The 116,029-nt window shown below is 53.7% G+C and overlaps 4 protein-coding genes, 2 long non-coding RNA genes and 1 pseudogene across 12 annotated transcripts; 3 read left to right on the top strand and 4 right to left on the bottom strand.

The window, feature by feature from the left end:
* Positions 1-25,322: 25,322 nt before the first annotated feature.
* On the bottom strand, positions 25,323-31,648 carry LOC115933116 (uncharacterized; annotated as a pseudogene).
* Positions 31,649-36,713: 5,065 nt separating this feature from the next.
* Positions 36,714-67,102, top strand: LOC101136353 (spectrin beta chain, non-erythrocytic 5). Its single transcript, XM_055392720.2, is given in 59 exon segments — positions 36,714-36,750; positions 37,135-37,163; positions 37,316-37,468; positions 37,764-37,894; positions 38,129-38,363; positions 38,868-39,286; positions 40,267-40,507; positions 40,675-40,814; positions 40,975-41,074; positions 41,338-41,508; positions 42,000-42,164; positions 42,566-42,780; positions 43,144-43,330; positions 43,576-43,776; positions 44,013-44,129; positions 45,163-45,320; positions 45,705-45,840; positions 46,102-46,247; positions 47,062-47,176; positions 47,269-47,379; positions 47,602-47,741; positions 47,961-48,006; positions 49,247-49,450; positions 49,630-49,779; positions 50,208-50,312; positions 50,724-50,891; positions 51,355-51,504; positions 51,619-51,810; positions 51,945-52,040; positions 53,844-53,959; positions 54,050-54,164; positions 54,966-55,079; positions 55,219-55,340; positions 55,587-55,749; positions 55,956-55,986; positions 55,989-56,143; positions 56,387-56,464; positions 57,125-57,191; positions 57,194-57,296; positions 58,933-59,023; positions 59,165-59,311; positions 60,188-60,325; positions 60,404-60,660; positions 60,859-61,045; positions 61,300-61,512; positions 62,161-62,357; positions 62,478-62,682; positions 62,930-63,124; positions 63,703-63,858; positions 64,121-64,326; positions 64,461-64,632; positions 64,895-65,071; positions 65,157-65,258; positions 65,566-65,700; positions 66,038-66,109; positions 66,518-66,578; positions 66,581-66,603; positions 66,736-66,827; positions 66,949-67,102. Coding segments are annotated over 59 exon segments (8,502 nt in total).
* An 800-nt stretch (positions 67,103-67,902) lies between these two features.
* LOC129529262 (uncharacterized) lies at positions 67,903-69,726 on the top strand. The gene is made up of 2 exons (XR_008674733.2): positions 67,903-68,014; positions 69,244-69,726. It is a non-coding gene; the product is annotated as an uncharacterized lncRNA (long non-coding RNA).
* On the bottom strand, positions 69,724-80,656 carry LOC129529226 (cytosolic phospholipase A2 beta). Of its 3 annotated transcripts, XM_055373615.2 has the most exons (20): positions 78,955-80,656; positions 77,647-77,719; positions 77,207-77,343; positions 76,962-77,093; positions 76,772-76,812; positions 76,594-76,636; positions 76,296-76,350; positions 75,918-76,048; positions 75,591-75,674; positions 75,276-75,313; positions 74,039-74,174; positions 73,243-73,379; positions 72,786-73,008; positions 72,536-72,653; positions 72,082-72,219; positions 71,810-71,914; positions 71,489-71,668; positions 71,035-71,201; positions 70,348-70,534; positions 69,724-70,222 (listed from the first exon to the last, which is right to left on the bottom strand). In XM_055373615.2, exons 1-20 carry the CDS (start codon positions 78,961-78,963, stop codon positions 70,011-70,013), a joined length of 2,346 nt encoding a protein of 781 aa, XP_055229590.2. In that variant the 5' UTR covers positions 78,964-80,656; the 3' UTR covers positions 69,724-70,010. The 3 variants fall into 3 exon arrangements, with proteins under 3 accessions (XP_055229590.2, XP_055229591.2, XP_063563414.1); XM_055373616.2 differs by lacking the exon at positions 70,348-70,534; XM_063707344.1 differs by lacking the exon at positions 72,082-72,219.
* A 6-nt stretch (positions 80,657-80,662) lies between these two features.
* LOC129529234 (bifunctional peptidase and (3S)-lysyl hydroxylase JMJD7) lies at positions 80,663-89,833 on the bottom strand. 3 transcript variants are annotated; one of them, XM_055373641.2, is made up of 8 exons: positions 89,715-89,833; positions 82,989-83,142; positions 82,659-82,912; positions 82,239-82,295; positions 81,640-81,735; positions 81,332-81,408; positions 80,942-81,101; positions 80,663-80,814 (listed from the first exon to the last, which is right to left on the bottom strand). In XM_055373641.2, exons 1-8 carry the CDS (start codon positions 89,776-89,778, stop codon positions 80,726-80,728), a joined length of 951 nt encoding a protein of 316 aa, XP_055229616.1. In that variant the 5' UTR covers positions 89,779-89,833; the 3' UTR covers positions 80,663-80,725. The 3 variants fall into 3 exon arrangements, with proteins under 3 accessions (XP_055229616.1, XP_055229620.1, XP_063563422.1); XM_055373645.1 differs by having other exon boundaries at positions 82,659-82,904; positions 89,715-89,796; XM_063707352.1 differs by lacking the exon at positions 89,715-89,833 and adding an exon at positions 84,932-86,112.
* A 217-nt stretch (positions 89,834-90,050) lies between these two features.
* On the bottom strand, positions 90,051-107,026 carry LOC129529247 (mitogen-activated protein kinase-binding protein 1-like). Of its 3 annotated transcripts, XM_055373693.2 has the most exons (29): positions 106,964-107,026; positions 106,674-106,731; positions 105,782-105,952; positions 105,256-105,393; positions 104,808-104,990; positions 104,561-104,578; positions 104,127-104,287; positions 103,169-103,358; positions 102,503-102,649; positions 102,108-102,283; positions 101,257-101,348; positions 100,872-100,997; positions 100,449-100,519; positions 100,172-100,293; positions 99,823-99,898; positions 99,602-99,713; positions 99,325-99,388; positions 98,957-99,091; positions 98,535-98,668; positions 98,267-98,322; positions 96,850-97,086; positions 96,168-96,334; positions 95,797-95,950; positions 95,495-95,684; positions 95,240-95,324; positions 94,696-94,979; positions 93,857-94,471; positions 93,349-93,434; positions 90,051-92,709 (listed from the first exon to the last, which is right to left on the bottom strand). In XM_055373693.2, the coding sequence occupies exons 3-29, from the start codon at positions 105,941-105,943 to the stop codon at positions 92,482-92,484; spliced, it is 4,209 nt and encodes a 1,402-aa protein (XP_055229668.2). In that variant the 5' UTR covers positions 105,944-105,952; positions 106,674-106,731; positions 106,964-107,026; the 3' UTR covers positions 90,051-92,481. The 3 variants fall into 3 exon arrangements, with proteins under 3 accessions (XP_055229668.2, XP_055229672.2, XP_055229677.2); XM_055373697.2 differs by lacking the exon at positions 104,561-104,578; XM_055373702.2 differs by lacking the exons at positions 93,857-94,471; positions 104,561-104,578 and having other exon boundaries at positions 94,912-94,979.
* On the top strand, positions 91,445-98,541 carry LOC129529265 (uncharacterized). The gene is made up of 3 exons (XR_008674737.2): positions 91,445-91,505; positions 97,252-97,305; positions 97,981-98,541. It is a non-coding gene; the product is annotated as an uncharacterized lncRNA (long non-coding RNA).
* Positions 107,027-116,029: the final 9,003 nt, after the last annotated feature.

Here is a 116,029-nt window from a genome sequence, read left to right as displayed (position 1 = left end):
AATGGAGCCTAGCCCAGCCTTCGCCAGGCAGAGCCCGTGTGGCTCCCACAGCACCCTTACTGCAGCCATTAAACACCAGAGGACCACCTGGGAGAGACACTGACCCCAAACCCAGGGGCAGAAGTCTCCCTTGCACAGACTGAGCTGCCCATAAATGGGGCTCTTCTCATTCAAAGGGCAGGTAGACAGCTTAGAGGAAAAGCAATTTGTTAACAATAAGCAGAAAGTGGCCGGGCACAGTGGCTCACACCTGTAATCCCAGCACTTTGGGAGGCCAATGTGGGCAGATCACCTAAGGTCGGGAGTTCGAGACCAGCCTGACCAACATGGAGAAACCCCATCTCTACTAAAAATACAAAATTAGCTGGGCATGATGGCACATGCCTGTGATCCCAGCTACTCTGGAGGCTGAGGCAGGAGAATTGCTTGAACCCAGGAGGCGGAGGTTGCGGTGAGCTGAGATCGTGCCATTGCACTCCAGCCTGGGCAAGAAGAATGAAAGTCTGTCTCAAAAAAAACAGTGTGGTCTTCCCCCACTCTGTGCCATTTTAACAATCAGAGCTCTACAGTCATACTACTTGGGTTAGAACCCCATTACACACACTAGCTATGTTACCTCAAGCAAACTCTTTAACCCTTTTGGTTTTTTTAAGAGGCAGGGTTTCACTGTGTCACCCAAGCTGGAGTGCAATGGCACGATCATAGTTCACTGCAGCCTTCACCTCCTGGGCTCAAGCAATCCTCCTGCCTCAACCTCCCCAGTTGCTAGGACTACAGGCACATGCCACCATACCCAGCTAATTTTTTTTATTTTTACTTTTTGGTAGAGACAGGGTTCTCACTATGTCGCCCAGGCTGGTTTCAAATTCTTGGTCTCAAGCAATCCTCCCACCTTGGCTTCCCAAAGCCACTGCACCCTGCCTGCTTAACCTCTTTTTTTTTTTTTTTTTTTTTGAGATGGAGTCTTGCTCAGCCGCTCAGGCTGGAGTGCAGTGGCGCAATCTCGGCTCACTGCAAACACCGTCTCCCAGGTTCAAGCGATTCTCCCATCTCAGCCTCCCGAGTAATTGGGACTACCAGCACCCGCCATCACGCCAGGCTAATTTTTGTATTTTGGTAGAGACAAGATTTCACCATGTTGGCCAGGCTGGTCTTGAACTCCTGACCTCAGGTGATCCGCCCACCTTGCCCTCCCAAAGTGCTAGGATTATAGGCGTGAGCCACTGCACTCGGCCTGCTTGACCTCTTTGAATCTCAATTTCCTCCTCTAAAATATGAGGGTGATAATAGTTGCTCAGAGTATTAAATAATTCATATAAAGTGCTTGAAAAGTACCTGGCATAGAATAAGTACAGTCATACATCACATCATAACATTTTGGTCAACAGTGAAGGGCATGTATGACAGTAGTCCCGTAAGATTATAATGGAGCTAAAATATTCCTGTCACTTAGTGACATCTTGATGATCGTGACCCTATGTAGTTCTATGCGCTAGGCTAATGTGTGTGTTTGTGTCTTTGTTTTTAACAAAAAAGTTTAAAAAGTTAAAAACAACATTTAAAGCTTATAGAAGATAAAAAGAAAATACTTTTGGGTCAGGCACGGTAGCTCACGCCTGTAATGCCAGCACTTTGGGAGGCCAAGGCGGGCGGATCACTTGAGGTCATTAGTTCAAGACCAGCCTGGCCAACATGGCGAAACCCCATCTCTACTAAAAATACAAAAATTAGCCAGGCGTGGTGGCAGGAGCCTGTAATCCCAGCTACTCAGGAGGCTGAGGCAGGAGAATCACTTGAACCTAGGAGGCAGAGGTTGCAGTGAGCTAAGATCGTGCCACTGCATTCCAGCCTGGGTGACAGAGGGAGACTCCATCTCGGAAAAAAGATAAAAGAAAAGTATTTTTGTATAGCTGTACTGTGTTTGTGTTTTAAGCTAAGTGTTACTACAAGAGTCAAGAAGTTAAAAAAAAAAGTTTATAAAATGTAAGAAAGTTACAGTAAGTTAGGTTAATCTATTATTGAATGTATGTTTTTAAAATAAATTTAGTATGGCCAAGTGTACAGTGTTTGTAAAGTGTACAGTAATGTTCTTGGCACTCACACTCACTCACCACTCACTCACTGACTCACCCAGAACAACTTCCAGTCCTGGAAACTCCATTCATGGTAAGTGCCTTATACAGGTGTGCCTTTTTAAAATATATTTTATATGATATTTTAACCGTACTTTTTCTATGTTTAAATATACAAATACCATTGTCTTAAGATTACGTAGAGTATTCAGTACAGTAACCTGCTGTACAGGTTTGTAGCCCAGGCGCAACCGGCTACACCATGTAGCCTAGGTATGTAGTAGGCTATACCATCTAGGGTTTGTGTAAGTATACTCTGTAATGTTCACTCAACAACGAAATTGCCAAATGACACATTTCTCAGAACATATCCCCATCATTAAGTGACACATGACTGTACTTGATTGATAAAGGTAGCTTTTTTTGGTGGTGCCTTGTTTTTTTTTAAGACAGAGTCTCTCTTTGTTGCCCAGGCTGGAGTGCAGTGGCGAAATCTGCGCTCACTGCAACCTCCACCTCCTGGGTTCAAGTGATTCTCATGCTTCAGCCTCCCAAGCAGCTGGGACTACCAGCACCCGCCATCACGCCCAGCAAATTTTTTTGTGTTTTTAGTAGAGACAGGGTTTCAACATGTTAGCCAGGCTGGTCTCCAACTCCTGACCTCAAGTGATCCGCCCACCTTGGCCTCCCAAGGTACTGGGATTATAGGCGTGAGCCACCGGGCCCAGCCTGATAAAGGAAGTTTTTTTGATGAGGTGATAAAACTAAGCAAATCACATATCTAGTATAAAAACTATAAAAGTTGCTATGAAAATTACATTGGGGAATGAACTAGGCATTAACAAGTTAATGGTAGAGTAAGAAAGGTACAGCAGTAGCGCTACTCATTTTCACATTCCTGTGCCTATCAGCATGGAACAGAGTGAGCCAGAAGCAGGAGGGGTTCCAAGCTTTCTCCAGAAGCCTGAAGAAACTATGGTTGGAGGTTTCCCACTTGTAGGAGCAGAGGAGTGAAAAGGCAGCAAGAGAAAGCATAGTAGCCCCACTCCCCTACTTCTCTTCTATGGCACTGATCTCTCTCAAAGTGACTAGAACAGATGAATATTCATAATAGCTAAGAAGTAGAAACAACCCAAATGTCCATCAACTGAAGAATAGATAAAATGTGCTACATCCATCCAGTGGAATATTATTCAGCCACAAAAAGGAATAAGGTAGCGATACATGCTGTGACATAGATTAACCCTGAAAACATTATGCTGGCCAGGCGTGGTGGCTCACGCCTGTAATCCCAGCACTTTGGGAAGCTGAAGCGGGAGGATTGCTTGAGCCCAGGAGTTCGAAACTAGCCTAGGCAATAGAGTTAGACCCTGTCTCTACAAAAAATGGAAAAATGAGCTGGGCATGGTGGCACACACCCATAGCTTCAGCTACTCAGGAGGCTAAGGCAAGAGGCTGAGGCTGCAGTCAGCCATGATCATACCACTGCACTCCAGGATGAGCAACAAAAAGAAGCCAGTTACAAAAGGCCAAATACAGTGTTATCTGATTCCGTTTTTATGAAATATCCAGAATAGGCAAATTAATGGAGACAGTGGTTGCCTAGGGATGAAGGTCTGGTAAGGTGGGGAATGAAAAGTGACTGATAGGAATGGGGCCAGGCACAGTGGCTCACACCTGTAATCCCAGCACTTTGGGTGGCTGAGGCAGGTGGATGGCTTGAGCTCAGGAGTTCAAGACCAGCCTGGGCAGTGTGGTGAAACCCCATCTCCACAAAAAATTCACCAGGCATGGGGCAGTGCGCCTGTAGTCCCAGCTACTCGGGAGACTGAGGTGGGAGGATTGCTTGAGTGTTGGAGGCGGAGGTGCAGTGAGCCGACATCGAGCCACTGCACTCCAGCCTAGGCGACAGAGCCAGAACCTGTCTCAAAAAAAAAAAAAAAAAAAAAAAAAAAGGGAACAAGGTCATGAAAATGTCCTAAATTTGATTGTGGTGATGGGTGCACAACTCTGTGAATATACTAAAAAACGACTGAATTGGGTATTTTAAATAGTGAATTATATGGTATGTGAACTACATCTCAATAAAGCTGTTTTTTAAATGACTGGAAGGTAGTTACTGAAGATGGTGCTGGGAACTGTGTGTAACATAAAGTGTAAATCTGTGTGTGGGAGGTGGGGTAGATAACCGAAAAGCAGGACAGGATGGCAACAACGACAGCACCCGACAAAGAACCTTTACCTGGTCCTGCGTCTCTTTACAAAAATGGCAAGAAAACATTAACCTGTATCTATCTTCCAGAAGATACCAGAAAATCCCTGCCCATCCCAACTGCTCTAGCGTGGCTGTAAATTCCCATGCATCAAGATCTCTTCCAAGGTGCTTACTTACCCTGCTGGGTAAGCAACTAAACCTGATCAGGGGTCACAGGCAAGTCCTCTGCCTCCAGACACTGTAATTCCCAGCACCTTCTCCAAGGTCACCTGTTAGAGGAAGACAGAAGTGACATGTTACAGACAGAGTGTGTTTGGGAGGAAGGTGCTGAAGGTACCTGGGACCGTCCTGAGGCAGTGGCTACTTTCCAGACACCCATGTCTTCAGGAGAATGAAGCTATGACTTCTGCAGCTTCCTCTATTCTGCCCACCGGGCTTCTTGATCACACGGGAAAAACCCAGCGTGCATCACCTATTTTCGGCAGGGCTCAGTCTGCTGGTACCACAGGAAAGAACACCAACTCGTTAAAGCATAACTCATGGCCACAGAGGAACAAGCATTCCCCAAAACCAGGAAGGTACCATGTATAAGCTAGAGCCTGGGATCCCCAGACTAGACTCTTGGGTCTGTGAGACTTGGGTGAGGCCACTGATCTTTGTGCTTTGGCAGGCATGAAGGAAAGGCTACTCTGACCTACCAAGAGCCAAAAGAATGTTAGGTATCAATTAGGTGACTCAGAATATCCCTGACCTTTGCATTCTATCATGTTCTTCCCCTCTGTCGGAGGGCTCCACCTCCCAAATGTCTGCCAGTTCATACAGACTACAATCCAAGGAGGCAGAAACAGGGCTTAATGCTGTGTTCTACAAAGCACCGATGCTCAGGGTACTCTAATTATTATTATTAAGCTGCAACTCCCACAGAGATGAAAGATAAAATGCTCAGCGATTCAGAGAGGACACGGCCACGGGAGACACTCATCACTCTCATCATTAGTAGTGTTACCCCACACTGTCTGCAGGCCTCAGGACCCACACGAACTAACCTCAAATTAATTCATTGGTCTTTCTGCTAGACAATGCCAAGTGAGATTGAGACTGCCCTCTAACCTCTTGCTGTCACTCCATGTCATCCTCTGCTCTGGGTCTTTCACTTGCTGCTCCAGGTCTTTACCTGCTCCAGGACTGTGCACTCCCTGCACTGGCTCTGCTCAAGAATGTCCCTCATCTCCCCTGGCTCAGAGAGTGGGGCTTCAGAATGCAGGGCGGACATGTGAACAGGCTAGACAGCACTCTGCTATGAAAACATCAACCTGAGGAGAGTCTCAGAGGCCCTAAGACGGCAATGTAAACCAGAAACACTTAGGGTGGATGCTTGTGGCAGGGCGGTCTATTCTTAGTCCAGGCCAGTTTCTAGAGAGGGGAGGCTCAGAATCAATTAGGACAGTTTTGGAGTTTCTCCTTCTCTCTTATTGCTCCAACCGCAGAATTAAAAGTATTCCTAGAGGGGCCGGGTGCAATGGCTCACGCCTGTAATCCCAGCACTTTGGGAGGCTGAGGTGGGCAGATCACTTGAGGTCAGAAGTTTGAGACCAGCCTGGCCAACATAGTGAAACCCCATCTCTACTAAAAATACAAAAATTAGCCAGGCATGGTGGTTGGTGCCTGTAATCCAGCTAATCAGGAGGCTGAGGCACGAGATTCATTTGAACCTGGGAGGTGGAGGTTGCAGTGAGCCGAGATCACGCCATTGCACTCCAGCCTGGGTGACACAGTGAGACGCCATCTCAAAAAGTACTCCTAGAGAACCTGTTTAGATTTTTTTTTTTTTTTTTGAGACAGAGTCTCACTCTGTCACCCAGCCTGGAGTGCAGTGGCACCATCTCGGCTCACTGCAAGCTCCACCTCCCGGGTTCACGCCATTCTCCTGCCTCAGCCTCCTGAGTAGCTGGGACTACAGGCACCCGCCACCACACCCGGCTAATTTTTTTGTATTTTTAGTAGAGACAGGGTTTCACCGTGTTAGCCAGGATGGTCTCGATCTCCTGACCTCGTGATCCGCCCGCCTTGGCCTCCCAAAGTGCTGGGATTACAGGCGTGAGCCACCTTGCCTGGCTCAGTAATTCTATGTTTAATCTTGCAGAAAACCTCCATACTATTTTCTATAGCAACTGTGTCATTTTACGTGCCCACCAACAGTGCATAAAGGTTCCAATTTCTCCACATCTTTGCCAACACTTGATGTTTTCTGTTTTTGTTTTCTTTATAGTGGCCATCCTAAGGAGTGTGAGATGGTATCTCATTGGTCTCGATGTGCATTTCCCTATGATTAGGATGTTGAGCATCTTTCCATGTGCCTATTGGCCATTTGTATGTCTTCTTTTGAGAATCATCTATTCAAGTCCTTTGCCCATTTTTTAGTCAAGTTATTTGGTTGTGCTTGTTGTTGAAGAGTTGTAAGAGTTTTTAGATATATTCTTGATATTAATCTTTATCAAAATGTATGTGTTACAAGTATTCTCTCCCATTCTTCATGTTGTAAGTTGTCTTCTCTGTTGATTGTCTCCTTTGCTGTGCAGAAGTTTTAAAGTCTGATCTAGTCCCATTTGTCTATTTTTGCCTTTGTTGCCTGTGTTTTTGGTGTCATATTCAAGAAACCATTGCAAAATCCAATGTCAAATTTTCTACATTTTCTTCTGAAATTTTATAGATTCAGGTCTTAAGTTTAGGTATCTAATCCATTTTGAGTTAATTTTTGTTTATGGTGTAAACTTAGAGTCCAACTTCATTCTTTTGCATGTGCATCTCCATTTTTCCCAACAGCATTTATTGAAGAGTGCATTCTTTCTCTAGTGTATGGATTTGACAGTCTTGTTGGAGATCATTTGGCCGTGTACATGAGAGTTTATTTATGGGCTCTCTATTCTGTTTCATTGTTCTATATGTTTGTCTTTATGCCTGTACCATACTGTTTTGATAACTGTAGCTTTTGGAATTGTTTTCTCTCTCTTTTTTTTTTTTTTTTTTTTGAGTTGGAGTCTTGCTCTGTTGCCCATGGCGGAGTGCAGTGCTGTGATCTCGGCTCACTGCAACCTCTGCCTCCTGGGGACAAGCTATTCTCCTGCCTCAGCCTCCCAAGTAGCTGGGATTACAGGCATGAGCCACTACACCCAGCTAATTTTTGTATTTTTTTTTTTTTTTTTTTTTAGTACAGATGGGGTTTTGTCATCTTGGCCAGGCTAGTCTCGAACTCCTGACCTCAAGTGATCTGCCCTTCTCAGTCTCCCAAAATGCTGGGATTACAAGCATGAGCCACCGTCCCCAGCCTGAGATTGTTTCCTTAAGTTTCTTTTGGGATTGTTCATTACTACTGTATAGAATGCAACTGATTTTTGCAAGTTGATTTTGTATCCTGCAACTTGGCTGAGTTTCTTTATTATCTCTAACAGTTTCTTTGTGGATCGTTTAGGATTTCTTCTGTATAAGATCATATCATCTGTGAACAGAGATAATTTTACTTCTTCCTTTCCATTGTGTCTTTAACTTCTTTTTTTTTTTTTTGAGATGGAGTTTCACTCTTGTTGCTCAGGCTGGAGTGCAGTGACGTAATTTCAGCTTACTGCACCCTCTGCCTCCTGGGTTCAAGGGATTCTTCTGCCTCAGCCTTCCAAGTAGCTAGGATTACAGGCACCTGCTACCACGCCCGGCTAATTTTTTGTATTTTTGGTAGGGATACGGTTTCACCATGTTGGCCAGGCTGGTCTTGAACTTCTGACCTCAGGTGATCCACCCGCCTCGGCCTCCCAAAGTGTTGGGATTACAGGTGTGAGCCACTATGCCTGGCCTTTTATTTTTTTGCCAAATTGCTTTGGCTAGAACTTCTACTACTGCATTGGATAGAAATAGCAAAAGTGGACATCCTTCTCTTGTTCCTGGTCTTCGGGGGAAAGCTATCTGTCTTTTACCATTGATTATATGATGCTAGCTGTGGGGTTTTTATATATGGCCTTTAACTAGAGAAAGTTTCCTTCTATTTCTGGGTTGTTGAGTGTTTTTTTTTTTTTTTTTTAAATCATGAAAGGGTGTTTGACTTTGTCAAATGATTTTTCTAATCATTTTTTAATCAATTGAAATAGTCATGTTTTTTCCCCCTTCATTCTGTTGATATGGTATATTCTATTGATTGTTTTTTGTATGTTGACCCATTATTGCATTCTAGGAATAAATCCTACTTGGTCAGATATATAATCTTTCTACTATGCTACTCAATTCATTGTGCTTCTATTTTTTGAGGGTTTTTGCGTCAATATTCATAAGGGATATTGGTCTATGGTTTTCTTGTACTTTGGTGTTGGTATCAGGGTAATGCTGGTCTCAATGAATGAGTTAGGAAGCGCTCCCTCCTCTTCAATTTTTTGGATGAGTTTGAAAGGGATTGGTATTAGTTTTTGTTTTTTTCTCACAGAGTCTTGCTTTGTTGCCCAGGCTGGAGTGCAATGACATGATCATAGCTCACTGCAGCCTTGACCTCCCGGGCTCAAGTGATCCTCCCACCTCAGCCTCCCAAGTAGTTGGAACTATATGTGTGCATCACCATGCCCAATTAATTATTTGTTCTTTGTTTGTTTGTCTGTAGAGACAGGGTCTCACTAGGTTTCCCAGACTAGTCTCAAACGCCTGGGCTCAGGTGATCTTCCTGCCTTGGTCCCCCAAAGTGCTGGGATTACAGGCATGAGCTACCACACCCAGTTCTTTTTTGTAAATGTTTGGTAGAATTCTCCAGTGAGGTCACCAGGCCTTGATTTTATTACTAATTAGATCTCCTTACTGGTTATAGGTCTGTTCCAATTTTTCTGTTTCTTTATGGGTCAGTTTTAACACATTTTGTGTTTTAGAAATATCCATTTTAGTTAGGCTATTCAATTTGTTAGTATACAATTGTTCATGGCATTTAGTCATTTCTTTTATTTCTGTAAAATCAGTAGTAACGTCCCCACTTTCATTTCTGATGTTATTAACTTGAGTCTTGTGTCTCTCTTTCTTGGCTGTTCTAGTGAAAGATTTGTCATTTTTTGCTGGCCTTTTCAAAGAAATAACTTTTGGTTTTATTGATTTTTTTCTATTGTGTTTTTATTTTCTTTTTCATTTATCTTTGATCTGATTTTTATTATTTCCATTCTCTTGGATGGAAGCTTTGGGTTTAGTTTGCTCTTTTTTTCCCCGAATTTTTAAGGTGTACAAATATTGATTTGAAATATTTGTTCTATTTTAATGTAGGTGTTTACAGCTATGCATTTCTCTATTACCACTGTTTCCATGGTATCCCAGAAGTTTTGGTATGTTTCGTTTTTATTTTCATGTGTCTCAAGGTTATTTTCTAATTTCCTTTGTGGTTTCTTCTTTGACCCTTGGTTGTTTAAGGGTGTTTTGTTTAATTTACACATATTTCTAAAATGTTCAGTTTTCCTTCTGGTATTGATTTCTAGCTTCATTCCATTCTGATCAGAAAAATACTTCAGATTATTTCAATCTCTTAAAATTTATTAAGAATTGTTTTGTGGCTTAGCATGTGATTTATCCTGGAGAATGTTCTATGTGCCGTTGAAAATAATGTGCATTCTATAGTTGTTTGGTGGTATGCTCTATATGTTTCTTAGGTTTGATTGGTTTATAGTATTTTCTAAATCCTCTGTTTTCTGAATGTTCTTCTGTCTGTTTTTTCTATCCATTATTAAGGTGGGATATTGAAGTTTGCAACTACTGTTGTAGAACCGTTCGTCCCTTCAATTCCGTCAATGTTTACTTTATAAATTTTTGGTGTCTGTTAGGTGTTTATATGTTTATGGCCATATTGTCTTGCTGTATGAAGACTTTCCTCTCTATATATTGTTCTTCCTTGTCTCTTGTAAAGTATATTTTTCTGACAATAATATAGCCATCCCAGCTCTTTTTCATTACTATTTACATAGAAAGTCTTTTTCTATTATTTTATATTAAACCTCTTTGCATCCTTCTATGTAAAGTGAGCCACTTGTAGACAGCATATAGATGGACGTTGACTTTTAAAATTCAATATGCCAATCTGCTTTCTTAGACATTTTAGTTAATTTACCTTTAATGTGATTACTGATAAAAGGATTTACTTCTGCCATTTATTTGTTTTCTATATGTGTTACATAATTTTTTGCTCCCCAATTACTACCTTTTTTATATTTAGTTGATTTTTTGTAATGTACAATTTTGATTCCCTTCTTTCCTTTTCTGCGTATTTTAAAGTTATTTTCTTAGTGGTTACCCCAAGGTAACCACTTTCAACCTGGTTTGAATAATACCAACTTAGTTTCAATTCTGTCTTCTATACACTACTCTGCTTCTATACATCTCTGTGCCTCCCCATTTATATTATTATTTGTCACAGATTACATCTTTATACATTATATGCCAATTAAGTTAGATACATAGATATTATTTTATGTGTATGCCTATTATATCATATAGAAAAATAAAGATGTTACAAACCATACCAAAAGTACATTAGTGGTGGCCTACATATTTACCTATGTAATTACCTTTACCAGTGTTCTTTATTTTTTCTTATGGCTTTGATTTTGTCTAATGTCCTTTCCTTTCAGCCTGAAGAACTCCCTTTAGCATTTTTTGTAGGAACAATCTTCTGATAATAAACTCCCTCAGTTTCTGTTTTTCTAGAAATGTCTTAATTTATCTTTTATTCTCAAATGAGAATAAAGAGAAATTTTTGTTAGATATAGAATTCTTAGTTGACAGGGCTTTCTTTTTTCTTTCAAGATTTAAATATGTTATCCTATTGCCTTCTGGCATCATTTATTTTTCTGATGAGAAATCAGATGTTAATCTTACTGAGAATCCCTTGTGCATGAGATGTTTTCATATTGTTGCCTTCAAATTTTTCTTTTTGTCTTTTTCCTTCAACAATTTGGTTATAATTTGTCTTGGTGTGGGTGTCTTTAAGTTTATCCTGCTTGAAGTTCATTGAGCTTTTTGGACAAGTATATTCATGTCTTTCCTCAGATTTGGGAAGTTTTCAGCCGTTATTTCTTCAACTATTCTTTCTACCTCTTTCTGTCTTCTGTGAATCTCTGTGTATATTGGTCCACTTGATGGTGTCTCATACAGCTCTTAGACTCTGTTTACTTTTATTTGTTCTTTTTTCTTTCTATTCCTGAGACGTAATAATTTCAGTTGTCTTACCTTCAGGTTTGCAGACTCTCCTGCCTGCTGAAATTTGCTATTGAGCCCCTCTAGTGAAATTTTCATTTTATGAAAAATTTTATGCCACCTTTTATGCCAAAAATTTGGTTTGGTCTCATTTTATAATTCCTATCTCTTACGGAGAGTCTTATTTTGTCATACATGGTTTTCCTGATTTTCATTGTCTTTAGCTGTTTGGGCATATTTAAGATCATTGTTTTAGTCTTTATCCAATCGTCCAATGCCTGGGCTCCTTAGGGACAGTTTTGATCTATTTTGTTCCTTTGAATAGGCCATACTTTCATGTTTCTTTTTACGCTGTGTAATTATTTTGAAAACTAGACATTTAAATATTATAATGTGGTAACTTTGGAAATCAGATTACCCCTTTTCCCAGTGTTTGCTGGATTTTTGATTGTTGAAGGCTGTAGCAGATAATTTCTATAATGACTTTCCCAAACTATTTTTTGCAAAGACTGTATTCCTTGCCATATTCAATCGCTGACATTTTGTCCATAGCCTGTGTTCAGCTTGTGTTTTTTTATTTTATATTTTTATTTTTTGAGACAGGATCTCACTCTATCACCCAGGCTGGAGTGTAGTGGCATGATCATGGTTCACTGCAGCCTCCACCTCTTAGGCTCAAGCGATCCTCCCACCTCAGTCTCCTGAGTAGTTGGGACTACAGGTGTGCGCTGCCATGCTGGACTAATTTTTAAATTTTTTTTAGACTAGGTGTCACTATGTTGCCCAGACTGGTTTCAAACTCCTGGGCCCAAGCAATCCTCCCACCTTGGCCTCTTAAAGTGCTGAGATTACAAGGGTGAACCACTGCGCTCGATCTCAGCTTGTGTTTTGACAGAGATTCCCTTCAATATCAGGAACTAAAAACAAACAAACAAATAGCAGAAACCAAATAACCACTCCCAGACTTTGCAGATTGACTCTGTGGCAGGCACTCCTTCAACACTTACCCAAGCCTGCACTTAGCTTAGGGATCAGCCCAAAGTGGAAGCTTAGGATCTCCTCAGGTGTTTTCTGAGGATGCATGTTGCCCTGGACATGCATGTGGCCTTCTAAATCCCCTTGTACACATGGGTGCTTTTGAATGCCCTGATTTCCCAAATAAACCCTCACCAGCTTTTACTACTGGGTCTTAGGTGTTTTATTGTAGGTCTCAACTATAATCTTCTGCCCTAGGCATCTGCAGGATGTGAGTTCACCTTGCTACATATATATATATATATATATATATATATATATATATATATATATAGCAAGCAATTGCTATATTGCTTATTTCTGAGTAGAAGAATATGAGGCATTTCCCTAATCATTATGTGTAATTACAATTATATATATATATGTTTATATATTACATACATATATATATATAATTGTAATTACACATAATGATTAGGGAAATGTCTCATATTCTATATATATAGACAGAAAGGGAGAAAATATATGAGGGAGAGAAGGAATCTTTCCATCTCCTTTGAGTTCCACGGTGTTGAGAGTAGGACAACCGCAATTGCTTCATCATGCCTGCTTGCAATTATAGGGCTTTTGAACCATTTGTTCCCTCCTTAGATATCCTCATTGTTTTCAGATTCTTGCTTAGAAGTCACTCCTCCGTGGACCTCCTCTGACATATTAAACATTGCAGTCCATTATAAGCTGCAAGAGGACAGGGATTTTTGCCTGTTTTATTCCCTACTGTATCACCAGGGGCTACAGCAATATCTGACAAACAGTGGGCATGTAATGAATATTTGTTAAGTGAAGTAATAAGTTCGATCAAATCACATCACCTGTTTAAAGCACTTCATTGGCTTCACATTGCACTTAGAATAAAGAGAAATTCTTTTTATACAATATAAGTTCCTGCAGAATGCAGACACTTTCTACTTCTCCAGCCTCTTCAACTCCTCTCCTACTAGCTTCTGTATTTAAGCCACATTAGACCTTTCTTCAGTTTTTTATATAGACTTTGTTGCATCACACCTCAGAGATTCTGTACATGTTCTTCCTCCTGCCTAGAAAGGATCGTCCCTCCACTTTCGCCAACTAATCCCTGCTCAACTTTTCGTCTCAGCAGGAGGCCCATTCTCTTTGGCAATCCTCTGGCCTCCAGCCCATTTATTATATGCTCACATGTCAACATGTACTTCGTACAGCATGTAACACAATTGCACTTTTATATTTTAACAAATTATATTTCCCATATTGAACTGTAAGTCTCCTGAAAGGAGGAATTTTGTTCTTGCTCATCATCAACTTTTTCAACATCCAGTGCACCATTTAGAACTTAGATGTAGTCAATACAGGTTTGTGGAATGAAAGAGGAAAAGAAAGAATTAATATTCCTTTAAATTAGGATGGCAAGGATCGTATATAGAAAATTGGCTAAGTTGTGGTCCATTCATGTTTGCTCCCAATTAAGGAGCACAGCTATGAAAAGGAAGGCTTCAAATTAATAACCAATAGATTTTTTAAAAAAGAAAACTGGCCAGGTACTGTGGCTTATGTCTGTAATATCAGCATGTTGGGAGGCCAAGGCAGGATTACTTGAGCCCAGAAATTCCAGACCAGCCTGAGAATTTGGCAAAACTCTCTCTCTACAAAAAATACAAAAATTAGCCAAGTTTGGTGGCATGTGCCTGTAGTACCAGCTACTTGGGAGGCTGAGGTGGAAGAATAGCTTGAGTCTGGGAGGTCAAGGCTGCAATGAGCTGTGATCGCACCACTGCACTCAAGCCTGGGTGGTAGAGTAAGACCCTGTCTCAAAAAAAAAAAAAAAAAAAAAGAAAGAAAAATCACTAAGCAAAATAAGACATGTGAAGGATCATGTCAAAGGTAAGAAAAATTAGGGGAACATTAAAAGCTTTCTTCCCAAGCCACTAAATCAACTTGACTAACAAAATTACCACTTGATTTAGCATTAGAAAATTACATTACATATCAAACATAAACCCATTAATCAAATACTAAAGAAATTTCTGAGTTAAATGGTATAATGTTAGCTTATGCCAGAGCTGACCTTGAAAGATTGTTCAAATATGGCTCAGTGTGATTGAAAGTTCTGTGTGAATATGTTTTTGGAAAGATCCAACAGCAACACCTTAGTGTATGTTTTTGAAATAAAATGTATCTGAGTAGCAGCAAAGTTATTCTCAAATTTCCATTTTATAGCTGGAGATGTTATACCGTGACATATATGATAGGACCCAATATGGATTAATCCCTTTTAGAAGTCAATCAGGAAGAGGGGAGCAGTTAAAACAGTTGCTTGGTTTACAAACATTAGAACAATTTTCTTATTCACACCATCTGATTATTGTATTTTATTTTTTCCCCAATGTTTAGACTACACAATGAGTTAAGAATGATAAAAATAAGCTCACCAATATACTATGTACATATTTACCAAAATCTGTGCATGCTTATACATATAAACACAGCTGATAATTTATTAGTTAGGCTCATTTGTAATTTTTGTCACTATAGACCAGTTTTTTATTTAAATTGAAGATTAGTATACGTTTTAAATGATTAGTCAAAATAAAAAATCTAAAATGTGCTCTAAATACCTCTTAGGTCAGAAAAAAAAGTCAAAAGCTAGAATATAGAGAAATTAAGAAATGCCCTAAATTTCTAATCTGACAAAAATTCATACAAGATTTAAATATTTTAATGGAAAATAGAACAGAACTAATCATTGAAGAAATTATAGAAAGGAAAGAAAATAAACAGATTATATGGAGGATTTTTAGAAGATAAGTAAATAAATTAATATACTACAAAAAACAAGGGAAATATAATTGATAAATAAATACAGGTAAGAGTTCTTTTGAAATAATGATAAAATAGAAAATCTCTGTCAAAACTAAAAGGAAAGATGCATAAATATATAAATAAATGAGAAAAAGATGTTGCATACATATATGACTTTTTCAGAATCAAAAAATTTAAATTTCTGTAATAAAATTTAAATGTTTATAAATTTAAAAAACTAGAAGAAAGAATGTTGACTGTTCACAATACAAATAAATGACAAATATTTGAGGTGATGGATATGCTAATTATCCTTATTTGATCATTGGACATTGTATACATGTATCAAAATATCACTCTGTATCCCATGAATATGTACAATTATTTGTCTTAAAAACAAACAAAAAAAAGATAATGGGAGAATGTTGGAAACTCAGAGAGAAGAGCAACTCTCACAGATAGGGATCCAGATAGCATTAGCAGCTGATTTCTTGGCAGAAACCTTGAAGTCCTATTGTAATTTTGGTTTGTAACTCTGCTTTTTATTTTCTACATAATTTAAAAGGCAAATGCATAAAATGTAATTGTAAATCTGTTAGCTGGTATACAATGAATAAAGACGTAATTTGTTACATCAATAACATAAAAAGAGTAGAGCTATATATATAGCAGTAGAATTTTGGTATGTGATTGAACTTAAGTTGAAATAAATTCAAATTAAAATGTTATAACTCTAGGATGTTATATGTAATTCTCATAGTAACCAAAAATGAAATATACATAGAATATAAACAAAAGGAAATGAGACTAGAAACAAAATGTGTCACTACAAAAAAATCAACTAAAGATAAAAAAGAAATAATTGAGAAAATGGCAAAAATCAGTAACTCTGACGTATTAAAACCTTCCATGCTACATAAATCTGAAAACTCTATTTCACATAAAACTGGAGCTGAAAGAGACAAATATTTACCTATAAAGTTAAAAGTTATACTGGGAACAAACACTAATTTTTTTAGAAAAAATTGTAAAAACAGTAAAAATATGCCTTATACTACCCTAATTTCATGTTTTACAGCTCTGGGAAAATAGAAAATAAAATGTTCTGTTAGCATGAATCCCTCTGTGCCCCCCAAAAACCCTATGGATTGCATCATTATTACCTAAAAAGTCTATTCTCAAATGCAGCAGAGTGATATTTTTTACAAGGTAGATATTAATTTTAGATATGGAATAATATTGGTGATTTCAATTTTATAACACTGGGTTAAGATGAAAGAATGAGAAGATAAAGGTCCCTCAGCAATATAACTCACAAACATGTTCAGAAGCAGTAAGAAGTTACATTAATTATCTTTTGAAAATCAATAATCTACATCTTTAATGTATGCATATAGCATAGCTAATGTACTATCGCTGGGTCCATTTATTCAATGAATAATTGCCGCTATGTGTCAGACATTTTTCTAGGCCTAGGAATGGATACATAAGTGAACAAAGCAAAGATTCTGGTTCTTGTAGCGTTTCCATTAAAAGACCATTTAGTAAAACTTTTCTTCCCCCAAATTATAAAATCTGTAAGATGATTTAACAACATGTGTAAAAGTCATTGTGGGCCAGGCACGGTGGCTCATACCAGGTGTGGTGACTCATAGCACTCTGTCACCCAGGCTGGAGTGCAGTGGCACAATCTCTGCTCACTGCAACCTCTGCCTCCTGGGTACAAGCGATTCTCCTGCCTCAGCTTTCTGAGTAGCAAGGACTACAGGTGCACACCATCACGCCTGGCTAATTTTTGTACTGTTAGTACAGACGGAGTTTCACCATGTTGGCCAGGCTGGTCTCGAACTCCTGACCTCAAATGATCCACCCACCTCGGCCTCCCAAAGTGCTGGAATTACAGATGTGAGCCACAATGCCCGGCCTTATTTTCTACAACTTTGGTAACTTTAGCATATACCCCAAATCTGTAAGACATAATATTATAATTCAAATGCAACTCATGGCTTCTCATTGTACTCTTTCTCTAGCTTTTGAATTATTTGTTCTAATACCAGTTTTAATTCTGACACAAAAGCATGGGAGTTCTAATCAAAATCCAACCTTTTATCATAAAAACTATGAAGAAATTATGAGTAGAATTTAAAAAGGAAAATAGGCCTATTAATTAGATTTGTCTTTGTAGCATTTAACTCTATAATAAATAACATAATATTTTATGCCTATGAGTCCCCAACAAAGCGTCCAGCTTCTATTTAGATATAAAATGTAAAAGTCACTACTGGATCCACAAGCAAGACTATGGTAAAGAAATTTCTCCACCTAACCAGCTTCTTTTACATGATGTTACATGTTTCTTTTGTTTTTTCATTTTGGCAAATATTGATTGTCATCCTCGTGTTTGTCTATGTCCTAAGTGCTGGGATACAGAATCTGAAAAGATGGACACAGGACCTGCCTTCAAGTTCACCCTTTTTTTTTTTTTTTTTTTTTTTGAGCTAGAGTTTTGCTCTTGTCCCCCAGGCTGGAGTGTAATGGTGAGATCTCGGCTCACTGCAACCTCTACCTCCAGGGTTCAAGTGATTCTCCTGCCTCAGCCTCCCAAGTAGCTGGGATTACAGGTCCCAGCCACCACACTTAGCTAATTTTTGTATTTTTAGTAGAGAGAGCGTTTCATCATGTTGGTCAGGCTGGTCTCAAACTCCTAACCTCAGGTAGTCGACCCACCTCAGCCTCCCACAGTGCTGAGATTACAGGCATGAGCCACCACGCCCTGCTAGGAGTTCACGCTTTAGTTGGGGAAAATATACAATAAGCAAGCCAATTTTTAAAATGAGAACTGCAATTAGAGTTAAATGCTACAAAGACAATCTCACAGGAAGATGGGATGTAGAATGATAAGGCTCTCAGAATAGTAAGAGAAACTGTTGCTTCTTACAATGTTTGTCTTTCTTTGTATCAGTGCTCAGCTGAGTCTGCAGTGCTTCAGAGGCAGCTTTCATTTTATAAAAATCTATGATTTCTCCTTCTAGTTGTTTTTTCTCTTCCTCAAGCTTCCTTATCTCCTCCCGTTGAATCATTTTAAGATGCTCGAACTTGTCCTGCAGCTGTGAAACCAATGAGCCGTTGTGACACCAAAGCAGTGTGGCTGAACACCCAAAAGAATATGCTTTTTTCTGATTATCAAACAAACCCAAATCATCACAGTAGAGCACGATCTTAATAACAATCTCAAAAACTCAGGAGTAAACACTCAGATATGGAATTTTTCTTTTCTTTCTTTTTTCCTTTTATAAGATGGAGTCTCACTCTGTTGCCCAGGCTGGAGTGCACTGGTGCGATCTCAGCTCACTGCAACCTCCATCTCCCAGTTCAAGTGATTCTCCTGCCTCAGCCTCTTGAGTAGCTGGGACTACAGGCATGCACCACCACTACAGGCATATGCCACCACACCTGGCTAATTTTTGTATTTTTAGTAGAGATGGGGTTTCACCATGTTGGCCAGGCTGGTCTCGAACTCCTGACCTCAGGTGATCCTCCCGCTTTGGCCTCCCAAAGACTTTTTTTTTTTTTTAATATAGAGACAAGTTCTCAGTATGTTGCCCAGGCTGGTCTCAAACTCCTGAGCTCAGTGATCCTCCCACCTCAGCTTCCCAAAGTGCTGGGACTGACTGGATGCAGTGGCTCATGCTTGTAAACTCAGCACTTTGGGAGGCCAAGGTGGGAGGATCACTTGAGCCCAGGAGTTCAAGACCAGACTGGGTGATATAACACAACAGTAAACTTCAACAGGAGAGAGAATCTGTAAACTTGAATATAGATCTTCTGAAATTATCCAGTCAGAGGACAAAGAAAAAAAGAATAACAAAGAGAAAAGAAGGCTGGGCGTGGTGGCTCAAGCCTGTAATCCCAACACTTTGGGAGGCCGAGGCAGGCAGATTAAGAGGTCAGGAGTTCAAGACCAGCCTGGCCAACATGACAAAACCCCATCTCTACTAAAAATACAAAAATTAGCTGGGTGTGGTGGCACACACCTGTAGTCCCAGCTACTTGGGAGGCTGAGGCAGGAGAATCGCTTGAACCCAGGAGGCGGAGGTTGGAGTGCAATGTGAGCCGAGACCACAGATTGCACTCCAGCCTGGGTGACAGAGCACGACTCTGTGTCCAAAAAAAAAAAAAAAAGAAAAAGAAAAAGAAAAAAAAAGAGACAGAGAAAAGAAAGCCAACAAGACACCATTAGGCAAACCATTGTCAGGTTATGGGAGTTTGAGAAGGAAAGTAGAGAAAGGAAAAGAAAGCTTATTTAAAGAATGGCTGAAAACTGCCTAAATCATGGGAAAGATTTAGACATCTAAATCCATGAAGCTTAAAGATTCCTAAAGAGGTTGAAACCAAATAGATACTCACCAAGTCACAATATAATCAAATAGTCAAAAGTTAAAGAAACTTTGCAGGTCAGGACAGAATCGAATAATACATTCAAAATGCTGAAAGAAAAAAACTGCCAGCAACTAATACTATGTCTGACAAAGCTGTCCTTCAGAAAGAAAGAAGAAATAACGTGTTTCCTCGACAAACAAAGCTGAGGGCATTCAGGACCACTAGGTCTACCTTAAAAAAATGCTTAATGGAGTTTTTCAAGTAAAAATGAATGAAGTTGGGAGTGGTGGCTCATGCCTGTAATCCCATTTTGGGAGGCCGAGGTGGGTGGATCACCTGAGGACGGGAGGTCAAGACCAGCCTGGCCAACATGGCAAAACCCCACCTCCAGTAAAAATACAAAAAATTAGCCAGGTATGAAGGCCACTGAGATCGTGCCACTGCACTCCAGCCTGGGTGACAAGAGTCAAACTACATTTCAAAAACAAAAAACAAAGCAAACAAAAAAAACAAAACTTGAGGCCTGGCCTTCTGCTCCTCTCCAACCCCCCCTTCTCTGGGCCCAAGCCACCTTGGCTGAGGAGGGGGTGAGGAGGTGTGAGCCCCTGCCAGGAACCCCCTGCCCGGAGCAAGTACTCGGCCCCCAGGCCTGCGTTCAGTGAGGCCTCCCGTGGCATCAGCATGTTTGTGTGGAGGAATGTGGAAGGTCACTCTGTGGCCGTGTTCCCCTGGTACTCCATCCCCTTCCTGACCCCTCCCTGCAGCCACACGAGGCCCAGCAACCTGCCAGTCACTCAGTGGCCTCCAACCAGAGAAAACAACCTGCCAAGTTGGCAGCTGTTGCTCATGAGCGTCCCTCAGGTGGGACGGGGAGTGTTGACCCTGGGCGGCCCCCTGGAGCCACCTGCCCTGAAAGCCCAGGGCCCGCAACCCCACACACTTTGGGGGTGGTGGAACCTGGTAAAAGCTCACCTCCCACCATGGAGGAGGAGCCCTGGGCCCCGCAGGGGAGTCCCTGCTGGACAGTGAGACAGAGAATGACCATGATGATGCTTTCCTCTCCATCATGTCTCCTGACACCCAGTTGCCTCTACCACTCAGATGATGTCAGGCCCAGTCCCTCAGTGCCCTGCGCAAGGAACAGGACTCATCTTCTGAGAAGGATGGATGCAGCCCCAACAAATGGGACAAGGACCACATCTGGTGGCCCATGAGTGGCGGTCATGATCTTCAGCAAGCGGCACCAGGCCCTGGCAGGGCGCACCAGGGTCACCCCAACCAGGATAACCGGACCATCAGCCAGATGCTGAGCGAGCAGTGGTACACCCTGGGACCCAATGAGACAGAAATACCATGACCTGGCCTTCCAGGTGAAGGTGGCCCACTTGCAACAAGGACCGAAAGAAGTCCAGCTCAGAGGCCAAGCCCACAAGCCAGGGGCTAGCAGCAGTGTAACAAGGGCTCGTGGGAGCGGAGCATATCAGAGACGGGCACTGCCATTGCCCCTGGGGCGTCCTCTGAACTCCTGTCAGTTGTAGCCCAAACACTCCAGAGCTCGGATACCAAGGAGCAGCTTCTGTGGGGCAGAACGGCTGCACACAGTCAGGGAACCTGGCTCAGCCTGGCCCAAGCCTTCTCCCACAGGGGGGTACACAGCCTGGATGGCAGGGAAATAGACTGTCAGGCACTACAGGAACTGACACAGGTGGTGTCTGGCACTGCATCATACTCTGGCCCAAAGCCTTCTACTCAGTATGGAGCTCCAGGCCACTTTGCAGCCCCTGGTGAGGGAGGTGACCAGTGGGCAGCCCTGCTGCTGCCCACCTGAGCTGCTCATTCCCAGCACATTGCCAGTGAGGACATAGCTAGTGATGAGGAGCACACGGTCATCCATGAGGAGGAGGGGGTGATGATGTCATTGCTGATGATGGCTTTAGCACCACTGACACTGATCTCAAGTTCAAGGAGTGGGTGACCGACTGAGAGTGGGGACAACTCTGGGGAGGAGCCAGAGGGCAACAAGGGCTTGGGTGGGAAGGTATTTGCACCTGTCATTCCTTCCTCCTTTACTCCTGCCGCCCCTTGCTGGATCCTGAGCCCCCAGGGTCCCCCGATCCACCTGCAGCTTTTGGCAAAGTCTATGGTCCCACCCTGTCCTCCTCCTACACATACTCGGATGCTTCCTCCTCAACCTTGGCACCCACCTCCTTCTTACTGGGCCCAGGAGCCTTCAAAGCCCAGGAGTCTGGTCAAGGCAGCAGAGCGGGCCTCCTACGGCCCCTACCCCTGGGGATGGGGGCCGAGGGACGCCTTCCAAGGCAATCTGTTTCCTCCCAATGGATACTGCCACCTTCTGGTGCAAGAGACCTGAAAGTGTGGGTGACCTGGAGCTACCAGGCTCCTCAGTCATCAGGGTCCCTCCCAACACTAAGGCTTTCCTAGGCAGGAGCTGGGCTGAGCCACCCGGGGGGCAGAGCCTGAAGAGAAACTGACTGGGCTTTCGGGGTCGGGGCAGAGGGAACCCCAAGGACATGGGTCCCACACTGGAGGACCCCACCACGCCCAGATGCAAGATGAGAAGACGCTCCAGCTGCAGCCCAAAGCCCAACACCCCCAAGTGTGCCATGTGTGATCGGGACAGCTTCCCCTTTGCCTGTACAGGTGGAGAAGCCAAGGACAGGCTCAGGGAACCGGAGACCTAGGAGGCACTGTCCTCTTCACTGCACGCGCCCTGGACCAGTGCCGGCCCTGATCATGCAGCTCTTCCAGGCCCACTGCTTCTTCCTGTCCACTAGGCCACAGCCGCCCTCCAGGCCCACTATGCACACATCTTCCCCTCCAAGGTTTGTTCTGCACCTGCCCTGACTCCCAGCCCTGTGGGGGTCCTGACCGGACCTCACCTGGCTCAGACTCTTGACGCTGCCCTGGCTGCCCCACCACTGCCTCTGCCCGAGAGTCATGTGAGGCTGAGAGTAGGGGCAGGGGCAGCAGTGGTGCCAGTTGGGGGGCGGTCCAGTGGGAGGAGCCTCAGCCTCACGGGCTGCTCCGTGGGACTGCTGACCGCATGATCTTCTGGGCACCTCACGGATCTTCAACTGCAGGTGAAACGGATGCTGGTGGTGGGTGCAGGACCGCTGGGAGCCGCTGCATGGTTCCCAGAGGCTGGACTGGGGCAGGTGCCAACTGAAGCTGCTGGGGCAGCATGGGCAGGATGTTCTGCACACAAACCTTGGAGAAGAAGATGTGTGCATAGCGGGTCCACTGCTGCTGCCCCTGCCCTGACTCCCAGCCCTGCCTGACCCCACCTCACCCTGCTCAGGCTCTGGCGCAACCCTGGCTGCCCTGCCACTGCCTCTGCCCCAGAGTTGGGGCCTTGACAGCCTGGTTGGAAGGGGACACCCCAGCCCTGCCTCAACACCTGGGGGTCTCCATAACTACCACAGGCAGGTGGGCGACCCCAAAGATCATCCCAGGACTCACAGTACCCCCTGAGAACATGGACAGTATGTGGGGGTAGCAATGGAGGGCAGGATGGTTATCTTCTCCCAGGTAAAGCCATTTAATCCTTTCAGTTTGGGACAGAATAAGGCCTGCCTCTTTTTTTTTTTTTTTTGAGACCGAGTCTTGCTCTGTCGCCCAGGCTGGAGTGCAGTGGCGCGATCTTGGCTCACTGCAACCTCTTCCCGCCGGGTTCACACCATTCTCCTGCCTCAGCCTTCCGGGTAGCTAAGATTACAGGTGCACGCTACCACGTCCGGCTAATTTTTGTGTTTTTAGTACAGGCGGGGCTTCATCATCTTGGCCAGGCTGATTTCGATCTCCTGACATCGTGATCCGCCTGCCTCCCCCTCCCAAAGTGCTGGGATTACAGGCGTGAGCCACCACGCCTGGCCAAGGCCTGCTCCTCTTATCTATACCCCCTACCCCTGCAGCTGTGCCGGGGGAAAGCTGGGCAGTTTCCCTCCTCCGAACCCCTGTACGTACCATGAATTGTGGGACCTTCAGTGCTTTTCACTTTTGGGAAAATAGCTCCTGCTGGGGCTACAAGATGGAGTGTGAAGAGGGCCTTGGGCCACAGGGAGGCGCCTGTGGACTAGGGGGAGTTCATGCACCCCTTCTTTCCCCAGAGGGGCTGGACTCAGGTGAGTATGGGGGTGGCGGCTCCTGCACTTCGACACAGGCAGCGGGAGGGTTTTCTCCCCATTCCCTCTGCACTCCCAACTTGAGCTATACTTTTTAAGAAAGTGATTCACCCTGCCTTTGCCCCCTTCCCCAGAACAGAACACGTTGATCACGGGCGATATTTTTCATTGTGCCAAAAAGTTGCCATGACCGTCATTAAACCTGTTTAACACCAAATAATAAGGAAAATAAAATAAAAAATTCGGGCATGGTGCAGAAACTCACTCCAAATAAATTACCTACCAAAATACTTATATAATGGTGGAAATATTCCAAAATTCCATATTTTGGGATTTATACACGAAAGATAAACAAATTAGAGGCCAAGAGGCTGCCGGAAGGGAAAAACGGGGCCTGGGAAGGCCGTTGCGAGGAATGAGCTGGGCCTAAAGAGGCCACTGGCAGGCAGGAGCTGGACCTGCCAAAGTGGCCGAAAGGCAGGAGCTTTGGACTGGGGAGGCCGCAGTGAGGCGAGAGCTAGCTGGGCGTGGAGAGTCCGCTGTGAGGCCGAGGCCGAGGCCGGGCCCGTGCAGGCCTTCGAGAGGCAGGAGGCTGGGCCTGCAAAGGCCCACTGGAGGTCAAGTTCTGGGCCTGAAGACGCCGCCAAAAGTCAAAAGCGGGGCCTGGGAAGGCCGCCGAGAGCCATGAGCTGGGCTGGGCTGAAAGAGGCCACTGGGAGGCAGGAGGAGGTGGGCCTGGAGAGGCTGACTCGAGGAAGTTTTGCACCTGGAGAGGCCGCCGAGAGGATGGAGCTGGGCCCGGGGAGGCCGACTTGCTGCTCTTCCAGGCCCAATTCCAGGCCGACTTCAGGACGATTTGGGCCTGCAGAGGCCGCCGGGAGGCCCAAGCTGGGCCTAGAGGAGCCCACCGACCGGAGGCCGTTTAGGGCCTGCAGATGCCATCGGAGGGCAGGACCTGAGCCTGGAGAGGCCACCGTGAGGCCTGAGCTAGGCCTGGGGAGCTTGGCTTCGGGAAGTTGTGGGCCTACCAGGGCCGCTGGGAGCTGGGCAGGAGCTGAGTCCAAAGACGTTGTTGGGAGGCCAGAGTCGGGCCTGGAGACGCAGCCGGGAGGAAGAGCTGGGCCCGGAGAGGACGCCGGGAGGCTGCAAGTGGGTCTGGAGAGGCCGACTTGAGGAGGCCCGGCCTCTGCCTCCCGCATGGCGGCCTCTGCAGGCACAGGTGTTCCTCCTGGCTGCATCTCCCAGCCCAGATCCAGCCTCCCAGCAAACAAGCTCTTTTGGCTCAGCTCCCGCCGGCGTTTGTAGACCCCGAAGTTTCTGCAACCAAGGGCTCAGGCCCACATCCCGCCTCCAGTAGCCTGAACAGTCCCAGCTCCGGCTGGAGAAGAACGTCTGCAGGCCCCGCTGTTGCCTCCCAGGGGTGTCTCCAGGCCCAGCTCTCGCCCCACCGCGACCGCCCAGGCCCAAGTCCCTGCCTGCCTCCCGACAGGCCGCGTGCGACCCTGCTCCTCCCTCATGGTGGCCTGTTGAGGCAGGGGCTCACACTGACCTCTCTCAGCGTGGGAGGGGCCGGTGTGAGGCAAGGGCTCACACTGACCTCTCTCAGCGTGGGAGGGGCCGGTGTGAGGCAAGGGGCTCACGCTGACCTCTCTCAGCGTGGGAGGGGCCGGTGTGAGGCAAGGGCTCACACTGACCTCTCTCAGCGTGGGAGGGGCTGGTGTGAGGCAAGGGGCTCCCGCTGACCTCTCTCAGCATGGGAGGGGCCGGTGTGAGGCAAGGGGCTCAGGTTGACCTCTGTCAGCGTGGGAGGGGCCGGTGTGAGGCAAGGGGCTCACGCTGACCTCTCTCAGCGTGGGAGGGGCCGGTGTGAGGCAAGGGCTCACAATGACCTCTCTCAGCGTGGGAGGGGCCGGTGTGAGGCAAGGGGCTCACGCTGACCTCTCTCAGTGTGGGAGGGGCCGGTGTGAGGCAAGGGCTCACACTGACCTCTCTCAGCGTGGGAGGGGCTGGTGTGAGGCAAGGGGCTCCCGCTGACCTCTCTCAGCGTGGGAGGGGCCGGTGTGAGGCAAGGGGCTCAGGTTGACCTCTGTCAGCGTGGGAGGGGCCGGTGTGAGGCAAGGGCTCACACTGACGTCTCTCAGCGTGGGAGGGGCTGGTGTGAGGCAAGGGCTCACACTGACCTCTCTCAGCGTGGGAGGGGCCGGTGTGAGGCAAGGGGCTCCCGCTGACCTCTGTCAGCCTGGGAGGGGCCGGTGTGAGGCAAGGGGCTCCCACTGACCTCTGTCAGCCTGGGAGGGGCCGGTGTGAGGCTAGGGGCTCAGGCTGACCTCTGTCAGCCTGGGAGGGGCCGGTGTGAGGCTAGGGGCTCAGGCTGACCTCTGTCAGCCTGGGAGGGGCCGGTGTGAGGCTAGGGGCTCAGGCTGACCTCTGTCAGCCTGGGAGGGGCCGGAGTGGGGCAAGGGGCTCAGGCTGACCTCTGTCAGCGTGGGAGGGGCCGGTGTGGGGCAAGGGGCTCAGGCTGACCTCTGTCAGCCTGGGAGGGGCCGGTGTGAGGCAAGGGGCTCAGGCTGACCTCTGTCAGCCTGGGAGGGGCCGGTGTGAGGCAAGGGGCTCAGGCTGACCTCTCTCAGCGTGGGAGGGGCCGGTGTGAGGCAAGGGCTCACGCTGACCTCTCTCAGCGTGGGAGGGGCCGGTGTGAGGCAAGGGCTCACGCTGACCTCTCTCAGCGTGGGAGGGGCCGGTGTGAGGCAAGGGACTCACACTGACCTCTCTCAGCGTGGGAGGGGCCGGTGTGAGGCAAGGGCTCACGCTGACCTCTCTCAGCGTGGGAGGGGCCGGTGTGAGGCAGGGGCTCATGCCTCTGGGCAGGGTGCCAGAGGCATGAGTTGGGCATCAACAGGCCACCGTGAGGGAGGAGCTGGGCCGCACGCGGGCTGCTGGGAGGAAGGCAGGGACTTGGCCCCGGGAGGCCACCGTGGGGGCAAGAGGTGGGCCTGGAGAGGCCCCTGGGAGGCAAGAGCGGGGCCTGCAGAGGCTGTTCTCCAACCAGTGCCGGGCCCGTACAGGCCACCAGGCAGCTGGAATGAGGCCCAAAGAACTTGGCTGGAGAAAGTTCGGGGCCTACAAAGGCGGTTGGGAGCTGGGCAGGAGTTGAGCCAAAAGAGCTTGCTTACTTGCTGGGAGGCAGGGCCGGGAGATGCCGACTTCAGGACCACTTGGGCCTGCAGAGGTCGCCGGGAGGCCCAAGCTTGGCGTGGAGGAGCCCACCGACCGGAGACCATTTGGGGCCTGCAGATGCCATCGGAGGGCACGAGTTCATCCTGGAGAGGCCACCGTGAGGCCTGACCTGGGCCTGGGGAGCTTGGCTTGAGGAAGCTGTTGGCCGACCAAGGCCGCCAGGAGATGGGTAGCCAATGAGTCCAAAGAGGTCGTTGAGAGGCAGGAGTCGGGCCTGGAGATGCAGCCAGGAAGAGGAGCTCGGCCTGGAGAGGACGCCCGGAGGGTGCAAGTGGGTCTGGAGAGGCCGACTTGAGGATGTTCTCTGCCCGGAGAGGCCGCAGCAAGGGAAAAACTGGGCCTGGAAAGGCTGTTGTGAGGAATGAGCCCCACGGGCCTGAAGAGGCCACTGGCAGGCAGGAGCTGGGCCTGCCGAAGTGGCCGAGAGGCAGGAGCTTTGGACTCGGGAGGCCGCAGTGAGGCGAGAGCTAGCTGGGCGTGGAGAGTCCGTTGTGAGGCAGAGGCTGGGCCTGTGCAGGTCTTCGGGAGGCAGGAGGCCGGGCCTTGTCGAGGCCTGCAGAGGCCACCGAAAGTCAAAAGCGGGGCCTGGGAAGGCCGCCGGGAGGCATGAGCTGGGCTGGGCCGAAAGAGGCCACTGGGAGGCAGGAGGAGCTGTGCCTGTGGAGGCTGTTGTGAGGCAGTAGGCTCATCTGCGGAGACTGCCGTGAGGTAGGGTATGGGCCTAAATAGGCCATTGGGAGTCATGAGCTTGGTCTGTAGAGGCTGACTGGAGAGAGTTCTGGGCCTGGAGAGGCTGCCGGGAGGTAGGAGCTGGGTCAAAAGATTGAAGCACATTTCCATTTATTAGGCACTTCACTTCCATTATTACACTGTAATATATAATAAAATAATTATAGAACTCACCATAATGTAGAATCAGTGGGCGTGTTAAGCTTGTTTTCCTGCAACTGGATGGTCCCACCTGAGCGTGATGGGAGAAAGTGACAGATCAATAGGTATTAGATTCTCATAAGGACAGCGCAACCTAGATCCCTCACATGCATGGTTCACAACCGGGTGCGTTCTCCTATGAGAATCTAATGCTGCTGCTGATCTGAGAAGGTGGAGCTCAGGCGGGAATGTGAGCAAAGGGGAGTGGCTGTAAATACAGACGAAGCTTCCCTCGCTCCCTCACTCAACACCACTCACCTCCTGCTGTGTGGCTCCTTATGGCTCCATGGCTCAGGGGTTGGGGACCCCTGCTCAAGTGCATCCAAAGCGACCCTTCCCACACCAGTCTTCATAGTGGTCAAGGGCAGCAACCACTTAGCTCCCAAGGCATGTGCCTCAGCTGGCATTTCGTCACAATCAACAGTAAGTGGTAGCTTGAGTCATTGTGAGGTCACTTCCTGGAAATCACCAGCATCCCATTTCCCACTGGCAAAGAGCTCAGCACTGCCCCCTGGGAAACCAAACCTATGCCCAAATCCCATCTGTGTGGGTTTATCTCCTGGGACCCTTCCTAACATATTAGTCAGAGTCCAATCAGGAAGCATAAACCACTCAAAAGTTTAAAGTGGTAAAATTTAATACAGAGAATTATTCATTATAACAGGTGAACAGCATAATGAGAGATTGGCTAGCACAAAGTAAAGAGAACTCTAGAGAATACAGGACTAGCCCAGGCCAGGCATGGTGGCTCATGCCTGAAATTCCAGCAATTTGAGAAGCTAATGCAGGAGGATTGCTTAAGGCCAGGAGCTAGAGACCGGTCTGGACAACACAGTGAGACCCTGTCTCTATCCAAAAAAAGAAAAAGGTTAGCTGGGAGTGGTGGTGCACACTTGTAGTCCCAGCTACTCGGAATGCTGAAGTTTGAGCCTGGGAGGTCAAGGCTGCAGCGAGGCATGATTATGCCACTACAGTCCAGCCTGGTGACAGAGCAAGACCCTGTCTCAAAGAACAAAACAACAACAACCATTTACAGACAGAAAAGAGATAGAGCTAATAAGCTAAGGAAAGATGTTGAAATGTGACAAGTAAAGTAATATGAGGTCTTTTATCTATTTAAAATAATCAAACAAAAAATGACTTACTAAATTATAATACCCTGTGCTGGCAAAGGTGCAGTGAAATGGGCACTTTCTTATACTATGAGGGGTGTTTAAATTGTGTATAAGCCTTCCCGGGTAAAGCTTGTCAATTTTTTAAAATAATGGAGATAGGGTCTCACCATACTGCCATACTGCCTCCTCCAACTCTTGGCCTCAAGCAATCCTCCTCTCTTAGCCTCCCAAAGTGCTAAGATTATAGCTGGGAGGCACCCAAAACCCTGTCAATTTACATCAAGGGTAATGAGAATGTCCATTCACCATGACTCACAGTAATCTTACTTCTGGGGAGACAATTCAATCTAAACAAAAGGTCATCTGTACACACACAGTAAAAATCTGGGAGTAACTGAAGACAGAGTTGGTAAGTGAAATAAGAAACAGTTCTAAGAAATTAAACTATGATATCAATAGGCACCTGGTATAAAAGGTCAGTTGATGTTAGCTGCTACTTTTTTGTTGTTTTGAGACAGGGTCTCACTCTGTCACCCAGGCTGGAGTGCAGAGACCTGATCATGACTCACTGCAGTCTCAGCCTCCCTGGGCTCAAGTGATCCTCCCACCTCAGCCTCCCAAGTAGCTGGGACTACAGGAACATGCCACCACACTAGGCTAATTCATGTATTTTTCTGTAGGGATGGTGACTCCCCCTTTGTTTCCAAGGCCTATCGCAAACTCTTGGCCTCAAGCCATCCTCCTGCCTCAGCCTCCCAAAGTGTTGCGATTACCAGTGTGAGCCACCACACCTGGCCAGCTGCTACTTTTAGCAATATTATTATTATTATTCCACTCAATTAAAAATTATTATTTTCAAGGCTATGCAACAGTATGTATCCTACAGTGTAATTGTAAAAACATATGCAGTCGCCGTCCCTCAGTATACAGAATTAGTTCCAGCCCCCCATCTCTGCACATACCAAAATCCATGCTTACTCACGTTTCGCTGTCACCCCTCTGGAATCCACGTATACGAAAATTCCAAATATTAGTTGGGCATAGTGGCAAGCACCTGTAGTCTCAGCCACGTGGGAGGTTGAGATGGGAGGATCGCTTCAGCCTGGAAGGTTGAGGCTGCAGTCAGCTGTGATAGCACTACTACCCTCCAGCCTTGGACAACAGAGGGAGACCCTGTCTCAGAAAAAAAAAAACAAAATAAAACAGGTTAGAAATTGTAATGAGGTCTGTTGGGCAAAATTCCATACAAGCAAAGTATAAATTAATAAAGCAAATCGTGATAAATTAGTACGACTGACTTTCTGGAGTTTCTGACAATAAAAGTAAGGAAAATGCAAAACACAAAGACAGAGAGTAAAAAGAGAAATTAGGAAAGCATTCTACATGTTTAATAGGAAGACGCTGGCCATGTTCGTGCAGCGGCAGTATGTCGTGACATGACATACCTTGGAGAGAAGTTAACAGATGAGGAAGTTGATAAAAATCATCAGAGAAGCAAAATACTGGTAGCGACACTCAAGTAAACCACGAAATTTCCATAACTTATGTCAGCAAAGTGGGAATATTGTACAGTGTGTGTTGAAGTTCCTATACAACATTGTTTATCTGCCTTTGGTTTGTTTGTAAGGAATGTATATACTAAAAGTTCTTCTTGCTGTCAAAAGAATATGTGTGAATAAGTCATTTTAACTTATTCTTCTGTTTTTCTTTTATCTTCCTGCCATCATCCCACAGCCTTACTTTAGAAATTTTTTCTTTAGAAAATTGAACAAGTGCTCCTTGTGGTGGCACATACCTCTAGGATGGGAGGCAGGGGTGGAAGGGTCACTTGAGGCCATTAGTTTGACACCAGCCTGGCCAACAAAGTGAGACCCCCATGTCTACAAAACAATTCAAAAATTAGCCAAGTATCATCATGTATACCTACAGTCCCAGCTACCTGAACTTACGGAGAAAGTTCAGGGCCTGGAGAGAAGGCTGGGAGGCAGGAGCTGGGTCTAAAGAGGCCATTGTAACGATGGAGCTGTGCCTGTGGAGGCTGTTGTGAGGCAGTAGGCTCATCTGCGGAGACTGCCGTGAGGTAGGGTATGGGCCTAAATAGGCCATTGTGAGTCATGAGCTTGGTCTGTAGAGGCTGACTGGAGAGAGTTCTGGGCCTGGAGAGGCTGCCGGGAGGTAGGAGCTGGGCCAAAAGATTTAAGCACATTTACATTTATTAGGCACTTCATTTCCATTATTACACTGTAATATATAATAAAATAATTATAGAACTCACCATAATGTAGAATCAGTGGGTGTGTTAAGCTTGTTTTCCTGCAACTGGATGGTCCCACCTGAGCGTGATGGGAGAAAGTGACAGATCAATAGGTATTAGATTCTCATAAGGACAGCGCAACCTAGATCCCTCACATGCACGGTTCACAACAGGGTGCGTTCTCCTATGACAATCTAATGCTGCTGCTGATCTGAGAAGGTGGAGCTCAGGCGGGAATGTGAGCAAAGGGGAGTGGCTGTAAATACAGACGAAGCTTCCCTCACTCCCTCACTCAACACCACTCACCTCCTGCTGTGTGGCTCCTTATGGCTCCATGGCTCAGGGGTTGGGGACCCCTGCTCAAGTGCATCCAAAGCGACCCTTCCCACACCAGTCTTCATAGTGGTCAAGGGCAGCAACCACTTAGCTCCCAAGGCATGTGCCTCAGCTGGCATTTCGTCACAATCAACAGTAAGTGGTAGCTTGAGTCATTGTGAGGTCACTTCCTGGAAATCACCAGCATCCCATTTCCCACTGGCAAAGAGCTCAGCACTGCCCCCTGGGAAACCAAACCTATGCCCAAATCCCATCTGTGTGGGTTTATCTCCTGGGACCCTTCCTAACATATTAGTCAGAGTCCAATCAGGAAGCATAAACCACTCAAAAGTTTAAAGTGGTAAAATCTAATATGGAGAATTATTCATTGTAACAGGTGAACAGCATAATGAGAGATTGGCTAGCATAAAGTAAAGAGAACTCTAGAGAATACAGGACTAGCCCAGGCCAGGCATGGTGGCTCATGCCTGAAATTCCAGCAATTTGAGAAGCTAATGCAGGAGGATTGCTTAAGGCCAGGAGCTAGAGACCGGTCTGGACAACACAGTGAGACCCTGTCTCTATCCAAAAAAAGAAAAAGGTTAGCTGGGAGTGGTGGTGCACACTTGTAGGCCCAGCTACTCGGAATGCTGAAGTTTGAGCCTGGGAGGTCAAGGCTGCAGCGAGGCATGATTATGCCACTACAGTCCAGCCTGGTGACAGAGCAAGACCCTGTCTCAAAGAACAAAACAACAACAACCATTTACAGACAGAAAAGAGATAGAGCTAATAAGCTAAGGAAAGATGTTGAAATGTGACAAGTAAAGTAATATGAGGTCTTTTATCTATTTAAAATAATCAAACAAAAAATGACTTACTAAATTATAATACCCTGTGCTGGCAAAGGTGCAGTGAAATGGGCACTTTCTTATACTATGAGGGGTGTTTAAATTGTGTATAAGCCTTCCCGGGTAAAGCTTGTCAATTTTTTAAAATAATGGAGATAGGGTCTCACCATACTGCCATACTGCCTCCTCCAACTCTTGGCCTCAAGCAATCCTCCTCTCTTAGCCTCCCAAAGTGCTAAGATTATAGCTGGGAGGCACCCAAAACCCTGTCAATTTACATCAAGGGTAATGAGAATGTCCATTCACCATGACTCACAGTAATCTTACTTCTGGGGAGACAATTCAATCTAAACAAAAGGTCATCTGTACACACACAGTAAAAATCTGGGAGTAACTGAAGACAGAGTTGGTAAGTGAAATAAGAAACAGTTCTAAGAAATTAAACTATGATATCAATAGGCACCTGGTATAAAAGGTCAGTTGATGTTAGCTGCTACTTTTTTGTCGTTTTGAGACAGGGTCTCACTCTGTCACCCAGGCTGGAGTGCAGAGACCTGATCATGACTCACTGCAGTCTCAGCCTCCCTGGGCTCAAGTGATCCTCCCACCTCAGCCTCCCAAGTAGCTGGGACTACAGGAACATGCCACCACACTAGGCTAATTCATGTATTTTTCTGTAGGGATGGTGACTCCCCCTTTGTTTCCAAGGCCTATCGCAAACTCTTGGCCTCAAGCCATCCTCCTGCCTCAGCCTCCCAAAGTGTTGCGATTACCAGTGTGAGCCACCACACCTGGCCAGCTGCTACTTTTAGCAATATTATTATTATTATTCCACTCAATTAAAAATTATTATTTTCAAGGCTATGCAACAGTATGTATCCTACAGTGTAATTGTAAAAACATATGCAGTCGCCGTCCCTCAGTATACAGAATTAGTTCCAGCCCCCCATCTCTGCACATACCAAAATCCATGCTTACTCACGTTTCGCTGTCACCCCTCTGGAATCCACGTATACGAAAATTCCAAATATTAGTTGGGCATAGTGGCAAGCACCTGTAGTCTCAGCCACGTGGGAGGTTGAGATGGGAGGATCGCTTCAGCCTGGAAGGTTGAGGCTGCAGTCAGCTGTGATAGCACTACTACCCTCCAGCCTTGGACAACAGAGGGAGACCCTGTCTCAGAAAAAAAAAAACAAAATAAAACAGGTTAGAAATTGTAATGAGGTCTGTTGGGCAAAATTCCATACAAGCAAAGTATAAATTAATAAAGCAAATCGTGATAAATTAGTACGACTGACTTTCTGGAGTTTCTGACAATAAAAGTAAGGAAAATGCAAAACACAAAGACAGAGAGTAAAAAGAGAAATTAGGAAAGCATTCTACATGTTTAATAGGAAGACGCTGGCCATGTTCGTGCAGCGGCAGTATGTCGTGACATGACATACCTTGGAGAGAAGTTAACAGATGAGGAAGTTGATAAAAATCATCAGAGAAGCAAAATACTGGTAGCGACACTCAAGTAAACCACGAAATTTCCATAACTTATGTCAGCAAAGTGGGAATATTGTACAGTGTGTGTTGAAGTTCCTATACAACATTGTTTATCTGCCTTTGGTTTGTTTGTAAGGAATGTATATACTAAAAGTTCTTCTTGCTGTCAAAAGAATATGTGTGAATAAGTCATTTTAACTTATTCTTCTGTTTTTCTTTTATCTTCCTGCCATCATCCCACAGCCTTACTTTAGAAATTTTTTCTTTAGAAAATTGAACAAGTGCTCCTTGTGGTGGCACATACCTCTAGGATGGGAGGCAGGGGTGGAAGGGTCACTTGAGGCCATTAGTTTGACACCAGCCTGGCCAACAAAGTGAGACCCCCATGTCTACAAAACAATTCAAAAATTAGCCAAGTATCATCATGTATACCTACAGTCCCAGCTACCTGAACTTACGGAGAAAGTTCAGGGCCTGGAGAGAAGGCTGGGAGGCAGGAGCTGGGTCTAAAGAGGCCATTGTAACGATGGAGCTGTGCCTGTGGAGGCTGTTGTGAGGCAGTAGGCTCATCTGCGGAGACTGCCGTGAGGTAGGGTATGGGCCTAAATAGGCCATTGTGAGTCATGAGCTTGGTCTGTAGAGGCTGACTGGAGAGAGTTCTGGGCCTGGAGAGGCTGCCGGGAGGTAGGAGCTGGGCCAAAAGATTTAAGCACATTTACATTTATTAGGCACTTCATTTCCATTATTACACTGTAATATATAATAAAATAATTATAGAACTCACCATAATGTAGAATCAGTGGGTGTGTTAAGCTTGTTTTCCTGCAACTGGATGGTCCCACCTGAGCGTGATGGGAGAAAGTGACAGATCAATAGGTATTAGATTCTCATAAGGACAGCGCAACCTAGATCCCTCACATGCACGGTTCACAACAGGGTGCGTTCTCCTATGACAATCTAATGCTGCTGCTGATCTGAGAAGGTGGAGCTCAGGCGGGAATGTGAGCAAAGGGGAGTGGCTGTAAATACAGACGAAGCTTCCCTCACTCCCTCACTCAACACCACTCACCTCCTGCTGTGTGGCTCCTTATGGCTCCATGGCTCAGGGGTTGGGGACCCCTGCTCAAGTGCATCCAAAGCGACCCTTCCCACACCAGTCTTCATAGTGGTCAAGGGCAGCAACCACTTAGCTCCCAAGGCATGTGCCTCAGCTGGCATTTCGTCACAATCAACAGTAAGTGGTAGCTTGAGTCATTGTGAGGTCACTTCCTGGAAATCACCAGCATCCCATTTCCCACTGGCAAAGAGCTCAGCACTGCCCCCTGGGAAACCAAACCTATGCCCAAATCCCATCTGTGTGGGTTTATCTCCTGGGACCCTTCCTAACATATTAGTCAGAGTCCAATCAGGAAGCATAAACCACTCAAAAGTTTAAAGTGGTAAAATCTAATATGGAGAATTATTCATTGTAACAGGTGAACAGCATAATGAGAGATTGGCTAGCATAAAGTAAAGAGAACTCTAGAGAATACAGGACTAGCCCAGGCCAGGCATGGTGGCTCATGCCTGAAATTCCAGCAATTTGAGAAGCTAATGCAGGAGGATTGCTTAAGGCCAGGAGCTAGAGACCGGTCTGGACAACACAGTGAGACCCTGTCTCTATCCAAAAAAAGAAAAAGGTTAGCTGGGAGTGGTGGTGCACACTTGTAGGCCCAGCTACTCGGAATGCTGAAGTTTGAGCCTGGGAGGTCAAGGCTGCAGCGAGGCATGATTATGCCACTACAGTCCAGCCTGGTGACAGAGCAAGACCCTGTCTCAAAGAACAAAACAACAACAACCATTTACAGACAGAAAAGAGATAGAGCTAATAAGCTAAGGAAAGATGTTGAAATGTGACAAGTAAAGTAATATGAGGTCTTTTATCTATTTAAAATAATCAAACAAAAAATGACTTACTAAATTATAATACCCTGTGCTGGCAAAGGTGCAGTGAAATGGGCACTTTCTTATACTATGAGGGGTGTTTAAATTGTGTATAAGCCTTCCCGGGTAAAGCTTGTCAATTTTTTAAAATAATGGAGATAGGGTCTCACCATACTGCCATACTGCCTCCTCCAACTCTTGGCCTCAAGCAATCCTCCTCTCTTAGCCTCCCAAAGTGCTAAGATTATAGCTGGGAGGCACCCAAAACCCTGTCAATTTACATCAAGGGTAATGAGAATGTCCATTCACCATGACTCACAGTAATCTTACTTCTGGGGAGACAATTCAATCTAAACAAAAGGTCATCTGTACACACACAGTAAAAATCTGGGAGTAACTGAAGACAGAGTTGGTAAGTGAAATAAGAAACAGTTCTAAGAAATTAAACTATGATATCAATAGGCACCTGGTATAAAAGGTCAGTTGATGTTAGCTGCTACTTTTTTGTTGTTTTGAGACAGGGTCTCACTCTGTCACCCAGGCTGGAGTGCAGAGACCTGATCATGACTCACTGCAGTCTCAGCCTCCCTGGGCTCAAGTGATCCTCCCACCTCAGCCTCCCAAGTAGCTGGGACTACAGGAACATGCCACCACACTAGGCTAATTCATGTATTTTTCTGTAGGGATGGCACAGGTCCTTACCCTGTGCCAGCAGCTCGTGTGCAGTGATCCCAGGGGACAAGGCAGTGACTGACATGTTCCCTGTCATCAAGGAGCTTTTATCATGGCTGAGAAGATGTCAGACAACTCATTAGATGCAGGTGTGATGGGATCACATGAGAAGGTAGCCCAGGTCAGGCTGGAGGTCAGGGAAGGCACCTTGGAGGGAAGGACTTTTAAGCTGAGGCTTGAATGAGAAACAGAAAGCAGGTAAACCCAGGGGTGCTGGCCAGGACCTGTGCAAAGGTAGGAAGGGGACCCAGCGGAGGAAGCGACGGCCCGGGTGGCTGCAGCACAGACGCTGGGGAGGCCATGGCCAGAGGAGAGACTAGAGAGGCAGGTGGGGGTGGAGCAGGCAGAGGGAGCGGCGTGGATTTCACCTTAGAGCAGGGCTGGCACTGAGAGGTTTCAGCAGGGCAAGGCCAGACAGGAGCACACTGCCAGTGCCCTTTACCCTACCCTAAGCCCTTGCCATCTCCCTCCAGGTGATGCCAAGAGGGCTCTGAGAGAGGATGTGGGGCCCAGCAGTGAGGCAGGGACCCCCTCTGGCCCTGACCCTGGGCTCTGCTGGTGGGCTGGGATGGGGAGGAGCACCCCTTTGACCCGCTCTGAGAGCCCTGTCGGGGGTCCTGACCCTCACCCCAGCCTTGGGCCACCTCTCCCCAGCTCCGCAGGGCCCGGTTAGAGGAGGCCATGGCCCTGTTCGGTTTCTGCAGTTCCTGTGGGGAGCTCCAGTTGTGGCTGGAGAAGCAGACAGCGCTGTTCCAAAGGGTGCAGCCCCAGGCTGACACCCTGGAGGTCATGCAGCTCAAATATGAGGTACAGCCCTGGGAGCTTGGCACTTCCTCCTTGCCTTGCCCCTGCCTCCCTGTGGTCCGCTGCTGTGACTCAGTTTTCCAATTTAACTACTGTCCTGTCTGGGGGAGGGGAGCAGAGAGCTGGCCTGAATTTCGAGGGCCTCCTGGCCCTTAAGGACTCGGATGGCTGTCTTTCCAGGGGCAGGCAGCGTGGGCATCCCTGTAGCAGAGAGCACCACTCAGGTCCGTCATAGGCTAGAGGGGAGTGTGGGAAGAGAAAAAGTCCCCCAAGAGGGCTGGGTCCTCCTTTTCCCTAGAACTTCCTCACTGCCCTGGCTGTGGGAAAGGGCCTCTGGGCTGAGGTCAGCAGCTCTGCTGAGCAACTGAGGCAGAGATATCCTGGGAACTCCACACAAATCCAACGACAGCATGAGGAACTGAGCCAGAGGTGAGAATGAGGCAGGAGTGCAGGTGGTGAGGCAGGCAGACACAGTGCCCAGCCCGGGCCTGACTCACTGGCCTCCCGCCATGCCAGGTGGAGAGGCTGGACATGTCCGAGGCACAGGGAAAGGGCAACGGACAGCCAGTCTGGCAGCTTCTGTCATGTGAGGCTCTGGCCAAGGCTCCAGGATGGATGGGGAGGTGTCCCTGTTGTGGAGACAACCTTGTACCCTCTGCCCAGGTGGGGGCAGCTGAAGGCCCTGAAGAGGGAGAAGGCCGTGCAGCTGGCACACAGTGTGGAAGTGTGCAGTTTTCTGCAGGAGTGTGGACCCACACAGGTCCAGCTGCGAGACATGCTCCTCCAGCTGGAGGCCCCGCAGCCAGGGAGCTCAGAGGACACCCGCCACGCCCTGCAGCTGGCCCAGAAGAAGACCCTGGTGCTGGAGAGGAGGGTCCACTTCCTCCAAAGTGTGGTCGTAAAGTACGGCCAGTGCAGTGGCGGCATTGGGAGACAGTGAGGACCATGGGAAGGCGTGGGCAGGGCAATGGAATGAGGAAGGGACAGAAATTGGGATGGGGAGAGGACAGGTAGGAGGGCTGTGGCAAAGATGGGGGGATGATCAGGAGAAAATGCTCCTGGGGACAGGAAGAGCCCTATGTTTTTTTATTTCTTTTTGAGACGGAGTCTTGCTCTGTCGCCCAGGCTGAGTGCAGTGGCGTGATCTCTGCTCACTGGAAGCCCAGCCTCCCGGGTTCACGCCATTCTCCTGCCTCAGCCTCCCGAGTAGCTGGGACTACAGGCGCCCGCCACCACGCCTGGCTAATTTTTGTAGTTTTAGTAGAGATGGGGTTTCACCATGTTAGCCAGGATGGTCTTGATCTCCTGACCTCGTGATCTGCCTGCCTCGGCCTCCCAAAGTGCTGGGATTACAGGCTTGAGCCACTGCACCTGGCGAGCCCTATGTTCTTGCTGCCCCCAGGTCAAGGGTGGGGTGGGCATTGAGAGTCACCACCACTCTCCCTGGGGGATGCAGGTTTGGAGAGAGGACATGTGCCTGGGGCACCAGGCCCAGGACAGGGCACTGACTGTGCAGCGCGCCCTGTCTCCCAGGGTCGAGGAGTCAGGCTACGCAGAGAGCCAGCCTCTGCAAGGACAGGTGGAGACGCTGCAGGGGCTGCTGAAGCAAGTACAGGAACAAGTGGCCCAACAGGCCCGGCGCCAGGCTGAGACTCAGGCCCGGCAGAGCTTCCTGCAAGAGAGCCGGCAACTGCTACTGTGGACAGAGAGTGTCCAGGCTCAGCTGGGCAGCAAGGAGGTGTCGGTGGATGTGGCCTCGGCTCAGCGGCTGCTGAGGGAGCACCAAGACCTGCTGGAGGAGATCCACCTGTGGCAGGAGAGGTCAGGACAGGAGGGCAGAAGGGGTGCACTTTGGGCTGGGCCCAGGGCTCTGGGCTCTGGGTTCAGGCCCAGAAAGAGCATGCGGGAAGTAGTGTGAATTCCCCAGGGAGGGGCCCAGACTGGTTGGTGTCTGGCATGCTGCTTGAGGCAAGTTTACACAGAGGAGGATAGAATCTAGGACTGGGTCAGGCAGCCTGTACACTTCGAGGAGAGACCCAGGACACTGAGCTGCCTGGGAGGCTCTCTCCAGCCCAGGCCCGGCTGGCCCCCTCCAGGTGGGCCCGATGCATTGCTTTCAGGGCATCTAGCCTCCCCTGCCATCCTGGTAACATGGACCCCAGTGGCCCCTAAGTGAATCGCTCAGGACCCACCCACGGGTCTGAGATCCCCACCTCCTTAGTAAGGTGGTGCCTCTCCTCCTGCAGGGATGATGTTATGGGCTGGCAGGCAGGCAAGGCCACCAGGGACAGTCCACAGGCTGTGCCCCTCCTGAGGGCACTTGACAGGTGGTCAAGTGGGCACTGAAATGCATCTGGTCCTCAGCTTGCCAGACTCCAGTACCTGGTTCTGCAGCGGCTCAGAGGAAGTGGAGCCTTGCTCTAATTCACACAAGGGTGTTACCTGTTCCCAAGCCACCTGCTGAAAGGGGCACCTTTTCTAATTGTTCAAAGCCTCCATGGGGGCTTGCAGTGGCCCTGCGGCCAGGTGCTTTTGTGGCTTGCGTGATTTTTCTCTCTCACGCTGTGCTGCCTCCGCATGTCCTCTAGGCTGGGCATCGGCCGTTGGCAGTCCACACTTAAGGACAGCCGGCTGGAGCCGATGGGGGCTTGGGAACCCCTGCATCCTAAGCACTCTACTGGGCCTATCACATTCAGTGTCTCATTCATGATCCAAGATGCGTGAACCCTGGAGGTGAGAGGAGAAGGAGGCTGACGAGGGAGCCTGCTGGGGTTTGACTCTCTGCCTGTCATCCTGGTCAGGCTGCAGCAGCTGGACGCTCAGAGCCAGCCCATGGCAGCCTTGGACTGCCCAGACTCCCAAGAGGTGGCCAACACTCTGAGGCTCCTGGGGCAGCAGGGCCAGGAGCTGAAGGTTGTGTGGGAGCAGAGGCAGCAGTGGCTGCAAGAGGGGCTGGAGCTGCAGAAGTTTGGCCGAGAAGTGGATGGTTTCACTGCCACCCGTGCCAACCACCAGGCCTGACTGCACCTGGACAACCTTGGGGTATGGAGCAGGAATGTGGAGCTAGGCTGTCACTCCCCATCACTGGAGGGAGCTCATCCCCTTGAGTCCAGAAGCCAGGCTGGGCAGGAGGCCCCTGGGGCAGTGGCGGGTGAGATGGTCCTGACCCCCATTCTCCCAGGCATGACCTCAGGTCTCTGCACTCCCAGGAGCATGTGAGGGAGGCCCTGAGCCTGCTGCAGCAGCACTGGGAGTTTGGGCGGCTCCTGAGCACCCTGGGGCCTCGGGCAGAGGCTGTGCGGGCACACGGCGAGAAGCTGGTTCAGAGCCAGCACCCAGCTGCACACACGTGAGCCTGGCCTCAGTCTGCAGCACCTGCAGATGACCCTTTCTCAGCCTGCACAGACGGCCGCCCTGGGGCTGGGAGAGTAGGGGGTGGCGGAGAGTGCACCTCGTGCTGGGGTGGGAGTCCTCTCCCATACCCTCCTCCAACTCCCCCGGCCCTCCAGGGTCAGAGAGCAGCTGCAGAGTGTCCAGGCACAGTGGACCAGGCTCCAGGGGAGGAGTGAGCAGAGGAGGAGGCAGCTGCTGGCTTCCCTCCAGCTCCAGGTGAGGGGCTGGGCCCAGGTTGCATGAGGCCTCCCTGAAAAGAAAGCCTGAGACCGTACAGAGCTCTGTGCAGCCTACAGAGCACTTTCCTCACGCGCTATGTCATTCATCCTCTCAACACCTTCTGTGAGGCAGGCAACACAGCTCAGGTTTTTCCTGAGGAGGAAAACGGGGGCTGTGGCCACACCACCCTCAGATGCGGGGCTAGGCACCAGCCCCCACCCGCCGTGCTCTGAGACCCACTCTCGCCTGGTTCTTGGCAGGAGTGGAAGCAGGATGTGGCAGAGCTGATGCAGTGGACGGAAGAGAAGGGGCTGATGGCTGCGCATGAGCCCTCCGGAGCGCGCAGAAACATCCTGCAGACACTCAAGCGGCACGAAGCAGCTGAGAGTGAGCTACTCGCCACCCGCAGACACGTGGAGGCTCTGCAGCAGGTGGGGGACACGGGACAGAGGGTGCAGAGCCTCCTTGTCTTCAAATTCCCAACCCTACTGCACCACCTGTTTTCATGGAAGAGTCTTTGAAGGAAAAATCAGCCTCAGCGTGAACCTAGAACCTCCCCCCGCAAGCCTCCTTGATGCTGCTGGCATCCCCTTGGCACCCAAACCAGCCCCAAAGCTGCCGCCATCCATCCCTTCCCCCACAACTCTCCGTGGCAAGTCCCAGAGCCGGCCACCTCTACCAGAACACGGCTCTCCCCAGCCACCAACCTAATGCCGGCTCACCCCACTCTATTTGCAGGGGTCAGAGGAAAGCCCCCCTACCTGCAGTTTTGGGGCCACGTGAACTGCTTTCTTCCAGGCAGCCCGTGGAGTGCAGCTGTGGTCACCCCCTCACCTCCACTGCCACCCAGGTCCAGCCTGCTGCGGCCACTGGTGGTACCAGCAGCTCAGCCAAACTCCCTGGGCCTTTGTCTCCACTCCAGGTTGGGAGAGAGCTGTTGAGTAGGAGGCCCTGCGGCCGGGAGGACATACAGACCAGGCTTCAAGGCCTTAGAAGCAAGTGGGAAGCTTTGAACCGCAAGATGACTGAGCGTGGGGACGAGCTCCAGCAGGCTGGACAGCAGGAGCAACTCCTGAGGCAGCTGCAGGTCCACTGGGAAGAGGGACAGGGCACAAGAGGGAGACGGAGGCCGGGCTGGGCTGGACAGAACGGGGAGGGAGAAGTCTAGGTGTTCTGCTGACCCTGGCTCTGCAGCCTTTGGAGGCTTCTGGCCTAGGACAAGCTGAGCGTGGCTTTCTGCTCAGTCGGCCAATGCAGGATTCTCTCCTGTGTGCCCAGCGGGTGGTCAGCACCACTTGAGTCCCCCAGGGAAGAAGAAGCGTGAGGGAACAGGGGAAGATTGGGCACTTCTGGCCGAGGGTTGGCAGTGGTGGGGACAGAGCTCCCTGGTGAATCTGGTCCTAAAAGTCCAACAGTCCCAGAGCCCGGGAAGGCCACTTGCTGTGCTGTACACAGAGAACCTAATGCAGCTCCATGCGTCCCTCCCAGGATGCAAAGGAGCAGCTGGAGCAGCTCGAAGGGGCCCTACAGAGCTCGGAGACAGGGCAGGACCTGCGCTCCAGCCACAGGCTGCAGAAACGGCACCAACAGCTGGAGAGTGAGAGCCGGACCCTGGCTGCCAAGATGGCTGCCCTCGCCTCCAAGGCCCATGGCGTGGCCGCCTCCCCGGCCATCCTGGAAGAGACCCAGAAGCACCTCCGGAGGTGGGGCCTGTCCTCCCACCCACCTGTGTGTCACTCCTCCATGTGAATTTAAGGTCCCACAAGATGGCACCCACAGGACCGGGGTGTCCAGATCTCCTCCCTTATGAGTAGAGTCATTCTGGGTTGGGAGGGTCGGAGACCCCATTATGCATCCTTAGCAGGACCCCCACAGTGCGGTCAGGCGAGTCATCTAGGCCATGAGGTGGAGCCCTGGCGCCCTTCCACTGCCTCCCTTTGTCAGATGGGGCTTTGCTCTATTCCCTGGTCTTGTTCTTCACGGGCCCTGGCTTGGCCAAGGAAAGAACCAGGAGCCTTGTGCTCACTCTGTTCCCAACCTCTCCCATCTCTTCCTCCTCCTCCTAGGCTGGAGCTTCTGCAGGGGCATCTGGCCATCCGGGGCCTGCAGCTGCAGGCCTCAGTGGAGCTGCACCAGTTCTGCCACCTGAGCAACATGGAGCTCTCTTGGGTAGCCGAGTACATGCCCCATGGCAGCCCCACCAGCTATACCGAGTGCTTGAATGGTGCCCAGAGCCTTCACCGCAAGCACAAGGTAATAGCCCTCTCTTCCTACAGGATTACCGACATCCGCTTCCCAGACCATAGAAACCCTCTGCCCCTACTCAGGTGTCCTGGCCTCTAAGCCCTCACCCGTGGGTATCCCAATTTCCAAATCTCTGCTCCAGCTATTTTGACCCTGGGGGTCTTGCCATGATTGGGGCCTGGAGCCACATCCATGGCTCTGCTCCGGATGCCCCTGGGTTAAGGGCAGCAGCCTCTCAAGCCACTCTGTGGCAGGAGCTCCAGGTGGAGGTAAAAGCTCACCAGGGGCAGGTGCAACGGGTGCTGAGTTCTGGGTGGAGCCTGGCAGCCTCAGGGCACCCCCAAGCCCAACACATCGTGGAGCAGTGCCAGGAGCTGGAAGGCCACTGGGCAGAGCTGGAGAGGGCATGTGAGGCGCGGGCCCAGTGTCTGCAGCAGGCTGTCGCTTTCCAGCAGGTAGGATGCAGAGAGGTGGGGTTGGGGGAAGAGGCAGAAGTCAGGGCTCCTTGAGGGGCCACCTGTGGGACTCTCAGGGAGGCGGATCAGTGGTGGGGGCTCTGGGCTGGGAGCTGATGGGTGCCCCTATGGGCACAGAAGCCCCTTTGATGCTGGAGAGCAGGGGCAGATGTCTCCAGGGCTGACGGAGGGTCCTGTCTGAGATCCTCCAGGTGAGTTGGCCCCACTCTTGGCAGTACTTTCTGGATGTGTCAGAGCTGGAGGGCTGGGTGGAGGAGAAGTGGCCGCTGGTGAGCAGTCGGGACTATGGCAGAGACGAGGCAGCCACCCTCAGGCTCATTAACAAGCACCAGGTACCACGTCCTGAGCCTCCCCTGCAGTGTGGTCTGGGTGATGATGGACCACGGGGAGAGGGCTGTCACCCTCCCTCTCTCAGAGGCACGGAGCCCTGCTCTTGCTTCCTGGAGACACAGACGGCCCCATCCCCACTGCCCACCCAGATCCCACAGTGCCCCTTCTTCCAAGGCAACCTGGGCACTGTGATGTACACGCTTTCTCCCTTCATCTTCTTACGAGTCTTGCCTCTCCCTGTGGCCTTGGGGTTTCTCTGCCTCCTCTTGCTTCCTCTCTACCCCACCCCTGGCACTTTTCTCCTCTGTCAAGGTCACCTGCCCAGCCCGCTCCACATCTCCCACAGGTGTCTTCCTCCCAGGCTTTACCTGTCATCCTTTGAGTTAACCAAATGCCCTTCATGAAGCCGACCTCCTCCCACAAACATCCCCTGGCTGAAGGGAGGGAGGTCTCGAAGTCCCCTTCCTCACTCCTGAATTCGGACTCCCAGAACCACACAAGCTTCAAAGCCTGGAGCCCACGGCAGTCCCGGTTCCTGCTGTCACTGAATTGTCCTCCTGTCTGGGCATGTTTCCTGCACAGCCCCAGTTGCAGTGTGTTCTGCGACAGGACCTTCAGAGAGGGTCTTTCTAAAGGCCTGTAGCCTTGGCCTCACGGAGCACCCATCTCCCGGCTACACCGGACAGCTTGTTTAACTCTGCCTCTCTCTTACACATGGATGTTGGGGTCCAGTCTAATGCCTCCTGTGCCCTCCCTTCCTTGGCCCAGATTAGCCAGCATTCACCTTTCCCTGCTAAATAATGAGCCCTCAGTGGGCACAGACCAGGTGTTCACTTTATGGAACAATAAGTACTTACTCCATCAGTAATGGGTAGATGGATGCTGGGTGGGTGGATGGATGAGTTGAGGTAGATGGGATGGGCGTGTGAGTGGTGGGTGAATGGATGAGGATTGGTGACTGGATGGGTGGGGGACGGACAGGTGGGTGGATGAGTCACCCAGGCTGAGCCTGGCATGGGTCCTCATGCATCATAGGCTCTACGGGAGGAACTAGCCATTTACTGGAGCTCCATGGAGGAGCTTGACCAGACGGCCCAAACCCTCACTGGCCCCGAAGTCCCTGAGCAGCCGCGTGTGGTGCGAGAGAGGCTCCGGGAGCAGCTGCGAGCACTGCAGGAGTTGGCGGCCACACGGTGAGGACACCATAACCCCTCTCATCAGTGGGTACAGGAGGCCTAGCCACAGCTGACTGTTCCCATGCCATGGCCCAAAGTCAATCAGAACCCATGACCCCAGGCTGTAGAGATGCACTGGGAGAACGGTGTGTGTTGCTCACCTCTTTCCATAAATTCTTCAGTGAGGCCCCACAACTCCCTGCAGTCCATCTCCCCACGTCCACACCCTCCTCTGCCCCTACACCTGCACTGCTGTGTCTACTACTCCCTGAATCGTGAGCCGCAGGCTTGGACAGAGACCATGAGTAACCCCAGTTTTCAGATTGGCCCCTCTGGCTGGCCCGACTGGCCCCCAGGGGGGTGGGCAACTCACTTCTGGGGAACCACGGGCTGTCACCACAGGCACCGGGAACTGGAGGGGACCCTGAGGCTGCACGAGTTCCTGAGGGAGGCCAAGGACCTGCAGGGCTGGCTGGCAAGCCAGAAGCAGGCAGCCAAAGGAGGGGAGAGCCTGGGGGAGGACCCCGAGCACGCCCTGGTGAGAAGAGGGCCAGGGTCAAGGAGGGTGCCCTGGGGCAGAGCCTATGGGGTGGGGAAGCTGGCTCTGGCGGGGCGGAGGAAGAAGGTGGCAGCAGAGCGGTGAGCCCTGGCTGAGGTGGGGCCTCCTGAGTGGAGTGGGCAGACGCCGTGGCTGTCCAAGCCCACATCACCCAGTTGGGCACTGAGGTGCCTCGATTCCCAGGCTGCTTGACGCCTAACCGGCCGGGGGCTACCCTGTCACCCACTCCCCTCTTCTCAGCACCTCTGCACCAAGTTTGCAAAGTTTCAGCACCAAGTGGAGATGGGCAGCCAGTGGATGGCTGCCTGCCGGCCGCTGGCGGAGAGCCTGCTAGAGCGTGGGCACAGTGCTGGCCCCATGGTCCGTCAGAGGCAGCAGGATCTGCAGTGAGTGCCCAGAGGGCCAGGCCAGCATGGGGTTTGGGGGAAGGAGCTGGGCAGGCAGGGCCCAGAGTGGTAAGAGAGGATGGCATGCTGTGAGGGCCACGCTGGCCCTGGCTGCCCACAGGACTCTGCAGGGGGCCTAGCTCCAGAGAAGCTGAGCCCGCCACAGGCTCTGGTCTGTGAAGGGAGGTGAGGCTGGGTGTGCAGGTCAGAGTCCTGCTCCCAGGATTGAGAGCAGGAGCTGTGGGAAGATGGTGGGGCCAGACATCAGGGCCTTCCCCTGAGCTACCCCAGCTCCTGTGCTCACTCGGGACAGCCCATGCCTCGTGTGGTTCCTAGCTGTCCACTTGGCTGATTTGGATCCACTCCCAGCCTGTGAGCTTTGAGGCAAGGTCATGACTTGCTCATAACCCCTAGCCCAGAGCCTGGCCTGGCAGAAGCCTTAGGAGCTCAGCCAGTTGCAGAGTTAGCGAGGAACGGAGAGATGTGGCCTCTGCCCACAAAGCGTCTGTGATCATAACCTGGGTGACGCACTATGAGTCAAAGCACAGGATGTAAGGAGTATCACAGCACAGATACCATGCAGTGCCGAGCATTACAGCAGCAAAGCACTGAATTCATGGTAAAGCTAGAAGACAGGCTCCCAGGAAGAAGGTGCGTAGGCAGGGCCACAGGCGGGAGAGGTTTTAAGGAGGAGGAGCTTTGGGCAAGTCCCGATACAACTCAGAGAGGAGCGGGCTGACCAGACCTAGCGGGAGGGAGGAATGAGACGGCCCGGCAGCTGATCCCCGGCTGGCCTTCCACACGCCGTGGGCAGGGCCGCCTGGTCGGAGCTGTGGGAGCGGACCCAGGCCCGAGGCCACGTGCTCCGAGACGCCGAGACCTCCCTCAGAGTTCACAGAGATCTCTTGGAAGTCCTCACCCAGGTCCAGGTGTGAGCCGGAGGGGTGGCTAGAAGTGGATACACTCCAGGCTCAGTGCCCACCCTCCATCCCTCATCTCCTCGGCATTCTCCCTTCCTCAGGAGAAAGCCACGAGCCTCCCCAACAATGTGGCACGGGACCTGCGTGGGCTGGAGGCCCAGCTGAGAAGCCACCAGGGGCTGGAGCGAGAACTCGTGGGCACCGAGCGGCAGGTGAGCCCAGCTGGCTGCCTCTCCGACCCAGGCCCCTGCAGCCCCCTCAGGCTGGCCCGCCTGTTCCTCTAGATTTTCCAGTCTCCCTCAGAGCCTCCCATGGGCCTACTGTGCATGGCAGGACGTGGCCCAAGGGGGCCAGAGTTCCCAGGCAAGGGATACATCTGCGAGATAATCAGGAGGACATGACCCTTGCCTCCCTGTTCCCTGCCCCTCCCGCAGCTGCAGGAACTGCTGGAGACTGCAGGCAGGGTGCAGAAGCTGTGTCCGGGGCCTCAGGCCCATGCGGTGCAGCAGAGGCAGCAAGCTGTGACGCAGGCATGGGCAGTGCTGCAGCGACGCATGGAGCAGCGCCGCATGGAGCAGCGCCGCATGGAGCAGCGCCGCATGGAGCAGCGCCGCATGGAGCAGCGCCGCATGGAGCAGCGCCGCATGGAGCAGCGCCGCATGGAGCAGCGCCGCATGGAGCAGCGCCGCATGGAGCAGCGCCGCATGGAGCAGCGCCGCATGGAGCAGCGCCGCATGGAGCAGCGCCGCATGGAGCAGCGCCGCATGGAGCAGCGCCGCATGGAGCAGCGCAGGGCCCAGCTGGAGCGGGCATGCCTCCTGGCCCGCTTCCACACAGCGGTGAGGGCTCCTGCCCCTTGGGTGGCGTGTGTGTGCATGTGTGTGTGCTGCACCATGCATGGGCATGCACGCATGAGGCCCTCCAGCTCCGGAGGGAGAACAAGCATGGACTCGGGTGGGAGAGCACGAGCACACGGGATGTCAGTCTGGCTGGTCAGGGGCTGAGCACATGGGTGTAGCAGTGACACCTTAGGGTCTGGGTCAGTGCCAGCAAGGTGAGTGGCAGGGCAGTCATGCAGGGTCCCAGCCAGGGCTGGGAGTAAGAACTGCCCAGGAAAGCTCATAACTGGAGACCCAGATGTTAGACAGTGACCTCTGGATCAGTCAGTATCTATTTAATGTCTGTCTTCAGCTCCCTGCTGAAGCCACGGGTGGAGAGAGGAGGGCAATATAGAAGCTATGGAAAGTGGAACTGCTGCCCTCGTGGAGCCCTGCTTCCTGGGGAGATGAGCCCGAAACCCAGAGAATCAGACTGGGACAGTAGGTCCTGGCCACGGGGTGTCCCCGGCATCCCACTGTCCTGGGACCTGGCAGACCAGGAGGCCCAAACTGACACTGCAAAAAGGCTTGAGTTTAGGGACCTAACTCTGCTGATTTGCTAGCAGTGTGAGCTTGAGCAAGGCACTTAACCCTGGGTTTGTCATGCACTTAGAGTTTACAAGACTCTTTGTGCCATTTACCCTTCCTTCCTCCATGCAATGAGATATTTGGACAAGGGCCTGAAGTCCCTCCAGCACCAATCTTGTATAGTTGTACACAAATCAGCAGAAGACTGTAAGGGTTAAATTAGTAATTCAGAGAACAAAGAGAGCAGCGCAATGTCAAATACCAGGGAAGGCTTTGCCCAGGCAAAGGCGGCCAAGGGGCCTTTGAAGAGCAGGTGAACTTTCTTTCCCCATCAAGCAGTCTTGATGGGGCTGATCTTGCTAGCCGCCAGTCCTCTCATGGCCTCATCCAGGTGAGCTCTGTAGAGATGGGAAGGCAGGAGGAACAAAGGGCAGAGATGTGTCGTGGTGAGGGTCTGGCTCATGTAGGGGGTTCGTGGTTCTGGGAGGATCGGGTTGGATGAGAACGGAGAAACCAAGTGACAAAGGGCCACACGTGCCTCACCCGAGGCCCTGACCCAGGTCGGCTCGGGCTGTGTGAGTGGACTCAGGTGGGCTGCAGTTGCCTCAGCACCTGATTTCCTGCTGCCCAGCCCAGCCCTCACCCGGCTCTCCCTCCGTGTCCCCGGGATCAGGTGCGTGACTATGCCTCCTGGGCAGCCCGCATGCGCCAGGACCTGCAGGTGGAGGAGAGTTCGCAAGAGCCTAGCAGTGGCACGCTGAAGCTCAGTGCCCACCAGTGGCTCCGGGCAGAGCTGGAGGCCCGGGAGAAGCTGTGGCAGCAGGCCACCCAGCTGGGCCAGCAGGCACTTCTTGCTGCAGGGACACCCACCAAGGAGGTGGGCCCCCTTCCCGGGTGCCCCCACATACCCCAGCTGACCTAGCCTGTGCCTGGCCACCTGGTGCCCTGTCCTACTGTGCCATGCTGGCCTCTCCTCAGGAGCTTCCCTCAGGATCCAGTCCTCACCTCACCCACACCACCCTCCCCAGCTGAGGCTCCTCATGTGTCCATCCCCAGGTCCAGGAAGAGCTTCGAGCCCTGCAGGGCCAGCGGGACCAGGTGTATCAGGCCTGGGCACGGAAGCAAGAGAGGCTGCAGGCCGAGCAGCAGGAGCAGCTCTTCCTCAGAGAGTGCGGCCGCCTGGAGGAGATCCTTGCGGCCCGGGAGGCAGGTCCCCTCCCGCCCTCACACTCCGCTCAGCCTCCTGCTCCTCCTTTCCATTCCCCTCTCTGCTCAGTCCCTTTCCTCCTGCCTCTCTGGCTTTTTCTCTAATATGAGGCAGCTGTGCACAAGTCCTTCCAGGTGGCCATGGTGAAGTGCTGAGGCCCCTGAGCGTCCACTGACATCCCCAGCCCCTATCCCAGACTGAGCCCCGAGGAAGTTGGCCAGAGGCTGGTCATGCTCCCCACATGGTGCAGAGGTTGAGGTGTCGCAGCCTCCCAACCTGGACTCCCACTCCTCACAGCTCCATGCCAAGCTCAGTGGGCACTCCTAAGGCCCTGCCATACCCAGAGTGCCCATGGGCACAGACTGCAGCTGGAGGGGCTGGCTGGCTGGAAGGCTTGGTGGCCTCTTTGACTTTTCTGTGGATCCAGGTCTCCCTGAAAACCAGTGCCTTGGGGAGCTCGGTGGAAGAGGTAGAGCAGTTGATTCGCAAGCACGAGGTCTTCCTGAAGGTTCTGACTGCCCAGGACAAGAAGGTAATGGAGTCAGGAGGCCTGGGCGTGGTCAGAGTGTGGTGGTCGGGAGAGAGTCCTGAAGGGGGTCACGGGGCGCTTGGTGCGTTCCTGGAGGCAGTGCTGATGAGCCTGCGAGGCTGGGGGCCTGGTTGGGGTTGACTGCGCAAGTTGTATGTGTGGCTCAAGAAGAGGGCCCAGGGGGAGATGGGCCACACTGCAGAGACCCACACGGGGCATTCGGCTCTGTCCACACCATGTGGTCCTTGGGGAGCAGACTGGTCTGGCTTGTGGCTGGGAGGATCAGACACCCCTCAGCCATGTGGGGCTGAGGAAAGGGCTCCGGGGCCCTCAAAGAAAGGACTGTGAGCCCTGCAGGCCAGGCCCTACCCCAGCCCAGGGTGGGAGAGCAGCAGCTGTGCCCCTGCCCCACAGGAGGCAGCCCTGCGTGAGCGGCTGAAGACGCTCCGGCGCCCCCGGGTGCGGGACCGGCTTCCCATCCTGCTGCAGCGCCGGGTGAGAGTGAAGGAGCTGGCGGAGAGCCGGGGACACGCCCTGCATGCCTCCCTGCTGATGGCCAGCTTCACCCAGGCCGCAACCCAGGTCAGAGGGCACCCCCAGCCCAGGGCCTTCCACTGGAACCACACTCGACAGTTTTCAGCCGCCTTCACACCGCAACACTGTGAGGCGGAAACAGGTTCAGGGGGTGGATGGCTTTCCCAGAGGCTGCGCTGGAGCCCAGAACATGGGATCTAAGCCCCTTTGTGTGGAGACCCCACCAGCGTCCCGAGCTGGTGGGCCAGGGCAAGAGAGGTGGGGAAGGGAGCAGAGCAGCCCAGGGCCCTAGGAGTAGGGGCCACACCTCCAAAATGAGAGCCCACCCAAGGCCCTGCCCGGCTGCCTCCTGCAGCAACCTTCCGGAGCTGGAACCTTCAGGGCTCATTTACCAGGTGCTGCCCGCCCCACCCCTGAGGCCAGCCTCCTGGGAATGGCTGGGGGCTAGGCCTGTGGCGTCTGGGACCTGAGGCTGCAGAACATTGCAGCATTCATGTCCCACCCCCACCAGGCTGAGGACTGGATCCAGGCGTGGGCCCAGCAGCTGAAGGAGCCGATCCCTCCTGGGGACCTGAGAGATAAGCTGAAGCCCCTGCTGAAACACCAGGCGTTTGAGGCTGAAGTCCCGGCCCATGAGGAGGTCATGACCTCTGTTGCCAAGGTAACAACCGGGCCCTCAGCCCCATGCCTGCCCCAAAGTGTGGCCCAGGGGCGATGTCAGTCTTAGGAGGAAGTGCAGCAGGCAAGATATCCTGTGTCCCCTCTCTCTCTCCAGAAGGGAGAGGCTCTCCTGGCACAGAGTCACCCTCGAGCCAGAGAGGTCTCCCAGCGGCTGCAGGGCCTGCGGAAGCACTGGGAGGACCTGAGGCAGGCAATGGCCCTCAGGGGCCAGGAGCTGGAGGACAGGCGGAACTTCCTGGAGTTCCTGCAGAGAGTGGACCTTGCAGAGGCCTGGATCCAGGAGAAGGTGTAGCCCCAGCTGGGTGGGGGCTGAGAGATGGGGGGAGGAGCCCTCCCTTGACAGGAGGGATCCCCAGCAGCGGGTGCCAGGAGCCTGGGCTGGTGCTCAGAGCGTTCCCTCCCCACCCTCGGCCTTCACAGGAGGTGAAGATGAATGTTGGTGACCTGGGCCAGGACCTGGAGCACTGCCTGCAGCTCCGACGGCGGCTCCGCGAGTTCCGAGGAAACTCGGCCGGGGTAAGGGGGTCTTGCTGGGTAGAGGATGGCCATGCATCCCGCACTGAAAATCCAACTGAGAGCAGGGAAAGAGTGTGGTCTGTAGAGCAGGGCGTGGGCGCCATGCCTGCTCCTCCCATGCCCTCGGGCAGGCTCCCTCCTCTCACCCGCCTTCACTCCTTCCTTTTTAGAATGGGGGTAGCACCCACCTCAGAGGTAAGACAGCACGTGTGTGGTGGCAGGTACGTGAATCTCTAGCTGTGATAAAACTGCATCGACCTATCCCCCACTGCCCCGCACAGATGCATACTTGCAAAAACTGATAAAATCTGAATGAGGTCTGGTCTAGTTGGTAGTATTACACCAACGTCAGCTTTGTGGTTTTAATGTTATCATTATATAGGATGCTGCTGTAAGGGAAGCTGGGGAAGGGCACAGGGACCTCTCTGCAGGACTTTGGCAATTTCCTGGGCATCTATAATTATTTCAAAAAATCTTAAAAAGAATAGGACGTATGCCTGGATGTGGCGGATAATCAGCGCCCACCTTCAGTGTGACTATTTCAGCATCTCAGCGTCTTCTCCTCACCCCACACCCGCCCCCTCACACATACACACACCAAACATCTATTTCTCTTATGTGGTATACAGGGGAAAAAAATGGCAAATGTATTGACAATCAGGTGTTAAAGACCAAATGTGCTAACCTTGTCCCCCGGTACATGTATGTATTACTTTTTAAGAGGCGGCAGTGCTTAAACCTAAGACATCCCTTGTTAATGGTGGAATTTCACAGACACTGTGCCAGATGCTGTAGTAGGAAGAGAGCTAGACTCTAAAGGAGCTGGGCTTGAATCCCGGCTCTGCCGCAAAGGAGCCAGGTTAGCCTCTGAGCTCTGCTCCGGCATCTATAAAAGGAGGGGAATGTCCTTCCCTGCCTACCTTGCATGAGGCACTTCATAGGAAAGTGCTTTGGAAATTTAAACAAGCTCTACAGATGCCAGAGGCAGGAGATCTGCAATCACACCCTGCAGTGGACCCGCTCCCTGTGTACCTTTAAACCCCATCCAGCGTCCAAGCAGCACCAGCCTCAGCTCAGATGAGTCCTGGGGTGGGGACACCGAAACCCCAGGAAGCCAGAGCTCACTGTTCCATTCCACAACCTCCCTTTGCTTCTCTTCATCCAAGAAACTGAATTTTCATTTTAAAAGTTTCTGTGGCTGGGCACAGTGGCTCATGCTTGTCATGCCAGCAGTTTGGGAGGCCAAGACGGGCAGATCACTTGAGGTCAGGAGTTTGAGACAAGCCTGGCCAACATGGTGAAACCCCGTCTCTACGAAAAATACAAAACTTAGCCAGGCTTGGTGGCAGGCACCTGTAGTGCCAGCTACTCGGGAGGCTGAGGTAGGAGAATCGCTTGAACCGGGGAGGTGGAGGTTGCAGTGAGCTGAGATTGTGCCACTGCAACAACAGTGCAAAAGAGGGAGACTAGGCAACAGAGGGAGACTCCGTCTCAAGAGTCTCTGTTAGTGAGCATGTGCCCACTCTCCCCCTCCTACATGGTACCCAGCGCAGGGATCCCATTTTCTGGCCTTTGAGATGACTCTGGGGCTGCAGGCTCCAAGCTGATCTTGCTCACTTCACCTGGACGGGTTGACCTCAGGGACCTGCCGCAGTAGAGGAGGCAGGAGGCAGTTCTTCCCACTGCCCAAATATGCAGTTCCTTGGGCTCCGGGGCCCAGGCATGCTTCCAGTGCCTGCTGAGGTGGGAAGAAGGGGCTCTGCGTGGGGGGTGCCAATGCCCTCACCCATACCTCCCCTGCAGGACACAGTGGGTGATGCCCGCATCAAGAGCATCAGTGACTTGTCACTGCAGCTCAAGAACCGGGACCCTGAGGAAGTCAAGATCATCTGCCAGCGGCGAAGCCAGCTCAACAACAGGCCAGTCCCAGGCTGGGGAGAACCAAAGGGCCGGGAAGAGGGGTGGAAGGCCACCTCAGGCTCCACATGACACCACCACCCCTTGGCCAGGTGGGCGAGTTTCCATGGCAACCTGCTCCGGTACCAGCAGCAGCTCGAAGGGGCCTTGGAGATACACGTGTTGTCCCGAGAGCTGGACAATGTCACCAAGAGGATTCAGGAGAAGGTACGTGGTGGAAAGAGGTCCTGGTGGGGGCTGTGAGCAAATGCAGTCAGGGGAGGGGGCGCTGCCTAGAGTCTCCCATGCATCTCCCCCCTCACTGGCCTCTCCTGTTCAGCTGGGTACTTGGAGGTGGGTCCCAGCAGGTCTGCACCAGGGACATCTGATGGGCTGGCCCTCAGGATCAACTCAGGACCATAGAAGCACCCATTGCAAGCTCAGTGGGGGCTTCCCTGTCTCCTTTCTCCCCCAGATCTGGTCCCCAGATACATGGCAGGTCCAGAGGCCAGAAAACACACTCTCTGTTTCCTCCCATCCCTGAGGAAGCCCAAACCCTCGGGAGGTTTGCCCTGGGACTGTGTACACAACCACAGAGCCCCGGGCTGGAATCTGGCAGAGTTAGAACCCGGTCCAGGAAGCCCTCGTGTGAAACAGGTGCTGCTGCCTGTGCTGGGCATGCCTGGCTGTTTCCTCCGCTGGCTTCTGCCCTCAAATGACGGCACAGGCCTGTCTGTCCATCCTTGCTCTATTTTCTTTCTCGCTCCTCAAGGGATGAGAGTTGAGTGAGACTGTACAGGGAAGCAGCACACACGTGAGGTTCTTCCCTCAGAGGAGACTCCAAATCCAGAGCTGCTCCTCAGAATCGTCCCCCTCACATAAGGAAGAGATCTCTGGCCCTCAAAGCCGGGGCCAGGAAATCACGCTAGGGACTTGCTGTGCACACAGAAGCCACTGGTTGGGCCCTTTCCCAGGAAGGAGGAGCCGAAGCAAAGGCCCAGCAGGTAACCGGCCGTGCCCCTCCTCCAGGAAGCCCTGATCCAGGCCCTGGACTGTGGGAAAGATCTGGAGAGCGTGCAGAGGCTGCTGCAGAAACACGAGGAGCTGGAGCGGGAAGTGCACCCCATCCAGGCCCAGGTGGAGGTGCGTAGCTGGCTGTAGAGCTGGGCCCAGGGCATCTCCTCAGTAGGACCCTGGGCACAAGTGGGGAGGAGGGGCTTTGGGATGCCAGGGTGGCCCAGAGCTCCCCTGCCCCAGCCTCTGACACCGGCTTCCCCCACAGTCCCTAGAGCGTGAAGTGGGCCGCCTCTGCCAAAGAAGCCCCGAGGCAGCCCACGGCCTCAGGCACAGGCAGCAGGAGGTGGCTGAGAGCTGGTGGCAGCTCCGGAGCAGGGCCCAGAAGCGGTATGAACTCGCAGGCCTTGCCCTCGCCGACCCATCCTCCAGCATCTCAGTCCCCACACCTCCCCTCAGCCCCTGTGTTCCCCTAGGATTCCTTCTCCACCCTTCAAATAACTGTACTGTCCTCCCAGTACCTCCCAGCCCGTGGGTCCTCCTGTGGTTGAGGGGATTAAGGGACAGAAGACACCAGTGGGCATGGGGGAGAGGGGTTCGAAGGCCTGACGACTAGCTGACGAGCGCCGTGGGCAGGAGGGAGGCGCTGGATGCCTTGCACCAAGCTCAGAAACTCCAGGCAACGCTGCAGGAATTGCTGGTCAGCGCCCAGAGGCTGCGGGCTCAGATGGACACGAGCCCCGCTCCTCGCAGCCCTGTGGAAGCCCGGCGTATGTTAGAAGAGCATCAGGAGTGCAAGGTGAACGGGCAGCTGGCCCAAGCCTTTCCCAGGCTCTCAGCTCTGCCCTGCCCTCCCCTTCCTCTCATCTCCTTGCTCTTGGGCCTCCTGAGTGTCCCGCCCTGCCTATCTCCTCCAGCTTCCCACTCCTCAGCTGCTTCCCCACCTCTCTCCTGCCTGCTGGGCTGCTTCCAGCCCCCAGTGATCTGAGCCCAGTCCTGTTCCAGGCCGAGCTGGACTCCTGGACAGACAGCATCAGCCTGCCCGAAGCACTGGGCAGCGACTGCTCACAGCGGGGCACCCCTTCAGCTCCGACATTCGCCAGGTGCTGGCTGGCTTAGAACAGGAGCTGAGCAGCCTGGAAGGGGCCTGGCAGGAGCATCAGCTACAGCTGCAGCAGGCCCTGGAGCTACAGGCAGGCACAGTCCCATCCCCAGCCTGCATCTTGCTCCCCGCCCCGCAACAGGGCCTGCGCTGACCCCACAGCCTCTGGTCAAGGCTAAGACTGGAGGGGCTGCTGTGCCAGGGACTTCCCCACCACTCAGCACTCTTGCCTTCCAGGACCCTGGTTCCCTAACCTGTGCCACTGGAACAGTCACTCCGACTGCAGTGGCTGGACCCTCCGCCGACTGTCTCTTGCCTTTTCCTTTGTTCTCAGCTGTTTCTGAGCTCAGTGGAGAAGATGGAACGTTGGCTTTGCAGCAGGGAAGACTCCCTAGCCAGTGAGGGTCTATGGGTAGGTGCCCAGCAGGAATGGGCAGGAGGGGGGAATTACAAGAGCAGCATTAGGGGTCAAACCAGCCAGTGCCGCCTGAGCTCCGTAGGCCAGGGATCCTCCCCTTCTGGGCCATCTCCCCACCCTGGGCCACATCCGTCACTGGGCAGTTACTTACCTGTCATCTAGAGCAGTTCCCATGCAGCTGTGGGCAGGCCCCACCACGAACACCAGGGAGCTTCTAGAGTGCTTGTGTGGGCCTGACCCGTTCCTGCCACCTCACCCCTGCCCTCCTCGCTTCCCAAATGCCTAGAGGTTGGCTTTTCCCGCCACTGCCCCAACCCTGAAGCAGACGAGTGTAACTTACAGGAGACCTCAGAGGATAACTGGGGACTAACGTGGTCCTCCAGGGAGTGCAGAGGAGGGAGCTTTCACCTTACATGAAAAAGCTCTGCTTGCCTCAGAGATTCTGGCTCTTGATCCCTGTCCCAAATGCCTCCCCTGGCTGGGAATCACTGTCCTAAAGCTGGAAACAGCCTTGAGGGATGTGAGGGATGTGTTTGGGCGGAGCAGCCGCTCTGTGGATGAGCATTTGGTAGGGTGGTTCTAGGTGGGAAGGCAGGTAGCCTGGGATGGGAGGGGGAGGCTCATGGACAGTATTGGGTTCCCCACTCCCACCAGGACCCCTTGGCCCCCATGGAGCCCCTTCTGTGGAAGCACAAGATGCTGGAGCGGGACCTGGAGGTGCAGGCGGAAAGATCAGTGCTCTGGAGGCCACGGCCCGCGGCCTGCACCAGGGTGGGCACCCCGAGGCCCAGAGTGCCCTGGGCAGGTGCCAGGCCATGCTTCTGAGGTAGTGGTGGCTCTGGGGTGAGGGGTGCTGTGGGCGGGCTGGCACAGGCATCTGGCATCCCGGTTCTTCCCTTCCCACCCTTCCACTACTTGGCCCAGGCTCACCAGCCTTGTCCAAGGACTGAGGTAAGATGCCGGGGGTCCCCACCACCCCTGGCCCTGCAATGTGTCTGCCTGTTACGGACATCAAACACCACGTGGCAAATCCCACTTCCTTCTTCATTCAGTTGAGACCAAAGGGAGTTTCAAGAGAGGCTTATGCTAGGAGACCAAGAGGAAACCAACTCACGAAACGGAAGGTGGCAGGGCACAGAGGTCAAGCATCAGCCTTCCACAGAGGTCAAGCATCAGCCTTCCACAGAGGTCAAGCACAGTCCTGAGTCCCTGTGCTGCCCACTAATGGCAGGACCCAGACAAGTTCCTCCTCACGGCAGCTGAGCCTCACATCCCGGGCTTTAACGGCTGTGATGAGGACGAAAGCACGGTGCTGGCCCCACAGGCAGGCTAGCAGAAGTCTTAGCTCATCTAACTGAAGTTCAGACACAGATGCATGTGACCTGCATGGCCCATGAGACCCCAGCTCTGCAGTTTTTTTTCCCTGTAAAAGCTCAGTGGGTTTGGCTGCTTCATGCAGCTCCTCAGACTTTTAGATCAAGGCAGATACGGTCAAAAGCCAGATCCCAGACTGGTGGGGGCTTTTGTCCTTCTCAGAGAGCCGATCAGAGAGCCAACCAGCACCCACAAATGCCATGGCTCCTTGTGCTGGTGTCCTGGCAGTGGTCGGGGCCACCCCCTCTCCATTCTTGCAGGTGGACCACACCTGGGTACCTGTGGAGGACTTTGAATTAACAGAATGCAAACTTTGCTCTGCTGGTCTCTGTCACCACCCCCTCCCCCAGTCACCTTAGGTGGTTCCTGGCAGGCTCAGCTTCCCCCAGCACAGTGCCACCCTGACTTCCAGCCCCTGGCTTCTGCCCTCCTGCGGGAGGCAGATCGTCCCCCTGTGCTTGTGTCTGCCCCAGTTTCCTCCTCTCATGAGGTCACACTGGATTAGGACCCACCCATGTCACCTCATTTTCACTTAATTACCTCTTTTAAAGACGCTGTCTCCAAAAACACTTCTGGAGTTAGGCCTTCAACATAAGAGCTCAGGGGTACAGGCTGGGTGCAGTAGTTCACGCCTGTAAACCCAGCACTTTGGGAGGCCGAGGTAGGTGGATCATTTGAGGTCAGGAGTTCAAGACCAGCCTGGCCAACATGGGGAAACCCTGCCTCTACTAAAAATACAAAATTTAGCTGGGCGTGGAGGTGTGAGACTATAGTCCTAGCTACTCGGGAGGCTGAGGCAGAAGAATTGCTTGAACCCGGGAGGTGGAGGTTGCAGTGAGCCGAGATTGTGCCACTGCACTCCAGTCTGGGTGACAGAGTGAGACTCTGTCTCAAAAACAAAAAGAAACTTGGGGGTACAAAATCCGGCGCATAACAGACACAAATACAGAGGGGGAGTGCAATGTACCTTTATTCCAAAGGAAACTCCAGACTCGGAGTATATTCATACCCGAGAAAGCCTAGGCTGGACGGGCACCCCACCTGGCCCCGGGGGTGGCTCCAGGCCCATGAGCCTCTCCTCCTGGCAGGAAGGAGGCGCTCTTCAGGCAAGCCGGGACCCGCCGCCATCGCCTGGAGGAGCTCCGGCAGCTGCAGGCCTTCCTGCAGGACTCCCAGGAGGTTCGCCTCGCTTGGAGAGGGAGGCGGTCATGGTGGGGAAGGAGTCGACCCAGGGAAAGGCCACCCTTCCTCTGGGGTATCCCAGAGGTCAGGGGAAGGGGAAAGCCCTGGACAGCAGGCCTGTCCTCCCCACGTGCCCAGGTGGCTGCGTGGCTGAGGGAGAAGAACCTGGTGGCCTTGGAGGAGGGTTTGCTGGACACAGCCATGCTGCCAGCACAGTTACAGAAGCAGCAGAATTTCCAGGTGGAGCTGGACGCGAGCATGCACCAACAGCAGGAGCTGCAGCGGGTGAGGCCCTGCAGGCAGGAGGGTGGTGGGACAGCTCTCCAGGCAGAACACAGGACGGTGCCCCAGAGCTGGTGCTGAACGGTGGCCAACGTTATCCAGTACTTTCTGTGTGAAGGCACCTGGCTAAGCGGTTGTTTAGGCAGAAGTGTAGTGAGAAGAAGTTGCCTTCCGGGTGGGGGCACCCTCTCCAAAAATGGCACCTTTTCAGTAATTTTAAAGATAACATTTTGATGTGAACAGGACATAGCCACCAGTCCTGTGAGTGAAGGAGTCAAAACATAGCCACTTTGAGACAGGGTCTTGCTCTGTCACCCAGGCTGGAGTGCAGTGGCAAGATCTCAGCTCACTGCAACCTCCGCCTCCCAGGCTCAAGTGATCTTCCCAGCTCAGCCTCCCAAGTAGCTGGGATCACAGGCCCACACCACCACATCCAGCTACTTTTTTGTATTTTTGGTAGAGATGGGGTTTTGCCATGTTGTCCAGGCTGGTGTCAAACTCCTGAGCTCAGGCAGTCCACCTGCCTCAGCCTCCCAAAGTGCCGGGATTACAGGAATGAGCCACTGTGCCCAGCATAGCACTTTTTAAAACATTCTCTTTTCTACCTGCAAAGGCAGGTCCTGACCCCAGGCTGGCTCCCTCTGATATAAGTCACCCTGCTAAGCATTTTATATGACTTATCTCATTTAAACAAAATAACCATTATTTTCTCTATGATACGGATGAGGAAACTGAGGCTTAGGTAAAGAAAGTCGCTCAAGATCACGCAGCTGGACCGCAGGGACTCTGCAGCTCTAGTGCTGGTGCTCAGAGTCAACACCAGTGCCCTGGTACTGGCAGTCCTGAGTCCACAAGGTGTGTTTCATGTTGTGGCTGCAGGAGGGACAGAGGCTGCTGCAGGGGGGCCACCCAGCCTCGGAGGCCATCCAGGAGCGACTGGAGGAGCTGGGAGCACTCTGGGGTGAGCTGCAAGACAACTCCCAGAAGAAGGTGGCCAAGCCCCAGAAGGCCTGCGAGGTGAGGTTGTGCAGGCCGAGGGGTGGCTGGCCGGGCTCCAGGCCACTCCCCTCCTGCCTACCTCACTTTCTACCCTAGGCCCTGCGTCTGCGGCGGAGCATGGAGGAACTGGAGAACTGGCTGGAGCCCATCGAGGTTGAGCTGAGAGCCCCCACTGTGGGCCAGGCCCTGCCTGGGGTGGGCGAGCTCCTGGGCACACAGAGGGAGCTGGAGGCAGCAGTGGACAAGAAGGCCAGGCAGGCTGAGGCACTGCTGGGCCAGGCCCAGGCCTTTGTGAGGGAAGGCCACTGCCTTGCCCAAGATGTGGAAGAGCAGGCCCGGCGGCTGCTTCAGAGGTAGATCCACCTGTGCCCTCAGCTTCTCTTCCCTGCCTTCCTGGAGGGACCCCCACCCCTGCCCTCTTAACTGATGTCTTCTCACTTTCTCCCCTTGCCCATGGTGAGGGCCACAGCTGGGTGATCTGTGTCACCAGGTATCCCTAATACTGACACCCTGGTCCCTGCCTCCCTTGGTCCCACCCTCCACCACTGCAGGTTCAAGAGCCTGAGGGAGCCCCTGCAGGAGCGCAGGACGGCCCTGGAGGCCCGGAGCCTCCTCTTGAAGTTCTTCAGGGACGCCGACGAGGAAATGGCCTGGGTGCAGGAGAAGCTGCCTCTGGCCGCTGCCCAGGACTATGGCCAGAGCCTGAGTGCAGTGCAGCACCTGCAGGAGCAGCACCAGGTGTGGGCCCACCCGGGGAGGGCCGGCCTCGCACGTGAGCAGGGCTTCTCAGCCAAGGAAATGGCACTCTCTGTGGCCCAGCCAGGAACTCTCTGCCTGTGGGGGCTTTTGGGATGCCCTGGATTCTTTGGGAGTCATGGGGACAGGGAACTCCTTGGGGACAAGTTAGTGGGGTCCCGTGAAACTTCAAGCACAACTGTGGGAGTCCCCCAAGGGTCAGCAACATCCGCATCCTCCTGCCTCCTACCCCACAGAACCTGGAGAGTGAGATGAGCAGCCACGAGGCTCTGACCCGGGTGGTGCTGGGCACTGGGCACAAGCTGGTGCAGGCTGGGCACTTTGCCGCCCACGAGGTGGCCGCCCGGGTGCAGCAGCTGGAGAAGGCCATGGCCCACCTGCGGGCAGAGGCGGCGCGGAGGCGGCTTCTGCTGCAGCAGGCTCAGGAGGCCCAGCAGTTTCTGACTGAGGTGAGGGGACTGATGGGCAGGGCACAGCGGGCAGGCCTGGAACACAGGGCGAGTGCGGCCGGGAGGTAACTCCGGGGCTCCTGGCCTGGGCACCTTTCGTCTCCTCCACTCAGTGGTCTCCTGCCCCCAAGGGCTTCCTTCCACATGTTTCCCAGAACACAGCTGCTGGCTGGGTTGGCTTTTGTCTTTTTTCCCTCTAGATCAGTGGTTCTCAACCAGGGCTTTACATGAGAATCACCTGGAACCTTCACTTGGACGATTATAGCTCTTACTTCAGAATGGTGAATACAATTGTAAAGGAAGAAAAACTGAAGTAAATGAAGTAAATAGGCTAATAAATGAAAGGGAGAAACACTGCAAGGAATATTTGCTAAAACTTGGTTTTAAGTGACAAAATCTATGCCTGTGAACCAAGAATAAAATGTCTATTTTGCATGGAAAAAAAACAATCACCTGGACCCTTTACAAAACACTGCCGCTCTGGCTGTGTTCCGGACCAGATGAGGCTGCTTAGGAGTGGGGCCAGGCCGAGGGAGCATGACAGCTCCCAGGTGATTCCCCTGTGCAGCCAGGCTGAGAATCGTGGCTGTAAATCCTGAGCCCTGGAGGGTGCCCCGGGAAAACGGATCTCCACTCTGTCACCCCCAGCTCCCGGAGGCGGGATCCTGGCTGGCTGAGCGGGGCCGTGTCCTGGACAGCGAGGACATGGGCCACAGTGCTGAAGCCACACAGGCCCTTCTGCGGCGGCTGGAGGCCACCAAGAGAGACCTGGAAGCGTTCAGCCCACGCATCGAGCGGTTGCAGCAGACGGCAGCACTCCTGGAGAGCAGGAAGAACCCAGAAAGGTGGGCGGGAGCCACACCATCTGGGAAGGAGCAGAGAGAAGCCCTCTACAGAGATGGCAGGAGACTGCTCCAGCCTGGAAAGGAAGGGCTACAGTCCAGACTGTCGCTCTCTTCCCACAGCCCCAAGGTGCTAGCCCAGCTGCAGGCAGTTCGGGAGGCCCACGCAGAGCTGCTGCGGAGGGCAGAGGCCAGGGAGCACGGCCTGCAGGAGCAGCTGCAGCTACACCAGCTGGAGCGAGAGACCCTGCTCCTCAACGCCTGGCTGACCACCAAGGCGGCCACCGCCGAGTCCCAGGACTACGGGCAGGACCTGGAGGGTGTCAAGGTGAGTCACTCCTGAGCAAACCTCACGGGGAGTGGGCAGAGGCTGAGGAAGGCCTGCCTTGGGATGAAAAGGTTGCTGGGGAGTCAGCAGAAAGGAGCCTGGAGAGGGTGTCCTAGGGAGGATCCCGATGGTTCCAGAACCTGGGCTGAGGGATTTCAGAGCCATCAGAGTCTGCTGAGCTCTTCATGAGCTTTGAGAGCTCATGATACCATCTCGAGTGACCCTGCTGGGCCTCACACCTTTGCAGGTGCTGGAAGAGAAGTTTGATGCCTTCAGAAAGGAAGTGCAGAGCCTGGGCCAGGCCAAGGTGTATGCCCTGAGGAAGTTGGCAGGCACCCTGGAGCGGGGTGCACCCAGGCGCTATCCCCACATCCAAGCCCAGAGGAGCCGCATTGAGGCCGCTTGGGAGAGGTTGGACCAAGCAATAAAAGCCCGCACAGAGGTATGTGACCACAGGCCGGGCCGAGCTAAGGGGTGTCAGAGTCTTCAAAAAATCCCTCTAAGCCCTCCCTACCACAGGCTTTGGTTCCAACAAGACACACACCCTGCTGGCCTCAAGTGAATGCGCCTTCTCCCTCACCTGCTCAGCTTTCTTCCAGGAATTGGCTGCAGCCCAGGATATTCCATCTCTGTAGGTCCTGGGCTGGGGCTGCCTCCTGAGCTGACCCTGTCCCCCAGCCCCATGAGAGGCACTGCAGGTGGTACTGCCAGAGTCAGCCAGATCCCCGAGAACCGGCCTGCTCCCTCACGTGGACCCAACACCTCGCGTCTGCCTTTCCCTGAGATGCACACGAGGCCCTCTCCTGTCCCCACCCTCCCCACCCCCTGGCCTGCCGCAGACCCATATCACCACGTTCACTGAGGGCTGCAGCATGGAGGATGGTTTCTGTACCTGGGGACACATCAAGCCCCGTGGTCCTCCTTGTTCAAAAGGAGGTGGCCCAGAAGGCCATGTCTCCAGGGAGAAAGGAATCCTGGGAGCAGAGAACAGCCCTGAGGAGGTCCTTTCTCCTCTCCCAGAACTTGGCTGCAGCCCATGAGGTCCACAGCTTTCAGCAGGCAGCGGCTGAGCTCCAAGGAAGAATGCAGGAGAAGACGGCCCTGATGAAGGGAGAGGACGGAGGCCACAGCCTGTCATCTGTGCGGACCCTGCAGCAACAGCACAGGCGCCTGGAGGTGAGGCCCACGCCCTGCAGCCTGCCTGTCTGAGCCCCTGCCCGAAGGCGGTGGCTGAGGGGACCTATCTCAGCCCTCCCACCCCAGCCTGCTTCAGCCTCCTCTCCAGAAACCCAGATCCTTCCCCGAGGGGCCCTAGGACTTGGCCCAGCTTGTGCAGCAGAGTGGAGGTGGTTCCTCAGAGAGGCCTGGTGCTCCTGAATGCAGAGCACGCATCGGCTCAGTGGGGGGACTGAGGCCTGATCTCATGCTCTGGTTGCAGAGAGAGCTGGAAGCTATGGAGAAGGAGGTGGCACGGGTACAGACGGAGGCCTGCCGACTGGGCCAGCTACATCCTGCAGCTCCGGGGGGCCTGGCCAAGGTGCAGGAGGCCTGGGCCACCCTGCAGGCGAAGGCCCAGGAGCGAGGCCAGCGGCTGGTGCAGGCTGCACAGGGCCATGCCTTCCTCGGGCGCTGCCAGGAACTGCTGTAGGTGTCCTACCTCAGCTGCCGGCTCAGCTCTACCCTGTGGGGTGGGGGTATCCTGGCTCTTGGGGGAGCTGGACCCTCCCTCCCCTGCTCCCCAGCCAGCCCTGACAACAGCTCCCTTCCCTGCCCCACAGAGCATGGGCACAGGAGAGGCAGGAGCTGGCTGAGGACGTGGCGGGGGCTGAGCAGCTCCTTGGGCAGCATGAAGAGCTGGGGCAAGAAATCAGGGAGTGCCGCCTTCAAGCCCAGGACCTGCGGCAGGAAGGACAGCAGCAGGTGGACAACAGCCACTTCATGTCCGCGGAGGTGTGAACTCAGAGGGTGGGCCTGGGGTTGGGCTGGGGATGCAGCCTGATTGCCCAGGGCCTCAGGGCCCCTCACAGGCATGGAAACCAGCGGGAAAGGAAGGCTGGGCGCAGGCAGGGAGAGAGGCTGGGAAGGGGCAGGTGCAGGTCTCACAGCCTTCCCTCTGCACTTCCATTAACACTTGGCTCTCCAGCCCTGCCCTGCCCTGCCCATGGTGGGAGCCCTACCCAAGCTGTCACCCATAGCAGCCCCTCCCCACCAGGTGACAGAGTGCCTGCAGGAGCTGGAAGGGCGGCTGCAGGAGCTGGAGGAGGCTTGGGCCCTGCGCTGGCAACGCTGTGCCGAGAGCTGGGGCCTGCACAAGTTTCGGCAGAGGCTGGAGCAGGCTGAGGCCTGGCTGGCCTGCCGGGAGGGCCTCCTGCTGAAGCCCGACTATGGGGTGAGTGGGGGTCCTGCCCCTTAGCTGGCTACCAGGCTCTGGGCACCCCTCAAGCTGGGCCTCACCTGAACATGCTTCTCCCCAGCACTCAGCCTCAGATGTGGAGTTGCTGCTGCAGAGACACCAGGACTTAGAAAAGCTGCTGGCAGCCCAGGAAGAGAAGTTTGCCCAAATGCAGAAGACAGAGGTGCCGACTGCCTCGGCTAGGGGCTGAGGGCTGGTGGGGGAACAGTCCCTCTCAGCCTGCAAGTCAGTGTCTCCCAGGGCACTGAGCCCTCACCCGGCCCTGCCTTACCTGCTCCTTTCCCTGGCCAGCTGCAGTGGTGGGAGAGGCACCATTGTGGACTGGGTGTGAGCCTCCAGAGCCAAAGCTGAAAGAGCTAGTGACGGGGAGGCAGGCCCCTCTGACCGGGAGGGCTGGGGGAGGGGAGATAGACGGGAACCCGAGGTGTGGCTGGTCTCCCTGACCTGGCTCACCTTGCCCACTCCCCAAGATGGAACAGGAGCTCCTGCTGCAGCCACAGGAACTGAAGCCCGGGAGAGCTGGCAGCTCGCTGACATCCTGTCAGTGGAGGCCCTCTGGACACCAGGGGCTAGGAGCACAGCTGGCTGAGACGAGGGACCCCCAGGCAGGTGTCCCCATGGGGCTGCAGGCACCCCCGCCGTGGTCTCCCTGGAGCATGCAGTGGGGCTGGGGCTGGGGCTGTGGGGGTGAGGGCCCACACCCTGGAGCCAGTGCTGGGAGCCCGGGCACAGGAGCTGAAGGTCATTAGGAATAAAGATGGCTGTCTACAGCCATACCACCCTGAACATGCCCGATCTCATCTGATCTTAGAAGCTAAGCAGGGTCAGGCCTGGTTAGTACTTGGATGGGAGGAATAAAGAGAGCAGGGGGCAGTGGGTGCCTTGCCCACCTTCCTGAGGGTGCTGGTCCTGACATTTCTGGGCCGCATCTTGCATTTTCAGGATGCAAAGGGTACCCCCACCATGGAGGGGTCTTTGGAGTTCAAGCAGCACCTGCTGCCTGGCGGGAGGCAGGTAAGTGCCTGGAGATTCCTTCTCCAGGCAGCTTCCCACTTGCAGCAGCACTTGAGTGGCTCGAAGAGCCATCTGGGCCTGGCACCCTTGCACTGTGAACTTGGGCAGATGCCACCCCCCACCATGCTGTCCAGGCAGTTTGGCTCCTTGGGACCCTTCCCAGCTTCTGCCACCGCCCCCACCTACCCACCCCCCCAGGAGGTGCTGGGATTCCTCCTCCCCATCTGCTCTTCCCCTTCCGCTTGGTTTCCCGTCAGAGCCCCTCTGTGGCTTCCCTTTCCCCATGGGGACTTTGGTCCAATCCACTGCTTTTCCTGGGAAGCTCCACACACACGGTGAGGCGTGGACAGGCCCTAGCTCTGGCTTCCTGTGTGTGGCTCATGCGACCTTCCCACCTCCTCTCCACAGCCTAGCTCGAGCTCCTGGGACAGCTGCCGCGGGACCTTGCAGGGCAGCTCTCTGAGCCTGTTCTGGATGAGAGGATGGCAGCGGAGGTACCAGGTGGGGTAGGGGAGATACAGACATCAGGGTGCTGGGAAACAAGGCAGAGGGGCCCCAGGACAGAGGGACCCCACAGGGAAAAGCTGAGATGGCCGCAGTGACCCCTGCCTCTCATCTCTCCTCAGAAAGTAGCTTCCACAGCCCTCCTTGACCTCACGGGAGCCCGGTGTGAGAGGCTGCGGGGCCGCCATGGCAGGAAACACACATTCTCCTTAAGGTGAGCGGAGAGACATGGACTGTGGCATCGCCCCCAGCAGCCACCTGGCTCAGCGGGGGCTGGAGGCATGGGGGTCCCCAAAGGGACAGTGGAGTTTGACCTGTGACTGTGTGGGTGCCAGGCTGACCAGTGGGGCAGAGATCCTGTTTGCGGCACCGTCTGAAGAGCAGGCTGAGAGCTGGTGGCGAGCCCTGGGCAGCACTGCAGGCGGGCTTCAGGGGAAGGATGTGGGGAGGGCGGCCGACTCCCTGGGCCCCAAGCTCCTGGGCCCCTAGTGTTTTATGCATCCTAGGGAGGTTTCACAGTTAGCATCTCTCACCTCCAAGAAGTGGGACTTACTGTTTTTTCTCAAAGAATTTAGGTCCTAGAGAGGTTACGCAACTTGCCCAAGATCACACAGCTAATTAGCAGAGACGGGGCCAGTTTTGAACCCCCAGCTGTGTCCTGGTCCTGTTCTGCCCCTTTTGGAGTCTGCCACTCAGACTGCCCCAAGCCCTTCCTGCCAGAATCCTCATGGACTGTGTTCCTCCAAGGGCTTTCCAGGCTCTGGTCTGTCTGATCTGGGTGCTTCTCTAACCTTCTAGTCCTCAGACAACTTTGAATGTCACCACCCTTGAGTTGTTTTGCAGACAGTAAGCAAGCCAGGTTCTACTTGGAGGAATATATAGAGACAACCCTTTGGACTTTCTTCCGTGGTCAGCGTGCTCTGCTGAGGCTCCGTGTGGACAGTGTGTTCAGGGAATGTGTCTGGGATCCTAGCTCTGTCGCTGGTTCCCCTGGACTCTCCTCCCACGTCTGTCTTCCCAGAAACCCAAAGGGATCTTGAGTTGTTCGACATTCCAGAATCCCCCACCTCCTAAGAAAGCTCAGCCTTTCTTAACTCGCCTGTGAGGAGTTTCCTAAGAGGCAGGACGCATGGGGGAAAAACCTGCCCACAAGTGCTCAGCCCGCCCCGCACCCCCACGTGGGAAGGGCCTGGCATGGCCAGGCCGCCTAAGGCTGTGCTGAGCCTCCAGAAGCTGGAGGAAGGAGCAGCCAGACCTGGCGCCTGCAGATGGTCTGGGCCGGGCTAACAGTGGTCATTCCCTTGCTCTGCAGCCGAGTCTGAGCCCAGAACTCAAAGCCAAACCTGTCAGCTCTCCGAATGGGTGCACGACCAAGGATGCCCGGCCTGGATGTCTACTCAGGTGGGACACCTGGGTGGGGGAAGCAGGGCGGGGAGCCCTGGGCTTCAGTGGCTGGCAGGCGCTGTCCTCTGAAGCCTGAGGTTCTGGGCCTCAGACTTACTCTGTTGGGCTGTAGGGAAATGCTATTGGAACCCTCAGCTGCCCCTGCCCACTCTCAGCTGAGAGAGGAATCCAGGCCACAAAGCCCAGATTTCCACAGACTCGACAGTGGTCCCCTCCCAGGGCTCACTCCATGCTCCGGTGTAGGGACCCTGTAGACGAAGCTGCCCAGGCTCCCTGTGCCCTTCCTACTCGGCTGCTTGTGGGAGGGACAGCCAGGTTTCCCTCTGCCCAGTGCTGAGAGCCTGCCTGGGTTTGTTTCCCATGCACTCCACTTTCCTCCCTCCTCTCCCCTCTCCAAGGCACAGCACATTGGCAGGACGGCCAGACCCTGCCCCACCCTTGTTCTAACCCGTTCTCTACCTGGTCCTCCCCTGCTTTCCCCAATCCCCACTCCATGGCAATGGAGAGGGCCAGCATGTCCCGGCCTGCAGGCCAGGGAGGAGATGCGAAGGTGGATGTGCGGGGGCAGGTGGCTCTTACCTGGCTCCTCAGTCCCTCCTTGTAGATCCCAGCATCATTTCAATGCTCAACCCCCCTCACCCACATCTCCCCTTCCAAACCAGAGGGCTTCAGGCTCTCCAGGGGGAGGGGACACCTGGGGTTAGGTGAAAGTGGAGGAGGGACCGGAGACAGGCAAATCCTCCGTGCATGGGCCCCATGCCAGGATGTGCGTAGATGTGCACACGCATATACAGCCGTGTGCCTGGAGGGCTCATACCATGAGGGGTGGCAGCCACGGCTGTGGTCTCCAGTGTAACCATCTGCTCCCAGTCCTGCAGAGCCCAACATATGATTTAGATGATGTGTTGCTGACGGGACAGGCCTTGTCCTGGACACAGTGGCTCCTGAGGCTACCAGGACAGCCATTTTTTCTGCTGTCTCTAACCCAGGGCTGGGGTCGCTAGGCCAGCTGACAGACGTAGAGTTGGGTTATGAGAGTCGAGGCAATTCCCACCCACTCACCCGTCACTGTGGTCGCGGCTGCAGTGCCTGTCAGCTCTGGAATCCACTCCCACGCTTATTCTAGGAGGCTGGCTGGTCCAGGGGAGGGCAGGGGCACCAGTGTTTGTTTGGAGAAGATTCTGGGGTGGCCATACCCTACTAAATTCATTCCGTTTTCCCAACAGGTCTGATCCCTGAGGTGAACCCCAATGCAACACCAAACTTCAGGGGCACAAGCGAGGATACATCTAAGGGACCAGAATGAGACTTGGCTACAGGCAAAAGGGCTCCTTCCCGTGGCTGCTTCAACCCAGTTCCCCAGGCCCAGCTTCTGGAATAGACAGTTCCTTCTGGTTAGATGGGTCCTACCATGTGGCAGGAAACAGCCATTGCCTGGCCTCCCCCTGCATTCCTGTCTGGGTGAAGAGAAGACGTGTTACGGCAGAGCAGGTGGGCAAGGCCAGGGCTACCCCAGGCCCATGTGGCCTCCTCCTTGCTTGGAAGCGGTGACTCTGAGCACAGGTAGACGCAGATGTGTGCAGAGAATGTGCTCTTCGAAGGAAGAACACTGATGAGCGAGCTCTGTACCAGCCCTTGCCATGTACAGCCAAGAGCCTAGAATGACATGGCCCTTCTCAGCAGTAATAACAGATGGTCTCAGCGCCTCACATTTGTATGAGTCTGTAATGTATCAAGTGCTCCAACTACTCAAGGTAGCGCAGAAGGGAAAACAGGCACAGGCCGGGGGGTTTTGGGTGATTACACAAATGGGCTTGGCCTCCTTACCCCACTGCAAACTGCTGAGGTGCAAGGGAGCTCCCAGCCCTCAGCCTGGACCCTGGGACAGTGCCACCTGAGCCCGAGGCTCTGAAGCACTGCGTGATGACAGTTCCCACCTGCAACTCAGCAGCCAGGAATGAATGAGAGTCAGGGGTGGCAGGGGCCCCAGCCATCAGTGGGGCCTGCGCTGCCGCCTCCGCTGCACTGCCTGGCGCAGCGCCTCCAGCAGCTGCTCCTGGTTGTTGCAGACATTGTAATGTGTCAGATGCAGCAGCTTGTCCACGTCCTCCTGGCTGTAGGTCACCTTCGTGTAGTGGTAGGGAGAGTCCGATGAAGACAGGTTCACCTCCCCAGCCGCTGCCTCCTCGGGTGTCCGCCGGACCCCTGTGGAGAGAGTGCAGCCTGGCATGGGGAACACGTTGTGGGGAAGACGGGTTTGGAGAGGCACAGGGGACGGAGGAGGTGTGGGGGACTGGGGCAGCAGGATGGGGAGGTGAACAGCAGCTCACCAGGGGCCGAGTATTCCCGGAAGGAGTCGCTGACCAGAGGAAAGTGCAGCACCGCAGGGGCTACGGGGCAGGTGGGGTCGGAGAAGGTGTGGCACTCCCGAGGCTGGAGCTGCTCTTCGGGGCTGGGCGAGATGGGTGGGAACGGGATCCCCTGCTCCTGGCAGAACCGGCCCAGGAGCTGCAACTGCTGCAGGGCAGGCAGAAGGGGCTTCAGAGGGACAGGGCCCCTGGCATCCTCAACACTGGGGCTGACGTAAGATGCACAGGACCTGGGGCTCGAATGCCAAAACGGTCTCCAGTGGGGCCTATGAAGCCAGTCGTTGGAAAAAACTCTCCACACCTGACAGGCCTCAGTGGCAGCTCCTCTGGGGCTAGACAGAGCCGGGTTACTCCCAGCATTCCAGTTCTGACACTGGGAGCCAAAGCAGATTCAGCAGGTGGGCCCAGAGGCCCAGGACCACACCTCGCAGGTCAGTAAAGGGGACCCAGCTACAAGATACCAGGAGAACCTCGCCAGCTTCCCAACTTCCGGAAAAGAATGAGCTCCTCTGGTGGCAAATTAAGATTCCAGTGTCCCAGTCACAGCTCCTAAAGGAAGCTGAACCAGACACTGGACTCCAAAGCCCCTCTCTTCAGGGGGCAGGGGCCACCCACCGCCTCCCTGGTGGGCTGCCCACCCTTCCCAACCTGGAAGGCTCCGTGGAGGTTGTAGTCCAATGACAGGATGAGGTCCACGTCCCGAGTGGGCTGCAGGAGGGGCAGGCAGCTGGTATTGATGAGGTAGCCAACATCCAGCAGGCACAGGTGGGGCTCCGAGGGTGTCAGCTGGTTGGGGAGCCCATCCAGAGTGGTAGCTGGAAGGTTGGGGAGAGCAGAAATTGTCAACAGATACCAAGGGTACCAGATTCCTGCTGGAAGGAGAGACTCTGGCCTCTGGTCCCTGCTCTCCTGCTGAACCAACACCTCCACAGCCCTGCAGGTGGGCCCTGGGTCCCCAAGACAAGGAGAAAAAGACCCCTGTTCCAAGTAGTCCAGGGAATCAAGCTCAAAGCAGGAGAATGGGAGTGGACCGTGAGGGGTATCTGGACTGGGGACTCAAGGCTCAGGTGGCCACAGGAGGACTTTGGAGAGAAGCAGGTACCTTTCCATGTGGAGAAGTGAGGATGCTGAAAGTAGTCTTTGTGGAAATGGAGGCCACGCAGGAAATTATGTGTGGCCTGGGCCAGTGGACGCCACGTCAGAAGATCGGTGAAAAACTCAGCTATCCTGCCGGCTGTTGAGGGTGGTTCTTCTATCTTCAGAAGGGGGACCTGCTCCTTGTCTACACAGGCAAGGTGGGGAAATGGGGACTCCTGCACCTTTAGCCCCACCTTGGTGGTGACCCTGGAGTGGGAAGAGGTGAGAACCCCCCGCCCCCTGGTGCTGCCCCTTGGCACCCTTATGAAGGGGCCAGAGCACTTACCCAGGTTGGCCTGGTTCCTGACCCAGCGGTCCCAGAACTGGCTGGGCTCTGAGGCCCAGTATAAGCTGTCCTGGAGGTTGGCTGCATACAGGTTACTCCAGATACCTGAAAGAGCGGCCGTGAGGGAAGAGGGCCCCCGACTCTTGTCCCAACCCTACCCTTCCCCATGGCCAGTCCTGGCCCAGGAAACTCTTCTGACCGAGGCTGCCCTCTCACCCAGGACCCATTTTCCCTGCTCGGCCCAGCTTCCTCAGCCTGCCAGTGCCCCTCACCTTCTAAGAAGCAGATGCGGGACTCAGGAAGCCTCTTCATCAGCTGCCCCATAAAGAACTCGGAGCCAAAGAGCTCAGAGGGGATGAAGGCCCCGTACTTGGGGAAGCCGACCTCGTAGGGAGAGAACTCACACCACTCTGTGAGGAGGCCACCCCTCAGCCTCATGGTGCAGAGCCCTTAGGCACCCCCACCCCCACCCCGACCCAGGGTTTTGCTTTAGGGCAGCTGAGGACCAGGAGGCCCAGGCCTTGTGGCGTGGGCTTTGTGTATGGGACCTAAGGCCCCTGCCTCCTTCCCAAAGGGCTGAGGGACCCTGGTAGGGTGCCGGTCTCCAGAAAGCACGGGACCTGGCTCAGGAGAGGTGGGTATGACATCTGCAATCTGCACACAGGCCCCGTCTCCCCTTATTCCACCAACTGCAAGGGCACAGGTGTCAGCTCTTGGGCCACTCACCCCCAAATTCAAAAGTGGTCAGGCTCTGCCCCTTGGTGTTGAGGGCACAGTAGATGGGCAGAGGGTTCTGGCCATGACTCAGGGCCTCCCGTTGATCTGAGAGCTTGTGATCATGGGGCTGGGGAAAGATGCGTAGAACCTAAACCCACAGCTGCCTGGGTGCCCAGGGCCTTTCCCACCCTGCTGTCCAGCACCGAGCCCCAGCTCCAGCCCTTGCCCTGGCTCTGCCCCCAGGCCGCAGCCCCCGCACCTCATCATGCAGCAGCGCCTCGCTGATGAGGGCCCACAGGTTGGTGAAGCAGCTTGGGTAGCCCAAGCGGGCACGCTCGGCCAGCTCCTGCCGGTACCGCTGCAGCTGGCTGGGGGCCAGCACACCCAGCTTGTTCTTGGTCACCTGCGTCTTCAGCAACTCAGTGGGCCCCGCCAGGTCCTTCTGAGACCACTCTGGGTCCTCATAAAGGTTGGCCAAGGCCCTGGGAAAAGCCAGAGCCAGAGGGCTGTCACTGAAGGACCCCGTCTAGACCCCACGTGCCCCGGGCTTTCTAGGACAATGGCCCGGCAGGGACCTTCCCAGGGTCCCCTTGAGCACGTTTCTCCCTGGCACGTTCATTCTCCCAGCCCTTCTAGTTTTCTCAGAGGCCTAGGAGAACCCTGGCACCAGCACCCCCTGCCACACAGGGGCCAGCATCCGCCTGCCCCCAGCTCACCAGGTGGAGCCCGAGGCCCCGGTGATGTAGGAGACGCAATCCAAGAGGCCCAGCTCCTTCAGGCCAGCCAGCTGCCCATACAGGGAAGTCATTGCCCGGATCCCACCACCAGTGGCCATAATAGCTACCACTGGGATCTGGAAAAGAAGAGAGCCAGGCCTGTAGAGGCCCTAGGGATGGGGAAGGCCAAGTCACAGGAAGAAGAGGTAGCAGGTCAAGTGGCCACCCAGCCCACAGCTAAGGCCTGATCACAGGTCTTGGGACCAGTTCTGAGTCAGCCCTGGGGGCCAGAAACAGCCTTTTGAGTGCCCAGCTCCTCCAGTCCTAAGGGCTCCAGGAAAAAATGGCCCAGGCAAGTTCTGAGCCTCATCTCCTTGCCCTCAGCCCCCGAGCCTGATGCTCACTTTCTGGAAGCCCCAGGGCCCGCCTCAAAATTTTCCCAAATTGCCATCACTCCCCCAGGAGATGGCCCAGGCTAATATGAACCTCCTGAAGCACCCTGGGCCAACAGGCCTCATACCAGATATCTGTCTCCCTCCTCAGACAGGCTAGGCTGAGAACCAAGAAACAGAGTAGGAAAGCCAGCCCTATGAGGTAGCTCCCATGCGGGCTCCAGGTGCCTCAAGCAACACTCTGCCTGTATCAAGTCCCTTCTAACACCAGGTGAGAGGAAGCAGGGTGGGGACAGGCAGCTACGAGCTCTGGTCTAGATCGGGGACAAGCAGCTCCAGTGTTCAGCACCAGGAGCTAGGCCCAAGCAAGCCCGGGGACACCCCATCCAGCCCAGCCCCCAAACCTCATCCTCCTGCAGGTCTCCGTCCAGCTGCAGGGCCTGCCTCAAGGCCGCGGCCACCACCTGCTTCCTCCTGCTCAGGAAGGCCTGCTCCTCTGCACAGGGCCCGAAGCCCAGTCGCACGGCCAGCTCCCTCAGTCTGGCCGGGGAAGGAAGAGACTGTGAGACAGCTGTCAACCCTCCCCAGAGAATGGAAAGCTGGGTCTGCCTCACCTGTAATACCTACTGCCCTCCCTCTTCTCCCCAACCCTCAATGCCACTCCCGTGTCACAAGACTGAAGTTTGACACCTGGGGAGAGAGTGTCCATGTGGACATGCTTGGGAATGCAGCAAAGCAGACTGGCAGGACCCAGAATGCCGTGGCCGAAAGAGGCTGCTTGGGGTCCCAGGTGCAGACAGGCCCCCAGGCAGGCCCCATACCATAGATCCCCCCTCCAAGTCTCGTGCTCTGTCCCTTACCCACGGAGTTCAAAGCACTTTGGGAGGCTGAGGCAGGCATATAACTTGAGGCCAGGACCAGCCTGGCCAATGTGGGGAAACCCCGTCTCCACTAAAAATACAAAAATTAGCTGGGTGTGGTGGTGGGCACCTGTAATCCCAGCTACTCGGGAGGCTGAGGCAGGAGAATCACTTGAACCCCAGAGGCGGAGGTTGCAGTGAGCCAAGATCGCGCCATTGCACTCCAGCCTGGGCGACAGAGAGAGACTCCATCTCAAAAAAAAAAAAAAAAAAAAAAAAAAAAAAAAAAAAGGTCAGGGGGCAGAGCAGAAAAGGACCAATAATCCTGTGTCTGTGAGGTGAGAAGCCACTCTCTCAAGACAGAGGGCCAGGGTGGGCGACAACTCTACGAAGATCATTTAAGGTCCAGCCATAACAGCTTCCACCCAAAAGGGCGCAATTTCCCCTCTTCTCTCCCTTGGTTTTCCTGCCCTCTCTGTGCCCCAAACCATGTTACCATTTTCCATCCTCGCCTCCCTGCGTTTTCCAGCCAAACATTTATCAAGTGCTCCCCGGGTGCCTGGCACTGGGCCAGTCACTCGCCCCTCTGACCATAGGTGCTAAGACTCCTCCCAGTACTCCTCCCAGTACTTCGTGCCCCCCCGAGCGCAAGCCTGAGTCCCTTCAGAGAGCATGAGGATGAGGGGCGGCTGTTTCTCCCCCTCACTCCTCCAGGCCTCCTCCAGCCCCCCGCCCTGGTTGTTTTCCAGGGCCTTGCCCAGTCCCCAGCCAGGCCTCTCACCCTGCTTCTTTATTCAGCTCCACTCTCATCAGGGGCTCCTGAAAACCGTGAAGGCCCCAGTCACAAAAGGTCGGCCACCTCCACCCAGCTCTGGTCCTCTTACCCTGATCCCCAGCGCACCACCCCCTCCCCGCCACTGTCTCCACAGGCACCAGGCCTGAAGCAGGGATGCTCAGAGGACACTCCCCAAAGAGCCTGGCCCCAGCACCTGCTCAAGGTGTGACCCATGGAGAAGCGGGAAGCAGGCCCCTCCCTTTGTGGCCTGGGTCCCAGCCCCATCCAGGCGCCTTGCTTCCTTCCCTGGGAGGCCAGTACCTGGGACGTGGGGAAGACAAGCCTCACCACTTGACCAGAGGGCAGGGCACTCAGTGGCACCTTTAGTTGCTCCTCGGGGGCATCCTGCAGGGGACAAAGAATGGAGACCTAAGAATCTTTACGCTCCCACTCCTAGCAAAGACCTCACCAAACTCCCGCCGGCAGCCATAGAGGTATGGGAGGGACGGGAAGGGGAGGCCAGCATGGGCCCACACATGCTGCCAGGGTGCCCACTCTGCCAGGTGGAGCAGAGGTCAGACTGGGAGGAGGTGCAGAGGGAGGGAGGAAGTTCTGGGGGCCCCACCTCGAGGGAGCGAGGCACACTACCTGCAGGTGAATACTCAGCTCCTGCTCCCAGCAGGCTGGGCAGTGGAAGCGGAAGGTGCCAGTGCCCACAGAGGCCTCCTGCGGACCCTCACAGGACCCAGGAACCACAAGCTGAACTCTGCGCTCTGAGGCTGGAAACAGGAACCAGAGCAGAGAGGCTGGGGACGGTATCTCTGCCCACAGAACCCATCTTGCTGCGTGGCCTGGAGGGCACCTCCCTCTCCCCGCTGAAATAGTCTGGTGGAGATGGATCCCCCACCACGGTCCCCCGAGAAGGCCTAAGGGGAAAGCTCAGGCCCCAGGGAGAATTGTCCAATGCTTAAAGGGGGAAGACAAGAGCTGAGAGCCAGGGGCTGTCCCAGTGGGTTGGGGACTCACACTTCTGGTCTCCTGTCTCCTCCAGTTGAACGTGCAAGCAGGAGAGCTCCCGGGCCTGAGTCATGAAGACAGCCCCTCAGACACTAACCCCACCCCCCATTCAGGGACCCCACCCTCGCAGCACCCTGGCTGCTGCTGGTCTGCACTTCATTACCTGGGCCCTTGAGATTGTATTCCCTTAACAAACTGAAATCCCAGGGTCCCCAGGCTGAGGCAGCGGTGGGCCTGTACCTCAAGTCGCTGGCATGAGGGAGTCTCGGGGACCCCAGACCGCCTCCCAAAGCACTGGCACACTCACCACCAGAACGCCATTGCTGACGAGCCACTCGCCACGGTCAGCCCTGGAAAGAGCCCCCAGAGCCCCCTTAGCAGGAGTCCAGGTTCCCACCCCACAGAGACCTGGGCATCCCCCAGGCACTAGTGCTGTCCTTCCCACAAGGCACTCCCACCCAAACTGCCCCAGGCCCCTGACTCACAGACTCTGCAGGCGAAATTCAACTTCCAGGCACCCCTCACCCTGGGAAGAGAGCCAGAAGTAAGTTAGAAAGGGTCAGAAGGAGTGCACATATGTCAGCGAGTATGAGAGACATGCGTGTGTGTGCATGTGTGCGCGTGGAGATTTCAACCCAAACACCAGCTAGGGCTGCCGTGGAAACACCGCCTTGCCTGAGGGCTCAGCGAGAAGCTCTCGCGCCGGAACTCCCCAGCCCGCAGAGTCCCCGCATCAAACAGTACTGACAACACAGGGTCATCTCCGGTCACCAGGTCCTGGTCAAAGACTTTCAGTTCCACGACATTCTGGAGGGGAAAAGAGTGACAGGGCTGCAGGAGGGAGGGGACAGGAAGGTGAGCAGGGCAGCGGCAGCGGCTGGCGAGGATGTGGGTAGAGTCAGCGCTGATGCCTGGCCCACCTTGAGCTGCCTGTGGATCCTGAAGTGAAAGCTCTGGTTCCAGACAGGGCTACTGCTGTTCTTGACCGTGCGTGTCTGGAGCCTGTGGCTGCAGGCCGTGGGCAGCCAGAGAGTCACGTAGCAGTCAGAGGGGGTCACTGCGGGAAGGAACAAGTGCCCAGCGGTGGACAAGAGCTCTTCCCAGCCGCCCAGACCCACTTCCTTCCATCACCTAGAGCCCCATGTGGGTTAAGACTGAGGGGGAGGGGAAGTGGGGGGAAGTGGGGGCCAGAGGCAGAGCCCCAGCTGCCACCTTCCACCCAGAAGCTCCTCTCAGCTCCCTCCTGTAGGCCCTGCCCACCGGCCCACCCGCCTCCACCAAATCCAGCTACAGCACCCTCCTCCTCAGCACCCTCCTCCTCCCTCAGCCCAGCACAGGGGCCAGGGCGGTGCGCACTCACCTAGGTCCTTAGAGGGTAGGCGATGGGCCTGCAGGACACGAACCGTGAGCAGGCAGGTCCTGGACACCTCTGCCTGCAGAGGTGGGAGAGGGGAGACCTGCTACGGGCTGATGAAGCCAAGGGTGACAGGGGCCACAAAGGAGGCTGGAGCAGTGCCTCAAGGCCTAATCCTGAACCCCAGGCCCATCCTCCATCTCATCAGAATCCTGAATCAACAAGAGGAGACATGGTATCTCCATCATGACGCCTGCCAGCACTTACACAATGCTCTGCGCCGGCTCTGGGCCAAGGGCTTTGCATACATTAACTCATTTATCGCACAACCACCTTATGCACAGATACTATTTACGATGGCCCACTCCACAAGGAAACTGAGGCACAGAGAAGCAGTCACTTGCCTGAGGTCCACAATTGGGGTTGGAGCCCGGGCAGGCTGGCTCCAGATTTATGCCTCACACAGACCTGCTTCCACCTTCTCGGGCTAGTATCCTTTAGGCTCTCCACCCCACATCCCCAGCCCACACCCCAGCTAAGCAGCTTTCCGGCTGGTCTTGGGTGGCAGGAGACATAAGCTATTGAGGGAGGGGAAGTAGCACATCAGGGCCTTGGGCCCCAGGCTGCGCTGCTCTCGCACCCTCCCTCCACCCTGGTCAGAAGAACATCCTGGAAATGGGTTCTCTCCTGGGCAGGGGAGGCGGCTCCTAGCTCAGACCCCTCACAGGCTGTCATGTCCTCCAGGTCCTGCCAGGTCAGGCTGAAGATGGTCCCCCGGTAGCTCCCTCCAAACCCATGCCCCTGGTTCTGGGAATGCAGCCTGACAGGCGCACCGGGACCAGGGAAGCCTGTGCCAACTGCTTCCTTTCAGCCTTCCACCTGCCTCTGCAAGGACCCTAACAGGTCAAGTCCAGGGAGCAACCAGGTCCAGGGCAGTGCTGGAGGGCCTCATCCACCAGGGTCAGCCCAGGGCCCTCACACTCCAGGCAACTGAGTCAGAGGAGCATGGAGGAGCCACTTGCTTCCAGGGCCTCAGGGCGGCAGCTGGGAGCCTCTGAGTCTCCAGGGCCCAAATCTATGTTGCCAGGGAGCTCTGCCAGGAGCCCGTTCCCAGGACAGAAAACACTCAGGACGGATCCCTCATCCCCAAGCCTCCTTCTCCCCTGGCTTCTGCCCACTAGCCTGGTCTTGTGGTCAATAAACTCCCCTCCCTACCCCTGGAGAAGACCACAGCTCCCATAAGAAACATATTAACTAGGCCCCAGGTAGAGACCAGGGGTCCCAGTAGGGACCCAGGGCCCTGCCAGGCCTTACCACAGCCATGAGACTGAGTCCTCAGGAGCAGGAATGATGGGGCAGTGGCCACAGGATCAAGGACTGTCAGCTTTCTAACCCAGAGCCAGGGATGTGATGTCCCAATTGGTCCCAAGTCCCTCCTACCCGCCGCCTCTGCTCCACCTAAGCTCCACACCCACTCCTGAACCAGCCACCTGTCCAGGAAATGAGGCACCCTAAGCCTATACTAGAGCTCCTGATACCTCTGTGGCATTTGCCAGCCTTTACCAGCTGGGCCTGCCCCACCCAGCCCTGCAATCCCAGCCTGGAGAGCTTGCTGCTAGGGGCTGAGCAGAAGGAAAGCAGGGGTGAGTCCCAGAACAGCAGCCAAGAGAAGAGTGGAGTTCCCTGTCACAGGCCTTTCGCAACTCTGGCACCTGTTGGACAGGAATGCCCAGTCTTGATGGCAGGGCTCCATCAATCTGAGATGAACACCCGGGCCCCCTCACGACAGGCAGGGGAGTGGCTGTCACATAAAACAGCCCTTCAAAGCTAGGTGCTGAGTCGCCGGGGATGAGGCCTGTGGGTTGGCACTCAGGGGCAGGGGGTTCTTCTGCCTCCAGGGCATGGTTTGTGGGGGGGTCAGCGTGTGGAGACCAACTCTTTCCTCAGAGGGACAGCCCCACGAGAGGCGGGGGCTTCCGTCCCTTCCTGCCTGTGCCTGTTATGGGAGAAACAGGGGTTATCCCCACGGCACCAGGTCCCACCTGCTGCCCCTGAACTGGGGGAGGACAGTAACCATAGGAGAGCTAGGAATAGCTCTCAAGGTCCTGGGCCAAAGCGGTCCGGACCAGAGAGCTACAAGACTCAGGTCTGCTTGCTTGTCCCAGGGAGGGGCTGCGGTGGCTCTCATGGACAGTGGGACTTGGGCAGCTGACGGCTCTTTGGGCCCAGGCTGGGATCCAGCCCTCACCCCCAGTGAAGGTCACCCTGAAGTTTTTACCTGAACCTTCAGGCCCTCCTTAGACCACAGAAGGCAACTTCAAGAGGGAGGATCAGAACATACGACTCATAAGCCAGGCGCAGTGGCTCACACCTGTAATCCCAGCACTTTTGGGAGGCCGAGGCAGGTGGATCACGAGGTCAGGAGATCAAGACCATACTGGCTAACACGGTGAAACCCCGTCTCTACTAAAAATACAAAAAAATTAGCCGGGCATGGTGGCACGCACCTGTAGTCCCAGCTACTTGGAAGGCTGAGGCAGAATAGTGTGAACCTGGGAGGCGGAGCTTGCAGTGAGCTGACATCACACCACTGCACTCCAGCCTGGGTGACAGAGCGAGACCCCATCTTAAAAAAAAAAAAAAAAAAAAGGACATACGACTCACAGCTACCTTTTATTCAACATGTCCTGTGTGCCAGCTCCATGCTGGTCCTCATAGACATCATCTCCAAGCCCACAACAGCCCCGCGAGGTACAGCCATTATTATCTCTTTACTGACAGGACACCAATGCCCGAGATGCAGTGACTCGCCCAACATCACAGCGCTGGGGAGAGGTGCCGCTGCACCTGATCCCCACTCTGCTCACCTGTGTGGCAACTTCCTGAGAACCCTCACCCAGACCTGCCTGGCACCTTGAGTCCTTATGACCACATTCCAAGATCCTCCAAAGCTGATCTCAAGCCATGCCGGACCCGGGGCCAGCAGCCAGCATGCACACTCCAGGCTCTCTCGAGAACTGACCGGGCCAGGGAGGGGCTGGCCCCGTCCCCCAAGGCGTGCTTGGTCGTGTTCACCAGCGCTCCATCAGTCAAGGCCTGAAGCCTTGGTGAGGGAGTCGAGCAGCTGGAAGTAACTATACTTGAGGTCGTATTCCATGTCATACCAGAAATTCACTGTGGGAAGAACGGGGATCTGAGCATGAAGATCCCTCTTCTGACCTAGAGCCTCCCAAGCCTCCCCCCAGAGGCCCTGCTGGACCTTGGCAGGGCCTGTCCCCAGGCGGCCTGGGCAACTCCTCACCTGCGATGCAGCCCTGGGACTGCTGGACGTGGTGGAACCACAGAGCCGGCAGATAGAGCATCTCACCGGCCCGCACCGTGCAGCGAAGGGCCTGGGCCTGACTGTAACTAGGGTACCGTGCTAGGTCTGGCGCCAAGGGGTCCAGTGGGATCCAGGGCACCTGGGAACACATCAGATGCCAGGGAGCAGCCCCCCAGACCCCCCCAGGACTTCAGGCTCTGTCCCTTCCAAAGGTCAACACCACAGACCCTGCTTGGCTCAGCACTGAAAGGCCTCAGACTTAGGGACTTTTCAGAGCAAGGTGCCACCTCCCCAGATCTTTTGTGCCTGCTCTTCAGAGCCAGGCTTCTGCCCTTCTCCCTCCCTAGAGCCCAAGAACAGGACAGACACCTTCTCCATGGCCTCTTCATCCACCACCTTAAAGGTGCCCTCTTCAGTTAGCTGGTAGGTTGCCGGCCTGTACAGCTCTGGAGCCCAAGGGAGAAGGGTGTGGGGGAATTGCAAACAGCCTGGAACTTGCCAGACCCTCCTCCACCCCAGCCAGCCCTGGGCAGGGGCAAGGGGATCAGGGGCCCTGGTGCACTGGGGATGCCACAGCCACACCTCAGGCCTGGGAACTGGCCTCCCAGGCTCTTGCTGCCTCCCTCCCCCTTGGGCCAGCTGTTCCCCAGCCCCTCCCTGCAGGCCACATCCCCTACCATAGGGGATGAAGGGCCGGTCACTGGGCGGATGGAACAGGAAATGCTTCTCTCCTGAGACCACGCAGTAGAGGTTCTCATAGTGGTCCTTGTGCACTGCCAACAGAAAGAAGGCCCGGGGGCAGGGTATGGAGGGCAGGGGCACGGGAGGAGGCAAACCATCATGCTGAGAGCCCTGCACCCCAAGACGGCCTATGACAAAAGAGAAGCACGCATAGAGCCAGTGGGCTGGAGATGCCAGGGGCTCTGATGGGCATTCTGGAACTCTGCCTACCAGGGACCTGATGCTCACCAGGCCCTGGTCTCCTCTTCAACAAGAGGAAAAGTTCTCCTACACTTACCCCCTGGCCCAGCGGGCCTTCAGGGAGGTTTCTTTGGGTCTAGAAGAAACAATGCACCCGCCCCCAATGCCATGGGTCCATTCCCCGACCTCAGCTGTCAGGGGAAACCCTCTGTGGTGCCTGAGTCCTAGAAGCCAAAAGAAATCTTAGAGAACAGCCCAACCTCCACCCAGGGCCATCCCTCCACTCCTGGCCTCGTCTTCCCTCCCTCTGCCCCAACCTGCTCCTTCCCCACCTTTGTATTCCCCTTACACCTACAAGAAGTCACCGCAGCCGCCTCCCCCAGCCAGAAGTTCACAGCATCGGGCATCTTTCCTGCAGGGCAGAAGGCAGAGAGCAAGTTAGGAAGGCCAGGCTGGGGAAAGCTGCCATCCAGTGATGCCAGAGCCAAAACCTGGGTGAGCACAGAAGAATCCCAAGAAAGGGGTCAGGGAGAAGAGGCAGAGGTTGGGAAATCTTGAGGAAGGGGTCCTCCCTCCCTGGGGCAGAAGGAAGGACAACAATCTTTGGCAGTTCATCTATGATTAAGTCAAGGCCTGGGAATGTATTCAGTGAGCTGCACCAGATGCTGACGGGACCAAGCCCATAGGCCAGGTCATCACCTAAGGGCAAACAGGCTGACCCCCTCCTTCCCATATCTTCCCTGTCCAGGGCCAGGACCACCCCACCTCCACTCACCCAGGGCTTCAGAGGCCCAGGGCACATGGGATTCCAGATCAGGCAGCAGCTGGGGCAGCTCGGTGGGCAGGTTGGAGCACTGCTTCTGCACATAGAGGACTCCAGGGTGCTGGGCCCGGCCCTCCAGCACATCCAGCACGAAGCTCAGGGGCAGGCGGCGCTCAGCTGGCATCATGAAGCGGTCCCCTCTCACGGCATCCGCATAACCATCGGGGGTCACGGCCACACTCACCTCTGTGGAGCCCACTGTGGCTCTAGAGGAATGGACACTCAGCCCATGCCCAGATGCCAGTAATCACTGCTCACACCTGAACCCAGGGCAGCTCCCACCTGAAATAGGGGAGGGACCACTTCTGGAGGGCCGGCCAGTGCTGCAGAGCGTTGCGGATGATGCACGGCCTGTTGGGGCAGACCCAGTCCCGGTAGAAGTGGAGCGGAGTTGGGGGTTTGTCCAGGTAGGGCACAACAAGAGGCATGCAGAGCTCTGAGAGAAAGAAGAAGACAGGGGATGGAAGGGCTGAAGTCTGCAGCACCCAGTCCCTGCCCAAGAGATGCCCTCCCCGGAAAGGCCGCGCTGTGTCACTGGGAAATGCTCGTTGGTGACCAAAGGACCCTGGACAACCAGTAATAGAAAGATGAGGAGGGAATAATGAAAGCAGAAAGCATCACGCACACACACCAGCATGGGCCCTGACCGTCCACAGGGCCAGAGGCTGCTACCCAGCCCATAAGCCAAATCCCCTGTGGGGCTGTGTCTGCACAGTGGACCCTATGCCTTCCCACCCTGGAGAGGCCAGCCTCCTAGCATCTACCAGGAAAGGCCACCATGGAAGTGGCATTGGGAGCTCCAGAATGAGTAAGGCTGAGGCCCCACGGCCACGGGCTATTCTGGGTGTTGTGTGGCTCTGGGAAGCCCCCTTTAACAGTGACATTTACTGAGCACCTGGAATGTGCTCAGCACTTGGCTTGGCTAATCTGGGGCTATCAGGGATGACACAATCATCATCTTAAGAAATTTACAACCTTCTTACCCGGGAAGACAAACTACCAGATGACACCAATGGAGGAAAAGGAAGGGCTCGGCTATGGTTTGGGTCCTGCTGAACAGCATCACCGTCTCCAGACACCCAGGGCCACCATGTACACTTTGGCAGGCTGCATGGTGTGCCGCCTGCGCAGGGGTCTACAGTGGCCCTGTGTCACCTCTAATCAAAATCTTTTTGACTCAGCTTTCTCCTTCACTCCCGTCATCCTACTGGTTGGCTCTAAGTCCTGTTGATTCAGTCTCCTATGTCTCTCAAACCCACCGTCTCCTCTCCTCCGCTGGCATCCACATTCCAGCTACCTCCTTTGGGTCCTCACTCAAATATCACATTGATAAGACTTCCTTCTCCGACTATACTTTCTAAATTTATAATCTGTCCCCCTGCCGCAAATCTTTATATCCCTTTCTGTATTTTTTCTCGTTAGCATTCTTCACCATCTAACATGCTATATATTTTAGGGCTAGACGTGGTAGCTCATGTCTGTAATCCCAGCACTTTGGGAGGCAGAGGCAGAAGGATTGCTGAGGCCGGGAGGTCAAGACCAGCCTTGGCAACGTAGCGAGACCCCATCTCTACAAAAAAATTAAAAATTAACTGGACATGGTGGCATGCACCTATACTCCCAGCTACGCTAGAGGCTGAAGCCAGAGGATCACTTGAGTCCAAGAGGTAGAGGCTGCAATGAGCTATCATTGTGCCACTGCACTCCAGCCTGGGTGACAGAGCAAGACTTTATCTCAAAAAAAAAAAAAAAATATATATATATATATATATATATATATATATTTCACCTACATAAACTGTTTATCATTCTTTCACCCTTGCTAGAATGTGAACTCCACAAGGGCAGAGACACTTGTCTGTTCACTGATGCACCCCTGGGACCCAGAACAGTACCTAGCACACAGCATGTGCTCAGCAAGTATTTGCCTAATGTTGAATGAAAGTCTCCAGTATCCTGGCTGGATGGTTGCAGTAGTGAACTAGCTGGTTTCTCTGGCTTAATTCCACTCCCTCCCAAAGCATTCATCATCATAGCCCCAGTCATCTTCTGAAAATACAATCTCATATCGTCATACCCCTAGCAACAAATGCCTCGACGGCTTACCACTGCTCCTTAGAGAATGCCGCCTGCCTTGGCAAGCACGACCAGGCCCAACCTACTCTTCCAGTCTGATTTCCTGTCTCGTGCCTGCCCTTGCCACACACCCTCTATTCAGGTGGTACCTTTGTTCCAGCTGCTCACTCAGACTGGAGTGTCTTTCTGCTGGTTTTTATAAAGTGTACAGGGCTTCGCTTTGCTACATTCATGCTCCAGGTTGAGCCAGAAGGCCGTGGTTCCCATTTGGTGGTTACCACATGCTGCTCCAAATGGTCCCGGCACTGATGTTCACCTCTGAGGTCACGCTGCGCCTCTCACAGCAACACCATGCCAGTCACCTTTACTTTCTGATCAGTTGGAAAGTGAATGTTCTTAGATCAAATATTGTAACTGAGTGAGAAGACCCCACTGGGCCCAGGAATACTGGAAAGGAAAGAGTTGGTGTGCCTGCTTGCTTCCCTGGCTAGAGGCAAGATGGCACCCATCCAGTAGATATGGAATCCAGGAGAGAAGAAAGTGGCAAAGGCCTTCCCAGTCACGCCAGCCCATCCAAGCAGTCACCTTGAGAGACGGGGTGGTCTGGGGCTCAGTACATCTTCCTGTTGTACTCGCTGAGATTAAGAGACAGGGTCTTGCTCTGTTGCCCAGGCTGAAGTGCAGTGACGCAATAATAGCTCACCGCAGCCATAAACTGTCACGGGATCTTTGGGGTGTTGCTTTACCAGCTGGAAACCTCTGTGGCCAGTGATGCCTTTGCCTGTTTTGCTCGGGCCCATTGGGCCCACTCGGCCCTGCAGGCTGTGCTCAGCTCCTGCTTCCGGCCTGGATCCCACACCTGCCAAGGGCGAGTGGGGCAGCGAGGGGTGTGTGAGCGAATGAGTGTGGGGTTTGGCCACTGCACACAGCTAGGCATGTGGGCTGCGGTGGGGCAGGCAGCTTCAGGTGCCAACACAGGCACTGGTTTCCTGCAAGGCTGCAGCTAGACCAGGTGTACCATAAGCAGCTTCCACAGCTGACACTGGGAAGCATGGTGGTGCCTGGAAGCTTGCAGATACCAGGAACCGCAGAGCCCTAAAGAGGGTGTCAGAACCCCAGCTTGGGGAGCTCCTGGGTCTGGACTCCCCAAAGGGCCGCAGCTCTTCTTTCCTTCTGGTCACCCACAATGTGGCGAGCAAGACGCATGGTTCAGCCCTCTTCATGTTACAGCTCTTTTAGCCCCGCCACTCAGCAGGTCCCAATTCTTGTCCTGCATCCAGGAAGAATGAGGTACACACAGACAAGCAGAGGGTAAACAAGACAAAGAGGAGCTTTACTGAGCCACAGAATAGCTCAGAGGAGACCCACAGTGGGCAGCTCCTCTCCGCAGCCAGGGTGTCCCAATGAGTGTTCAGCTCTCAGCAAAGAGGATAGCTCCTCTCTCTGCAGGCAGGTAGTCCTGTTGAGTGTTCAGCTCAGCAGAGCTTTGTTCCAGCTGCTCACTCAGACTGGAGTGTCTTTCTGCTGGTTTTTCTAAAGCGTACAGGGCTTCGCTTTGCTACATTCACGCTCTAGGTCGAGCCAAAAGGCCATGGTTTCCACTTGGTGGTTACCACATCCTGCTCCAAATGGTCCCGGCACTGATGTTCACCTCTGAAGTCACACTGCATCTCTCATGGCCACACCATGCCACTCACCTTTACTTTCTGATCAGCTGGAAAGTGAATGTTCTTAGATCAAATATTGTAACTGAGTGAGAAGACCCCACTGGGCCCAGGAATACTGGAAAAGAAAGAGCTGGCATGCCTGCTTGCTTCCCTGGCTAGAGTAGCTGCTCTCTGTGGGCAGGTTGTCCTGTCATCTCTCCAGCTCTCAGCAGAGAGGGTAACTCCTCCCCGCAGCTGGTCGTCCCATCGTCTCTTCTGGTCTGGCTGAGTCAGGGGCTTTTTATGGGTCTCACAGGGGAGGACGTACATGCCTATTGGTCCATGGGCAGCCATGGGTGGGCCGGAAAAAGCACCAAAAGTTCCCATTCCGGTCCATGGAACCGGCAGCCCAGCCCCCAGGCTTCAGGCCTTCCCTGGCTTGAAGGTCGGGCTTCACCGGGACCCGCCACCTTCCACCCAGGAACCTGTCTGCCTCTTGCCACCATTCATGGCACCCAAGCTGTTTGTGCCAAGGGGTGCCTGCAGGCCAGCACTGAGCTGCCCTCAGCCCCTCTTGGCCTCCCTCCCATGCTCGTTGGCACCCAAAGGCCAGAGGGGGCCAAGGTGGCAGGGGGCTGGTGTGTCAGCACTGCCCAGAGCATTCACACACCCAGCCAGGCTGCAATAGCACCCAGGCTCGGCCTCAACTTTGCTCCATGATCTGATCAGGTGCTGACAGTGGGGAGAAGCCAGACAGCAGGATCAGGCACTTCCAAGCCTGCGGCAGCAGGAAGGGGCCTTCCGGGGTCCCCAAAAGTGCAGACATGCCTGGGTCCACAGCTGCAGCTTGGGAGGCTGCAGCTGCACCTAGGAGGGTGGGGCTCCTGCCTGCTCCTGGCTCCCAAGAGCACAGGGGTGCCTGAGTTGCAGCCCTGGCTTGGGTGGCTGTAATTGCACCTAGGGAGCTCCCACTCCACCAACTTGGAAGGGGTGGGGCTCCCACTTGTCCCCAGTTCCCACCAGCTCTGTGGAACATGTGGCCCCAGCTGCCTCTCCTCTTCGCATTTTCCCCACAGTGGCGGCGGGCAAGGCGCATATGGCATGGCAGCTCTGACCACCCCAAACAAATGAGCCTAGTAGTCCTGTGTTCCGGAAACAGTGAAGAAGCCAGTTTGCAGGAGCAGGATCTTTGTGCACATGTGTGAGTATTTTTGTACTCACAAGTACAAGTCCCTACAAGTCCCAGCTGCACCTTTGGCAGGGTGCTCGCGGGCTTCTGGGATGTGGGAGGGAGCGAGGTTCAGGCTGCAGCAGAGGGTCTGGGCTTAGGAGCAGGTCCTGCCCAGCCATGTGAGGGTGGGGATGGTGCAGTCGGCTGCCTCGGGGATGCAGGGAACAGGGGACTCACTACCACCACTGCTGCTCCCAGAGCCGCGTCTGCTGCCCAACTTGTGCCTCCCCACTGCAGCCAGCATGATGACAGCATCTGCTTCAAACTCCCCGCCACTGTCATCAAAACTACTGGACTCAAACAATCCTCTTGCCTCAGGAGGTGGGACTACAGGCACATGCCACCACACGATGGTGTCTCACTATGTTGCCCACGCTGGTCTTGAACTCCTGGCCTCAAGAGATGCCTCCCACCTTGGTCTCCTGAAGTGCTAGGATTACAGGCGTGAGTACTGCACACAGCCTGGGATTCTGAAAATACATGGAAACTGCCATTTTTTCACCCTTTGGACTTCTGCAATTAGGGATTTGTTTTACTTGCTCACCATTTCCTTTAGAGAATGGCTGCTTTCCTCTCCTGGGGCTTCCAAGTGAGAAAATTTCAAAAGGGATCCAAACAATTGCTTTGGCCCCATAACTCTGCTAAGAATTTAACAAGGCTGGGAGCAGTGGCTTATGTGTTCCATGGCGTTCCAAAACTTTGGAATGCTGAGGTGGAAGGATTGTTTGAGGAATCTGAGACCAGCCTTGTCTCTACTAAAATTCAAAAAAATTAGCCAGGCGTGGTGGCGCATGCCTGTAGTCTCAGCTACTCCCAGGTGCTGAAGCAGGAGGATCTCTTGAACCTGGGAGGTCGAGGTGCAGCGAGCTATGATCGTGCCACTGCACTCCAGCCTGTGTGACAGAGTAAGACCCTGTCTCAAAAAATATAAAGAATTTAACCAACAAACATACTCACACATGTGCAGAAGACACTGCTCCTGCAGACTGGCTTCTTCACTGTTTCCTAAACACATCAGGCACACTCCCACAGAAGGCTTTGCCTGCACTTACCTTCTAACCTACTTCTACTCTACAATGTACTCATTCAGTACACCTGTGGTTAATTGTCCACCTTCTCACTTAGAATGTAACAGGACATAGACTGTAAAAGACAGATTTGTTTTGTTCAGTGATGTATCTCAAACACACTGAACAGAGCCTGGCACACAGAGAGGCTGAATAAGTATTTGTCAAATCAATACTCAAAGTATTCGTTGCAGCATTATTGAAAACAACGGATTGGACATGACCTAAATGACTAAGTGAATACAGCACTAGCACACAGAGGTGAAAAAGACTGAGGCAGAGGAATGTGAAATGATCTCCAACATACACGGTGCAGAAGAGTGTGTTTAGCAGGCTACTATTTGTACAAAAAAGTAAAAAGTCGTGTGTGCACGGATATAAACAATCTTTCTGTAAGAATGCAAACTGGGGCTGGGAGGGAACCTTGCTTCATTTACATTGCGTACCATTGTATATTACACACCCATCACATACACATGAGCCTGTGTTGCTGTTCAGTGGTAAGACATCATTTAAAAATAGAAAAAAGAAGGAAGGAGGGAAGAGAGAAAGAAAGAAAAGGAATAAAAACCAAGCAGGGGAAGAGCCAGGGACCATTTGGTCAGCCTGCAATCCTCCCAAAGTGCGACAAGGGAGTTGAGGTCGGAGGTGGGGCACGTGGGGGAGGAATCCGACCACCACCTGTGTGCCTTCCATGAGCTTTCAACAAGGGTAACAGCAAGCTGCTCAAGACTGTAGGAAACACAGGGCTTCGCCGCGACCACGGTCAAGACGGCACCGGGCCTTGGGAATCACGTGAACAGAATCACCCAGGAAGCCGCGGGAGCGCGCGAACACGGGAGAAGGGAAGCAGGTTGCCACAGAAGAGCAACCCGAGCGGGGCCTCAGGGCAGTCGCACACACGAGGTTCCGAGCCCCCGGTGTCAGCGGCATCCCAGGGCCCCTCCCGTGTTCGGAAATCGCCGCAGCCTGTGGGAGAGCCACTCACCCCTTGCAGCGGCCGGGAATTCTCGTAACTCGCTCCGCACGGCTTCCAAAGCCGCCTCCGCCATGACTGCGTCAGCGCCGGCCGAGACCCCGCCTCTCTCCCCGGCGTCCCCGCCGCAGGCCACACCCCAAGCACTCGCCCCGCCCTCCCCGGAGTCCCCGCCGCAGGCCACACCCCCAGACTCTCGCCCCGCCCTTCCAGAGGCCCCCGCCGCAGGCCACACCCCCAGCACCCCGCCCCGTCCTGCCCCTGGACGCACACCCGGTTCTGCCACCGAAGCGGTGGAGCAACCGGCAGCGCCCGCTTCGGCCTGCCCCACTGGCCGGCATCCCAGGGTTAACAAACAATTGTGTTTATTGACAAGTTCATGCATCAGTACAAACGGGCACGTTAAAAACAGCCCCCCCGCCCCATGCAGCCGAGGATGAGGCGGGAAGCGCCGCGACCTGCACAAAGTAGAAAAGTTATAAATAAGGGGTTTTCAAAACAGGGCGGGGGCAAATCTGGAGTGGGGCGGTGGTCGCCGGTGGCCTCAGACATGCAGAAGGGGACGGGGCGCCGGCCGGGCCACGAGGCCCCCACCCACATAGGCCAGAGGGCAGGAAAAGGGCGGCCACATTCTCACAAACTTCTGGCGAAGGGTAGCTCCCTCCTCGTGAAGGACCTGGCCCAGAGGTCGAACCTGAGTCCCACCTGCGGTGGGCGCGGCTGGTGTGGGAAGTCGGGGCACAGCAGGCACGGGCCCGCCCCCGCCGCCGCGGGAGTTCCAGGGCCATGCGGGTGGCGATGCTAGAGGAGTGGGGAAGGGCCAGGTTTGGAGCAGCTCAAGCGCACTCAGGCTGATGCCCCGGAGCTGGGAACCTTCTGTAACCCCCCCCCCCTTTTTTTTTTTTTTTTTGAGATGGCATGTAGCTTTGTCACCTAGGTTGGAGTGCAATGGCGCGATCTCGGCTCACTGCAACCTCCACCTCCACCTCCAGGGTTCAAGCGATTCTCCTGCCTAAACCTCCCAAGTAGCTGGGGTTACAGGCGCCCACCACCACGCCCAGCTAATTTTTTTATTTTTAGTAGAGACAGGGTTTCACCATGTTGGCCAGGCTGATCTGGATCACCTGACCTCGTGATCCACCTGCCTCGGCCTCCCAAAGTGCTGGGATTACAGGCTTGAGCCACCACACCTGGCCCGGAACCCATTTCTTTATAAGCGTCTGCCTATGGCGCAGCAGGGCGGGTGAAGGGGCTCTCGTGGCCTGAAGCTGTGGTAAAGCTGCTCTGACTTACCTGCAGCAGAGGGGAGCAGTAGGGCCCAGAAAAACCTTTCCTCAACTCTTCAACTGCCTCACGACATGGTCCCACTCTACCTCCTAGGGTCCCCTATCTCCTTTCCCTCACCCCTAATTACTGCCCTTTTACATTCTAACCTATCCCCTCACCTCTGCCACTTACATGTCCCATCTACCACTTTTCTAGTGTCTCCTTTGGTCCCAGCACCTCCCTCCTCCCTCCTCTCAAACTCCGGTATCCAGCACACCCGTGGGTGCCCAGCACTGCCTTTGAGGAGGCTCCTTCTACCTAAACCAGGTGTCCTATGGGCCATCTTGTATCAGCTAGGCTGTGGACACCAAGAATCCAGAATCTGGGTTCACTTAGTGTGCTGCACCCCTTTTCTGCTCCCTGATAGGTGTTCCACATAAGCCAGGGTGGTGAAGCTGAGGCAGGATGTGAGGAAACCAGGCACACAGCAGCCAGCCGGATACTCTAGCAACCAACACTCAACGGCGTGCTGTGCAGGTAGGTGTGTGTGTGTACATGTGTGCACGTGCATGTATGTGATCTCATCTGTGGCCGAGGTCCTCAGGAGGTAGGCCAGCGCCCTGTAAACGAGGGATGTTCCAACACAGGCTTCTGACTAAGCATCATTCAGGATGCAGGGAGAAGGTGGCCTCTGGGCTCCAGCAGCCGGCTGGGGTCCAGGGTGGAGGACAGGGAAGAACAAGGGGCTGAGGAAAGGAGGCCAGAGCTTCATGTTTGCCCAGGTGAGGGCTTACTGTCCTGCAGCAACGTCCCACAGCTGGCTCAAGTTCTGGCCAGGAGAGTAAGGGGTCACAGGGAAATACAACGCTGGGCCCCTCTTGGAGGGAGAATGGGAGTGGAATGTGCGGGCTCAGGTCCAAATACCAACTCAAGTCTCCTGATGGCTGGGGACACCCTGGAGGGCCAGATGGCTCTGCCTTTCTGAGCTGCCAGGTATTGGGGAAAACCACCCTGCTCTGGCAGCCAGGGGAGTGCAGCTGGTGTGAGAGGGGAAGTGGAGGTAGAGGTGAAGGCCCACAGTTGGCTGACGGGCACTGAATACCACATCACCTCACCTGGACCCCAGAGTACCCTGTGTATGCTCCACCACAGGGAGCTAATCCCTGCAGTAATTTCAAATGGCTTCTAAGAGAGGGCCAGCCCTTCCCAGATTCCTAGATGGGGCAGGCTGCCCTCCTACCTCTCACAGCACCAAGATGACAAAGACCCAAGACCTGTCCCTGCCACCGGAGGGGCTGTGGAGGCAGGAGTTCCAAGGAAGTGAGGCAACAGTCAGGGAAATAAATTAATAAATACACGCCCCCCATGAGGAGCGGCTGGGAAGGCTGCTTTGCCTCGGAACACTGCTCCCCACTTTCCACTCCAAGCAGCCCCGCAGGTTTTGGTGAGTGGCAGAGGGGCTGCAGTTTGGAATCGCTGGGGCATTCATTCACTTGGGACAGGCTTCCAGAACTCAGAGTTTGCGTTCCATACGCCGTTCCACGGCTCCAAGCAACAGTTCTGAGTATTGCTCCAGCAGGGCCTGTGTCTGCTCGGCTCCCACAGCCCCAGGGCTGCTGCCTGGGCTGGACAGCACTGCCCCAGCCACAGCTTCCAGCTCCTGTCGCACTGAAGAGAAGGTGTCTCTGAGGAGCTGGGCAATCCGACTTTGCTCTGCTGAGGGCATCTTGCAGCCAGCCACCTGAAACAGCACCCCCAGAAGTGAGGTGGAGGAGCCTGTCAACAGACATATAAAAGGGAGGGGCCCCACCTGGGTCCAGCCTGCCTCAGAAGGGACTAGCTGGGAACTCTACCCGCCAAGATCAGCATGTATGGCCAGGGAACATGGGATGCAGGCAGACTCTGGAGGTGACGCCCAAGGAGGAACCCATTGGATTGCAGAACCGTCTACATCTTATAAGCAACTCCTTATGACAACTCCGGCAGAATCTGCTTTCTCTTTCAAAGTTTGGGCCTTCTTGGACTGTCCCCTATGTCTAAGGGGGCCAAATAATTCATGGATATGAAAAAGGATGCCATTAATAATTACACTGGGACAACGACATAAACTGGGATTGTCCTGAGCCAACTAGGAGGTGTGGTCTCTTCAGGCCTCACCTCCTGAGGGAAGTCTCCAGCTCTTAACCAGAAATGACCGCAGGTGCTCGGTACAAGAGGCTAGCCTGGCCTCTAACCCCCTCACCTATGCTGCCCAAGATGTTCTTGAGTGTGCCATCCTGTCAGCACAAGAGCCTTAGCATACCGTTCTGGACATGGTTATCCGAAACACCCAGCACTACTGACGTGCTCGCCCTCCTGCCGGGGGGCACCTAACACCCACCGAGTGGTAGAGCCGCACGGCCTGGCGCACGCTGCCGTGGAGCTCTGCCACCAGCTGCTCACACTGCTCCAGGCTCACCGCTGGCTCTGAAAGAGACGGATACAGCTCAGTGAGGCCCAACATGTAGCCCTTTCAGGCCTCCGCACCCAAGACACTCAGAGCGGGAGAGACCTAGCCCTCAGCATTGCACCCCCCACTTGCCCTCAGTCCCTTCCTCTTGGCTTCTCTTCCAACGGCCTCCCCAACACCACACAAACAAGGTCCAGAGGAGACGGCCAGCCCCAAGTTCAGAAGCCACTGAATGGGCAAGTGAGTCACAAGGAAGTCATGAAGGTTAGCAGGAGGGTCTCACCATCAGGGGTGTGACTTACGGACCTGCGACAGGAGCAGACAGGACAAGAAACACCAGAAGCTGTACCCACAGAAATGGGATGGAGCCAGACAGCGGCCAACAGAGAGGGGAGAGTAAGGATGGGGCAGGAGATGAGAGCTGGGGAGCTGTGCACACCTGAGTCCTGGCTCAGGGCTGCCCCTGGCTTGGTGCATTCCATGGGGTTGGGAGTCTTCTCAGGGGGTGGGGGCTGCAAGTTTTCAGGGCCTTGGAAGAGGCTGCTGACTGGCAGTTGCTGGGCACAGGGGCTGGTGGGCCCAGGATGAGCCTGGCACTCTGTCCTAGGCTTGGGAGTGGGGCCCTCCCCCAAACAGGCCCATCTCTCAGTTGTACTGTGAGCTTTTCCTAGGCCCACCGGGAAGCCAGGCTTTTCTGCCTCACCAGGGGCCTGGCCTTTGGTGACAGGAGAGAATGCAGCCAGGGTAGGACGTTCAGGCAGTGGTTTGGGGATGTCCAGGACCAGGTGAGCCCGGCTGGGCAGGGCCAGCTTGCTGAGTGGTGAGACTCGGATGGGGGCATGAGCTTGAGGTTCAGCCACCAGGCCCAGGTTCTCCCCAACAGAGATACTGCGGGATATCTTGGCCATGGAACTGGTGGTGGGGTTCTGATAGGAGTGAGGCCGAGACGGACGGCCATCAGCTGGGGGCAGGGAGCCCAGACCATCCTGAGCTTCCATCTCCTGAGAGAGCAGTGCACCTGGTGAAGGGGCCTGCAGACTGGCCTCATCTCTTTCTGCAAAGGAGACAGAGGTATAAACAGGTCAGGTGTTGAGGAAGGCATCCCAGGTGCCAACACCCAATCCCGAAGAGCTGCTGTTCCCCTCCACATGCCCATTAAGGGACACCTAGTGGCCAGCACAGTGGCACATCAGGGCCACACCAGGCCCTCCCTCCTCCAGCATGTACATGTGTTCCATACACCCTGCACCCTGGCACTGAACCCATCAGGCTCCTCACCCTGTGGCACCAGACTGTGCACAGACTGGGCCTTCTGGAGTCCAGAAAAGGGGCTGGCTGTGGCCACTCTCTTGGGAGCCCAGCTACTGTCAGGGCTGAGATGGCATCGTGGCAACAGCACAGAGGCTGCCTGCTGGGGGCTGGGGTTGCCAGAGGACGGTTCCACCTCCGGGGGTGCTCCAGGGGGATTGGCACCATTGCCTCTCGGCTGCTCACCAGATGCCTGTGGCACCTGGGCTGGTCTCGACATCAGTGCCAGGCTTGAGGAGGACGGGGATGGTTCCCTACAGGGAGGAAATGTGGGAGAAGGCCCAGAGAAGGCTCAATGCTCCTCCCTGCCAAAATGGCGAGAAACTCATAGCACCAGGGCACTAGGAGAGGACAAGCACAAAGCCAGATAGGGCTGGGGAAAGGCCAGTTAGCCCAAAACCGGGAGTGCAAAACACCCCGCACATGGAGAGACAGAACACTGGAGAGGAGAGGGCAGCAGCCCTGGGAGGCCAGGAGAGCCGGAGCTGCTGCTGGGGGTAGGGGGCCTCTGTACCTGAGTGGGCGGGTCTGTACTTGCAACAGGAATCGTGAAGAGATACTCCGAGACTCAGACCTCTCTGGCACCTGCACTGGGGCCCCTACCAAGGTCAGAGAAATGATGAATTGGGGCAAAAACCAAGCCCTTGCCCCAGATTTTGCCTCCTTGAGACCCCCAGCCACAGCCTATACCCTGGGACCCTCCTCTCAGGTAGGCAAGGAGGGGAGAAGGGCAAATTGCAGGCACTAAATGCTGGCCCTCTGACCACACCTGGAGCAGCTCCACTGGCCAGAGTCTCAAAGTGCTGTTTTAGAAACTGCTCCTGGTCTGGAGTCTGGGGGCTGCCCTCCTGTAGCCCATAGGGGCCCACGTCTCCCTCCTCTTCTTCCTCTTCTTCATCGCCCTCAGCTGGCTCTTCAAGGTCTGAGGAGATGCCATCCACACTGAGGGGCTCCGTGCTCTGAGTCTGGGTGTGGGGAGGGGAGAGAGGCATCGCACTGCACCCATCTGTTGCCAGAGCCTCCCCACCCACCTCCAGGCCCCACCCCCCATGGCCCCTCCCTCCAGGCTACAGCCTCACCTTCAGTGGGGTGCTCGGGGCTGGAAAGGCAGCTGCTGCTGTAAGCCACAGAGCAGGCACTGTCAGGGCTGTGCTTTTCTGAGCTCCTGCTGCCTGGGTACACTCTTCCCAGAGTTCCCCGGGCTGGAGCCTGCACCTGGAACTCACTGCCAGGATTCCAGCAGGGAGAAGAAAAGGCAGTGAGCAGGGGTAGGCAGCAGCCCCGCTGGACTCCTGCCTGTGTGTGATCAGGGTGAGGGATGAGGCAGTGGTGAGCTGGAAGGAAAGCCTGAGTATCCTGGGGGCCAACCCTCCCTCGACTAAAGAACACTCATAGGGAGGGGAAGACGGGGGCACGAGGTCTGGCTAGGGCAGGATCCTTGCCGGGTATCCATGGTGGGGCTGTCACTCGGCTCCGGGTAGACAATACCGTCTTCAATGGGTGCAGGTTCCAGATCTTGGGCAAAGACCCCTTCCTCTTGTGACAATAATCGGATAATATGGGGATAGGAACAAGGTTGGGAAGCCTGAGGCCGAGGGGGCCTTTCATTCTGGGAACACACAAAGGGATGTTAACAGAGCAGAGGTGACAGATGAGGCAGTGGTAGCTGGGGGGTAAGCCCTGAGTATCCTGGGGGCCAACCCTCCCCTTGGAGAAGAGGTGGAGGTGAGTAAGGATGCGGTGTGCACTCATTCAAGGGGAAGCTGAAAGACAGACATCGAGAAGCCAGGCTGGGCTCCAGTTGCTGATGTGAGCTTCTGGATGAACTATATTAGCACTCTGAGCTGCCAACCTCCAGCTACCACTTAATACCAAGAGTCCTCCAAGAAACCCAGCCCAGGGCAAAGGCCACTTTTGCCTCTCTACCCCAACCCCTCCCCTGCCTATCCTGATGACCAAACCATACAGCCCAGCCACCCCCATCCTGGCTTTGCAGTTCAGGTTACCCATGTGCCACAGGGGCAGAGCAAGCATAGCTGGACCAGTGCTCAGGTCCCAGCTGGTGGCAAAGGCTGCCTAAGGCCCCTTGGAACTCTCTAGAGAGCTGGGAGAAAGCAGGCTCACCTGGCTAGTGAGTGAAGTCTCAAGGGCCTGCTGCCCATGCTTCCTGGGACCAGATGGGATGATGGCCAGCGAGTCCTGGCTAGGGTCCTGCAGGCTTGGGGCCAGTGTTTCCAGCTGCCGCAGATCCAGCATGGATCTAACGCTCAGTTCCACACCTGGCTGAACCCAGCGCCCTCTTCTTCTGGGTCCTGGGTTGGCTGCAGGAGCTGGGTCTAGGAACCCCACGGACTCCTGTGCCTGGTGGGAGGTAGGGGGTGGGGGAGGAGTAACAACAACCACACAGTAAGATCAACAAATATCCACATATCCCTTACTATGTGCCTGGCACACTACACATACTAGCTTACTTCATCCTCACAGCAACCTTTTGAAATGGGCACTAGTATAATCCTTGTTTTACAGATGAGGAGACTGAAGCACAGGGGGCTTAAGTGACCAGTCTGCGTCCCACAGACGGTAAGTGGCCTGCAGGTTAGTCTGGCTCCAGAGTTCATGCTCTTAGCTGCATTCCGCATCCTCTGGCACAGGAACCCCTAGTCTCAGTCTTCACCTGGTATCATGGATGCCTCAGAGCTGGGGGTCTCTCAAAGTCTCCTACTCTGAGGACAGCCCCAGCAGCAACCACTTACTACCAAGAGTCCCCCAAGAAACCCAGCCCAGGGCAAAGGCCACTTCTGCCTGTCTACCCCAACCACTCCTTTTGCCTCTCTACCCCAATCACTCCAATAGCTGGGGGCCCCAAAGTCCCTTCACAGCACCAAGGACAAACCTATAGCCCAGGCCTGAGACCCCTGGCCCGGTCAGGGTGCTCCAGAAACACCACAGCATCATCACTCTGTGAAACTGTTGCTGACAACGGAAGGTACTGGTGCTTGGGAACTTGCTCTGAACACCTTGATCCCCCTTTGGCCACCCCAGGGCAGTCGCTGAGTTATGGGTCCCCTCATGGCCTTTTCCCTCTAACTATTCTGGAAGTTCTCCGCTTACCTCCTAACCGGGGTCTTTAGAACTGTTTGTCCAGATCTCCGCTCTTTGGATCCTTGATTTCCTGCATTTTAGTTCTAACTATCTGGCTTAGGGGTCCTTTGTCCTCTCCACCTTGAGCTCTTCTCTGATGATATTTACTTCCAGGCACCAGGCGGCTGAACAAGTGCCCCACCTCCCCAGTGCTGACTGACCCTGTGCTCCATCCACCCCATCTGGTCCACAGGAAGGAAATACCTGGGCTTTCTTCACCCCGCACCCAGGACCGGCCCAGCTGCTTCAACTTCCCTGACAAGGCCTTCCTTGGACACAGGAGTGCAGCATGTGGGCAGACCCCATGCCCCAGTACCCTACCAGGCCCAGAGAGCCCTGTTCTCACAGCTCCCTTTGCCTCCTCTAACCTTGGAAGGACATTTTAACAATGGCGACTCACCCGACTCATCTCCCAGTGGGACAGGCTTCGGGGCAAGGCTGGGCTGGGGACCGAGGCTAGACAGAAACAGGCAATCAGAGGAAGTGTCTCCTGCCCCCTACCAACCCAACCCTGGAGCCCTGGCCCCATCAGCCCATACCCTGTGTGGCCACAATGATGCCTCAGTTTCCTCAGCTCACACTGCTCTCACCCCACAGTCTCAGAAAAACCATATCTAGCCATTATACCAACTAGGGCCTGTCTGCCCCCACACCCAACTGCCACAGACCCAGTGCCTTCTTGGTACTCTTGGCAAGAACGGGCAGTGCTGGAAGTTCTTCTTCAGTCCCCTCATCTTCTCCCTCCTTGTCACTGTCTGATGAGAGAGCTGGTCCAGGAGACAGCATCGATGGGGCCTGGTGCCTGAGTCCGAGACAAGGAGGGGCATGGGGAGAGGAGACTCAATAGGGGGAGAGGAGGCTCAATGGGGGAAGAAGGAAGAGGAGACTCAATGAGGGGAAGATGAGACTCAATGGGGGGAGAGGAGACTCAACAGGGGGAAGAGGCTGACATCATGGATCCTTGTGTGAGAGGTAAGGTCTTGGGAGACAGAGTTGCTGAATGGCAGGCCCAAAGCATGGAGGAAGTGCAGTGAGGTCCCAGCAAGCCATCTGCACACCCACCCATCACTTGCCCACATTCTGTTCTCACCGGTTGGGTCCAGAAGCCCTTTGGGGAGAGGATGGTCCTTGCTGCTTGCCGCCCCGCTGACGCTGGCGCAACTCGGCCAGACGCTGCCTCATGCTGATGGTCATCTCAGAGCTCAGGCGCCACACAAATATGCAGCTGGGGTAAAGCCACACAGTTGGCTGAAGGAGGGGCAGGTAGAATGGCTAGCGCCATTCGTTCCCCTTATCCATGGATGGCAAGGAGACCAGAGTCACCCTCCACTTCAGGTCAAGCACAGCCAAGAGCTATCCCTGTTAACCCCACTTCCCAGAGACATCACTGAAATGGAGAGAGGGGAGGGCAGGGTGCTGTGGCAGAGTAAGAATCTGCCTCTCAGGGAAGCTGCTCACCTGTCCCCAGACACAGAGATGAGATGTTTACAATCATTACTAAATTTCATGCCAGTGACAATCTCTGTGAAGAACAAAGAATACGGTCTATAAGCCACCTTAAATTCCCAACCAAGTCCTCTCCATCCCAACAGTGGACACGGGGGTTGGCTGCAGGGTAGGGATAGGTAGCTCTGCGGGTCCCAAGAAACTAATAGAAGAGTGAAGTTCCAGGGGTGGAACTCACTCAGGTTTACGCAGGTATCAGCTTCTACTCGGGGATTCAGGCTACACTCACCTGAGTGGCCAAACATGGTGGCCACGCACTCACCTGAGGAGAAGTCATAAATGGAGAGATTCTTGTCAGAACAGCTGGTGGCAATGTAGATCCCTGAGGGGTCTGTCTGCACCTGAGGAGTAGCAGGGTGTGCAGCTGGAGGACATGGGAAGTACCAGTCCCTCCCACCCAGCACCACTCTGTCCCCGAGCCCCTGTCCAGTACCCCCTCTGGGTCCTTACCTTAATGAGTGTGCCGTCCTCGCCCTGTGATCCTTTAAACAGCTTCTTCTGCTTTCCACTGCTGATGTTAAATATCCTGTAAGAAACATAGTGTCTTTCTCATGAGGAGGCGGTGAAGGTGGAACACGCCTGGGGGATGGAAATGCCAGCTTTCACTCCCAGTCTACGCTCTCTGGGAGCTACCCCCAGCAGCAAACAGGCTACCACCTCTCGGGTGAAGCAAAGTACTGTAGGCTCAAGGGGGTACAAAGTCCTGTACAGAACGACAGATGTGGGAACTTAGCTGCACAGAGCTGACCCCGTAGGGCGATGAAGGAATGTGGGCAGAGTCTGAGGAGGGGACGCCCACCGAATATTTCGGTCCTGGCAGCTGATAGCCATGTACTTCCAGCTGGGCTCCACATCCATGTCATAGAGGGTCGTCTTCTGCACCACGTGGTGTGTCCGTGTGAACTGCACTCCATCTCCAGACTGCAGGGGTGGAGCATGTGGGCAGGCCCACACCCAAATGCCTCGCCAGGCCCCAGGAGCCCTACTTGCGCCTCCCTTCACCTCTTGTAACCTTAGGCAGGGAATGGCAGACCCCGCCCTGCCCCGCCCCTCTCAGGAAAGCCCAGTGCCCTCACCTTCTGCACAGTGCGGAAGTAGATGCTCTTGTCTGCTCCACAGCTGATCATGCGGACTTGCCCATCACTGGCTGTGAAGGAGGGAAGCCCAGCTGTTCCCACTGTTCTCACCACACGGGAGCAGCCTGCCTCCCACCTTCCCTCCATGAGATCCCCCATCAAGCTACTCTACATGCCAGGGAAAACCAACTAAATTAAACCTGGAAACCCAGGTTTTCCTGTCTCCTTATCCTCAGTCCAACCTGGTTGGCTCAAGTCCCAGCACTGAGAGTCTCTGTTCCACCTATCTTCCCAACCAGCTCCAGGCCTCCCAGCTGCTGTCCAACACTCCCCGACGACTGGCAGACCCTTCTCATGGAGGTGGGAGGCAGAAGGCAGCAGGGGTGAGAGTGGCAGGATGTGTCTCATTCACCCTGTCCGCACCTGCAAACTTGACAGCAGTGATGGAGGATGAGTGTTCGTCCAGCATCTGCTGTAGGCTGTACTCCCGCCCGGCATCCAGCACGTGGATCAGCCGGTCCCGGCTCGCCGATGCTAGCAGTTTCAGACCTGGGGATGAAAGAACTCCATCAGCCCATGAGTGCCCTGAACAGTCCTTATCTGGGCCTGGCAAAGAGCCCTGAGGGAACTGAGCCCCATATCCCCAAGCCATGTGAACCACGGAGCAAGGACAGAGCTGTCTTCCTCTGAACCAGCAAAGACACCAGTGATCCAAAGATTACCGACCCCACGTCCAAGAGCCGGGACAGATATAAGTGGCGCCGGCAGGACTGGAGGAGCCCTGTGCCATTCCGGGCATTCTCCTGACCTGTGTCTGGCTTAGAATACTCCAGGCACAGAATCTGAGAGTCATGGGCCTCCACCTTCAGCATCTCACTCAGGGACTGAAGTTCGTGCACCCTGCAAAGATGAGGAGAGGTAGGAAGAGGCCATGGCCAGGCCGCAGGAAGGACTCACGCCCCCTCCTCTGCTACGTTTTCTCCTCCTTTTTCCTTTTTTTGAACTTTTAGGCTTAGAGAAAAGTTGCTGAAAGAACAGAGAGCGTCTATATTTCCCTTACCCAGCTTTCCCTAATGTGAACATCTTACATAACAATACTGCAATTATCAAAACTAGGAAATTTATGTTGGCACAATACTATTAATTAGAGACCTTACTCAAATTTCACCAGTTTTCCTACTATGTCCTTTTTCTTGACTCTAGATCCTATCCAGAATCCAAATTGCATTTAGTTACTTCTCCTTAGACTTCTATGGTCTGTAACAGTTCTCTAGTCTTTCCTTACTTTTCATGATCTTGATGCTTTTGAAGAGTATTGATCAGTTACTCTGTGGTATGTACCTCAGTGTGAGTTTGTCGGATGTTTTCTCACGCCTATATTGAGTTTATGCATTCTTGGTAAGAATAGCACAGAAACAATGTCACATCCTTCTTAGTACATCCTATTATGGGCTTAATGATGTTGATATGAGGATGTTAACCTTGATCACTTGGTGAAGATGATTTCTGCTAGGTTTACTCATTGTGAAGTTATTATCTTTGCCTTGTAAATAAGTATCTTGTTGCCCAATCTTTTCGAGCCAAACCCTCCCTAAAGTTCTAAATACCCAACTCCGCACCACGAGAGGCAGTCAGTACCCACCCAGGACCTGGCATTACCTAAGTGTGCCCATACGGTCCCCTGATGCTAGATGCTGTCCATTGGGGCTGACACACACCGAGCGGATGCCCACGCGGGGATCCAACAGGGATGCATCAGCTTTGTCTCCTCCAGGCAGCTCTGTGTCCAGCAGGGCCTGGGTGTTCCCATCCACATAGATGATTTTAATGAGGTCCTAGTGGAACAGGTTAGAAAAGGTGGATGAGGCAGGCCTGACCAGTACAGCTGCAAGGGGCAAGAAAGCTGAGCAAAAGAAACCCTTGGACCACAGAGCACAGCCAAATGAAGGCTGGAAGGCCAAGGCCTAGGGACCCAGTTCCCAGTAACAAGGTGCAATAGCTGTGGGGATGGGGGCACTGAGGGTGAAGCGGGGCCCCACAGCCTCAGGGCTCACACTGCTGAGGATGTTTCGGTGGAGGGTGGAGCCATGCACCCCGGAGCTCTCTGTGTTCCACAGGCGGATGGTGTTGTCTGAGGAGCAGGTAATAAAGGAACTGGGGGGCAGGCAGGCCTGGTTACTATCCTTCACCTCGGGGTAGACCTGAAGGGGCCGAGGGAACACAATCAGACCTCCATTCGGGAGCAGTCCTCTGCCTACCCAAGGAGATGGAAGGGAATGGGACGAAAGAGGGAATGGTGGCCAGGACTTAGCCCAGTGCCTGTCACAGGCCATACATAACTGGTATATACCCTTCAACATGACCAAGGGGAAGCACCCACTATATATCAGGCACTCTTCTATGTCTCCCACTTACATTATTTCATTTTATTCTTAGAACAATTAGGTGAATCAAGTACACCATTTTACAGGTGAGGAAACTGAGGCTTGGTCAAATTCAATAACTTGTCCAAGATGACTGAGGCAAAACTAAGGATGGAGCACACTGGGGAAGCCTGTAACATTCAAACTCAGTCCCCAGGATCTATCCCAGGGAGGTCACTGGAGAAACAGGGAGGCAGCAGGAATCTAAGATTATACTTGGGGATCCCTACTTTCTGTCCTCAAAATGGTATCCCAGCCAACCTGGCCAGTCTCCAGCCAGCCAGCCAGCCCACATACCTCCACACTCCAGACGCAGGAAGAATGATACAGAGCCGAGTACACCTTGCCCACTTTCTTGGGGTCCCTCACATCCCAAACATAAATGCTATGATCGTTGTACACACAAGACAGCCACTCATTAGTAGGATCAAAGGTCAAGGCAATGGTGTCTGGATACCTGCCATTCGCCACTCCAGAGAAGAGGCGACTGTAGGGAGAGGACAGGGCACACTGGTCAGACTGAAGGGAATGAAAAGAGAAGCCAATCCACAATGCAAGGAGCAGTGTGTGAGGAGCCCTCCCTGGACCTGCAGGTTTGGAAGTAGTTGCTTGAGAGAAGAAAGGAGCCCCTATTAGCCATCAGCAGGAACCTGACCCAGCACTAGCTGCTGGGCCATGGTGTTCGGATGAACACAGCTTCACAGAACACCAACGTTAGACAAGGTACTTCTATGGCTGTGATGGGGCAAAACAAAAACAAGACTACTCTGTGCACAGATAAAAACAAGATCACCATACAAACCACAACGAACCATGACAATGATCAAACACCGCCTTTCCCATCTACATGACTGCTGGCGGCTTCTTGACCAAACACAGCTTTAGCCCCCTACCTTTCCTTCACCTCTTAGATAAATTAACAAGATGTTCCACTGCAGAATCGCCCCTAGTTCCTGACAGCATCCAACCAGAATACTTCAATCCCTTGAACGATTCCTAAAATCACCCAACGCAAACCCAAATCCCATATGTCCCTCCTAACACCCACTTACTGAGACTCTCCACAGTTCTCCATGGGGTGGGGTCTCCTTGGTTGCAGCAAGTACCGATAAACCCAAATTCTTCTGTCTAAAGAGGTGTTCCCAATAATCTTTGGGGCATCAATACACTCTTCACCTGCTCCCTGAGGCACTGACAAGAAAGACTGGGCAGGGGTAAGGCTACAAATGGAGGAAGGGGGGCCCACGTAGCTCACCTGGCCTCGGTGATGCTAGCAATGTCTGTCCCCAGAGCATGGGGTCGGGGCAAGGTGCTAAGGAAGTGCAGGTTAGAGGGGTTGAAAAGGCGCACGGTGCCATCAGCACAGCCACAGAAGATGTAGTCTTGGCTCACAGAGATGCAGTGGGCCACTGTGGTCTGTGGGCAGAGTGGCTCAGCTCAGCAAGGCCACCTGCTCACTCAGTCTTCTCTCCTCCCCACCCATCAACAGCCACCTGCCAAGAGGAGGGACCGGCCAAGGCAGGGGCAAGGGAAAAGCCACCCAGCTGCCCTGTTCTGAGCCCCTCAGCCCTGTCCAGCCAGGGATTAGGAATCGAGGATTCTTCTAGGCACCAGAGGATCCAGTAGGAAAAGCCCAGTGAAGAGAAAGAAACAGCATGAGAAAGAGAGGAAGGTGCAGGCACCACTTACTGTGAAGCTGTCTATGTTCTGAGCGGAAGAGGAAAGCAGGGGAAAGAGACAGAAAGAGCAGAGAGGAGGCAGTTATACAGCTCACCAAGGGCTGGAAATGGGCCAAGCTCTAGCTCCCCCAAGCTTCGTTCTCCTGGGAATCTCCCGTATGCACAAGGGACCAGCCCCTAGTCTGAAGCCCTGGGCACTAGTTCTCCCCTGAGCTGAGACATGAGCAGACCCTACCCCTGGGGACGGAGGTACTTACCCTCAGCTCCACCCACTTGTCCAAAAGCCTTCGATCACTGAACTCGCACAGCAGCCCTGAGGACGTGACGCAGAAGGTACTGTCCGCCTTCTTTCCTCTGCCACGGGCCACATCAGTGAATAGGTTGTTCCGTAGCTCTCCCAGCAGCCCTGAGCGGCCCAGCAAGGGCACAGTGGCATTCACCTGTGGAGGCACACCACTGTTACACCCCCATCCACCCCAGAGCCTGCCCCTGGAAACTAGGCCCTAGGAGAGTACAGGGGACGCCTCCAGCACCTCCTTGCTCTTTGGGCCTACTCCTCAGCCCAGACAGCATCTGGCTCATCCAAAACTTCTGCATGACTGCTGGGAATGCAGAGAGAGGCCCAAGTGGGGCAGAGTCTCCTGGGGTGGGCTGGGCAGGCCCTGCCAGGGGCCTTGGTGGCTACTCCCAGCTTCAGCAGCTCACCTTTGAGGTCTTGCTGTCATCGAGATACCAGAATTTGATGTGCCAGTTGCCTGCAGTGACAAAGTAGCTGCAATCCTCAGAGAAGGACACTGCTGTCACCCGACTGGACACCTTGTTGGAGGCCGCCACAGTGTTTTTCTGGAGGGGATGCCAAAGGAAGAATCAAGGCTCTGTCTCTTGGAGCTAAGAAGACAGTGACTCAGACAATGGAGGAGAATTAGAATTTGTACTTGAAAAAGTGTTTCTTTCCAGAATTTACTGGCCAGAAAAAGAGGGGTGGGGAAATAATCCCTTTCTAGAGGAGCTGAAAAGATTCGTTTCCTGCAGAAGTCCTTGAAGGCATAAAGCTAGCCCCTTCAACCAACATGCTTGGCCACACAGTTGCTCTTTTCTGCTTCAAATAACTTTCTAGAATGAGAATGGTTCAGTGGGGTGGAATGGAGCGGTGCAGGTCAGCAGTCTCTTGCCTCCCCAGCTGACACTTGACCCCTGTGAGGCTGCCAGGCCACCCCACCCAGCCACTCACCTTCCAGGCCCACACGTTGACGATCATGTCATGCTGGTAGCCCACAGAGACAATGTACTTGGCGCTAGGAGAGAAGGCCACACAAGCCACACCGTACCTGTGCTCCTGCAGCTCGGCCACCTGGCTGTGCTCTGCCACATCCCAAACCCGCACGGCAGGCATGTGCCCACTCTGCAGGAAGGCAAGAACTGGAAGTGAGTTCTTGACTTCTCCACAGGCATACAGCCCCACTTCGTCTTCCAGAGCGGGGCCCTCGCCTCCTCAGCTACTAGATACCGTCACTTCCCCAGCCAAAAGTCAGGGCAGGGTACAGAGGAACTATGATAAAGATCTGAGGGCAACAGTGATTACCAGGAAGAAAGTGGCCCCGGATTTTAGTCAGCATCTCTGGGTGGCCGTCTGTACTTCAGGTTGTTCAAAGCTCCCTGAATGGTTCTGATGGGCAGCCGGCATTGAGAGCCACTACCACTCAGGTCTATTTCTGCCCCTAGTAAGACTACGCGGCCGGGACAGAAGCGTTCCTCCTGAGCCCAGCAGGGGGCCCCCGGGGGTAAGGAATAGTTAAGGCAGTGGTTTCCAAAGCACGCTTCCTTCACCAGCAGGATCAGCACTCTCTGGGAACTTGTTACAAATGCACATTTCAGACTCCCATCCCAGACCTACAGAATCAGAATCTCTGAGGACCAGCCTAGTGATGTGTGCTTTCACAAACCCTCCAAGTGATTCTGATGTACACTAAAGCTTGAGAACCACTATTTTAAGGTATAGCGAAAACCAGGATTTGGTGTCTGTTTCAGAAGCCAAAGTGACAGCAGGCCTAGGACCGCAGCTCTCTGCGGAGGCCAGGACACCTGCCCTCTTTACAGTACTGCCAGCCCTCTTCCTCACTCACCTCTCCAGTGACCAAGTACTTGCCATCAGGGGAGAAGGCAAGGGCAGTGATGGTTTTCCTGCAAGAGATGGGGCAGGCTCAGAGGGGCACTGGCAGCCTGGCCTAAGCCTAGCCCCCTCCCAGCCTCTCAAAAGGTGAGACCAGCAGACACCAATGGCACATGTGGCACTTCCCCATCTGGCTTTAGGGCCCAACCAGGCCCCAGCCCCCAGAGCCATAGAGACTCTAGACAGTGCCCTTCTCATAGCTCCCAGAAGGAAGAGGTATCCTGAGGACCCCAGCCCATTTACCTGGAACTGTTGAGGATGTGGTGCTGTTTGTGTTTCCGGGGATTGAACAACACAACCACACACCTGAGGAGATGAGCAGACAACAGGCTCAGCAGCAAACCACAGCTCCCCCAGGAGCCCTCCAGGCCACCCAGGACTTCCAGTCACCTGGCAGAGGGAGCTGGGTAGAAAGAGCTCAGAAGGGCACCACTGTTTTTTTCCTTTTCTTTTCTTTTTTTTTTTTTTTTTGAGACAGGATCTTACTCTGTCATCCCAGCCAGAGTGCAGTGGTGCAAACATGGCTCAGTGCAGCCTCAACTTGCAGGCTCAGGCAATCCTCCCACCTTAGCCTCCCTAGTAGCTGGAACCACAGGCATGTGCCACCATGCAAGCTAATCTTTGTTTTTTGTTTTTTTTTTTTTGTTGTAGACACAGGATCTTGCCACATTGCCCAGGCTGGTCCCAAAGTCTTGAACTCAAGTGATCTGCCTCCCAAAGTGCTGGGATTACAGGCATAAGCCACCGTGCCCAGCCTCCACTGCTTTCTCCTGGCAACCTGTTCTTGCTCCTTTTCCCCACCCAAGAGAAACTATCTCTGTAGCCCCATGAGGGTGAAAGGGTTCCCTGGAAGCCTGTCCTCCCAGCCAGGCCCCTAAATACCAGCTCTATCTCTGACCATACCCACAAAGGGCAGCAGGGACACAGGCCATCCCGCAGCCCTTGTGCATACCCCAGGAAGGGGTGTAGGAGGGAAGAAGAAATGTGATTTGGGCAAAGCAGGCCTCGGGTGCACAGCCCGTTCACAGGCTTGGGGCCACACGTGTATCAAGCATGTGTGCCTTAAGATGTAAGGCCTCTCACGTGTGCACCCACGTGTGTACTTGGCAAGAGCTGGCCCCCCACACCCTCCATGTGTTGGATAAGGAAGGAAGTGGGAGGCGAGGCAGGGGCCACACAGCAGAGAGGCTCAGTAAGATGGGGTGGGGGATAGAGATAGCCTGAGAAGGCCTGGGAAAGCCTTACAGTGCCACAGAGGTCCCAAGCCCCACCCTGAGAATCTCTGGCCCCAAGAAACCTGAGAAGAGCCCCCCGACTGCCAGAAGCAGAATCAGGGACTCTGCCTGCCTCACAGAGAAGGTGGGGGCAACCTCTCCCGCCAGGCAGCAAGGCTGCTGGATGGAATCAGGTCCTGCCTTTCCAGAGGCAGCTCCGGAGACGGAAGCTGGGTAGTAGGAATCGGGGGCAAGAAGCCAAAGGCCAATAGCCAGGCAGCTTCTCTTTAGGCCTCCTGGCTGTCAGCAGGCCCTGGCCCGTTGCCCCCTTCTGCCTCAACTCTTCATTAGCACTGGAAATAGCAGACAAGAGCAAGCCTGGAGACTGCGAATAGGAAAGGCAGGGAGGAGAGAAAGAGGAGACAGCTACTTCCCCCAGACCTAATTTTCCCTAGTGCGACCCCACTGCAGCCCCCATATCTGAACGCCACTACTGGCTGGAAACTTGAAGGGAGATAGGTGCAAGTTGCTAGTGAGGGCTAAGCATCTTGGGCTCAATAAACCACTTCGATATGCAAATTTGGGGACACTGGGACCTCCGATGTGACTAGATATGCCCAGAACTGCCAGGCTGACCAACAGCTGTGGAATTCCTGAGTCACATCATTTTCTCCTCTAACCCCTCAACTCTTCCTGTTTTTTTTTTTTCTCCTTCTTTCTCCATTTCCTACTCTTTCCTTGTTCCTGTTTCCTTTCTCTGTTTTTTTGAGACAAGGTCTCACTATGTTGCCCAAGCTGGTCTTGAACTCCTGGGCTCAAGTAATCCTCCTGCCTCATCCTCCCAAGTAGCTGGGATTACAGGCTCATGCCACCCTGGCTCAGCCCTTCCTTCATTTTTTTTTTTTTTTTTGAGGCAGGGTCTCGCTCTGTCACCCAGGCTGGACTGCAGTGGCACCATGGCACCATCACAGCTCCCTGCAGCCTCGACCTCCTGGGCTCAAGCAATCCTCCCACCTCAGCCTCCCAAGTAGCTGGGATTACAGGCACATGCCACCATACCCAGTTAATTTTTGTATTTTTTGTAGAGATGGGGTTTTGCCATGTTGCCCAGGCTGGTCTTCAACTCCTTTCTCTTTTTATACCACCTTCTAGTCTCCTGCTTCCCCTTCTAGAATGTCACAGTCAGGAGGGTTTTAAAAAGTATGACAGGCTGGGCACAGTGGCTCATGCCTATAATCCCAGCACTTCGGGAGGCTGAGACAGGCAGATCACCTAAGGTCAGGAGTTCGAGATCAGGCTGGCCAACATGGTAAAACCCCATCTCTACTAAAAATACAAAAATAAACCAGGAGTGGTGGTGGGTACCTGTAATCCCAGCTACTTGGGAGGCTGAGGCAGGAGAATTGCTTGAACCCAGGAGGTGAAGGTTGCAATGAGTTGAGATCATGCCATTGCACTCCAGCCTGGGCGACAAGAACTAGACTCTGTCTCAAAAAAAAAAAAGTATGACAAAAGCAAGATGGCTCTGGAAACTCTGCACCCCATCGCTCTTGAACAGGCAAATGAAAATTATAACAGAGCCGGGAGCGGCGGCTCACGCCTGTAATCCCAGCACTTTGGGAGGCTGAGGCTGGCAGATCATGAGGTCAGGAGATCGAGACCATCCTGGCCAACATGGTGAAACCCCATCTCTACGAAAAATACAAAAATTAGCCAGGCATGGTGGCGGGCACCTGTAGTCCCAGCTACTGGGGAGGCTGAGGCAGGAGAATGGCATGAACCCAGGAGGCGGAGCTTGCAGCGAGCCAAAATCACACCATGGCACTCCAGCCTGGGTGACAGAGTGAGACTAGGTCTACAAAAGAAAAAAAAAAGAAAGAAAGAAAGAAAATTATAAGAGTTCAAAGTGCACAGATTTAGATTTTTTTTTCTTTTTTTTTTGAGATGGAGTCTCACTCTGTCACCCAGGCTGGAGTGCAGTGGCGTGATCTCAGCTCACTGCAACCTCCACCTCCCGGGTTCAAGCAATTCTTCTGTCTCAGCCTCCCCAGTAGCTGGAATTACAGGCAACCATCACCAAGCCTGGCTAATTTTTTTATATTTTTAGTAGAGATGTGATTTCACTATATTGGTCAGGCTGGTCTCAAACTCCTGACCTCAGGTGATCCACCCGCCTTGGCCTCCCAAAGTGTTGGGATTACAGGCGTGAGCCACTGTGCCCAGCCAGATTTAGATATTTAGGTTTTAATACTTCATGCAGTATATGAAAAGTAATAGCCCCAGGCCTGCCACTATCATGAATTCAGAGCCCAGAAAGTTCTCAGTGGTTAAACAACATTTTCTGAACCTTCCTGCAATCTGTGCTGACCTGAGGCCCTCTACAGACTCCTCTCTCCAGCAAAGGCTCTAGTCTGAATGGGGACAGGTTCCCTAGCTTTCTGATTAGTTACACAGGAACCATGGTAAAGGGCTTCAGCTGAGAGTTGATCTAATTGAATTGACTCGATGCATAATCCAGCCAACCATATTCCAAATCCAGAAAAACTGGGATCTATTTGCAAGTTTACGAGTTTTCCCTTAATTCTCATCCCAAAGCAGCATTTCAGCCTTTAAAGGGTAGTGCATCAGACTGCTTAAAACACTTTCCAAGTCACTGCATACAAACTCAGTCTTCCTGGGACACAATATCCTCTGTTTCCTCCTTCTCCTATGTTCCGCTCCATGGTGGAAGAAGGGTGAATGATGCGTGTGTGTCTGTAGGAACACTACGTAGATAGAAGGATGACTGGCTAGAGGCAATGAGGCAATCTCTCCCTCCTCTAACATCCCCTTGCCCCCAGTATAGCCTAAGAAATTCTCAGGTGTGCCATGGAAGAGCTAAGCAAGAAAAGGAAACACACAGAGGTCGTCCCTTAAGCAACTATTTTTATTTCTAATTATTGATATTTGGAAGCCATCCAACAAGAGAAAGAGAACATGCAACCACGGTCGCAGCTACACATGCAGAGACGATAACGCAGATGCTGAAGTGAGAGCAGCATGGCCAGGGCTCCTTGTGTGCTTGACTTGAGGCCCTCCTGACCTGTTCTCAAAAGCACCAAGGAGCCCTCTCAGCCTTCTTGGTGAACTCTGAGCAAGCTCCTAGGTCAGCTGGGGAGAGGAGTGCGGGGCACAGTTTGTATCAATCTTTCTCTCCACATCCCCTGACCCTGCCCAGCAGGGTGAGCCCTTGCTCAGTGCTGGCTGGGATCCACCACATGCCAAGGGCTGGGTTGGCCCAATCAGCTGAGTCCTGCGACTCAGCACCTGAGGGTGCAGGGCGGCTGCTCACTCTCATGGAAGGACATAAGGCCTCAGCCTGGGGGAGTCACACTGTGGAATACTGGTGCCAGGTGCTGGGCCCACTGCCCAGGAAGGGCCAAGCCTTCAACATCCCCCTTCCCTACACAGGTCCAGGCCTGCTGCTACCACAAAGAGCCCAGGATTCCCATAGGATCCACCTCCTACCACTCTCCATCCCCCGGATGGGATGAGCTATGCATGGGGCAGCACAGACACAGGGAGCAGGACACACAAGGTCAACCAGGGACCCTGGGCTTTTGAAATGTTTTCTTTCAGACCAGGTAAAATCTGAGAATGACTCACAGAAGCATGCCAAAGGGGCTTCTGGCCTCGCTCAAATGTCGCCCTCCAGCCCTATTTATCATTACAACCCTACCTCCGTCACTGCTACTGCTTCTACTGTTTCCAAAGCACACATCAATTTGTAATCACGCTTATAACTTACACTGGGGGTGGGGATCCGTCTTCACACACCAGACTGCCAGTTCTGTGAGGATGGTATTTTTGGTCTATTTTACTTACTGTTAATTTCCCAGGGCCTAGATGATAGGCCCTCAGTAATTATTTGTAAACAAGTGAATATATCTTCAAGTCGCTAGGGGCAAGATCTCAAAGCCCTGGCTGCCAAGGAACCTCCTGGGTAGCAGAGTGTGAATGAGGGCCCTGGGGAGAGGTCCATGGTTCTCCTGTACCTCAGGCATTTAGGACTCCTTGATGCTCAAGGGCAGCGTAGAGGTGGAAAGAGCAGAACACTGAGGTCACAGGCCTGTCTGCTAACACACTGCATGATCCTGGGCACCAAGTCCCAACCTTTTCTTCTCTCAGGCCCACATGGTCTCTCTACTGTCCCTGGCGAATACCCTACAGCGAGTAAGAAGGTAGCTCTGTGTTCCTTCAGCTCAGGTGTCACGAGAACACAGTTCAGGAGGAGAATTCTGTCACACCCAGTGCAATGCTTCAAAGCTGAGGATCTCAGCATCAATTTTAACATGGGCTGAGTAAATGGAGGGCCTCCTCAGGAGAGCAGGGGTTCCCTCTTCTCCTCCCCACTTAAATCAACCAAGAGGTCTCTTCTTAGCTGCCAGATACACCCCGTCACCTCGCTGGGACACTTCCCATCCCAGCGGGAGAGGAGCAGCTGTGCGCAGGGCACTCACCCAGGCCATTCTGGCATGGGAGCCAGGAGAAACCCATTCTCAGGACTGGGCACAGGGGCACAGGGGCTGTGCTGGGCTTGAAGGCCCATCAACCTTCCACCAGCCGGCTGAGGAAAAGGCCCAACTCAATTAAGGGTGTTCAACTCAATTAAGTCTCTCAAAGGGGCTGTCTGGCATCCTCTAGTAGGGGGGCTTCCCGTGGGGAAACAACGGCCAAGGGATGTAGGAGCCACTAGGACAGGCTCCATGCTCAGCCTGGAGCTCCTACCCACCTCTGCCTGACACACTGCCCACCCTCCTTTCCTGTGCTGTTCCATTTCCTTTCAGAAAACTTTGTTTTGGTTTGATATTCGCCTCTGGGCCTCAGAGAATTTTCTGAGTTTTGTTTCTCTCCTTGTTTCTAGGATACCTGAGCTGGCTCCCAAAGCAACAGGCACAGGAGGAACAAGAGCATGGGGGCTGGGGGCAGTGTAAGGATGATCAGATAAGAAAAGCAGGGAGACAAGGAGGGAGGTGAAGAACCTGCTTGTGCTCACACAGAATCTGGTGGCCCCCAACATCGCAGCAGCACATCAGGGAGTTCTAGAACACAGCAAAACTCAAACACCCAGAAAAGAAGCCATTTGCACAGACAACTTCAAGTTCTAAGAAATCAGAAGGTCAGGGAACAGATTAGGGGCACTGCCCAGGGATGGCCTAAGCCAAGCAGACACACTTAGGAAACCTACTAGAGGTTCCATCAGAAAAGCCTGTACACCATCTGGAAGGATCATGACTCCCAGGCACATGCACTGAGCTGAGACCTGCTCATAAACATGCATAAGCACATGCCCTTAAAGGCCAGGCCTGGAGTCCAGGGGTGTGTGAGGAAGAAAGCGGGCAGGACTCCACACTCCCCGGGGCAGGGACACAGGGCTCAGCATGCACCAAGCAGCACCCCAAGGCCTCTTCTGCCTGTGCTACCCCAGCCCCACCTCCAACAAGAGGGAACCTGGCTTTCCCAGGCAGAGGCAAGAACAAGTGGAATTCCTCTGAGGCAGGCTGCACAAACTTATCCAGTAGAGAGGTCTTTCCATCAACTTGCTTCTCTAGGGGAAAATGGAGCCTAGCCCAGCCTTCACCAGGCAGAGCCCGTGTGGCTCCCACAGCACCCTTACTGCAGCCATTAAACACCAGAGGACCACCTGGGAGAGACACTGACCCCAAACCCAGGGGCAGAAGTCTCCCTTGCATAGACTGAGCTGCCCATAAATGGGGCTCTTCTCATTCAAAGGGCAGGTAGACAGCTTAGAGGAAAAGCAATTTGTTAACAATAAGCAGAAAGTGGCCGGGCACAGTGGCTCACACCTGTAATCCCAGCACTTTGGGAGGCCAATGTGGGCAGATCACCTAAGGTCGGGAGTTCGAGACCAGCCTGACCAACATGGAGAAACCCCATCTCTACTAAAAATACAAAATTAGCTGGGCATGATGGCGCATGCCTGTGATCCCAGCTACTCTGGAGGCTGAGGCAGGAGAATTGCTTGAACCCAGGAGGCGGAGGTTGCGGTGAGCTGAGATCGTGCCATTGCACTCCAGCCTGGGCAAGAAGAATGAAAGTCTGTCTCAAAAAAACACAGTGTGGTCTTCCCCCACTCTGTGCCATTTTAACAATCAGAGCTCTACAGTCATACTACTTGGGTTAGAACCCCATTACACACACTAGCTATGTTACCTCAAGCAAACTCTTTAACCCTTTTGGTTTTTTTAAGAGGCAGGGTTTCACTGTGTCACCCAAGCTGGAGTGCAATGGCACGATCATAGTTCACTGCAGCCTTCACCTCCTGGGCTCAAGCAATCCTCCTGCCTCGACCTCCCCAGTTGCTAGGACTACAGGCACATGCCACCATACCCAGCTAATTTTTTTTTATTTTTACTTTTTGGTAGAGACAGGGTTCTCACTATGTTGCCCAGGCTGGTTTCAAATTCTTGGTCTCAAGCAATCCTCCCACCTTGGCTTCCCAAAGCCACTGCACCCTGCCTGCTTAACCTCTTTTTTTTTTTTTTTTTTTTGAGATGGAGTCTTGCTCAGCCGCTCAGGCTGGATTGCAGTGGCGCGATCTCGGCTCACTGCAAACACCGTCTCCCAGGTTCAAGCGATTCTCCCATCTCAGCCTCCCGAGTAACTGGGACTACCAGCACCCGCCATCACGCCAGGCTAATTTTTGTATTTTGGTAGAGACAAGATTTCACCATGTTGGCCAGGCTGGTCTTGAACTCCTGACCTCAGGTGATCCGCCCACCTTGCCCTCCCAAAGTGCTAGGATTATAGGCGTGAGCCACTGCACTCGGCCTGCTTGACCTCTTTGAATCTCAATTTCCTCCTCTAAAATATGAGGGTGATAATAGTTGCTCAGAGTATTAAATAATTCATATAAAGTGCTTAAAAAGTACCTGGCATAGAATAAGTACAGTCATACGTCACATCATAACATTTTGGTCAACAGTGAAGGGCATGTATGACAGTAGTCCCGTAAGATTATAATGGAGCTAAAATACTCCTGTCACTTAGTGACATCTTGATGATCCTGACCCTATGTAGTTCTATGCGCTAGGCTAATGTGTGTGTTTGTGTCTTTGTTTTTAACAAAAAAGTTTAAAAAGTTAAAAACAACATTTAAAGCTTATAGAAGATAAAAAGAAAATACTTTTGGGTCAGGCACGGTAGCTCACGCCTGTAATGCCAGCACTTTGGGAGGCCAAGGCAGGCGGATCACTTGAGGTCATTAGTTCAAGACCAGCCTGGCCAACATGGCGAAACCCCATCTCTACTAAAAATACAAAAATTAGCCAGGTGTGGTGGCAGGAGCCTGTAATCCCAGCTACTCAGGAGGCTGAGGCAGGAGAATCACTCGAACCCAGGAGGCAGAGGTTGCAGTGAGCTAAGATCGTGCCACTGCATTCCAGCCTGGGTGACAGAGGGAGACTCCATCTCGGAAAAAAGATAAAAGAAAAGTATTTTTGTATAGCTGTACTGTGTTTGTGTTTTAAGCTAAGTGTTACTGCAAGAGTCAAGAAGTTAAAAAAAAAGTTTATAAAATGTAAGAAAGTTACAGTAAGTTAGGTTAATCTATTATTGAATGTATGTTTTTAAAATAAATTTAGTATGGCCAAGTGTACAGTGTTTGTAAAGTGTACAGTAATGTTCTTGGCACTCACACTCACTCACCACTCACTCACTGACTCACCCAGAACAACTTCCAGTCCTGGAAACTCCATTCATGGTAAGTGCCTTATACAGGTGTGCCTTTTTAAAATATATTTTATATGATATTTTAACCGTACTTTTTCTATGTTTAAATATACAAATACCATTGTCTTAAGATTACGTACAGTATTCAGTACAGTAACCTGCTGTACAGGTTTGTAGCCCAGGCGCAACCGGCTACACCATGTAGCCTAGGTATGTAGTAGGCTATACCATCTAGGGTTTGTGTAAGTATACTCTGTAATGTTCACTCAACAACGAAATTGCCAAATGACACATTTCTCAGAACATATCCCCATCATTAAGTGACACATGACTGTACTTGATTGATAAAGGTAGCTTTTTTTGG

Source organism: Gorilla gorilla, chromosome 1 (genome assembly GCF_029281585.2).
Source record: "Gorilla gorilla gorilla isolate KB3781 chromosome 1, NHGRI_mGorGor1-v2.1_pri, whole genome shotgun sequence".
In the NCBI taxonomy this organism is placed as follows: Eukaryota; Metazoa; Chordata; class Mammalia; order Primates; family Hominidae; genus Gorilla; species Gorilla gorilla.
This window is presented reverse-complemented; position numbering and strand designations above follow the sequence as displayed.

Coding starts and splice junctions, on each gene's coding strand:
- LOC129529234 (XM_055373641.2), bottom strand. CDS start 89,778: ATGGCGGAGGCGGCTTTGGAAGCCGTGCGGAGCGAGTTACGAGAATTC. Junction 81,409..81,639: donor CCGGCCCTTCATCCCCTATG/GTAGGGGATGTG, acceptor CTTGGGCTCCAG/AGCTGTACAGGCCGGCAACC. Junction 81,102..81,331: donor ATGAAGAGGCCATGGAGAAG/GTGTCTGTCCTG, acceptor ATGTGTTCCCAG/GTGCCCTGGATCCCACTGGA.
- LOC129529226 (XM_055373615.2), bottom strand. Junction 73,009..73,242: donor GGGGCCTCGGGCTCCACCTG/GTGAGCTGGGGG, acceptor GGCTTTTCCCAG/GGCCTTGGCCAACCTTTATG. Junction 71,202..71,488: donor TCACTTCTCCACATGGAAAG/GTACCTGCTTCT, acceptor CCAACCTTCCAG/CTACCACTCTGGATGGGCTC.
- LOC129529247 (XM_055373693.2), bottom strand. CDS start 105,943: ATGCCTGCCGTGCGGGTTTGGGATGTGGCAGAGCACAGCCAGGTGGCC. Junction 101,349..102,107: donor GACCGTATGGGCACACTTAG/GTAATGCCAGGT, acceptor TCATCTTTGCAG/GGTGCACGAACTTCAGTCCC. Junction 99,389..99,601: donor CACCATGTTTGGCCACTCAG/GTGAGTGTAGCC, acceptor TGTTCTTCACAG/AGATTGTCACTGGCATGAAA.